The sequence below is a fragment of the Saccopteryx bilineata genome, chromosome 7, assembly GCF_036850765.1.
Source record: "Saccopteryx bilineata isolate mSacBil1 chromosome 7, mSacBil1_pri_phased_curated, whole genome shotgun sequence".
Classification (NCBI taxonomy): domain Eukaryota; kingdom Metazoa; phylum Chordata; class Mammalia; order Chiroptera; family Emballonuridae; genus Saccopteryx; species Saccopteryx bilineata.
Window position 1 is genome coordinate 100,491,597 of NC_089496.1, and position 103,501 is coordinate 100,595,097.

A 103,501-nucleotide genomic window follows, 5' to 3' on the forward strand; every position below is an offset into this window, starting at 1 on the left:
AGTATCCTGCTAAGTGAAATAAGCCAGTCTGAGAAAAACAATGACCGTATCAGCTCACTTATAAGTGGAACCTAACGAACAAAATAACCCACAGAATCAGACTCCCAGTTACAGAGAACAGACTGACAGCTGTCAGAGGGGAGAGGGGCTGGGAGCTGGGTGAAAGGGTTACACAAAGGAGAAAAACTAGACACAGACAACAGTCTGGTTGTTACAAGAGAGAAAGGAAGGTGGGGGAGGTTGAAGAGGGTAGAGGGGGGATAGAGGGTGAGAAAACAAGACTTGATTTGGGGTGGTGAACCCACAATGCAGTATACAGAGGACGCACTGCAGAATGGTACACCTGAAACCTATATCATTTTATTAAACAACGTCACCCCAAAACATCCAATTCAAAAACGAAAAAGGTGCTGGGTTTCAAACTGCAGCCCTGGCTGGTTGGCTCAGTGGTAGAGCGTCGGCCTGGCGTGCAGGAGTCCCGGGTTCGATTCCCGGCCAAGGCACACAGGAGAAGCACCCATCTGCTTCTCCACCCCTCCCCCTCTCCTTCCTCTCTGTCTCTCTCTTCCCCTCCCGCAGCCAAGGCTCCATTGGAGCAAAGTTGGTCCGAGTGCTGAGGATGGCTCTATGGCCTCTGCCTCAGGCACTAGAATGGCTCTGGTTGCAACAGAGCAACGCCCCAGATGGGCGGAGCGTCGCCCCCTGGTGGGCATGCCAGGTGGATCCGGGTCGGGCGTATGCGGGAGTCTGTCTGACTGCCTCCCTGTTTCCAACTTCAGAAAAATACAAAAAACAAACAAAAAAAACCAAACAAACTGCAGTGTATATGGGACAACCCTGCTGGTGCCGCGGAAGCAACAGGATTGTTTCCCAAATATTTCTAAGAAATGAGTTTAATAACTAGAAATTCCACATTGATTGCTGGAATTATGTACCCAAGTAACATAAATTAAGTGAGAATGAAGGTAGTATATACTGTATGAAAATGTACAGCATTCTTCTTTAAAAATGGGTATTTCACTAAAATTGTTAAATCACAAAGACATATTCTTGGCTCTGGGTTCGGTTGTCAATGTGTAAATTACCTGATTTACTTATCACTTACTGTATTCTGTCCCAAATGAGGTCCCCCCCCCCCTTCCTAACTCAGAGCTCTCTAGCCTTTTTTTTTCTGAACTCCACAAGGGAGAAAGCTTCTTCCCCCGCCCGAAGCGTTCTCCCTGGACTCCAACAGTTAACATAGCAAAGAGAATTGATTCCATTTTATTAGCATATGGATTTCAGTTTTAAATTTTCTTTGTCTATTTCTAAACTATAAGAAATGACATTGTCTTCATACAAAATCTTTTTAGAGCAAGCAGACATCACAGCTCTTCCAAAGTCTGTACTTCTCACTCAGGCCTTCTCCGCTTGAAACGGGCTCATAGTCACCCGCCTCCCACCGTCGGGTAAGGGAGAGCTCAGAGTGGCTCCTCAGCTGTTTCAAGGGAGGTGGTGTGGCTTCTCACCTTCTGACAAGGCACTGGGACTTAAGCTGGTATTCTTTACATATATAACTGCTCAAAAAAATTAGGGGACATTTTATCACTTCATATTTATTTTGAAATATCCCCTAATTCTGCTCACAAAAATTAGGGGACAGTTTTTTTTTTAGAGAGAGGAGAGGGAGAGACAGAGAGAGAGAGAGATGAGAGACAGAGAGAGAGACGGGGGAGGAGCTGGAAGCATCAACTCCCATATGTGCCTTGACCAGGCAAGCCCAGGGTTTCGAACCGGCGAACTCAGCATTTCCAGGTCGACGTTTTATCCACTGCGCCACCACAGGTCAGGTGGGGACATTTTATTGTTTCATATTCATTTTGAAATATCCCCTAATTCTGCTCACAAAAATTAGGGGACATTTTATTGTTTCAAATTCATTTTGAAATATCCCCTAGTTTTTGTGAGCAGTATATATACTTAATATTGCACAATTCATTTTTAATAACATATTTTATTTACCTTATCAGAATTACCATTTGCAACAAACTCAGTGTTGAGGGAAGGTGAGAACAGTGCAGAGGCTGACGTGAGGAGATCCCCGTGGGAGGCACAACAGGTCTTCTGCCTGAAACACTCAGAAACCTATTTCATAAGAATGCATTTCCCTGGGTCAGCTCCTGAGACTGATCTATAACATCAGCAAGCCAATTTAATAATTCACAACGTAGCTGTCACAAGGCCTATTCCACTTCCTTGAGCAAGAGCAGATATTCTCTTTCTATACCTAGGGAAGAGAACTATAATCAAAAGGCTACTTAGTGAGCAGGGGGTCAGGACAAGGGAAACTGGATGCAGAATTTAACATTAAGGGCATCAGGCTAAGATTTACCAATGCATCCGTTTCTACCGTGGGCCGGAATACTGGAAGTCTGCTGGCTTGAAGATCTACTCTCTTTTCTTCCCTAGATAGGGCTTGCATGGGCACTACCAACATGTGTCTTCCTGTCTCTCCTTTTGTTTTGTTTTTTTTAATCACTGATAGCCACTGCCCCCCCACCCGCAACAGCTAGAATCTTTATAAAAGTCAAGACACCTCAGCAGGTCAAGTCCTGCCAATCTGGCTATCTCTGGAGGAGGACAGCATACCTCTGTTCTCATTCATTATTTCTCAGTTAATGGAGAGTGGGTGTGGGGAGGAAATTTTGATGCCTTCCAACAACACTGAAATTAAAGCCTATTCCCCATGGAAAATCTCCTGGTTCGGTTTCTACATTATGGGAACCCAAGTATTTGATATTGTTAATTTTGCTAACAGAAATTTCTATTTCACTACTAAATAATATGGTCCTTTTCCTTAAATACATTAAATAGATGTCTAGCTAGCCATTCAAACGTTCTTTTTCTACTTTGTATATCAGATGAACTTGAATTCTAAGTGCACGTTCCTCATCCATACCGTAGACATGTTCTGAGTCAAGTATGCCTCTAAAAATGCCACTTTCATAGGTCATCTGATGGATGTCTAAGTGTCGAATCATATTTCTCTAGGGGAGAAGGACAATGATTTTGTGATGGCATGAAGGGATTAGATTCACAACACATTTTAGATTAAAATTGTAGAGCAAAATTTGAAATTCATGGCAAAAAAAAAAAGATTAGCCTCTTAGACCTTTTGTTTTCAATCAATGTAACAATATATTGTCATTTTACTATACAGTAAAGCAATTTATGACTTAATTTATTTATTTTACATACAGTGCACTAGGCCCCAGAGAGGACAGAACAGGACTGACTCAGTCTTCAGAACCAGGCAGCAACTCGTGGTCACATGTCCTCCACCTGCACTTTCAAAGTGTTAATAGAGACAGAGTGAACAGCGCTTTTTAAAGTACATTTATCAGAGCTCAGAAATAACTTACTATACCTCAGTCTAGTTTGGAAAGATGAGAAAAGTATTTTAAGAGCGACCATATAGACACAAACATACAAACCCACATATTGAAAATAGCAGAGTAAATATTATATAATATATATGCAAAATATATGGTGTAAGTCCACAGCCTCTTATCTGAGGCCCCGTGGGGCCACGTGTATTTGGGAATTCAGAATTTGGGGGGGGGTGTTAAGAAGGCAATATGGTGCATATACTCTGTATTACCTAACACTCTAAGTGGGGTTCAGGTCAGCATTCCATAATCAAACTTTCATGCCTCTGTAGTAAAATATATGATTATTCATACTAAGTGGATAAAAAAGTGACTATAAATAGCCTCACACCAGTTCAGGTCAGGTTTTGCTGCCAAATGAGTTCATGTCAGGTCACGTTTACTTTCAAACGAGTTATGGAAAAACTATCTTCAGAGCTTTCTGGATTTGGGCAGTGAGAAGGAGGAACAGTGGACCTGTGTGATAGAATGTTCCTTTGTAGAATGGCATCTACCATTTAAGGAAGGCGATGGAACATATTTAAACCTACCAAATATGTTAACTCAGTTAATTTACAAGTAATATCACTCAATAAATGCTCTTTAAAATGGAGGATGAGCACTGTTTAAAGCTGTGGCAATCTCAGGGAGCTTTTGAAATAAGCAAGCTGCATGCTGTTAGCTGACATTAAGAATGGGCCAAAGGCATGAGAGTAATTAGAGGGCAATTTTTGGAAACAATCAACAAAAGCCATTATCTTAGCTAATCTTCGGCCTTTCAGAGGCAATATATCAGCTAAGAAAATACCCTTGATTAATACAATAGCTGATTTCAGCAAGTCTCAGGATTGGAAGAGACCTTTAACATCACTACTGTCCACCCACCTCTGAGGGCAAAGAATCTTCTTCTCCTTGGGTCACCGGACCCCTGGAGATAACAAAAGAATACAGAGAAAAAAATAGAAATATTATGGTCTTCACTCCAGAAAGAGGCACTGAAAAGTGTCACAATTGTTTTCAAGGGGTATATTGTCCCAGGCTGGCGCGGCATTCCTGCTTTGGATGCCTGCCATATTTGAAAAATAAAGAAAAAGCAAAAGCTAATGTTTTATCATTTCACAGCAGTCTTAGTACCCTAGAGAGTTTCTGTATTTTAAGAGGCCTCATAATTGACTGTGGTCATATATTTCAGTGGCTTCTGCGACATTTATCTCCACCAACGATTTTCTATGCAATATTTATACGATAAACATTTTCGAACTCCTTGTGACCCTCTGTCTTTATCTGAAAGGTTGAGAAGAGGGAACCTAATGACATTGGCTGGCTCTCCTTGTCTTTTTACATCCCATATCATACATAATGCAGAGAAGGGGTAAAAAAAAAAAAAAAAAAAAAAAAAAAAAAAAGGAAAAGGAGTCCCCCAAGGAAAAGACGTCAACTTTCCTACTAGTAAATGAATCACGCGTCAGTTTTCAATTTGACATAAACTGGGAAAGGAAACGAAGAAGTAAATTTTGCAAGTGTTGCGCTGTCAGTGGAGAAAGGAGTGATTTTAGTCTCAAGCATCAACGGTGATTTACATGTGTCCGTATTCGGCACACCTGTTGTTTTCTTTGACACTGTCCGGAGTCTCACAGGAGAGGGGTGGGTGTGTCGCTCTTTCTGCTTACTTATCCGTCCTTTCGGATCAAAGTGCCTCCAAGAGACTCACCCACCGACATGCCCGTGGAAGGAGTGTGTGAGCTCCTTGACCACATTGAAAAGACTGAGTTCTGTTTGCGGAAGAAATTAAGAGAGCAGAGGTTCCCGGCAGGCAGCCTCTCTGCAAGGCATCTGGTGAGATTGAACGTAAATGGTCACAGGGCAAGCCGGATCCCAGCAATGATGTCTCAGCCAGTTACTAGGCTTTGTCGGACAGCCCCCACACTGTCTTCCCATACATAGGGGTGTGTGTGTGCCATTGTGTCTGTGCACGAAAAGACCAGGTAAGCCAACAAAGGCACCACGAAGTCAGATGACTGGCTCCCCGCCCTTCCTGCACATGCTCGTTATCAGCCCCAGCCCTGGGCCCAGGGAAAGTGATGGAGAGCTCTCCTTAGGTCAAATGGCCAAGGGATGTGGACGGTTTCCCTTCACATTGTTACCCTTGAGGACCACTTCTCTCTCCTGGTCCGAGAAAAACTCTCAATCATAATAAGTCATGTGTTTGGCTTGTTCATTGTCAAAGATATACCGTGAACATTACACAACACAAAATCTGAAGAGAACTTGAAAACATTAAACTACGGGGGAAATCAAGATATAAAAGTCACATGTTACATAATTTTACTTATATGGAATAGCTATAACAGGTGAATCTATAGAGACAGAATGTAGACTACTGGGTGCCAGCTAAGAGGAGGGGGAATGGAGAATGCCTAATGGATCTGGGGTTTCCGTTGGGGGCGATAACATTGTTCTGGAACTGGAGACTGGTGATGATGATTGCACAACTTTTTTTTTTTTTTTTTTTTTTTTTGGTATTTTTCTGAAGCTGGAAACGGGGAGGCAGTCAGACAGACTCCCGCATGTGCCCAACTGGGACCCACCTGGCACGCCCACCAGGGGGTGATGCTATGCCCATCTGGGGCGTTGCTCTGTTGCAACCAGAGCCACTCTAGCACCTGAGGCAGAGGCCAAGGAGCCATCCCCAGCGCCCGGGCCAACTTTGCTCCAATGGAGCCTTGGCTGCGGGAGGGGAAGAGAGAGACAGAGAGGAAGGAGAGGGGGAGGGGTGGAGAAGCAGATGGGTGCTTCTCCTGTGTGCCCTGGCCGGGAATCGAACCCGGGACTCCTGCACGCTAGGCCGACACTCTACCACTGAGCCACCGGCCAGGGCCGATTGCACAACTTTTTTGAATATACTAAATGCCAGTGAATTGTGTACTTTACAATGGTTAAAATGGTTAAGTTTATGTCTTTTACCACAATAAAAATAAATGTGATGGGGATTATTTTTTCTACTAGGCTTGCAATTTTTTAGAGACAGAAACATATAAAAAAAAATATTGGGGAAGTATTGCAGCCAAAGAGGAAGAGAAAGGGAGAAAAGTTATTCTGGCTTCAAAAATAGTTAAATTTATTTTTATCAAAATTATAAGCAAGCAAGGAAGAATCTTAGTCTTCATGAGCCAATGTGATCCCCTCGTTTTATAGCTGAGGAAGCCGAGGCTTCCATGGTAACCTGTTCTTGGAGAGCAGACAGCTAGATTTGAATGCAGCTCTGCCAGGTGTATTATCTCTGTTACTTAAGGGTGGTTGCTTGGTCTCTCCACCTCGGTTTCCTCATCAGTGAAATGGGACTGAAGGTACCTAGTAATGTATTTCCCAAATACCATATCACTAGACCGCTTGATAGAGAAAAGCCCAATTTATTAGTAGTACTTATTTAGCAGTGTCTCTGAAGAGGAGGTCAATATGGAGATTTATAGGGTTTTGAGATCTGGTCCCAAGCGATCTGTGGCAGCTCTGTCCAGGAGGAGCTGACTGAGATGGAGCAGAGTGAGAGGCATAAATAACAGTGGAGTGCGGCGGGCACAGCAGGGAGAGGGTCTCGAAGCAAGTCTTGACAGTAAACTGTTGTTTGGCTAGCCAGCTGTTTGCCGGCCGCCTGGGGCACATTGATCTGCAGGGGTTTTCTGAAGCAAACTGTGCTATTGCTTGTTGGTTTGCAGTTTTGTCGCTCCTGAGGGAAGGGCTCCTGGAACAAACAAGTAAGTCATGATGACACGGGTTGCCTTGGTTCCAGGTTGGAAGAGTTCTGTCACGGGTGATGTTGGGGGTCGCAGTTCTCAGAGGTGCCGAGGCTGCGTGACAAGCGCACAGACCAGTGCCTGCTCCCAGTACAATGCGCCTTGTCTTTCCTCCCACGGTCTCACCACTGCACCCCCTAAAACCTTGCTCCCAGATCTCGGCTGGAGCCGGAACCAACTCTTCTGCCTCACATTCCAGAAAACCCTTTCCACCGCCTACGATTAGATTGGGTTACCCGTCTTCTGGCATGGGCAGATTAATTCAGCCACCACAAAAAGCCCCAAGTCTTCCCACCGCCGCGAATGCAGCAGCAGCACAGAGTGGTTACGCTGCCCTCAGACACGGTTCCAGGTTTCCTGTCACTTGATCTGTGACCGTGGGCCGGTTATTTACCTCTTCAAGCCCCACTTCCTCATTCGTAAAGTGCGAATGACAGGGCTGAGCCCTCAATTCCTATTCAGCTAATTTTTTAAAGGAATAAATTCGTGCTCTCAAATTCTAATTCCATTTCTTTTCCAAGGTTAGGCAAAGATGAAATTGTCTTGTTTTGTCTCCACGCGCCCCCCATCTTCTGGGAGGACCTGGGTGTGGCTCTCAGGAAGCGGTGGGATCCGGAGCCTGACCTGCCCAGAGGAAGAACGTGGAATCTCAAGAGACAGACTGGTCACGAGACAGACTCACAGACAGATTTTTAATCCAAGAAGTTTCACACGGTTTAAAAAGGTTTAGAAAGGCAGCCCCAAAATTTAGTTTGATGATCTGAACCTGCTCCAGCCTAAAATCCCTGTTTTACTACCTGCTGCTTCTCCTTTGTCTCTGACTTCCAACACCCCTCATGGGCAGAGCTCTTGACATTTTTAGCTATTTCCTCTCAGCCTGATTTACTGCCTAGGGGTCAAGTACAACAGTTTTTGTTTCAGTATTTATTTATATAAACTAGCAGTCTGACCTGTAGGGTCACCCACATCCATATGGCAGGTTAAATCCATGACATGAGAGTATTATAAATAATTCCTATTCTGGATGCTTCCAATAGAGGTATCAGGGAAAAACGGCCCCTGAACTAGGGATTGGGACCGGTGTGGGGTCTAAGCCCATCTGCCCCAAGTAAGTTTGGGGAAGTTATTTTAAATCTCTTTCAACCACAAAAGTTAAGTTTACAAAGGCAGCTGAGCTGAACGGGGTAGACTGGCTAAGATTTTATTCTAGCTGTGATTAACTGCCACCACGCTGATTTTCACCATGGACATGTTTCTAAAAGCTTAGGCACTCCTTAAAGGCAAACTTTGTGACTTTCTAAAAGTTTTAAAAGAGATCAAAGTTAATTAGTTTGTATTTTTCTATCAAGAAAACATTTTAGTCCAATGTTGGGTAATGGAAACACACAGTTGCGAGTCCAGGGGCCCCCAGGGAGCTCACAGGCTGCTGGTTGAAGCAGCCAATGTAAGTTTCTAATTGAATTATGTGGGATTTACTACCATCAGATCCCCAAAGAGGGAACAGATTCTGAAACCGGCTGGGGCAGTCAGGGAATGCATTAACCGCAAGGTATCAAGTGAGCTGGAACTTGGTTGATGAGCAGTAGCTTTTGCCAGGATGAATAGGGCATTCCTAGCAGAAGGGGAGAACTTTCCAAAGGCACAAAGGCAGGAGAAAATAGGCTGCATTTGAAAGACAGCATGGGAGTTTGCACGGCTGCAGCCCAAGGCCACCAAGGCACCAAGGCTAGCCCAGTGGGACATGATTCCTGATAGACAGAAAACTAGATCGGGAAGGAATTTGTACATCTTACTGAGAATTCTGGAGTGCATTCTAAAGGGCAGAGAGAGTCATTGGATGTTCTGCATAAAATAGCAACCGAGTCAGACTTGAGTTCTATCACATGCACTCTCCAAGAACAAGGAGGATGAACTCATAGAAGAATTGAAGAAGAGGTGGAGAAGGGGAGACTAGCTGAGTGAGTCAAGATGATGAGAGAAACCTACAAATTGCAGAAACCAAGACAGACTAGTAGCAGATGCTGTTGGGGGGAAGTTTAAGTGCACAGGGTCAGATGTATGGTTTGAGGTTCTCGAGTTTGATGTGGACACCCAGGGACAGATGTTCGTTTCACCAAGCAGCTAAGAATAGATTTATGGCTCAGGGTAAGGCTAGACACAGACATGTGGGAATTGTTGGCTCACCTCTAAGGAGAAGTTAAAAGCAAGAACTTTAACACCACTAACAAAAATACAACAAAACAAGTAAGAAAATAATAGTAGGGAGGGGACAAAAATTTCTATGGTTTTCCTTAGACGTTTTTGGGGGGAGGGGGTGAGTGGAGGGAGATGTGCCCCAATCAGGATCCACCTGGCAACCCCATCTGGGGCTGATGCTCAAATCAATTGAGTTATTTTTAGCACTTAAGGCTAATGTGCTCCACTGGAGCCATCCTCAGTGCCCAGGACCACGCTCGAACCAATTGAGTGGCTGGCTGCGGGAGGGGAAGATGAAGAGAAGGAGAGGGAGGGGGTGGGGAGAAGCAGATGGTTGCTTCTCCTGTGTGCCCTGACAGGTAACTGAACCCGGGATGTCCATATACCAGGCCAATGCTCTATCCATTGAGCCACCAGCCAGGGCCTAGACTTTTTTTCAAATGACCATATTCCTTATATCTTCAGGGACAAACATTTCTTCTTTATAACCAATTCCTACATTATATCATAACAGGTAAGAAGAGTATAGGTTCCAGTATTATTAAATACATCTGCAAATGCATGCATGTGTGTGTATTTATAATGCTCCTTGTGTGTGAATGTGTGTGTCCTTCCTCATTCTAGGAAAAGATGGTACAGTACATCAGATTCACACCAGGCAAGGTGCCCAAGAATAGCCAAGCAAATGTTAAGTCCTCTTCTTCTAGTTTTAGTTTGTTGTCCATTTTATGCTGGCCTTTCCCCGACATCATTGGAAGAATGTGTTTGGGGCAGAGGACTTGCTATCAGGCAGACAGTGTATTTTTTACTTCAGAAGTGCCACTGGTAGAAGAAAGAGCCTGAGAACCGGAACTGCAGCCAGAAATAGCAGGGTAAATTCCCCCACTCCCGAGAAGGTCGCTCGGTTTCGGAACAGGGTACAGGCAGATTGGAGCGGATTCTTGGCACTGCCACCGTTCTGTCTGTCTGTGGCACAACTTACGGCTCTTAGTTCCCTTGATTGAGAGACAGCGCTGGTCTTGACCGGGCATTCTCTGCTCCTCTTCATTAGACCATTTTTCGACAATGTCACTATTATCAGATGACCTTCCCCAATAAGTCAGCCTCCCTTCTGTTTTTAACAGCTACCTGTTGAGAATCCGATGTCTAATGAACCCCAGAGCTGTCATCTGTCAGGTTTTAAACGTTTATTAAAAATAGGAGTCCCAGACCTGTAGTCATTAGGCGAGAGAAAACCCTAAACAATAGGAAAAGCAAGCAGCAGCTTCCTCGGCTGAGGAAGACAGGGTCGTAGTCGGGGTGCCAGTCAAAAGGTAATGGAGGGTGATGTCCTTACCTTATCAGAAGTGGTTCTGACCCACAGGAAACAACAGCCTGTTCATGTTAATAAGCTAGAGCCATGCTCTGTTGTTTTGGACCTGTCACAGAGTAGGAATTGGAAAAATGGGACTGATGCATAACACAGGAGAATGCTCTGAAAAGAGCAAGTTTTTCTTTTTGTTTTTTATTTTCCTTAACACTGCACTAAATGCTGTCACAGATTATGTCACTTGATCTGAGAGAACACCAAGAGTCCAATAGTGCTTTTGCACGTTTTACTGATGAGAAAACTGAGGCTTAGCAAGGTCAAATCCCTTGCCACTAAGCACAGAGCTGGGAAATGGCTTTAGGAACCCTTGCCCTCACCCACGGAGCCCACCTCTTATCCACTCACGTGTCATGGTTCAGACTGTCCCTGACCTAGGACACAAGTGCCCTTTCATGGACACCAAAGTGGAAGCACCCCCTTCCACGCCCCTCCCCTGCTAGTCTCTCTGATTCTCACCATGCCTTGTCAAGTGGATGGCAGCAGCTTGGGTTTTGTCAGGGGAGGGAGTCACTTTCCGAATCACCCTAGAGTTGGAGAGTGACATTTGCTGTTTACTCAATGGCCCTGTTCTCTCTGGTCAACACTGTGCCATGACGTCCTGGGTGGCTGTAGATCAGGGGTCTCAAACTCAACTCAGCATGTGGGCTGCAGAGCAAGATCACAGCCGTTCGGCGGGCCGCACTAGGTATACAAAAGGCAACTGTTACGCAACACTTTTCTCACTGCAGTTGAAAACAAAAAAAAATCAGTACAACAAGCACAATTGTACATGCAGTTTACTCAGTATCACAAAACGACCAGAAACTGTAGTTCGCATCACAACTGCTGTTAACTAAGCTCATATCTAGCTAGGATGCTAGAGAAATAAAAAATACAAGTAGGCCCCTAGGCTTACTTAATTTTATCCAAAATATTTTGAACTTCGTGGATTAGTCTGCGGGCCACACAAAATTGTTCGGTAGGCCGCATGTGGCCCGCAGGCTGCGAGTTTGAGACCCCTGCTGTAGATACTCAAGATGCCCCGATGTGCAAGATCCAAAGGTCCATCTGCACAGGTCCACTGAAGATCACAGTTTTAACCTTAGTAGTTGCTTCTGTTTTCACCCATTTTCTTTTCAGGCCATGACTTTATTTTTCCTCACACGTGATGGAATGTGCGCTTTTCTTTCTGAGCCGTATCCTACATAACTCATCTCCACGGTCATAACCCCCATAATACCTTTCCATGATTTCCCCTGACTTCAGGAAATTCAAACTCCCACATCCACAGAACCCCGGGACATAGTGGGCTATTGAATTAAATTGAGCCGAAGACCTTTAACAACTGTATCTGGTCCACTGGGCTCCACGTCATTAACAGTCACCTACTCCTGGAGGGAGGGGAGAAGAGAAGGGAGGAGAATCCTAGTTAGCCACCTGGCAATGACTATAAAGCATTTATGAAAAGCTAATCTATTGTATATGTCCATGCTGAATACTGATGTACAAAAACATTTCCAAAAACATTGCAGTCTGATTAAACTCAAAAGAATAATTTTTAAAAATACGTGTAATCAAGTGTTAAAATGAGCAGAATGTGATTCATTTGCTCAAAGCCTGTTTTATAATCGTGTTTCAGATACACATCTACAGGATGTGAGGGCAATCTGGCTGCGATATTTGTCACCCCGTTGATCTCCAGGTTTGAATCGGCTGCTCTGGCTGGCTAGGCGGGTGTCCCCTTCCTCCCTCACTGCTCCATGTGCATCCCTTCTGAAGCTGCGCGCTCGGTTGAAGAGGACAACCTTCCCCGATAGAGGAGAGGACCGTTCTTCAGTCAAGGGTGTACGAGTAGCTGCGCTCCCTGCTAGAACCTCCAAACAAGTCTCAAATACACATCTACAATATAAAGTGAGCCAGTATATTCCTGGTTAAAAAATCAATTAAAATGGCCCTGACCTGATGGTTCAGTGAAAAGAGCATCCTCTGGTGTGCTGAGATCACAGGTTCTATACCCGGTCAGGGCACATATGAGAAGCAACAAATGGGTGCACAACTAAGTGGAACCATGTATTGATACTTCTCTTTCTCTCAAATCAATGGAAACATTAATATATATATTCAATTAAAAGTCCATGATTGTTTATGAGAAGCCATGATATCAGTCTGAAGACATCAGTCAGGATTTTCTTTCTGGAATTTAGCTGGCCTTCTTTTAACCTCACCTGACCATCTTTGGCCTGCCTAACAAGAAACGCAATCATCATGGCCACAAAGCATTTTTGTTGTTGTTGTTGCAAATAAGAATTGCTTTTCCCATTACCTACTTGCTCCTTAGATGTTATTTCTAAAGTTCAGGATTGTGCTTTAGGAATCCAAATAATGATAACCTTCCTTTCCCTGAAATGTTTCTGCAGGGAGCCCCGATGCCACGAAAAGGATCCCCGAGATTTTCCAAGAGATCATGCGTCACAAACATCACAGCTGACATCAGACTCTGAAGGGAAGACCAGTGCCGCCGGCACAGGACCGCGCACAGAGGCCTGAAATTCCTTTTTCACTGTCGTGCTGCAGATAAGTTTTTCCATGAAGCCGTCCAACCCCTGTTGCTGCAAGACCTGTTTTGTTTTTTTTTTTTAAACAAGTCAGTAAACTAACTGGAATTTCTGTCAAGTCTGATGACTCTGTATAAATGGGTGCAAATTTAACTTGACATGTTAATTTCTTTCTAGAAAACAATTTATATTCATAGAACCATGGCATCTCAGCGTTGAAAGGACCTTAACAGTCATCCAGTCCAAACACTAATCCTGTGCTTGAAATGTTCATTTCGAAAGAAGTTTCCCAGTGCAGCTGAGCTGAGGTCTCCGAGTCAGATACTTTGCATGTCCCTGTCCCAACAGAGGAACATCATCTGATTGGAGATTATTCTTGCTATGTGGGTGGATAGATTCTGGGTGCTTGGCTTGGTAGTATGTGAGGAGTAGAGACTTTTTAAAAAACAAATATTATATTTAGGCCCTGGCTGGTTGGCTCTGTGGTAGAGCATTGGCTTGGCATGTGAATGTCCCAGGTTCGATTCCTGGTCAGGGCACACAGGAGAAGTGACCAACTGCTTCTCCACCCTTCCCCCTCCCTTTCTCTCTCTCTATCTCTTTCTTTCTTTCCTACAGCAGTGATAGCTCAATTGGTTTGAGCAAGTTGGCCCTGGGTGCTGAGGGCCTCGCCTCAGGCTCTAAAACAGCTTGGTTGCTGAGCAATGGAGCAACAGCCCAGATGGGTGGAGCATTGCCCCATAGGGGGCTTGCCAGGTGGGTCCTAGTCGGACACGTTCGGGAGTCTGTCTCTCTGCCTCCCTGCCTCTCACTTAATATAAATAAGTAAGTAAGTAACTAAATAAATAAATAAATTTAAAACTAAAAACAAGGTTATATTTTTTAAAAATGTCATTATTATTATTATTTTCATCTTCTCTGTGGAGAGAGAGGCTCAGTGAGGAAGGTTTGAATTCAGGACAGTTGGGCTCCAACGCCAACACGCCTTCTACCCTCTTGTGACCATTCCACACTTCAAGAGTATTTGGACAAACCCAAGAAAAAGTAGGGGAGAAAATAACTGTTTTGAAAAGAGATTAAAACTGATTTTGTTTTTTTTTGGGGGGGCCACCCAATACTCTGTTATCCATTCTCCTATATTTCTATTTTTCTTTTTCTCTCTAGAAAAGTCTATGCTTTTGAGAACTTCAGCCTGTTAACCATTTTATTATAAAATCTCCCCTGAAATAGAGGAGGATTTGAAAAATCCCTCTGCCAGCCACCCATGAAATAGGATGAGGAGTTTCAAATCACAGGGCTGGAAAACCAACCAGAACAGAACGAATAACGAAATAGCTGAAGCACAACAGGACGAAAGGTTCAAAAAGAAGGAGCAGGAACTGGGAGTTTGCCGTAGCAAACACGTGCTCAGAACACGGGGAAGCTACCCACGTAGATTGCTATGAGTAGGAGACCAGCGTGTGTGACAATAGCTTGAGCTAAGATCTCACCGGAAGGAAGCTCTCACCTGCGCCGTGACCAAGAGGGCTGAGAGTGTCCTGGCTTAGACGGCAGACAGGAGCCAGGGAGACAGATCTGATGTCAGAATGAAGACCTGATTTGCAAGTTCAACCGAATCAAGGTGGAATGACCAAATAGAGTAGAACCATGCTTGTATAATAGCTCCCTGTTTTTAGTCTGCATTCCCCAATCTTAGGTAGTAGTGCGGTAAAATATTTTTGACTATGATTATGCAAAAAACATGGCGAGGAGGAATTCCAGAGAGGAGAGTATACAACAGCAAAAGAAAGGAAAACCTGGTCCATGGGGCGGCCCCTGGGAAGTACCAAGAACAACACCAGAAGGTTTCTGTTTGGGGGAGTTTGACACATTCTCATCCAGAGAGATATGGATACAACAGAAAGACCTTATGCAAAGGGTCAGATTTGATTTTCTCTCGTTTGAGTTTATATTTGTTTCTCTCCAATAATAACAGCTCCTTTGTTCATGGTTGGCACATCCACTATGCTCAATAGGGTTTTACTTTTTCTTGACATTTTACATTTTATTAAACAGAAATTTAAAAAATAGAAAGTAAAAATAATTTGAAATAGACATCTATAAACCACCACCTACTAGAATTAGTTAATGTTAACATTGGCCTTTCAAGATCTTTTAAAAATAAAGTTGAAACTCCTTGGTTTCCTGGCCAGGGCCATTGAAGCAACCTCAATCATGAGTTTAACAAGCATTCTTCCCTAGGTTTTATACCTGTACCATATATAAGCACAAAGATACATCTTAGAACAGTGTCTGTTACTTCTTTTCTAAATTGATTTTTAGAGAGAAAGAAAGGGGGATGGAGAAAGAGAAGGGGAGAGAGATAGAGACATTAATTTGTTGTCCCACTTATTTATGCAATCATTGGTTGATTCTTGTATGTGTCCTGACGAGGGATCGAACCTGTAACCTTGGCGTATGAGGATGATGCTCTAACCAGCTGAGCTACCCATCCAGGGTCATGTCTGTTACTTCTAAAATGTTACAGGCATCATATAGTAGGTATTAATCTACATTTTGCTATTTCCATCCAATATGTGTTGAGATCTGGCATTCTACATCTTATAGAGTCTCTGTGACTCCCATTGGAAAATGTTCCTATTGGATAATGAAAGATTAAAGTGATGATTATTATGGACAAAGTAAAGGCATTAAAAGCACTCAGCTGCACCCCCAGGGGTATCATAAATATCTGTCACCTATCAAATTAAAAAGCACATCATTTTGTTAAAAAAAATTGCAATGAGTCCTAATCAGCATGGATAGTTTTGTTTTTACTTCACGGAGCTATTTTGTTCCAATGAAAGTGCATTTAAGGTGAAAGTACATTTTCTCCCCAAGAATTAAATTATTTCATCCTTCATCCCACAAAGTTCACTGAAGTAGAAAAAAGTAAATACTTATGTTCTTCCCTTTTTATAGAATTTCAGCTTACTTATGTTAGGGCTTGTTTCAATTTTTATACTTATTTCTTCATAGTTTGTAATTTCCCTACACTGAGAAATAAACTTTTTTTCATCTCTTCAATTATGCAGAATAGCAGTCTGGAGGTAGGGCTCGATAAGCTTATTAGTGTGTAATGGTTTTCTCTCATTGTTTCTTTACAAGGCAATATATTTTTTAAAGTCCTCATGCTGGTGAATGGAAGTTGACATAATAAAGCATAACATTTTTGGAGTCTGAAGGTCTGTGATATAAACACCCAAGTTTGTTTTTAAAAGGTTTTCACAGTCCATTGTATAAATATACTTATTTGCATAATTTCCAAAACATGGACTCTAAAGCCACAATCCTTCCAGCATTATCTGTTAGTAACAAGTAAATGTGGGATCTGTGAGCTTGAATCCCAACACTTTGTCATTTTCAAATTTTGTGAGAGCTGGAACTCTCACAAGACTTACCCCATCTTGCTTCAAGAAAACATCTTCAGCCCGTCATTCACTTTGGAGGAAAGAAAGCTCTCGTGTTTTGATACACGTGACCACTGTGGAATTATACAAGAGGAAACAGAAATAAAATGTTTATAGGCGTTGGACTTTAAATTGGTCTTCTAGTGACATTCTGCAATTCCTGCTATAATCCTCTTTTTGTTGAGCCCCCCTAACTCCTGACCAAGGCCATGGGGTTTCGTCAGAAAAGACAACACATGCTGGCAGTTGGAAACATGGCGATTTTTCCTGGGGTTGAGTGGTTTCACTTGGACTTGACCTACCCGGGCTTGGAGCAGAGGAGCGTGGGAAGGGAGGGAGAGAGCTGATAATAGTTTCAGCTGAGCTTTGCTTGTCTTTGGCTTGCAGAAACTCGCGGCCCACGGGCCACATGCAGCCCGCCGAACAATTTTGTACTGATTTTTTTTGTTTTCAACTGCAGTGAGAAAAGTGTTGCATAACAGTTGCCTTTTGTAGACCTAGTGCGGCCCGCCAAACGGCTGTGATCTTGCTCTGCGGCCCACATGCTGAGTTGAGTTTGAGACCCCTGGAGAGGGGACACACCTAGTACAACCTCTGTGGGTATTTGCAGCCTCAGATGCACACCTGAGGCTGAAACCAAAAGGCCAGGGGAGCCAGAGACCTTTCAGACCAAGCCCTCTGCTTGGTCTTGATTGGACCTTTCTGTGGCCCTCTATAAGATTTTTCAAAAAAGGAATCCTTCATTTTTTTTTTTGCTTTAACACCCTAGGCCCCTTGTTAGTGTCTTCTAGGCTTTTTAATTAGACAGAGGTCTTCTCTTGACCTTTGGAGGACTTCCATGTCTTACTATATTGAAAATAGTTTTGTAAATTATCTTTTATTATAACATCTCATTGAAGTTTGTTTTACTAATGTTTTCTCTGCATTTGACCTTTGAAAAATAAAATAGAGGACAGTAAGGATAGAGGGAAGAGATCTACCCAAGAGGACCAGAAGCCATCAGTCTCCGGTGAGCCACGCCTCACTCAGCCCTTCCTGCCTGCCAGTGGTTTTCTTATTTCAGTCCCAGATAGTCCCCTTTACCTTGAAGACAGACTTCTGGGAGATGTTCTAGTGTCACACCTAAAATCATTAATCTAGGCAACTCAGTAGGGGATACAGACTGAACTATTTCCTCTAGGGAGCTATAATCCCAGCCCTAAAGGTGACTTCATGGGGTCTGAAACACACTCTCTTATCTTAAGATGAGTAAATTTACCAATTAATATATATTATATATATATATATATATATATATATATATATATATATATATATATATTCTGTGAGAGAGGAAGGGAGAAAGAGAGAGAGACTGGAACATAGAGTTGCTCCTGTATGTGCCCTGACCAGGGATAGAACTGGCAACCTTTGTACTTCAGGATGATACTCTAACCCAGGGGTCGGGAATCGTTTTGGCTGAGAGAGCCATGAACGCCACATATTTTAAAATGTAATTCCGTGAGAGCCATACAACAACCGTGTATGTTAAGCATCCGTGTATGTTTATCCAATAAAAATTTGGTGTTGTCCCAGAGGACAGCTGTGATTGGCTCCAGCCACCCGCAACCATGAACATAAGCTGTAGGAAATGAATGGATTGTAATACATGAGAATATTTTATATTTTTAATGTTTTTTTTTAATTAAACAGTTGTCTGCGAGCCAGATGCAGCCATCAAAAGAGCCACATCTGGCTCACGAGCCATAGGTTCCTGACCCCTGCTCTACCGACTGAGCTCTCCGGCCAGGGCCAATCAAAATTCTTGATTTCTCATCTGCATAACTTTCTCACATGAAGAATATTGATAAGAACAATGGATATTTTCCTCCTGTCCCCACAGGTCTACTTCCCACTCTTCTTCCACCCACGTCTGGCCTTTTTAAACACTTAGTGTAGGCAACAGTATAACCTTGCACCATAAAAGGACCAGACCGTCCAGTGCCTTGATACCATCATCATCATCATCATCAAACACTTATTCAACACCTGCTCTTTGCAGGACTCCTACAATACAAAGAAATGTAAGATGCAGTTTCAGCCCCAAGGGTCCCGAATAGAGTGTGACTATAGGACATGCATATATTAGTGTAAAATTAAAAAGTGAATAGGCTTAAGGAGAATGATATGAAAAATGTCTGCTCAACGATGCAGGCAATAAATTCTGCAGCAGTTCGGGAAAGGGAGGGAGAAAGCAGCCTTGGATATTTTAAAAAGAACCTTAGTAAAGAGGTGGGAAATGGCAGGATTGAGATAAAGAGGGAGAAGCTATTCTATCTTTCAAGGAGAAGTGTGTGAATAAAAGCTGTAACAGAAAGATTACCAACCTGACCTGTCTCAGGCTAGTTAATGGGCAGAGGGTGATGCTGAAGGTTTGTTTTACCTGCAGGGCAAAGACTGCCTCCTTTTTATATGTATATAAAGTCCTGGCCATTTGGTGTATAGGGGAATACAGTATTAAATCACAACGTGGGCCTTTGCTATGGAAACAATTTAATGTTTGTCTTCTAGCTGGTTTACTAAGAACAGTGTGAGGTTTATAGCTTGGAAAAGATTGAGAACTGTGGGGTTTTTTACCTTTGTTGTTTGTTTTATTTTGTTTTGTTTTTAGCTTACTTAATACATACTGACAAGACTGGCTCATTTTTTTCACATCTAAAAATTAATACACAAAGTAATATGTATGTACGACACCCAGCAAAATGCACCCCTTTTAGCAGAGACTATGGTGAGTTTTGACAAACACGTACAGCTGTGTAACCACAACCACAAGCAAGAGATCAAAGAGCTTCATGACCCAAAAATTCCCCTGCTCCCTGCGTAGGCAACCTTCTCCCTCACCTCCAGGGCCACCTACCATGACCCTGGTAACCATGAGTCTATTGTCTGTCCCTACAATTTTACCTTTCCCAGGATGTCATGTGAATGATACCACACATCCTACAGCTCTCGAGCCTGTCTTCTTTCACTCCGCGTAAAAGGAGTCTATTAATTATAGATGTACCAGAAAAAGTGTTTATCCAGACAAAAGTTGAAGGACATTTGGGTTTCTGGGGTTTTTTTTCTTTTTTTCTTTTTTAGTGTGTGAGAGAGACAGGGACAGACCGGAACAGACAGACAGGAAGGGAGAGAGATGAGAAGCATCAACTCATAGTTGTGGCACCTTCGTTGTTCATTGATTGCTTTCTCATATGTGCCTTGACAGGGGAGGAGGGGGTGGCTCCAGCCAAACCAGTGACCCCTTGCTCCAGCCAGCAACCTTGGGCTTAAGCCAGCGACCTTTGATCTTCAGTCCAGTGACCTTGGTTTTCAAGTCAGTGACCTTTGGGCTCAAGCTAGCGACCATGGGGTCATGTCTATGATCCCACGCTCAAACCAGATGAGCCTGCGACCTACGGGTTTTGAACGTGAGACCTCAGCATCCCAGGTCAATGCTCTATCCACTGTGCCACCACCTAGCCAGGCCTTTCTGCTTTTTTTGACAATTACAAATAAAGCTGCTATAAACATTCATGACCAAGTTTTTGTGTGAACACACGTTTTAATTTCACAAGTTGCATAAATACTTGTGAGTGGTACTGCTGGGTCATATAATTAGTGTATGTTTAATTTTAGAAGAAACTGCCAGTGTTTTCCAAAGTAGCTGTACTATTTTGCATTTCCACCAGCCACGTATGAGACTTCTAATATCTCCACACCTTTCTCAACACTTGGTATTGTCACCTTTTTTTAACACAACCATTCGTTAGGTGTGAGGCCATGCCTCATTGCAGCTTCAGTTTGCATTTCCTTAATGACAAATGGTGTGGAGCATCTTTTGATCCCACTAGTGAGTTTTTAATTCTACCACAACTCTAAGTAACCATTCCACAAGAGCAGTGGTTTTACACCAGGGGAAAATTTTCTCCCCACCCTGGGGACATTTGACAATGTCTGGAGATACTTTCAGTTGTCATAATTATAGGCAAGGGGCTGCTACTAGCATCTAGTGGGTAGAGGCCAGAGATCTGCCAAACATCCCACAATGCACAGGATGGGTCCCACAACAAAGAGTCATCCATCCCAAGACAGTGAAAAAGGGGAAGGGACTGAGAAGTACAGATCAGTAGTTAGAAAATAGCCATGGGGATGTAAAATACAGCATAGAGAACATAGTTAATGACATTGTGATAACTGTGTACGGTGCCCGTGGGTACTGGAAATATCAGAGGGAACACTGTGAAGTAGATGACTGTCTAACCGCTGTGCTATACCTGAACATAATACAAAATAATATTGAATGTAAACTGTAATTGAAAAAAAACTTTTTAATATATGTATTTTTTTAATTTAAAAAAAAAAGAATTATCTATCCCAATTACGTCAATAGTGCCATGGCTGAGAAACTCTGCATTGGTGGGTTGTCAGAAAGATTCAAACATGGCCACCCTGAGAATAAAGGAAGCTCTTTATGGTATATTACACTTACACTAAATACAAATGGACTAAGCAAATAATTTCCAATTGACCTTGAACCTTTTAACTGCCAGTGTTCCCTACAGGTCGTCGATTCCTGGCCCTTAGCTGGTTCCTTCCCATGATAAGCCCTCCCTCAGGTTTAGACGTACACCCTTACTAACTTATGTGTTTGGCCTTCCTCTGACCTGAATAAATGTCAAATCTTTGAGGTTTTCCTTTGCAACTAAGTTTAGTGGTGAGAGTTTGTATTATCAAACCTTGGCCCAAAGCAAGTTATGTTTGTGTTGTAAATCCTTGAAAATGATTACAACTTATGACCAAAAAGGCAAGTCACTATGCAGCAGCACAGAGAAATTGGTCATGTACCATTTGTTGGCTCTACCGGTATACATTTATTTGAAAACACTTGCCTCCAATCACCCAAGCAGAAAATTTCAAAGATAATTAACAGATAAGCAAGAACACATGATTTGCTTAGCAAGAGTTTGGCTTCCATTGAATTATGCTTATAGATTCCAGTTGTTTTGAGATTGGGGTTTTTTTCTTTAAGTTCAGAATTAAAAACATTTCTGGTCCATGCTTGTAACCCCAGAAGTTTCTCTTCAGATGGGTCTAGAAAGAGCAGAGACACAGAAAGGCAAGAATCCAATGACATGCTATAGCCAAGCACTGCAATAAAAGTTTTATCTCCTTTTTCTTTTTTTTTTTTTTTGTTTTTTTTTTTGTTTTTTTTTTTGTTTTTTTTTTGCATTTTTCTGAAGCTGGAAACAGGGAGAGACAGTCAGACAGACTCCCGTATGCGCCCGACCGGGATCCACCCGGCACGCCCACTAGGGGCGACGCTCTGCCCACCAGGGGGCGATGCTCTGCCCATCCTGGGCGTCGCCATGTTGTGACCCTCCTGGGCGTCGCCATGTTGCGACCAGAGCCACTCTAGCGCCTGGGGCAGAGGCCACAGAGCCATCCCCAGCGCCCGGGCCATCTTTGCTCCAATGGAGCCTTGGCTGCGGGAGGGGGAGAGAGAGACAGAGAGGAAGGCGCGGCGGAGGGGTGGAGAAGCAAATGGGCGCTTCTCCTATGTGCCCTGGCCGGGAATCGAACCCGGGTCCTCCGCACGCTAGGCCGACGCTCTACCGCTGAGCCAACCGGCCAGGGCCTTATCTCCTTTTTCTTACCACTAATGCAACCAGAACTTACTGTGTGTCTTTCTGTTCTCAGCACCACCAGAAACTTAGGTAGACACCAAAGAAGGATGAGATATGGCAGCTTTCCTTCTGGAAACTTCCTTGCCACAGGAAGACCAGAACATCACCCTCAACGCTATAACTGGCCATATAAAGCCAGCTATCCTAACTGTCAGCTGCTGGAGGTGGGTTTCCCTGGAGTGGAGCTGACATTGGCATGTATTGGGCCCCGAGGGAATGTCCCATTGATCAAGTGATGGGAACACAAGCAGTGTTTCTCCAACTATCTGTGGAAAGGACCATTTTTCAGTTTCCAATCCAGTGGGGACCAATGCATCGGTGAAACAATAAAAATGTGCTTGGCGCCATAATAATACCAAATTATATAAGTTGCTATTTGTTTATTTTTACTAATTGATTTTAGAAAGAGAGAGGAAGGGAGAGAAACATCGATTTGTTGTTCCAGTTATTTATGCATTTATTGGTTGATTTTTGTATGTGCCCTGACCAGGAATCAAACCAGCAACTCTAGCATTGAGATGATGCTTGAACCAAGTGAACAACCTGGCCAGGGCCTTGCTGTATAAGTTTTTAAAGGCTTTATCCTAATCTTTGAGGTTATCTTGTTGATAGTATTAAAATAGCAAACACAAACAAAACAAAAACACCCCACAAACCAGCACTGGTTCACACAGACCACACTTTGGCAATAAGAAGAAAAGGAAAAAGGGGGTACACTGTGCCTGAAGGGATCAACGGTGTATGAACCCACGATTCACACTGGTGTCACCCACTCAGTCTTGGCTTAATGCAAGTAAGACATTGAAACAATCGGAATGGCTCTTCATCCTCAAACGCCACTTCTTTCTTCTCCTCCATATTTCCCTTCTCCCAAATCTGCCTTCTGTTCAAGCAATGGGTGAGGGGAACAAGAAACAGCAGCAAAGAAAGAAAGGCAGAGGTGGGACTTCGAGATGGCTGATACCCATTCAGAACGAATTGGCAAAGAGGTGTGTTCCCAGCGGGTCCATTCAGGCCGCCTTTCATTCACTCAGTTAGTGGCCTCAGACTGAATCCACCGCTGGGAGCTGGGATTTGTAGACCGTAGCTTCTCATGCCCCCCCCCATTAGTCACTGGGCAGGACCCGTCCCACAACATCACTACCCCCGCCACTCTCTGAAGACATTCCAGCCACTGACCTGAAACCTAATGGTTCTCTAATTAGTGTTTCTAGCGCATTCTAGAAGCATCCAGTTACAGTGATCAAAGAGTCCTCTGCTCCCCGTCCACCCCACCCATGGTCCCTGCCACCCGCAGTCACCATAAGGTGGCCATGACTTTCCTTCCTTCTCAGTCCCGCCAGCTGCAAACCAGAAACCTAGGGAGGAGTCACCACCTCCCACTCGCAGCTGCAGGCACCCAGCTCTCTGTGGGAAGCGTTTTTATTAAGCCCCAAAAGCAAACTGTCATCGTAAGACGTCTTCTAGAACTCAGGATGAAACTTTGACACAAAACAGGGTGCCTGCTGAAAAAAGACAGGGATGAAAAAGGCTAATATCCTTAACTTCTTCATGGCTGGTCAAGGTTTGCATGAAGCCATCTCCTCCCAACAGCTGAGGGGGAAATGACGTGCGAGAATTCCTCCGTCTCAGACCTTTTGTGGCTGGTGCTGAATATTAGTAACAGAGGAACACTGTGAAGTGAGCCATCATTCTAACTGCTCTCGTGAAGGTTTGCGATAAATACTCGTCAGACGTGGGTCATGGGAGGCAGCGCTGACAGTGATTGTATCAGCATTGCATTTTTTTTTTCATTACTCTAGAAATTAACTAGACCCAGAAACAAAGTTGTCCTGCGGGGGAGGGGGGGGGCAAACTTCGTGCATCCTGACACTTTGGCATAAAACTCCAAAGAGTTTTATGAGAAACAATATTAAAGTTGAATGACAATATTTTGAGAAACAGCCACTGGAGTTGCCTCTCAGCTGTTCTTCCCACCTTCACTCCCTTCCGACTTCCATCCGCCCTGCATATGAAATTAATCTCCCTAAAATACTTCCCTCGTAGTCTTTGTTTGCGCATGAGTCGACCAGGGCAGCCAGGAGTTTATCTCCAAGAGTCAGTGCCTTGTAGAGGAAAGGAATCTCAACCATTTCATCCAGTCTCCTTATTTGCAAAGCGGTGAAGGAAAGGTCCAGAAACGGTGATTTACTCACGGGCTCGCAGCTAGTGATGGACAGAAGAATTAGAGCTTCAAATCCAGGGCATATTTTGTTTTTTGTTTGTTTGTTTTTGTTGTTGTTGTTGTTTTGCCTTAATTCCTCTGATAAACTTTCAAAGCACAAGCTGACCCCACATTCCTGCAGAGCGTGGTGTCTCAGCTGGAGTTCCCAGCGCTACCTCACTGCGGTGCCCACACCTTCCCCTACGCTTAGGTGGCATCTTTTGCCAAAAGGCTCCGCCCCTCCCTCCCTGGGCTGTCCAATCACATTTCGCCGTGAAACCCAGCCCAGGACGCTACTGCTCCTCTCGCTGCTCCTCTTGTACTCGCTGGCTAGACATCATGGTGTAGCATTCAACCACACACTGTTTTGTTCATTAAGTGATTTTTGGGTCTTCTTAATGAGCTTCTTACAGTCAGAGAAAATTAGAGTGGAAGGTATCTAGAAGTCATCCAGTTGAACCCCATATCCCAGCACCACATGGCCGACCAGCTCTCTCAGAATATTGCCAATTAACTTCATTCCTGTCTCTAAATCACCTCTTCCAAGTGAGACAATTCTATCTGTATAAAAGCCCTTCCTGCCTGACCAGACGGTGGCGCAGTGGATAGAGCATCAGAAGAAGACCTAGGTTCGAGACCCCGAGGTCGCCAGCTTGAGTGAGGGCTCATCTGGTTTGAGCAAAAGCTCACCAGCTTGAACCCAAGGTCGCTGGCTCGAGCAAGGGGTTACTTGGTCTGCTGAAGGCCCGCAGTCAAGGCACGTATGAGAAAATAATCAATGAACAATTAAGGTGTTGCAACATGCAATGAAAAACTAATGATTGATGCTTCTCATCTCTCCGTTCCCGTCTGTCTGTCCCTGTCTATCCCTTTCTCTGACTCTCTGTAAAAAAAAAGAAAAAGAAAAGAAAGAAAAAAGCCCTTCCTTATGCTGAGACAGAAATCTCCTACCAATCGCCATCAAGTCTGATACTATATCTGTTCTCGAGGATGACAAAATACATACAGTATCTTTTCAGATAATTAAAGACAATTTTTATGCATCCTCTTTCTCTGGGCCCCTTCTCTTCCCTAGGAGTCTCTCAATTCCAGTCCAAATGATCCCATTTATTCTATTCTGCTCACGATGCAGCTGCTCACAGTGCTCTTAAATTATGGCCAAAAATATTTGAACACAACACCAAAACAATCAAACATAAGAAAATAGTCTGCTGAAGGTCAAATAGTACGGGCCAATCACCTCCCTTGTTCTAAGTACCACACCTTTACTAATATGTAATACAACCTCATTTAGCTTTCTGAAGGCCATTTCATAATGTCAATCCACAGAGAGCTTGTTAAAATCAAGCTCTATCACCAGGGCACATCTTCTCTTTTTTCATTTAAATGCAGTTAGGGTTTTAGATTATTTTGCAGAATATTGCATTTATTCTGGTTAAAATAATCCCTTTCTTCTTTCATTGAACAAGTCACATCAATCCCTTGGTATCCTGTGAGAAACAAAGGAGAGTCACACATTGATCCTTCATCAAAAAGTACTAAAGCCTGACCAGGCGGTGGCGCAGTGGATAGAGCATTGGACTGGGATGCAGAGGACCCAGGTTCAAGACCCCAAGGTCACCAACTTGAGCACGGGCTCATCTGGTTTGAGCAAAAGCTCACCAGCTTGGACCCAAGGTCGCTGGCTCGAGCAAGGGGTTACTCGGTCTGCTATAGCCCCACGGTCAAGGGACATATGAGAAAGCAATCAATGAACAACTAAGGTGTCACAACGAAAAACTAATGATTGATGCTTCTCATCTCTCTCCGTTCCTGTCTGTCTGTCCCTATTTATCACTCTCTCTGTCTCTGTAAAAAAAAAAAAAAAAAGTACTATAGTTGTAAGGCAAGACCCCCAGAAATAACTTTATTCTAAGGAAGTTTCTCTTTCAGAGAAGGAGAAGTTGCTCCCTGCCAGGGAGGAAAAGGCTCAAAAACTCTGTGAGGAAAAAGTAGGGTTTGAACACAGTGAAGCGATGGGAAGGAAATGCTCTGTGCCTGGAAGAGGGTGGGCAAGGAAGTGAAGGCAAGTGGTCAAACAATAGAAACTTGAGTTCAAAGATTAAGATCAGAAATCATGAGTTTCACTGATATCTCTGACTCCAGACCCATCTCATCGTGTTCTTCCTGGATTTCCTCCACTCCCTATTTGCACATCCTTTCCTCCACAGTGAGGATTCAGGCTCCCAAAATATCGATACATTTACACAGTTGCTCACTTCTACAACATCCATTAACACGCCATGTCACTACACAAAACAATCTTGTTAAAAGAGTTCAAGATTTGTTGGCAGCTCTTTTTTTTTCTCTTGGCCTGAGGGTATACAACATGCTATGTTCAAAAATTACTGGAGCCCTGGCCAGGTAGCTCAGTTGGTTAGAGCATCATCTCAATACACCAAGGTTGAGGGTTTGATTTGTAGTCAGGGCAACATAAGGATCAACCAATGAATGCATAAATAAACGGAAGAACAAATCAACCTATCTTTTTCTCTGTCTCTTTCTGTCTCTCCCCCTTTCTCTCTCTCTCAAATCAATAAATATTTTAAAAATTACTGGAATTAGTACCTCTTCCTCATCTCTATTTAGCAAAGTTGTACTATTCCTTTCAATAGAAGTGGGTTAATTTGTGTCTATTTGTATTTAGTTTTTTCCCTCTTATGTTTCTCCATTTGAATTTATTTTTCTAATATGTGGATATGCAGATTGCTTATGTGCTTGACCATAGACTATGTTTCTTTGGTAGTTCACTAGATCTAGCAAACTGGATCATTCATAAAAAGCAGTTGTTTTTTGATTGACTTGTTTTTGAAAAATGCAGAAAGTTGGAAATGGTGTATAACAATCAAAGATAATTATTATTGAGGGGATATCTCAATAATGAACATTCACAGATTTGTAAGCTCAAGCCTTTGATGTTTAATTATGGCAAAGTCTGATGTGTCCAAAAGTCTTAAACTCACTGAGGACCCAGATAGCACCCTTAGGATGCCCCAAAAGAAGTATTCCTTCTGGGATGACATTCAATGATACCCCTGTGAAACTTGTTCTGGGACTTTGTTCTTGATGTAATAACAGCTGTTGAAAGATTTTTAGAAGCAGCATCTGCCTAATAAACTACCCTAGGTGACTGTTGCTTCTTCCGCTGTGGGCAAGGCTACAGGAAAGAAGAAAAGGTTAACCTTCTTTAAAGGTTAAGACACATCTGTGCATGCACTACATTTCCTGGGTGCAAATAGGACACCCATTTTTGAGAAACCTAGCAAGTAAAATGCAGCCAGGTTGAGCTCTCCATGGAGAGGAGATAAAAAAGATATGATTCATTAAATAAATCATTCTGAGAAAAAAGGATCCTGCTTACATAGAGTCCGTTTCATTATTAAATTATGTTTATCAATCATTATAAATGTAATCCTTAACAAATTATTTAAATAATTGCAGACACAGAACCCTAAGACAAACTACTTATTCGAGAGTTACCCAAGACTATACTTTGAAATTACAAAGCTCTTTTTATTCTCATGAAATTCAGTACTAGTTACATCCTGGGAGCCTGATTTTCTTCCTTTCATGTCTGTGGGAAGAGAGGAAGACACATGCAAGTTTATTGGTGGCATCTAGAATTGGCTTTTTTCAAGTGCCTCATACCAGCACTGTCTCATGGGTTCCTAAGGAAGACCCAGCCCAGTCGCCTGGGAGCTCCTGTGACATGAACCCTTCGGTAGTTTAACTGGTACCCAGACTTCTCCTAAAGTCCTCAAACCATCTCTCTGGAGAGGAAAATGCAAGGAGGAAACTAGAGAGACTTCTTTCCTTTGAATATTGAAAACACATTTCTGACCTCCTGATGCAATTAAAGGAAAAAACAGACCGTATCCATATCATCTATTTTTTACCTAAACCTGGTGATATAAGATCTCCAATCTAGAAAAACACTTTAGTCATGGATAGATCAAATGCCTGACCCTACCTATTCCATACTACTTTTCATCCTCTTATTCTTCACCTCCTTAAACAAAGGCCATTGAAGAATTTATTTATTGATCATACAGTATGTGCAGAGCAAGGTGCTAGATGAAAAGTAAGGAGATTTTTGATATGCTGCCACCTCATAAACCACCTGAAACATAGTGGCTTAAAACAGCATTTTATTTGCATAGGATTCTATGGGTCCGCAGTTTGGGCTGGGCTGAGCTAATGGTAGTGGTGGGATTCAAATAATTTAACAATCAGCTCTCTTCCCTAATGACTGTTTTAAGTATAAGAAAAATATGGCCCTGGCCGGTTGGCTCAGTGGTAGAGCGTCGGCCTGGCTTGCAGAAGTCCCGGGTTCAGTTCCCGGCCAGGGCACACAGGAGAGGCACCCATCTGCTTCTCCACTCCTCCCCCTCTCCTTCCTCTCTGTCTCTCTCTTCCCCTCCCGCAGCCGAGGCTCCATTGGAGCAAAGATGGCCCGGGCGCTGGGGATGGCTCCTCGGCCTCTGCCCCAGGCGCTAGAGTGGCTCTGGTCACAGCAGAGCTACGTCCCAGAGGGGCAGAGCATCGCCCCCTGGTGAGCAGAGCGTCGCCCCCTGGTGGGCGTGCCAGGTGGATCCCAGTCGGTGCATGCGGGAGTCTGTCTGACCGTCTCTCCCCATTTCCAGCTTCAGAGAAATAATACAAAAAAAAAAAAAAAGAAAGAAAAAAAAGAAAAATATATACTGAAAAGTAGTTTATTATTTCATGCATTTAATATTTAAATATGAACAATAAAAGAGGTACACAAAACTAGACTATAAGAGTTTTTAAATATTAATGAAAAAATATTAAATACCTGACAAAAACCAATAAAACTCTTATATAAGATATTTCTGTATTGCTTCTTTTTGTGTGTGTGTGTGTGTATTTTTCCAAAGCCAGAAACGGGGAGGCAGTCAGACAGACTCTCGCATGCGCCCAACTGGGATCCACCCCGCACGCCCACCAGGGGGCGATGCTCTGCCCATCTGGGGCGTCGCTCTGTTGCAACCAGAGCCATTCTAGCGCCTGAGGCAGAGGCCACAGAGCCATCCTCAGCGCCCGGGCCAACTTTGCTCCAATGAAGCCTTGGCTGCGGGAGAGGAAGAGAGAGACAGAGAGGAAAGAGAGGGGGAGGGGTGGAGAAGCAGATGGGTGCCTCTCCTGTGTGCCCTGGCCGGGAATCGAACCCGGGACTCCTGCACGCCAGGCCGCCATTCTACCACTGAGCCAACCAGCCAGGGCCCATATTGTTTCTTGACTGACATCCTCACTAGCAATTTTTTTCACCTATGGACGGAATGAAGATTCCTACAGGCGCTTAGAATACACTGTTGCACAGATGAACATTAAAAAAGAGTAAGGAATGTAAATTTGTGACTTCCACATTGGGCGGTTGCCCAGGCGCCCACCTTAGAGAGCCCTGATTACAAGTGTCATTTGAACAACTGGTTCACCGAACTCAACAAAAAATTAGGTATTGATTCTGCTGAACTGGTGCTAACCGGCTGAATCCCACCACTGGCTAATGGTTCAGCTGGTCTTGCCTAGAATCACTTATGCTGCTGAAGTCATCTATTTAGGTGGGTGGTCTAATATGACCTTACAAACATGTCTGGAAGATTGTGTTGGCTGCCAACTGGGTCACGTGTCTCTAACAGTCGAGCCTGGGTTTCTTCATATGGAGACAACATTCTGGGAAAGGAAACCTCAGTATACAAAGTTTTTCAAGCTTCTTATACCATGTTTGCTAATAAGCCATTGGCCAAAGCAAGTCCTATGGCCAAACACGGAGTCACTACCTTGGGAGGATACTACCAAGGGCACAGAGATGGAATTCACAGCCATCACCGTGGTAACCCCCACACGTGGTCTTATAATGAGATAGGCTAGATGAGGTAAATCAGAGCCACAGGACGAGACTTCCTTGGGCTTCTCAAGGCTCCAGGCCAGAACTCTGTCCACCCACATTCTCTCGCTCCTCACCAGTCTAGCTCCTGCTCCCTGGCTGATGGCCATTCACATCAGCATTTGGTAGTCTCAGGGATCATAAGTCATAAAGACCTAGTCTCCTAACCTCTTAGTCTCTGAGCCTCGCACTTATATTGTTCCTGGCCAGCAATGCTTCTTCATTTGGTTTATTTTTTTTAACCAGCTTAAAAATGCAGAAAAATTAAATGTGTACCTGGTTAAATATATATATTTAGAAGAATAAAAATAGTTCTTCAACTTCAAAAAAAAAAAAAAAAAGGTAGGCGTTGCATATCTACATAATCTACTTGTCTAGATTTTTTCTTCTGAAGACATTCCAGCATTATCTGAGCTCCCGAATCCTTCTCATTTCTCACTCAGAACTTCAAAGCTGTTGTCTGGGTCTGCAGACGCAGGTGGGGTGGAGTGGATTGGACTGCCCAGCCTCTGCAGACAATCACCCCCGATCAGCTAAGCCCACATTTGTTCAGTTCAGAAGGCTTGAGCAGGGGGTCATCTCCATCACCCTGGAGCTGATTCTCGGGGAACTGGAGCCAAGCCTTGGATGCTGGTGCAGACCTGAGCCATGTTTCTGTGCCCACTGAGAGGAGGCATGAGTTACACAGGGGCACCCCCTGAGCTGCAGCAGCCAGGAGGGTGTTGGAGGGTGTTCCGTGGGAAGAACCACAGTCTCTGCCTCCTGTGGGTACATCTTCATCTCAGATTCCAATTAGGCATTTATTTTCCAAATAACACAGCTCATTCTGTGTTATTTGGCAAACACAACAAGGGACGAAGCACCAAGATCCCACGCACAAGCGGGAGGGAGCAGGGCCAGGCGGACAGACGCAGCACCAGCCTGGTGAGAAAACTGCACTTACGAACTGTAAACAAGGGCGTCCATGGAAACAGACTCGCAAGGACGACCCTGGCTCTCAGACCAGCATGGCACCGACCGACGGGCGTAGTCATACCGGGACACAGGCAGAAGAACCCGGACCAAGACAAAACCAGCGCTCTTTTCTCAGCAGTGCCAAACCAAGGACCTTCACTACTCCTCCCATGCAGGAAACTAACATAATCATCATCTACATCAGAAGAGCAGGCTACCTACGCAGAGTCAATGCAATGCGTAAGCACAATGTAAATTATTCTTCCATAGGCCTGACCTGTGGCGACGCTGTGGATCAAGCCACAACCTGGAACGCTGAGGTCACTGGTTCAAAACCCCGGGCTTGCCAGGTCAAGGCACATATGGGAGTTGATGCTTCCTGCTCCTCCCCACTTCTCTCTCTCTCTATCTCCCTGTCTCTCTTCTCTATAAAATAATCAAATAAATTTTTTAAAAAATTATTTTCATTAATTGCAGTAATTCTCATCAGATCTTTTTTTTTAATTGTCTTCCTATAGCCCCCAGATTCAACAACTCTTGAAAGTAAAGAGAAACATGTGTGGTCTTTGCAGACACTCTGCAAATACTGCTGTCAGGATGCTGCTGGCCCGAGTGGGCCGGCCCAGGCAAGCCGCTCTTTGCTGAATCCCCTTTTCCTGGGCTCATTTCCGCCTGTTCTAAGGACAGGGCTGACTTCTCGTAAGGTCTGCATTGATCCTTTCTAAGAAGATCCTCACTGGCCCTCAGTTACAGTGGTTTAGTCTCTTTTGGTTCTATTTTCACCTCTTCTATCCTCAACCTCTTTTTGAAAAAATATTTATCATTATTCAATTTGCCCCATAACCAAGAGATTATTTTTCCTCTGGGTTCTGGGAGAATGGCTCAATCGTATCTTCTCCCTCCCTGATTTTCACTATTTTTCCTCTGGGTTCTGGGAGAATGGCTCAATCGTATCTTCTCCCTCCCTGATTCTCACTTTTGTGCTCCCCAGTGCCTCCACCGGGCTTTGCAGTTGGGCAATCCTGGTTTTCATCTCTGGGCTGCCTGTCCTGCTCTCACAGGCTCCCTCCTCGGAATTGTTTTCGTTGTCCTCAGTTCAGTGTCCTGCTGGGTCTTACTGAGAACACAAATCGAACTTTTTTTTTTTTTTTGCACTGAGTTTATTTTGCCGTTTATTCCACATATTGGCTGGATTCCTCCGATGGGTTCCCTCCTTTAGAAGTGGAGTCCTCCGTGTCTCTTGCATTCATTCTGTCTGAGCCCAGCCTTCCAGAGAGAGATGGCCGGGCTGTTGGGAGTTCAGGTGCGATCTGTCAAAATGATGAGGCCATCTGTCTGAATTTTTCACACAAGAAGTTCACTCTAGTTCCATTGTGCTAGGTCAGAGGTCCTGGCAGTTTCTACGGGAGCTGGGTGGGTGCTGGGGAGAAAAGAAGGGACTAAGACAGTGCCACAGGTCCTTGGCCAGCAGGCTTCACCTACTTGCTGAGACCCCTGCCCATGTTTACAGCAATGCACATGCTTTGCCTGATGCAACTGTCCTCCAAGCAAGCATCCCCAGGGTCCCTAATGCTCCCTGCACCGCTGTCCACTCCACATGCTGGCGCTGGAAATAGCAGCTCCCCAAAGAGTCTAAAGAGCTGGCAAAACCTTGGTGTTTCTCTCCTTTCCTGGCCTATCCCCAAGGCCCTGCCTATGCCTTCCTCTGCAGCCCTGACCTGCAGTTTGGTGGGCATTGGTGAGGATCTAAGCTTCTTCCATTTCCCGGAGAAGCGGTTTCTTTACATGAGTGGGCAATAGATAGATGCCAGGGAGCAGGGTGGTATTTACCAGAATTCCTCTCAGGGAGAGCTCTGAGTCTGGAAGAAATAATTTGACAAGCTTCTTGGTAAAGGGGATGCGGCTCCAAAGACTCCCTATTACTCAAGGCAATTGCTCAATTGTGAACCATGCGACAGGGATAGGAATCTGCTTTGGTCCTGAGAATTGAGTTGAGGCAAGAGGCGTGGGGCAGAGAGAAAGAGAAGAAAGGGAAGTCACCGAGATAACAGAAATCCACACACTGTACCATATTACCATGTCACCAGCCCCGTGACCTTCCCCTCTTCAGTTAATGCGTTTCTCAATGTCAACACTATTGGCATTTGGAGCCAGAATAGAGTCTTTGTCAGGACAGCTGTCCTGTGCACTGCAGCTTCCCTGGTCTTGACCCACCAGATGCCGCTGGCACCCTTCCGCCAGCTGTGACAACCAAAAATGTCTTCAGATGCTGCCAAATATCCCCTGAGAGGCAAACGTGCCCTGGTGGAGAACGGCTGAGTTAAGACAACTAAACTCACGAACTGCTGGTCTCAGTGGATGATTTGTGGAAAGCAGTGAAGGGTTTGAGATTCTGGCCGGGCTGATACGGGCCAGGCAGTGGCAGCGTGACGGACAGAGGAGCCAGCGGCAGAGGGATCATGAGAACATAAACCCCAGGAATTTGCAGATACGGTGGGACCGGCTTTGAAGTTTTACAGGCTGTGGTCTCTGGGGGCGGGGCGCTTGCCTGAGTCTGCATTACAGTCAGTCCCGGGTCAGGTCAGCCCTCCTTTCAATCTGGTCAGGTCTGAGCTGTAAACAGAGAGATGTCTCTGTGTTCCTGGCACATGGCGGGTAGTCTGCCTTAGTTTCCAGCTCTAACACAAGCTGTCCCCATTTCATTAGTGGGGACCTGGGCCAGAGCTGGACATCCTCCCACCCAGAAGCTGTCCCGTTAACCAGGTCTTCACACCAGCTTTGTGCCTCCTCCTGGGGGGGACATCAGTGGGCATTCGTGTTGACACAAATAATGTCTGAGTCAGATGGGCATCACTGACAGTCACATTGTAGGACCTGAGGACTTTTTTCAGGTTCAGGTGAAGCGATATTTTTTTTTGGTGGCTTCCTTCAAGATAAATGTGTCCTGAAAACTTGTGTGGCCAACTGCTTACCTTTTTTTCTTTTTAAATCTAGGCTTATCAATGCTTAATTTTCAGGGATACAGGGCTTCTGTCTATGTCCTACCAGCCTCTGTGACCTTCCTTCATGGGAACATTTGAACAGGTTGTTCTACATAGTGTCCACCTACTTTTGTCCAATAAGCACCAAGATCCTTAGAAGTTTCCAAAATCACTCCCTTCTCTCTTCTGCAGGATTCCTATTTTCTACCAGATTCCTAAATCATAACAGTGGTTGACTTGTTAATTCAAAGCAAACCAGCAAATACATGTTACAGGGTTGGAACAGAATGATGAGGACGTGGAAAACATGACTCTACTACTTATTAAGCAATTATGTGGGCCCTCCAATACTTCTGGGAATTAATCAAACAGCAAAATTACCTTTTAAAGATTAAAATGTCAGAGAGGTCAAATGACTTGCCTGTTGTCACAGTGTTTGTGACTGAATGATCTCACTACAGACCCTTTCTCTTAATGATATTGTAAAATGATGTAAAATAGGGGATTATATCAGTTATAATTTCATGGGTTTTGGTTATGGTTAGCATACATACATTTACGGAGAGTTTGCTTTTTCAAAATGGGGTTGTTATTGTCAAAATTCTAGCTTCAGATAGATTCCTAAGTGTGGAATTTGGGATCAAAGGTAACGAACATGTTTTCAAGGTTCATGGCACATATTGCCAAAGTCCCTTTAAAAAAAAACTTTGCCCTATAGATAGATGAAATATGCTATCTTTTCATTTAATTGTGCGTTTTTTCTTTATCTCTAAAGTTGGACATTCTTTCACATTTGTTGGGTGTCTGCATTTTTGTTCAAGTCTTTGTCTAATTTCTCAGTGTACTCTTTTCTTCATATTTTGTAAGGTTTGCTTGCAAAATGAGGCTATTAACTCTTTAGCATAGTGTGAAAATATTTTTGCCAGTTTGTCATTTGCCTTTTTATTGTTTAGTGTTTCTTTAGACATATAAGAATTTCTTTTATTTTTAAATGAGAGGAAGGGAGGCAAAAAGACAGACTCCCGCATGCGCCCCGACCTGGATCCAGCTGGCAAGCCCTGTACCAGTGTGATTATCTGCCCATCTGGGGCTGCTGCTCCATTGCTCAGCAACCAAGCTATCTTAGCGCTTGAAGCAAGGCCATAGAGCCACTTAGTGCCAAGGGTTAACTTCGCTTGAACCATTTGAGCCATGGCTTTAGAAGGGGGGAGAAAGAGAACAAGAAAGAGAGAAGAGAGAGGAGTGGAGAAACAGATGGGTGCTTCTCCTGTGTGCCCTGATTGGGAATCAAACCTGGGACTTCCACACATCAGTCAATGCTCTACTGCTGAGCAAACCAGCCAGCACAAGAATTTTTTTTATGTCATTGAAAAATATTGTTCTCTTCTCATAATTTATTCTATTGATGTGTGTAGGGACAGTGGCTGCCACCATCATGGACATGCAGGTTCTCATTAGATTTGGACAGAAGGTAAAGAAACAGTGGAGCCAAAAAATAGTGGGCCACTCCTTTATTAAAGTCTCGCACCGGCTGACGAGAAAACACACAGGGGAAGCACTTCCCTTTCATTCAGGGTTCCCAAAGCCCTGACACATTATCCGGTTCCAAAACGAGGAGAATCTTCTCTAGTTCCTTCTAGAATCAAAGGCCCCACCAGTCTCAGTGGAGCTCACAAAGCTCCTCAGCTCTGGTTCCCCATCGGTATCCTTCTTCTCTCTGCAAAAAAAGCTGGTTTCTTCTTCAGCACTCTGCATTCTCTCTGCTCTCCCTGAAAAACTGGCGGGGCCTACAGAGACCTCTCCTCCAGCAAACATTAGCAAAATAGCCCTTCCCAAGCAGGAATGCAATCACAATTTGCCCTGCCCATAGGGCAAGCACACACTGGCTTCCCAGCGCCATTTTGTAACAATAAAAGTGAGCAAACTCAAAAAAATATAAATTTTACAAATTCATTTGTCCAATAATGTGGCACTTAGAAAATGCTCGATTTTGACTTTTCCTTCTGCTTTTAGGAGGTTTTCTGTTTTACTTCTATGCTAATCCATCTGTAATATGTTTAATATATCAGGTGAGGTCGTAGTTTCAGTCTTTTACAACTGACCAATATTCCGCCACGTTTTGAATTATCCGGATCTTTCCTCACTGGTTCCTTTATGATCTATTAAGTACTTAAATGTGTTGTGGCTTCTTTTAGTTTAACTATTTGGTTCCGTCTATCCACTTCACAATTCTTATGCCCAAAGCATCATGTTTTAAACTGGTAAGAACAGATACTACACTTGATCTTAGCCAAAAGGCCAAGAAGTGACCAGAATATCATGTTTTAAAGTAGCTTTCTGATCTTTTTAAAAATATTTAAGGTTCTTTCTTCTCCTTATCACCCTTTTCCAAAACTTCCGTAGCTCTATTACATGTTTATTTTTCCAAACGAAGTTTAATCGTGATGTCATTATATCATTTTTTCTTTAAGAGAAGCAAATTGTCATCGTTATCTCCATGAAGGTAGGCTGCGTTAAGTCCCTGCAATTCTCTCAGCCTGTCCTGTTTCTGGTCCTCCTAGCTCCCTTTGTCCCCACCCCACCTCATCAGCCAGGTAACTCCGGCCACTGATTCGATTGCTCAGCTGTCTGTCCCACGTCACCCTCCCCCTGCCACCACCCCCTCGAAACTGCTCTCAGGAGCAGAAGCCAAATCTGGTTCTAATCCTCTGCTCAGCAGTCCACCTTCCAGCAAAATGTGTAGAGTAAAAGGAAAGGTCGAAATGGAGCCACTGGAGGCGGATGTGGGAGGTGAGCTTCAGCCTCGAACTAGAGGAAGCCTCGGGGCACTTACTTAGCTCTGCCTTCCTGAACTCAGAACCCACCCCCACCCAAGGACCCCTTCCTACTCGCCTCACTCTCTTCCAAAGACTTCCATCAACCCTACGCTCACCCTGACCTTCTGCAGAAGGGCTTTCACACGGCCCACGTTGAAGGGATATTCTGAGATGATTTCTGTTAACGACCCAAGTCAAAGACTTCTGGAACTAAATTTTAATTTCAATAGCACAACGTGTGAATAAACATTACCATGCTTTATTTCTCTAAATCCGTTGCTAAATTTTTTGCTTCTCTACAAGTCAAAAGCCCAATAAACAATGTCTGCAGTGTTCCAATAACTACTCCGACTGTCACTTTAGATATTCTGAATGATTCGTGGCTTTTCTGTGGAGTCCAACCACAGAAGCCCTTTCTGTCTAAAGCATTAAACCTGAAAATCCATAACTCTCAGGGTCACTGCAGCAACTGGGAAAATAAGAGAGGCTTACAAGGATACCTACCTGGAATCAAAACAGGTGGTAACAAGACTTTGGAGGCAGCATCTTTCTGGACAGTAGGTCTGACCCCTGAGCAGGGGACTCTATACTTGTTTTCATATCTATCCTCATTGCAGCTCCCAATTTCAAAGGTGTGGGGAAGTCCTGCTCTTGAGATGGAATGACTGTCTCACAGGGAACACTTTGGACTGGAAACAGAAGGAAAGCCATCTCCGTCTCTAATTATGCTCTCAACCGAAGATGTTTCATTTGTCCCGGGTAAACAATCATCACCCCGTCTAAATCTGCTCCCACACCCCAGGTTACAAAAGACGTGGTAGAATGGTCCCTTGTACAGGTGTAGGCATGGTAAGTTTTCAAACCTGTACCGAGGTTTTGTGAACAGGCTACCTACCCCAGGCTCTGGCTCTATAAATAGTCAGAGGCGCGGGGCACTGCGTGAGTGGTAGAATTGAGAACGCTGCTTACATTTATCGCCCCAGCCCGCACGCCCACACCCAACTGTCACAGAGCCTGAAATTCCTACCATTAGAGTTGCTACTTCTGAGCGAGGCAGAGGGCTTCCAGAAAACCCTGGTGCAAAATAAATAGAATTAGCAAGAAGTGCTTTATGACACTTGGTTGTAAGGAGCATCACACGTCTTTATTTTTCTCTTGCAAATAAAAGAAAGGGGTCAGATGGCTTATCGAGTGTTGACCAGGAAGATGGAAATAGTAACATACGGTGGTGAGAACTGGCAGACACCACCTTCACCAGTGAGGAGGGCTGATGTGATCGATGATGTCCTGTGGGCGTCACGGACCCTCCGATATGATGGGATGATGGATGGGATGGGGTGGGGTGAGGTACACCTTGTATACTCTTCTCCATATCCTATATCCCCAGCCTAATCATGAGAAAAAATGTCTGACACTCAGTTTGAGAGACATTGTACGGGATAACTGTCCGGTGTTCTTTCAGACTGTCAGGGTCGTGAAAAACTAGGGAAGATTAAGAAACCTCGTAGAACAGAGGATATTGGGGAGGCGTGGTGGTTAAATAAACATGGTACTCTGGATTAGAACCTGGAACAGAAGGAGGCGCTAGTGGAAAAACTGGTGGCATCCACATGAAGGTGGAGGTTTAGCTAATATAATGTGCCCATGAAGATTTCTGAGTTTTGGAAAAATGGACCATGGAAATATAACGTTTACAATAGGGTAAATTGGGTGAGGGGTAGACGTGAATTTTCTGTACCGTCTTTGCAACATTTTTGTAAATCTAAAGTTATTCCAAAATAAGGTTTTTTGAGGGTCAGGAAGAAGTCCAATGACCATTTTATTCTTTGGGGGTCCCATCGCCACCCTTGGGCTGCCAGGAACCCAGAGAATTTAGCAGTGCCCTAAACAGTTCTCTAAGTTTGAGGTCAATGCTCAGCAGGTTTGCCTTACATCACCTGCATACAATGGGTACAGTTTTCCACCATCTGTCCTGTGCTGTGGCTCCATCTGAAATAGCCTCACTTGCTCTGTGAGCCTAGGCCAGCCTGGTCCAGGCACTGGCCAGGGGTGAATGCTGGGTGTGCCACTCCTTGCCTGCCCAGCTTGGGCCCAAGGGACTTACATCGGCTGTTAGGGCCCTTTACATCAGTACCTGACCCTTCACTGGCCTCTAAGTAACCAACCCTCATCCAAAGTGTCACCTTTCATGAGATAGTGCCTGCAAGCTCTTCACCATGTCAGAATCTCACCTCCTCTCATCTGGCCAGCCGTGGGGCTGTCCCCGTCAACCTCCCCTGTCACCCATAGAGCTGTCCTCATTTCAGTGCAGGGGGCCCGTCTCTGAAAAACCTAGACCATTGAAAAGAAAGGCATCCATGCCCCCTGAGACCGAAGTCCACATCACTAGGACACAGAACCTGGCTCCTCTCTTGGCAGAAAGAAGGGGAAAATGCCTTTCATTTTTTCCTGATGAGCTCACAGCAGAGAAAAATTAGGCAGAGTTCATTCTTAAGCTGGTTATTCCATCACATGACATGTCCAGTATATGGGCTTGCGTCACTAACACGTGGAGGGGTGACACATTACGCAGTAGAAGTGGCACCAGGCTCTACACTGCCCTCCACCCCCAACAGGGGGATGAAGAAGAATGAAAAAATGGGGAGTCCTTTCCATCGATGGTCAGCCAGGGGACCTTTCTGGAAGTGTCAACAAGAACAGCTCGTAGTGAAGGAGTGAGCCCTTTACTGTTTGGGGGGCTCCAAGGTGACCACTCTGCATAAAGATAAGACTCACTGCCCTGGCCGGTTGGCTCAGCGGTAGAGCATTGGCCTGGCATGCGGGGGACCGGGGTTCGATTCCTGGCCAGGGCACATAGGAGAAGCACCCATTTGCTTCTCCACCCCCCCTCCTTCCTCTCTGTCTCTCTCTTCCCCTCCCGCAGCTGAGGCTCCATTGGAGCAAAGATGGCCCGGGTGCTGGGGATGGCTCCTTGGCCTCTGCCCCAGGCGCTAGAGTGGCTCTGGTCGCAAAAGAGCGACGCCCCAGAGGGGCAGAGCATCGGCCCCTGGTGGGCAGAGCGTCGCCCCTGGTGGGCGTGCCGGGTGGATCCCGGTCAGGCGCATGCGGGAGTCTGTCTGACTGTCTCTCCCCGTTTTCAGCTTCAGAAAAATAAATAAATAAATAAAAATAAATAAAAAAAAGATAAGACTCACTGTCCCTGAAGGAAAAGAGTTTGCTATATATGTGAAAATTTCCTTTCCTGATGTGAGTCTATACTATACTGCCCCTGGGGCTTCATACCTGTACCTCCTTTGGAGATATGCATGACCTTGCTCTAACAGGTCAAGGAGTCCAAGGGTCAGGAGTGCCAGCCATACCTGTGACAGAAGTGGGAACAAGCAGACCCAGCCTGAAGGACTCAGGCACCATGGGGTGTGGACCACTTCTATAAATATCACTAACCATTGAGCTGGAGCCCCAGAGGCCACTCCAGACAGAGTAACTCCAACCTGAGCAGAAGCAGCTGGGTGCAGTGCTGGGAACACGAGCCTCTTCCATTGCATACAGTTGGGTTTCCCAGAAGAGGTGAGGGGGGTTCACATAGAGATCTTTGGAGAAGGAAGAACCACCCGAGGACTAGAGGATTCGGGGGCATGCTGGCTAGAATGGTGGCCACTACAGCCAGCGTATAGAGGATCCAGAAGTTTGTCCAATAGGAGGTGTGGTCACAGGGCAAGCCGCTGTCTCTCTGTCCAGAGAGAAGGCCGTGGGGCATCACCCAGCACAGTTCTGGTATTGATTTCAGGGACTGTCACTGGCTGCACAGCCTCCTGGCTTGAATCTCCAGGCCTCCTGGGATTCTAGAAGTCATCTAATACACTTTATACATTCCCTTCTGCTTTCAGGGAACAGACTCATTCTCCACTGATTTGCACAGGTGAACTGCTTCTATTCTAAATGTTCCCGGATACATGTCACATGGAAATGACTCCCCGGAGCCTGGAAACAGTAAATTAAATGGATGTAATGGAATCAGGCTGCTGTTTAGTAAAAGAGACTGAAAGTGTGTGTGTTTGTTTCCTCTTTCTAGAATGCTTATTAAATAGCCCCATCTTATACGACTTCTGAGCCTCCAAGACTCAGAAACCACGAGTAAGCACGCAAGGCTTGCACGTTCAATATAAGAGCCTTTGCTAGGCTCAGCCTGTGGTTTTCCTCTCGTAATGCGATGTTGAGAATGGGGGAGGTGATGTGCCGCTGCTCATTTTTCAACCAAGGATCTAACAGAGACTGTTGAATACTTTTTGGCTTCATCCTTCCCATTTCCATTCCCAGTTTGGAAATAAAGCAAGATGGAAGGGAAGGAGTTTCTGAGCTACGAAACAGTCTTCTGGTCCAAGGTAAAAAATGAAATTCCTGAGGTTTCTCTTCTTCCCACGAGTTTGCTTTTTTTTTTTTTTTTTTTTTTTTTTTTTGCATGTAGCAAGCTGGAGCTTCCCTGAGACTCTTTTCGCCCCTTCCTGTCTCAGTACAAGTTCCAACCGTAATTAGTAACAGTGTTGGTTTGTGGCTATGGACTTCTTATTGGCATTCCTGGACATGAGTCGTCACACTCAGGACTCGGCAATAGAGAGCTAGGCAGGTGTCAGTCCTTTGCTCTTGGAGAGCCGAGGAGGGTGTATAGATCCCGCCCAGCTTGCCCACGCCCCATCATATAACATAGAACCCAAGGGAGAAGGGGTTCCCATGGCCAAGATAAGAGGTACGGGACTGTACCACTCGTTCAGCTTTGACGTTTCAATTCGAGAAAGAGAGAGATCAAAGGGACAAGATGGTATCGTTTCACCCTCTGTGAGCTCAGGGCACTCTTCAGCACAAGCCAGGAATCCCTAATTGTAAGAAACCACCAACACTACTTTCTTTATGCAAGAAAAGGTACAAACTTTTCTAGTGTGTGTGTGTGTGTGTGTGTGTGTGTGTGTTTAACTAGTCCTTCCTTTCCAGAGAATAACTATTCCTTGTTTACCTTATTCTGTCACAGCCATTTTCAACCAAGAATAACTGGTCCTTTTTTACCTTATTCTATCATAGCAATTTTCAACCAAGGTGCCGTAAACATTTTGAAAACACGCGATACCTGATCATTCAGTCAGGGGCACTGACATTTTTTCCCTTAGATTATCAAATTAAAAAAAAATAACAACAGCCAACATAACACCAGCCATCCAGTGTGAATGAATCAAAATTATACCTTTTTGTTGTTGTTGTTAGATTGGCCAAAAAGTAGGTTTTGGGTGTGCCACTGAATTTCAGTAATTAGCTGAGGTGTGCCATGAGATGAAAAGGGTTAAAAAATCGCTGCTCTATGGGATATTTGGGCTTTAAGAATGAAAGAGCCTAAATTTTTTTTTCAGCCTGAGCAGTCCTAGCTTGAAACCCGGGGTGACCTCCAAGTTCATCTGAACCTCCAGACCCAGAGCAGCCTCCGTGACTAAAGAAGGAAGAGGCAGGGGGAAGTTGTTGAAGGCCAGAAATATTTTTAGTGAAGCTCCCTGTAATCTGTGTAGGAAGATAAACTCGGAGCCTTCTCCCTTAATGAAAATCCCTATTGGAGACCTGAAGATGGCAGCAGAGTAGGCAGATGCAGACTCCCAGCTCACCCACCAAACTGGATTATAAACGAATTTATGAACAATCATCATGAAAAACCAAATCTGGACTACAAGAACAGCTTTCAAAAACCAAGGAGCAAAGAAGAAGCCACAACAAACCTGGTAGGGAGCGCCTAAACCTCCCCTGCTTACAGAAATGGGGGGGGGGGGGTGAGGCTGGGCTCTCACTCCAAGGAAAAGAGCATTAAATACTGCTCACAGCCACTTGCCTGGTGACCAGGGAATGAGGTGTGTTGAAAGGGCCCGTTTGTCTTCCAAAAAGAAAGGAGAGAGAGAGAGACGGATGGTGAGGGGGAGAGGAATATAGGTGATGACATAAAAAGCTGACTCATTCAGTGCTGGAGGTGGCCATAACTGGGGGAGGGGCTGATCCTTCCACAAAGCAAAATACAAAAGTACTTCCAGGTCACAGAGATACAGACATCTCTCCAGCTCCAATCAGCACAACAAGACACAGCTGAAAACAAGAAGTGGGGAGGAGGGGCAGTAACTCAGGTCTCCATGGAGATCTGATACACCTCCCCCTACTGAAGCTGAGAAAGCAACCCACCCCCAGAGAGATTAACTGGCAGAAGAGGACTTCAGAGCCTCAGGTCACACCCACTGCATTCCTGGATACAGTTTCAAATAAGCCCCCTGCTGAGAGCAGCAAACAAGACAATCACCTGTTAAGAAAACAAACAAATCAAGACTTCAAAGTGGCCCAAATCCTAAAATGGATTATAAATAATAGCTGATGCCAACCCAAGAAGACCTGGAAACAACACAAGTAAAAACTGGAAGCAGACAACACCAAGCTTAGACTCAACCAGCTCTACAAAGAAAACACCCAGACACCCAGACACAATGAGAAGACAAAGAAGTACAATCCAAATGAAACCACAAAAGAGACCTTCAGGAGATGAACTGAGTGATATGGAAATAATCAAACTTCCAGATGCGGAGTTTAAAATAATGATTGTAAGGATGCTTAGGGATCTTAGAACAACAATGGATGGTCATCACGGACACCTAAATAAAGAAATAGCAAGTATAAAAAAGGATATTGAAATATTAAAAAACAATCAGTCAGAGATGACAAATACAATATCAGAAATGAAGACCACAATGGAAGGAATTAAAAACAGGATGAATAGAGCTGAGGATCAAATCAACGAGTTGGAGGACAACTGGAATGAAGGCATGAAAGCAGAGAGGAAGAAAGAAAAGAGACTCAAAAAGTCTGAGGGAACTCTTAGAGAGCTCTGTGACAACATAAAGAGAAATAACATCCGCATCATAGGAAGAAGAAGAGAAAGAGAAAGAACAAGGGATAGAGGCTTTATTCAATCATATCATAGCTGAAAACTTCCCTAAATTAATGTAGGAGAAACTCTCACAAATTCAAGAAGCACAGAGAACTCCATTAAAGAGAAACCCAAAGAAACCTACACCAAGACATGTCATAATTAAAATACCAAAGCTAAGTGATAAAGAGAAAATATTAAAAGCTGTGAGAGAGAAAAAAGCTATCACCAACAAAGGAGCCCCCATGAGGATGACATCAGGCTTCTCAACAGAAACACCTGAAGCCAGAAGGGAATGGCAAGAAATATTCAAAGTAATGCAGAACAAGAACCTACAACCAAGACTACTTTATCCAGCAAGGCTATCATTTAAAATTGAAGGAGAAATAAAGTTTCCCAGACAAAAAAAAACACTCAAGGAATTCATTACAACCAAACCAATGCTGCAGGAAATATTAAGGGGCATGGTGTAAACAGATCAAAGTGGGAAAAGAATATTGCAAAAGAGGAATACAGCTTTAAAGAATAAAATGGCAATAAACAACTATATATCAATAATAACCTTAAATGTAAATGGATTAAATGATCCAATCAAAAGACATAGGATAGCTGCATGGATAAGAAAACAGGACCCATACATATGCTGTCTACAAGACACACACCTTAAAACAAAAGATGCACATAGGTTGAAGGTAAAAGGATGGAAAAAAACATTTCATGCAAATGGAAATGAAAAAAAAGCTGGGGCAGCAATACTTATATCAGACAAAATGGACTTTAAGACAAAGAATATAGTAAGATATAAAGAAGGCCACTACATAATGATAAAGGGAGCAATCCAACAGGAAGATATAACTATTATAAATATCTACACACCTAATATAGGAGCACCTAAATATATAAAACAGACTTTGATGGCTATAAAGAGCGAGCTCAACAGCAACACTATAATAATAGGGGATTTTAATACCCCACTAACATCACTAGATAGATCCTCAAGAAAGAAAATTAACAAAAAAACAGCAGACTTAAAGGATACACTAGATCAACTCGATTTAATAGATATCTACAGAACCTTTCACCCTAAAGCAGCAGAATATACATTCTTTTCAAGTGCTCATGGTACATTCTCTAGGATAGACCACATCTTAGGGCACAAAAGTGGTCTCAACAAATTTAAGAAGATTGAAATAATATCAAACACTTTCTCTGATCACAATGGCATGAAACTAGAAATCAACCACAATAGAAAAGCTCAAAAATTCTCAAACACATGGAAACTAAATAGCAGGTTGTTAAATAACGAATGAATTAAGAATGAGATCAAAGAAGAAATAAAAAAATTCCTAGAAACGAATGCTAATGAGCATACAACACTCAAAATCTATGGGACACAGCAAAAGCAGTACTGAGAGGGAAGTTCATAGCACTACAGACACACTTTAAGAAGCTAGAAAAAGCTCAAATAAACAACTTAACCCTGCATCTAAAAGAACTAGAAAAAGAACAGCAAGTAAAGCCTAAATGTAGTAGAAGGAAAGAAATAATAAAGATCAGAGCAGAAATAAATGACATAGAGGCTAAAGAAACAATACAGAGGATCAATGAAACTAGGAGCTGGTCTTTTGAAAAGGTAAACAAGATTGATGAACCTTTAACTAGACTCACCAAGAAAAAAAGAGAGAGGACTCAAATAAATAAAATTAGAAATGAGAGGGGTGAAATAACAACTGGCACAACAGAAATACAAAGGATTGTAAGAAAATACTATGAAGAACTGTATGCCAAAAAACTAGACAACCTAGATGAAATGGATAAATTCCTTGAAACATACAATCTTCCAAAAATCAATCTGGAAGAATCAGAAAACCTAAACAGACCAATTACAACAAATGAGATCAAAACAGTTATCAAAAAACTCCCAACAAAGAAAAGTCGGGGGCCTGATGGCTTCACAAGTGAATTCTACCAAATATTCAAAGAAGAACTAACTCCTATCCTTCTCAAGCTATTTTAAAAAATTCAAAAGGAAGGAAGACTTCCAAGCTCCTTTTATGAGGCGAGCATATTCTGATTCCAAAACCAGGCAAAGACAACACAAAGAAAGAAAATTATAGGCCAATATCCCTGATGAATATAGATGATAAAATCCTCAACAAAATATTAGCAAACCAGATCCAACAATATATGGAAAAAATCATACACCATGATCAAGTGAGATTTATCCTTGGGAGGCAAGGCTGGTACAATATTCGCAAATCTATCAATGTGATTCATCACATAAACGAAAGAAAGGAGAAAAACCACATGATAATTTCAGTAGATGCAGAAAAAGCATTTGATAAAATCCAGCACCCATTTATGATCAAAACTCTCAGCAAAGTGGGAATACAGGGAACATACTCAACATGATAAAAGCCATCTATGAGAAACCCACAGCCAACATCATACTCAATGGGCAAAAATTAAAAGCAATCCCCTTAAGATCAGGAACAAGGCAGGGGTGCCCCCTTTCACCACTCTTATTCAACATAGTTCTGGAAATCCTAGCCACAGCAATCAGACAAGAAGAAGAAATAAGTTGGAAAAGAAGAAGTAAAGCTATCATTATTTGCAGATGATATGATATTGTATATAGAAAATCCTAAAGTCTCAGTCAAAAAACTACTGGACCTGATAAATGAATTCAGCAAGGTGGCAGGATATAATATTAATACTCAGAAATCAGAGGCATTTTTATACACCAACAATGAACAGTCAGAAAGAGAAATTAAGGAAACAATCCCCTTCACTATTACAACCAAAAAAATAAAGTACCTAGGAGTACATTTAACCAAGGAGACTAAAGACTTGTACTCGGAAAATTATAAAACATTGATAAAAGAAATCAAGGAAGATACAAACAAGTGGAAGCATATACCGTGCTCATGGTTAGGAAGAATAAACATCATTAAAATGTCTATATTACCCAAAGTAATTTATAAATTCAATGCAATACCAATTAAAATACCAATGACATACTTCAAAGATATAGATCACATATTCCAAAAATTTATATGGGACCAAAAGAGAACACAAATAGCCTCAGCAATCTTAAAAAAGAAGAATAAAGGGGGAGGTATCACACTTCCTGATATCAAGCTATACTACAAGGCCATTGTACTCAAAACAGCCTGGTACTGGCATAAGAACAGGCACATAGATCAATGGAACAGAATGAAGAACCCAGAAATAAACCCACAGCTCTATGGACAACTGATATTTGACAAAGGAGGTAAGGAAATACAATGGAGTAAAGACAGCCTCTTCAACAAATGGTGTTGGGAAAATTGGACAGCAACTTGCAAAAAAAAATGAAACTAGACCACCAACTTACACCATTCATGAAAATAAACTCAAAATGGATAAAAGACTTAAATGTAAGGCGTGAAACCATAAACATCTTAGAAGAAAACATAGGCAGTAAGCTCTCCGACATCTCTCACAGCGATATATTTGCTGATTTATCTCCACGGGGAAGTGAAATAAAAGACAGGATAAACAAATGGGACTATATCAAACTAAAAAGCTTTTGCACAGCCAAAGACAATAAGAACAGAATAAAAAGACAAACTACACAATGGGAGAACATATTTGACAGTACGTCTGATAAGGGGTTAATAACCAAAATTTATAAAGAACTTGTAAATCTCAACACCAGGAAGACAAACAATCCAATCAAAAAATTGGCAAAGGAAATGAATAGACACTTCTCCAAAGAGGATATACAGATGGCCAATAGACATATGAAAAAATGCTCAACATCACTAATTGTTAGAGAAATGCAAATTAAAACCACAATGAGATATCACCTCACACCGGTCAGAATGGCGCTCATCAACAAAACAACACAGAATAAGTGCTGGCAAGGATGTGGAGAAAAGGGAACCCTCCTGCACTGCTGGTAGGAATGCAGACTGGTGCAGCCACTGTGGAAAACAGTATGGAGATTCCTCAAAAAATTGAAAATCGAACTGCCTTTTGACCCAGCCATCCACTTTTAGGAATATACCCCAAGGACACCATAGAATGGTTCCAGAAGGAGAAATGCGCCCCCATGTTTATAGCAGCATTGTTCACAATAGCGAAGATCTGGAAACAGCCCAAGTGTCCATCAGGGGACGAGTGGATTAAAAAGCTTTGGTACATATATACTATGGAATACTACTCAGCCATAAGAAATGATGACATCGGATCATTTACAATAACATTATACGGAGTGAAATAAGTAAATCAGAAAAAACTAAGAACTATATGAACACATGCATAGATGGGACATAAAAACGAGACTTAGAGACATGGACAAGAATGTGATGGTAACAGGGAGTGGGGTGGAGGTGTGGGGAAGGGGCAAGGAAGGAGAGGGAGGGAGTTGGGGGAGGGGAGGGGCACAAAGAAAACCAGATAGAAGGTGATGGAGGACGATTTGACTTTGAGTGAGGGGTATGCAGCACAATCAAAGGTTAAAATAATCTGGAGATGTTTTCTCAGAACATATGTACCCTGATTTATCAATGTCACTGCATTAAAATTAATAAAAATAAGATTAAAAAAAAGAAAGTCCCTATTGTACTCATTCCACCATTTTGCATCATCTGTAGATAACATTGACCCAGCCCCCAGCAGAGGTGTGAAATCAGTGGTGGCTCACAAACAAATAAACAGATGATTAGATGATTGGCAATATCCTAAGAAGGCATGGTATCCAGTAGCACCTGTGCTAATTCACCTTTTCCTGAGGAACTCGGTCTGCAAACCTTGGGTGTATACAGAGAAGGGGACTCTCTCCCGGGCCCATGAGACACATTGTTCTAAGCTGCCTACCCTCAAATTTACTTGTGGTGTCCCTCAAAATCATATGCTGAAGCCCTAGCCCCCAGGACGTCAGAATGTGACTATATTTGAAGAGAGGGTCTTCAAAGAGGTAACTATGTTAAAATGAGGTCATTAGAGTGGATCCTAATGCAAAGATTTGATGTCCTTATAAGAAGAAGATATTAGGCTAGAGAAAGAGAGGGAGAGAGAAAGAGAGAGGTCACATGCACACACAGAGAGATGACCATGTGAGGACACAGCAAGGAGACCATCTGCAAACCAAGGAGAGAGACCTCAGAAAAAAACCCAATTACCAGCACCTTGATCTTCGACTCCCAGCTGCCAGGATTGTGAAAATAAATGTGTTGTATAAGCCACCCAGTCTGTGGAATTTTATTATGGTAGCCCTAACATACAGGTTCAAAGAGGTTAACATTCAGTAAGGGGCGAAGGGAACTGTAGTCCACATGCCTCAATTTGAAACTCCTTTATCAAGTGAAACAATTTACTTAGGGGGAACAGGTCTCTGATTGACTTACCACTTCATCACTGGTTAATTGCCCGAGGGATTATACACACAGAGACATACATTATAATGTTCCTTTCATTTAGGATGACTTTTGTCTCAATTAGTATGTACAGCAAAACGTTCCTTTGATCCTAGGCAGCACTGGAAAATAATTCAGGATCCCTCGTCCCCACAGGAAAGCTAAAACATCCCTCCTTCTCCATCCTTATTTATCCAATATTCACATTTCCTATTTGAGCAACACATAGAGAATGAATGACCAAGATTGTGAAAAATATTAGACGTTTTCGGGTAGACTTGATTCCGCTTAAAACAGTCCTTTGAGAGAGCCTTGCTTCCTTTGGGGATAACTGCAGTGCGCCGACCCTGCTCCCCGACTCCACCCCCTGCCCTAGCCAGAGTGATTGCTCTCTCCGAGGGAGCCACGTTTTTACTTCCATTGTTCCTGCTTTTCCCGACTCCGGGTTACTCTGAGTGGTTGGAACTCTGGTCCTGTGCTTTGCATTCTGAAACGGAATTGAAACTTGGGCGTGAGCAGTGTTCCGCGGTAAAAGCCCGTTTCCCTTTCTCCTCCCCGCCTCGGGAGGGGATGCTCGTGGTGTCCCCACGGGGCCTGACCTCTGAGGAAAGTTCTCAAAGCACAGGGAACAAGAGTCCCTCAGTCATGAAGCCAGCTCTGGAACTGGTGGCCCAGGAGCCAAGTTCTATTCTGGGCACAACACTCCCCCTGCTGAAAGGGTTAGAAAAGCATCTGTCATTGCTGCGAAGAGAGGGGGGCGGGCGGGGGGGGGGGGGGGGGGGGGGGGAGGAGGGCTGACTTTCCCAGCAGGCAGAGATCAGACACTACCTGGCTAAAATAGTAACTGCTGAAAGTGACAAGGATGTAAGCCATGCGTGCAGCCACTGCTGGGAGGTCACACGCTGGTTCCCCGTGCTCTGGCTGAGGACGGCCCGGATGAGGAGCTGTGCACCCTGCCCAGCTCCAAGGCCAACAGCGAAGTGATCTTGAGAATTTGGGTTCCTATTCGTTAGAGGAAGTGCTGTGTATGAACTGGATTCATTAAAAACACATCGTGTCTCTTCATTATCGTCCTCCTTGTGGTTTTCAGGATGGTCATTAGATCCTTATCAAGAGGCACACAACTGGCAAGGGTTCCAATAGTGCCAGTAAGGGCCAAGCTCACACCTGGGATCGTTAGGTGGAGAAACCGGGGTCCCCCCCAGACTGGGACACGAGGGACTCGGAGGATACGTGAACGTTAGATATGCCGGGCTGACGGTAATGCACCCCTGCCCGCTTTTCTAGTGACCCTGGAAGTAAAGGCAAACAAGTCTGCTGATCCCCAGGCATTGTTAAATGGGGTGAGGGAACTCTGGGGTGCGGGGCGATTGTGCGCCTTCTAAACAGCCACCACAAAAGGAAGCATTACTGCAAAGTCCTTACAAGGAAAAACAGTATCCTTTGCTCACTGTTACAACCAAGTCTGCACATTTCTAGATGCGCCCCAGCGTGGTTCTAGACAGAAATGTCCCTCGCTGCAAAAGCAAATATTATCCCACACTAAAGGAAAACGGCTCCATCAGAAAAAATATTCCAAATATGAAACCAGAACCCATCTAGAAACAGGAGAGAGAGAAATGAATGTGGTTTTCCTTTCCAGAGAGGAAACCATTCAGAAGAGCCAAGAATCCCAGAGCAGGATGCAGTCTGGTCAACCCCTTGTGTGGGTCGCGAGGGATCCGGGGCCACAGGCTGAGACAGGGTGGGCCAGGCGCTGATGGAGGTGAAATCGGGCTCTGGAAGGAAAAAGAAGGGAGGTGGTTCGAGCCGTGGGGACTTTGTGAGTGAGGATTTGGGAAGGGAGAGGGGACCTGTAGACACAAGCAGAATGAACTCCTGGAAGCTCCCAGAAGGAGCTATTCCCAGTCACTCTTCACATCTATGGCACCTTTCAAAGTCCTGCCTAGACACTCGGACAAAGAGACTAGAAGGCTCAGAAGTGAGGGTGCGGCTCCTGCCGTGCCTTTTCGTTTCCCAAAGCCTTGGCTCTCTGCCTCCCCGCAGCCCTGGCCGTGGGCAGGCTGGCGTTCCGCTTCCTTTGATTCCGAGATGGTTGCGTTGCCAATAACACTTGATCTCAAGAAGATCTCAGCACCCAGCTCCCCACTCGCAGGGGCGGGCGTAGGGCTTCTTTAAAGAAGGGAATGATTGTATTGACTTAATTTGAAAGCCCCTGAATTCCATTTGCCCTTCATTTGAAAGCTGGGATTTTGCTCCCACTTTCTTCCCAAAGCAAAGACACAGATCCTTGGCTGGAAGGTTCCGCTCACGGAAGGAGCATATGGCCACTGTGTGAATCGCTTGCCGAGGGGCGGGATGAGTACAGAATGCTTGGCCGATATCTCAGCTAACACTCAAGGCTAGTGGCTCATCAGGAACACCACATGCCAACATCAGAGATGGGGACACTGAACAGATCGGAACACACAGAGGGCTATTAATCACAGTGGCTTAGGGTACAGGTAGGAGTAAAGGGGCCCCACACTCTCAAGTCGCCACCTATAGACCCAGCTAGCTCCCTGTCATATCAATAAGGTGTCCTTTCCAGACTCTAAGGTTTTCATTATGTCTCTTTACAGGGGTCCCTTCAGGCCACACACACTGCTGTCATCTCAGCTGGCCCTGCTCCAGCCCTCAGTCAGCCTCTGCCATGAAACAGAAGGGGAGGACTCCATTCTTAAACCCGGGACCCCAATGAACTACCTTGATTTTTCTCCAGAAACTGGAACAGTTCATTCATTGGGTGGCTATAAACGATGGAGGGATAGTTTTGTTATTGTTAGCAAATTATAGTGAGCTCCATAAAATCCCAAATCCTAAAGAACCTGCTGGATTGGTGCTTTCTGAGGGGAGTGACAGCTCTTCTTCTGGGAGGGCATTTCCTCTCTGCTCAGGGGGGCTGCTTGATCGAGCTCATCCTGAACTCCTTCCAGATAGGACACATCGGGGCCAGAGCTCAGAAATAAAAAGACCACCATGCACCTCAGACTCAGAACCTTATCTTTGAAGAAATAAAAAGACCCATTGAGTAAATCACTTGAGTTCACACTAGCCTCCCAAATTTTGGAGTGTGAGAAACTAGGTACCGGATCCAACAAGAGTGATTTCTCAGGTTAAGGGGTTAAAGATGTTGAGAGCAGTGGAGTTGTCTGCCCCTCCTGAGAGTGAGTGGGAAGGTTGGGATGTGGATCTGTCTGATGTAAGGAAGATGACATCACAGTGCGCTGGGCCCCTCTCCAACAAAGGTCCTCAAGGCACCTGCAAGAACATTGCCCTTTCTCCCATATGTCCCACTCTAGTAGACTTAAAAATACAATCTTCAAGATTGGAAAGCTTTGGATATTTTTTTTGTTGTGGGATTTGGGCAACAGTAGACCCACACTCATGATGTGCCAGCTGATGTCAGGGCCTCCCATCCAAGGCCAAGCACTCCTCTGGGGGCTGAGTGTGTGGAAGGACAAGGACCAAAGGCCAGTTACAGGAAACGGCCTCTTAGGATCCTGCCAGCAGGGCACCCGGTGATGAGAAGGAAAGGAGACGCCCCCACAGTAGTCTGTGATGAATGGCTGCTTTCCTAACATTCCTCTGCCACCTAGTGGCATTTAGAACCTAAACTTAAATCCCACAGAACGTTCTAGGAGTTCCTATGTCAGGGAGGACGAATCTGCAATACTGTCATACACAATATTTTTTAACTCAAACACATTGAGAAAAATCCCTCCTGAGGCTCATCCAAGATCAATGAGAACTGACTTCGGGTCTGGGCTGGCGTGTTGGGCGCCGACCCGAACCACTCTACCATGGATACCTTACCTGGTAACTTTTGGCAGGTGACAGCTTGTTCCTTTTTAATAATGTGACCCGTAGCACAAAAACTGTGCACACACGTGTACACACACAGATGCTTGCTGTCTTTCCCACTGGAAACAAGGAGATCCACAATAACTTCATAATGTGCCTTTACCATTGGTGCTGCTTTTGTAATTCTTTATAATGATACAGCCGATCCCTCAATTACATCCTGATTTCCGCGTGACTGCAGTCTTTTGTCTTGTGTCTCTGACTTTGCACTGTCCCCAAGCCTAGAAGAGCCATGTTCAATGTCAGTGTTCGGAACTCTACCACTGCAACAGCTAACCTGTATTCAGTGCTAGTGCTACGCGATCGTGTTCTTCATGTGCTGTGTGGTCACTATCTCATCTGAATCTCAGGACAACGCTAGGAAAGCACCCACTCTCACCATTGTTTTTGCCCATGAGGGCGCCAAGGCACGAAAAGTCCAAGCAATTTGATCAAGTGATCAAACCCAGGCGGTCCAATTCCACAATGTACCCTCGAACCCTTTCATCACAGCTCCGTTCAAGTTCGTTTTATATCCCTGCTGTTGGACTTTTTTTTTTTTTTTTTATCTGAAGTTGGAAGCAGGGAGGCAGTCAGGCAGACTCCCGCATGCGCCTGACCAGGATCCACCTAGCATGCCCACCAGGGGGCGATGCTCTGCCCATCCGGGGCGTTGCTCTGTTGCATCCAGAGCCATTCTAGTGCCTGAGGCAGAGGCAAAAGAGCCATCCCCAGTGCCCGGGGCCAACTTTGCTCCAATGGAGCCTTGGCTGTGGGAGGGGAAGAGAGAGACAGAGAAGGAGAGGGGAAAGAGTGGAGAAGCAGATGGGCGCTTCTCCTGTGTGCCCTGGCCGGGAATCAAACCCGGGACTCCTGCATGCCAGGCCGACGCTCTACCACTGAGCCAACCGGCCAGGGCCTATTGGACTTTTTGATGGTGCAAAAGTTCTCTCACCAAATTCTTCAGGTGGGGCCAATTTGCTTGGTTAATAGTCCAAGCTCATCACCACCAATGAATATAAGGTCTTTCAGCATTAAAACAAAACAAACAAAACCCAGCCTTATTCCAGGAGATGGTTGTCCTATCTGCATGGCCTATCACATATGTCAAGGGCTTCCGAGCATAAAAGCAGAGGCCTGGCAGCGAATGGCATGTGTGACACACTTGTAGCACATTCCAGACAAGGAAATCCTGGTTAAGGTTTCCCAGAACCATTCCAGAGGGAGAACGTGTCAGTGGTGTGTGATATAAAGGGACACGAGCCCCAATCCAAAACCAGACACTGAGCCCCTTGGATGCCATCAAACAATTTAGGAACCTAAGTTTCTTTACTATGGTAAGTCTTTTTTTTTTTTTTTGGTACAAAACTAAAAGAAAAGAAAAGAAATAAATACTGATTGCCTGACCAGGTGGTGGCATAGTGGATAGAGTGTCGAACTGGGATGTGGAGGAACCAGGTTCAAGACCCCGAAGTTGCCAGCTTGAGCGCGGGCTCATCTGGTTTGAGCAAAGCTCACTAGCTTGAATCCAAGGTCGCTGGCTCGAGCAAGGGGTTACTCGGTCTGCTGTAGCCCCACGGTCAAGGCACATATGAGAAAGCAATCAATGAACAACTAAGGTGTCACCACAAAAAATTGATGCTTCTCATCTCTCTCCGCTCCTGTCTGTCTGTCCCTATCTATCCCTCTCTCTGACTCTCGCTCTGTCTCTGAAATAAATAAATAAATAAATAAATAAATAAATAAATACTGAAACTTCCAGAGATTTGCAGCTCACAAGCCTTGTATTTAGAGCTCAGAATAGTTCGGCAAGGTAGGTTTTATCATCCCCATTTTACAGATAGGAAAACTGAAGCTCAGGGGTCAAGTGACACATCCAATGTTTCAGTCAGTGGTGGGGTCGCCTGGGCCTTTGAGCTAAAACACCCATCACTTTACCTGAACATGGTCCTTACCCAGCTCCATCTCCCCTAGCCCACAAAAGGGCTGGTTGTCTGCATCTCCTTTCCACAGCCTACAACACTCTACGCCACATATTTATCTGTGAACGAGCTCCAAATCCAGAGGTTAATCTATAAAAACAATTCAGTATACTGAGTAGACATTTCCTAAGATAGACAGGATTTGTTTTTCGACTTCCATAGGAGTCAACTTCAAATGACATAATATATGTTTACTCTTTTAAACATAATATATGTTTACTCTTTAAACTGAACAGCTCGGTAACCACTCCACAAAACTCCCTGCACTTCCTTCCCCATCTCCCTACAACCTGTATTCACGTAACTTCACAAGGACATCAGTGTTTTAACTCTCCAAAACCCCTCCTTAAAAAATCAAAAACAAAACAAAAAACCTTATATGCCCATGTTAAACTTGTGCATCTCTAGTCGGACTTCTAATTCCAAAAAGGCACAAAGTGTCATCAGAAATCACCATGGAACATTCTCTGTATCAGTCACGATTCACCAGCCCTACTTCCCGTGGCCGAGTCCACAGCTTAGGCAAGTCCACAGCTTAGGCAAGGGTGAGATGAAGCCCTTCCACCATCCGAATTGGAATTTGACAATAGTGACAAAGAATTTTGCTAAACATTCTCTTTCCCCATTCATCATCTCTTCCCCATCTGACTGACCTTGGTAACAAAAGCCATCTGTGTAGGATGATGAAGGTGGGAAATCCAGAGACAGCCAAACCACCTGAGGACAGTGTTCTGAGTGTTGTTTTGCGTGTATTTCTGTTGTGTGTGTTGGAGTGGGGGGTGGAGTGGCGGGCAGAGACAAAAAGACTGTTTTCTTCCCTGTACCAAAGTCGCTGCTGAAAACGGTCGGGCAGCAGCAACCTGTGCTTTACAAAGTTTGCGCTTCAACACACACATTCCTCCTAACACTGTTGTGAACGCATTCTCAAAATCATTAAAACAGCAGAAGCAGCTGGTTAAATGGAGACATCTTCCCCAAGTTGCTGGTCCTAAGAAGTGTGTACTCATTGTACATTCACTGACTGAAGCGAACTTCGTAAAAAACAAACTTGGACAGAAGCTCATCGGAATGGTCTTTGCAATCTATGACTGCAGGTCACACCGATCAGTTAGGAAGCACACCCCACTGTCCCTTGCCCAAACTCAGCCTCTTCGCATACATGTCCTTCTCTGGCAAACATACCCATAGCCTACCAAAAGCAGACTATTAAGTATGTCAGGAAAGCTTCCTCTACTCTCTGAAGTTTTACCTTTAACCCAAGGATCCCAACTTCAGGGGAATCTTTCCAAGAGTGAACTCATTAAGGTCTGTGGTATAATTCTTTTAAGTGTGCCAGAACTGTTAGAGAAAAGGAAAATGCCACGTTATGATTTGAAATCTTCATGAAATTAATGCCATTGCAGTATCTTTTTATTGAGCATATTAGGTCTTTATTATTGAACCCAGATAATTCAGGCAAGTAAGTTGCAGTTCTGTAGAAAATCTGAATATACACAATGGGGCAAAAGTAGGTTTACTGTTATTTGTATGGAAAAAATATAATAATTAATAAATAATAACACAAGAATAAATTTTGTGTGCCGTGTACTCACAACTGGAAACCTACTTTTGCACTGCTCTGTATTCCTGGATCAGCAAGTTCTATGAGAAATTATCACATAAGGCCAAATTTTGCCATCTGTAATTTAAACAAAAGTTTAAAATATATATATATAACCTAGCACTCAATTTAATCTGTTTACTATTGTTCACCAACTTCTAATAATTGATAAAATAAAGACAAACTTGGGAAGCAAAAATTTCTAGTCTGGTTTAAAAAAAGAAATGCAAGCACTTTGAATCAGCCTTGCCAAGAGTCTGGAGAATCTGTCTGTTTAGTAAGCGGTGTATGTTGTCAATAAATAATCAAAGATGACATTACAATACAACTTGGTAAACAGGCATTACCTATTTAATAAGTACAATATATACATAGAATTCTCTTGAAAAGTTTAATTTTATACAGAAACATATTTACAAAATGAACAGTGTAATCAATTAAAGATTGTCTGTACAATACACGCATATATATATCTACATATATATCTATATATATGAACTTTGGAAGATTAATAAGTTTCATCATTGTAGTCTAAATGGACAGCCATATTGCATTTTAAAAAAAGATTCCATTCCAGAATAAAAATACAACTTTAATATACAATTATATCTTTTGTTTATTTTCCTGAAAATTCTTGATGTTTGGATGCTTTTTCAATGATTCTCTCTTGTTCAACCTTGAAAACTGTTTAGGTTTCTAGTGCCAGCAGCTGGTGTTAAAAAAATCAACAATCTTAGTGTCAAAAAATAATTATTTTGTTTTAAAATACTTGAAAAAGAAGCTACTGGAGTCAACACTCATAAGGCAAACAAACCATCATGAGTAACAAACAACACGATTGATAAAAATATTTTCACCAGGGTAGCATATATAAATTTACAATATTAATGGTTTCTAATTTATTTTTCTACTGGTAAATACTGGTCTAAATTTATATGCAAAAATATTGACAAAATAATATGCTGCAAAACGAAGTTTGGAAACACACGACAGCATGATTAGATCACCTTTGTGAACATCAGGTAGGCATTGATAATTTACTAAAATGGCAAGAATCGAATGCCGTTTCATGGTCTTTGGATTTTGTCCCCCTTTTTCTTAAGGAATAATTAAACCTCAAACTGTGAAAAGGTATGTAAAGGGGTATAACAATGGAACAGCAATCTGCTCTCAGCGTACCTCACATTCCAAAGCTGCAATGCAGTGAGATTTCCGGGTCACTGTTATACCCAGAGGTATAATATAACCCTCTGCCCACAGGACTGGCTGTGAGCCGCAGAGGCTCAGGGAGCTGTCTCTACATCCTCCAGGCTGTTTTCACTAGACTATAAGCTCCAGGCAGGGAGGAACCCTCACAGTACCCGGTATGGTGCCTGGCAATTGTAGGTTTTCCATAAATGTGTTTATTCAATGAATAAATAGCACGATGGTAGCCTGATAAAATTTAATCATTTTAAAGGATGATGAAGAAAGTTAAAAAGAAGCACCAAAGTTCAAACTCATTATTCTGCTCAAACCTATTTTCAATCCTTAAAATTTAGGCTAAAAAGTTGGAAGTGGTAATGGAGAAAAAGGGAGTCACAGTAAGTTTTTCAGTTTAAAATTGAAAACTGGTGGCATGTATAAAAAATGAATACACACAAAAAATCATTTCCTGCTCAAAGAAACCAAAATACTACTAAGTAACCAAAACAGCCTTGGATGTGCACAATTCATAAGAATGTATCAAACAAATTTTCTCCCAGATCTGAGCTTTATCCAGACCATTCCTTGTCCAGACACCCCACTCTTCTCTCCATATATTCAGTACAGCAAGGGTGGAGGCCCTCTAAGTCCTCACATCAGGAGCTGTTTGTGAATGAGTGTAGAGACAGAGACCTGACATATGCACATTTCTGTACATTTTGTTCAGCCCTGATCCAAATAAGAAGGATACAGTAGAAACTACAGAACAACAGGAAAATAAAAGTATGTTCTTCAAAAGTTTTCCACAATTCCTTACGTTTGGGGGGGGGGGGGGGGTAACAATCCAAAATATGGTATATAATAGCTCTCTTCTAAAACGGTTTCAAATTAAGCTTCCCCAAATAAATGGTGGCACAAATATCAATTTTGGAATGCTCCCATTTTGTGTGTAATAAAGGTATCTAAGTATTTTTAAATAGTATAGATATAGGACACTAGATCTGACCACTATTTGGTCTCCATTAATATATTTTGTGTCTTAGAAGAAAAATATATTGTAGTTTTTATATCACATAAGAAGCTATAAAAATTTAGTGACTTTGGCTACTCTTAAGTAGTCTTTAAGAGTATCAATAGTATGTCTGGAAGCAAATGGGAAAATAATTCAGATTTGATTGCACTTACCCTGTGATTTCCTTTACTTTGATTAAGTTACTACTGGAAAATGAACAGGACACATTATGATAGGACATATTTTTTATAGCTATTTTAAAAATAGAACATATTAAAACATTTATTTCCATTTTGAAGTAAAAAGATTTTGGTTTTGGATGACAATATATAACTTAATATATAGAAAAAATAATACAATGACCCATCTAATCCTTAATTATCTTTTTCAACGATGATAAAAAAATGTTGAAACACATTTTACAAGTATTGCCACCACAAACCCAATTTTGACAGCTATACATTCTTTAAAGGCTTTTAGTCCATCACCCCAAAGCCTACTCAGGGGGAGAAAAAAAGAATACAAAAATGCAAAACAAAAATGAGGCTTGCTGCAAGACAAAAACACAATGAAATGTGAAAAACCACAAACAGAAATGAAGTGAGAAGTGAGAAAAAAATTCAATGACAGAAATACTGATACTATAATGGGCAGCATTTAAGTTGCCACATCTTAAATAAATATTGTAAAAATCCAATAGGATATATAAATTTGGCTCTAAAATTCCTTTGGTTCTGGAGATGTGATTATTCTTTGTTTTAAATAAATATACTGAAACACATCATATTTGGGGACCGTACGATCACGATAATATGTAAGTATATCAATAGTAAAGAACAGGTGCATTCTCTTGGGAGCAGGTTCTTTATATTTTAAACATTCATCTTTACATTTGATATTAGCAAAACTAAAGTATTTTAGTTTCAAAAATTTATTATTCTTCTCTCTGTTTTAATGACTAATCCACTTCACATTTTAAAATATAACTGAAGTCCACAGGATTTTTCTAAAATGATGTTATTCAAAATCATATTTTATATATGTAACTGAAGGTTTAAACAACTCAACCATTAACTCAAACAATTTGAATCTTAAGAAAATGAACCTAGCCCAGATAAGGTACATGCAATGCCTGATCATTGCTAGTTACCACAAGCTATGTTTCCTATTAGTTTCCATTCAAATGAAAAGATTTAAGGGTCACTGAAACCTTTCTCCCCAAAAGAACTAAAATGTTATATTGGAATGTCAAAACAAAAATTTTTATTTTTTAGTTTTCTTTAAGTTGGAGAAATAGCATAATACTGGAAGATTATGTAATATCTGGTCCTTTCATGCATAATTGTAAAAACCTGAAGCATTTCTGACACTGTGTTTTACAGGGAAGAAATACGGAGAATGGGTTTTCCAAAGCCTGTGCAATGCTGGGCACTTTGTATGACTATTAGCAAATTAAATTGGGTTGTTTGGTTCAATGACGGGCTGTCACCACACAAGAACAAAGTTCATCAAGTCTACCCTCTTACGGTATACACTGCAGTACATTCCTGCTGTAAAAGGATACTTTTCCATACAAATAAAACAAAACAACTTTTGTACTGGCTGATACGCGCAGCAGGGGAAAGTTTCCAACAATCCTGGGCCGAGACACCTGCTCCTTGGGTGGTTTTCGTCTCTTTACTGAGCAACAGTTTTTATGTTAGGTTTTCTTCGTCCTCTGTTCTAGCTCATGCTGGTGTTTAATAAGACGTTCTATTTCTGTTCCAAGTGTTTGCAGATTTTCCTTTAACCATTTGAAAAAAAAGCAAAGAGAGAACAGAACTGCTAAGTATAATCAGTAAAAAAGGTTCCACTTGGACTACTTTTGCCTACATTTTGAAGCTGAAAGAGCAACGATTAGTCTGAAATACTATGTGAAATAAACTAGGCATACAGCTCTTTTCAGTAAAATAGTCATATATATCTTTTTACTGAAGCTACAGCAAATTTTACTGCATAATTTATTACTAAAATTAAAAAATTATTTTTAAAATCCATTACTAATTATCAAGGCCCAGACATAGCACAAATAGAGCAGTTCGGTCAGATACGAAGCTGCAAAAAGTCAAATGAAGCTAGAAAATACATTAGAAAGTAAATGACTCAATCTTAAAAAATATCTCAGTAATCAATTTTAACCAATTATAGTGCATGTCAAAGGCCACCCACTGCACGGTAAATAACTCACATTAGTGTCTATAGCTATGCCGGCCCATCAGCAGTAGCTGAGTGGATAAAAAAGCTGTGGTATAATACAATGGGATATTACTCAGCCATAAAAAAGGATGGAATCTTACTACCTGCAACAGCATGGATGGACCTAGAGGGCACTGTGTGGAATGAAATAAGTCAGTCAGAGAAAGACACACACCATTTGCTTCTCCTTATGTAGAAACTCAAGGACAAAATAAACAGAATGGAAACAGACTCACAGACATAGAGGACAGACTGGTGGCTGCCAGAGGGGAGGGCGAGGAGGACTGGTTGAGAGAGGTGAGGGGACTGAGAAGTACAGAGTGGTGGTTACAGAGAGCCATGAGGATGTCAAGTACAGCACAGGAATAGAGTCAATGACACTGTAATAGCCTCTGTGTGGTGCCCGTGGTACTGGAAGTATCAGGGGAACACGTTTTAAAGTATATATATGACTGTCTAACCGCTGTGCTGTACACCTGACACAACAGAAAATAATATGAATGTAAACTGTAGTTGAAAACTTTTTTAAATTAGCTAAACCATTCTTTTATTATTTCTTTCATTGCTACTTTAAAAACTGCACTTTTCAGAAAGAGAAAAACACACAGACTTTATGACTATCTCACATTACAGAAATAGTCCACCTATGTGCTGGATCAAACTGTGAGAGAGGCACCGTTTGGCCATGTTTACTGATGGGTAAGTGAACGAGAACTACAAATACCTTCAAAGTAATATTTTTTAGTAATGTATCCTCCAAAACAGCCTGTAACTTTCGGTTGATCTCCAAAGAGAGTTCTAACGTTAACCCACTGTCAGCCGGATGGGACGTGTACAGGGAGGCCATGATGCCACCCCGCCTACTTAGATGGACTTTGTTGAAATCAGAGGCTTCTGAAGAAAGGGTGCCTGATTCTTCCCGTAAAATGTAACTCTGAATTATTCTGCAAAATAAAACAACACTATCAATTATGTACCAGTAGAATTAAAAATGCTGGACTTTGCTAGTCAATTAATCATAAGCATAAAGATGATTAGCATAAATACATATTAGGGTAATAACAGAACTATATTAGGAAATAAAGACATTTTCCTTATTCAGATAGTTTCCTAAAGATATGCAAACATTACTTTTCTGTATCTTTCCTCATTACTTTAATAAAAATACATAAGCAGTTTTTTGCTCCCGTTTCAGTTAATATCTTCAATTTTCCTGTTATTAAACTAAGAACTGGGCTGGCTTTAACTCAGCGGTTCCTTCGAGTCAAGTTTACTTACTAAATTAAGAACTCTATTTTCCTCTTTTTCTTTTAAAAGTCATAGGCAAGCTTTTCCCTAACATGGGTAACGGCTGCACTATAAAACCTAAGTCATTACAGGGCTGCGAGCAGAGCCGGGCCAGCATGGCCTGGGGGTCGGCGCTGGCCCGCGTCTCCACCTTGCTGTCATTACAGGACGAGCGCCGATTCTGGAGCAGTTAGTGATCTGATCTGAGCCCTGGTAACTTATCTGTCAAATCACAGAACTCATTCTCTCCCTGAGTAGACGTAAGAAACCAGTGAGATACTGTTAAGTCAACAGGAACCATGCCTTGTCCTTAGTAGGTGCCCCATACTCTACCCCACTAACGTTCTTCCCGACAGGAAAGATAATCCACAACACTGTATGTCTCTTAGAATCACAGTCATAAAAGGAAAAACCTAAGTAAGCACTGTCTTATTTTAAATCCCAAGTTATTTTAATTAATTAATGTTGATCTGCCCAAAACGAACAACAAAGTAACCCTCCAGACCAGAAAGTTTATGGCCGACAGACTCCTTCAGCTGAAACAAATGGTCACTGACATCCTTCACCCTGGGAAGGCGACAGTACCCAAGACGGAAATTCGGGGAAAACTAGCCAAAATGTACATGACGACACCAGATGTCATCCTTGCGTCTGATTCAGAACTATTCTGGCAGTGGCATTGGTGTGATTTCTGAGTCTTTGGATTACACAGAGAAATGAACCCAAACACAGCTTGCAAGACGTAGCCTGAGGAGCGGACCTGCAGGAGATAGAACGGGACTCAAGGACAGAACGAAGAAACCAGGGGCTGCAAGAGCCCACGCCGGCGCCGTGAAAAGTGAGCTGGAGACTGGACACCAGGAGTAAAGATTCTTCAGTGACTCTGTGGTGAATGGGCAGTTTTCATGAGAGGATTATTAATAAACTAAGAACTTGGAAAAAATTTAATGTTGTCCCTGGCCGGTTGGCTCAGCAGTAGAGCATCAGCCCGGCATGTGGAAGTCCCGAGTTCGATTCCTGGTCAGGTCCCACAGGAGAAGCGCCCATCTGCTTCTCCACCCTTCCTACCCCTTCCCCTACTACAGCTGTGGCTCAAATGGTTCAAGCAATTTGGCCTCAGGTTCTGAGGATGGCTCCATGGCCTCACCTCAGGTGCTGAGCAAGGGTGCAGTGGCCTCAGATGGGCAGAGCATCACCCCCTGTGGGCTTGCCGGGTGGATCCTGGTTGGGACGCATGCGGGAGTCTGTCTCTCTGCCTCCCTGCCTCCTTGCCTCTCACTTAATAAAAATTTTTAAAAAAATTTAATGTCTACTAAACTGCATTCTCTCCTTACAGAAAAGAGCTGTGTTTTCTTTCACCCCTGTCTTCCTAAACCTAGAACATAGTAAGTGATCAACAAAGACTGGGAACTAACTGAAAGACTATAATTAAGAATCATGTTTTGAGCCTGACCAGGTGGTGGCGCAGTGGATAGAGCATTGGACTGGGATGTGGAAGGACCCAGGTTCGAGACCCCGAGGTCCCCAGCTTGGGCGCAGGTTCATCTGGCCTAAGCAAAAAGCTCACCAGGCCTGACCTGTGGTGGCACAGTGGATAAAGCGTCAACCTGGAAACACTGAAGTTGCCAGTTCAAAACCCTGGGCTTGCCTGGTCAAGGCACATATGGGAGTTGAAGCTTCCTGCTCCTCTCTCTCTCTCTCTCTCTCTCTCCTCTAAAAATGAATAAATAGATAAAAATAATTTAAAAAAAAAATCATATTTTGAGCCTGACCAGGCAGTGGCACAGTGGATGCAGGGGTCCCCAAATTTTTTACACAGGGGGCCAGCTCACTGTCCTCAGGCCATTGGAGGGCCGCCACATACAGTGCTCCTCTAACTAACCACCAATGAAAGAGGTACCCCTTCTGGAAGTGTGGTGGGGGCCGGATAAATGGCCTCAGGGGGCTGCAAGCGGCCCACGCGCCATAGTTTGGGGACGCCTGGTAGAGCATCGAACTGGGATGCAGAGGACCCAGGTTCAAGACCCTGAGGTTGCCAGCTTGAGCGCGGGTTCATCTGGTTTGAGCAAAGCTCACCAGCTTGGACCCAAGGTCTCTGGTTTGAGCAAGGAGTTACTCGGTCTGCTGTAGCCCCCAAGTCAAGGCACATATGAGAAAGCAATCAATGAACAACTAAGGTGTCACAACAAAAAACTAATGATTGATGCTTCTCATCTCAATCCATTCCTGTCTGTCTGTCCCTATCTATCCCTCTCTCTCTCTGTATAAAAATAAAATAAAATAAAATAAAATAAAATAAATAAAAAGGAATCATATTTTGAGCCTGACCAGGTAGTGGTGCAGTAAATAGAGCGTTGAACTGGGACGCAGAGGACCCAGGTTTGAATCCCTAAGGTCGCCGGCTTGAGCGCAGGCTCATCTGGTTTGAGCAAGGTTCACCAGCTTGAGCCCAAGGTCGCTGGCTTGAGCAAGGGGTCACTCACTATGCTGTAGCCCCCTGGTCAAGGCACATATGAGAAAGAAATCAATGAACAACTAAAGTGCCACAACGAAGAATTGATGCTTCTCATCTCTCTCCCTTCCTGTCTGTCTGTCCCTGTCTCTGTCACAAAAAAAAAAAAAAAAATCATATTTTGAGAGATAGGAGCTTGATATGGTTAATTGAAAACAGTAACTATATCATCTAAATAATGGTATTCTGAACAGATCAGGTTACTGCAATTAAACATACTTTGTTTTCTTCCTAATTTCCTCCACCAGCTGTTTGATGTGATCCTCCATAAACTCTATCTTTTCATGTTTGCGCGCATGCGCCTTCTGCAGTCGCACTATCCTCTCAACCAGCATGGCCTTGTCTACTTCTGGGAAGCTGTCCACAGTTACCGATGACCCAGTATTTTCTGGAGATCGATCCTCTGCACTGTTTCGAGCATTAATGGACCCTAAAGATTAAAAAAAAAAAAAGTTTACTGGAAGGAGGGGGCAGGGACAGGTGTAGGAGGGTGGGGATACAAGGCGATGGACGAAGCCCTGACTCGGGTGGGGAGCACACAATGCGGTGCACAGATGGTGTGCTGTAGACTTGTGCACCTGAAACCTATATAACTTTGTTAACCAGTGTCACCGCAATAAATTCATTAAAAAGGAAAATAAAGTTTAGATATTGTACCTGGTCTAGAGTCATATTACATCTTCTAGTAGGACTGAAATACTCTAACAGAGTTGGTTGGGCACAGAACACAACGCCAGAGAAACCAGGCCTGAGCTCTTATTTTGAATATACTGGTGATATAAGTACAGAAAGACCTACTATGTTGGTCAGGGATAGGAAGAGGTAGTGTCAGCAGAGAAACAAAAAACTCAAGAAAAAGCCAGAAATAAGTCTGAAGTAAGACCAAAATTAAACCGAGAAAGGGACAGGCAGATACAGACAGCAGAATACAGACAAGTGGGTTAAGCTCAGGAGTTAGGTTCAAACCCCACTTTGTAGCTGTGAGGCTCTGGATAAGTTATTTAATTTTCTGTGCCTTGGTCACTTCATCCTAAACTGAGCATAACATTCTTTACCTCACAGGATTATTATCCTTGCTTAAATGAGTTAATACACGTGAAGTGCTTACAGGGGTCCCCAAACTTTTTACACAGGGGGCCAGTTCACTGTCCTTCAGACCGTTGGAGGGCTGCCACATACAGTGCTCCTCTCACTGACCACCAATGAAAGAGGTGCCCCTTCCGGAAGTGCGGCGGGGGCCAGATAAATGGCCTCAGGGTGGACGCATGCGGCCCACGGGCCGTAGTTTGGGGACGTCTGGAACAACGGCATATAGTGAGCTCTAAGTGAATGAGAGCTATCACTTTTATCAACATCAGCTGAAAAAAGAATTTTGACCCTTTTACCCTACAAAGATATGGCTTTTTCCTACCCCATTCTGTAGATTTAAGACAAGTAATATATCTTGTCCAATGTCAGACATTAATAAATGTCAGAGCTGGGACCTAAATACATTTGTGTAATTTCAAAGCCATGTTTCTTCTACTACAGTTTTTTCACTTTTGTTACAGGTGATGAGGATTCTCCCTTGAAGGCAACACCTGGAGCCACGCAGTCTGGTGGCACGCAAGGACTCTGGAATCTGGGGGCTCAGTCGCTACGGATTTGGAGCAAGTCATGAAAACACTCTTTAAAACTGGATTATAACACCTCATATGACTTCTGCAGGGTAAATGATACTTTTAAACATTTAGCATGGTTCTTGGCATTCCAAAATTCATAAACACCCTGATATTTTCCTAATTTCCACTTTACAATGTTGTCAATCACAGTTTTATAGACTCTATTGATTTCTGCTTTAAACCATAGGCTATTTAGCATGAGAAAAACGAATAGATTAAGAAATGGATATGTGTATATACATAAAAAAATCTGATAGAGCATGATGGCCATTTCATTAGTTCTCAGGTGTTAAACTATAAAAGTAAAATAAAGATTATACTATGGCAAATCTCTCTATATGACATATATCCAAAGCTAATATAGTACTATATGTCAATTATACTTTAACTAAAAAGAGCTTTACATTTCAGAATAAATTAAAAAACAAACAAAAAACCACATGACAAATTTGAAACCCTGGACAAAGATTAGAACTTAAACATTTAACTGGAAATATTTTTACCATATGTACAACAACCACTTTTTAAAATTCAAAAGGAAAGAAAAACATTTTAACATCTTTTAAAACAAAAAATGTTATTTCTTTTTATAATCAATCACAAAAACTAAACCATCAGTTTTTCTACCTGATGAGCTAGAACGACTTCCCATGCTGCTGACTTCTTTATCATAGCCTCCATTCTCGACCTGGTCTAACTTTCTTCGTGCTACAGAAAAAAGAAATGGATGACTTGTGACAATTATCATGACCATGTGCCGCCATTACCTATGATTTTAGTTGCTAAAATCACTTAGGCCAAAATGGCAAAAACAGCAAGAGAAATTTCTGGAATACATACTTTCAGACAGGAGGGCTATAGGTGTCATTCATATAAAATGACATTGAGAAATATACAGGTCAAACACAAAACATATAGAAATAGCATTATAGCACTGCTACTGGCTGGGACAAAAAGAAACAGCATTACAGCACTGACACTGGCTGGGACATATAGAAACAGCATTACAGCACTGACACTAGCTGGGACATATAGAAACAGCATTACAGCACTGCTACTGGCTGGGACATATAGAAACAGCATTATAGCACTGACACTGGCTGGGACATATAGAAACAGCATTACAGCACTGACACTGGCTGGGACATATAGAAACAGCATTACAGCACTGACACTGGCTGGGACATATAGAAACAGCACTACAGCACTGACACTGGCTGGGACATATAGAAACAGCACTACAGCACTGACACTGGCTGGGACCTAACTTCTGCAGTCCTGAAAGATGTAGAAGAACACCGGAATTTCCCCCAAACTTCCCTTCATTTCTATCTATAAACTCAATCTCAATTCTCATGGCAAATATCTGAATATACGTATGTTAATAAATATGAAGTCTCTTTTATTACTATATTTCATCCTATTTTGATACAAACAGAGCAGAGGGAAACAGCTGAGACTAGGAATAGAGATCAGAAGCATCAATTTTTCGTTGTGGCACCTTAGTTGTTCATTGATTGTTTTTTTATATGTACTTTGACCGGGGGGCTCCAGCTGTGTTAGTGACCCCTTGTTCAAGCCAGTGACCTTGGGCTCAAGCTAGAGACCTTGGGCTTCAAGTCAGTGACCTTTGGGCTCAAGCCAGCAACCCTGCGCTCAAGCCAGCGACCTTGGGGTTCTGAACCTGGGTCCTCTACATCCCAGGCCAATGCTCTATCCACTGCACCACTGCCTGGTCAGCCACGATCAAAAACACTTCAACAGTACCTGCCTTAAGGTGCTTTTCCAACCCTTACACTTTATAGTTCCAGAGTAAATGTCCTTTAGCACAAAAGATGCTATGGACTATAGACTATTCGTGGGACTGTGAGAAGTTTAGCAATTTGGTTTATTAATATTAATACATTGAAAAGAACATAAGGCTCTAATCAGTGTGTTAGAACCTGAAGTAAAAAATATTTTTTCTATAAATCCTAATGATTAAAAGAAACAGAAAACATTCAAGGTCTAAGTGTGGAAGAACGTCCTACCTTGCTGAAGCTGTTTGGTAAGATCCTTGACACTAGAGGCATGCTTACGTCTTTGAGTTACTAACTCATCTTTTAGTTCTTCCACCTGGGTACTCAGTACTTTAACCTCTGTTTGGTTACAAGTGAGTTCAGCTTGCAGGGTCTGGACTTCCTCTTTGTGCAGTTCTTCCTCTTTCAACAACCTACTTTCCTAAATGGTAAATTAAGTTGAAACAAAACCCACCAATTTTAATAGATGCTCTTTATGCTTCCATACTTTCAACAGTTTACATTACAAATACAAGGTCCTTAATAGCAGATTCTTCTACCACCGCTCCTAACCAGGTTTGTTTACTGAGCTCCTCAAATTTCTCATCCGGCAACGCAGGGGCATACATGAATGCGTCCGCCATTCTCCACATGCAAAACAACACGCAATGGGGTCTCTAGATTTTTGAACTAAAGTTCAAATTATTTTTATAAGTAACTTGAAGGCACTCTGATAACTTGGAAACATGAAACTACAAAAATATGATGTATTTTAAAAAATATATAGTAATTCCAATTAGGAATGACAAAAACCCTGATTTTCTTGTTTTCAAAAGCAAAATACTTCTGCGTAACCATTATACGAAAAAAATTTATCATAAATTAAGTTGAAAGAAAAAACTAACACTTCTCACAGCATTTGAAATGACAAGAAAGTCAGTGCCAGTAAAAACGAGCTTAGGGCCCTGGCCGGTTGGCTCAGTGGTAGAGCGTCGGCCTGGCGTGTAGAAGTCCTGGGTTCAATTCCCGGCCAGGGCACACAGGAGAAGCGCCCATCTGCTTCTCCACCCCTCCCCCTCTCCTTCCTCTCTGTCTCTCTCTTCCCCTCCCGCAGCCGAGGCTCCATTGGAGCAAAAGATGGCCCGGGCGCTGGAGATGGCTCCTTGGCCTCTGCCCCAGGCGCTAGAGTGGCTCTGGTCGCGACAGAGCGAGGCCCCAGATGGGCAGAGCATCGCCCCCTGGTGGGTATGCCGGGTGGATCCCGGTCGGGCGCATGCGGGAGTCTGACTGTCTCCCCGTTTCCAGCTTCAAAAAAATACAAAAAAAAAAAAAAAAAAAAAAAAAAGCAAAAAAAAAACGAGCTTAGATCAACCACCACTTGGCTTGTGCTAGTAGGAAAATCTAATTTGCACTTCTTGCTCTGTTGGCTTTAAACGTCAAACGTGTAATTCTACTTACCAAATTAATGTTTGTCTGCTTCATTTGTTCACACTGGCTTTGTAACTGAGTCTCACTACAGGAAAGTTTATCAAACTGTGACTGTAAAGAGTTGGATTCAGACTGAAGTTGCGCGTTCTTGCTAGTGAGCTTTTCTGTGAACAGCAGCAGTTCGGACTCTCTTTTCCTACTGCCTTCGATGTCTTTTTGTAGGTCATTAATCAAAGAGTTAAGACTTTCCACTTCTTCCTTCAAATTTTCAATTTCTTGTTTACCTCTAAAAAACAAAGTTTATATTTAAGAAAAAAAATTAAACCTTTAAAAGAAATTATATTAATGGTTTGGGAATTTTCATCAAGTAGACACTTTAGCCTGACTGGTGGTGGTGCAGTGGACAGAGCATTGATCTGGGATGCTGAGGTCCCAGGTTCCAAATCCCAAGGTAGCTGGCTTGAGGGTGAGGTTGCTGGCTTGAACACGGGATCATCAACCTGATCTCATGGTTGCTGACTTGAGCAAAGGGTCACTGGCTCAGCTGGAGCCACCAAGTCAAGGCACATTTGAAAAGCAATCAGTAAACAACATAGGTGCCACAACTATGAGATGATACTTCTCATCTCTCTCTCTCCTTTCCTGCCTGTCTCTCTGCCTTGTCTAGTTCTCTCTCTAAAGAAGAAAGTAATAAACAAACCAGTAAACAATCTATAAAGGTACTTTTATTCGCTCTTGTAGGTATTTGGGAATGACTAATACATGCTAGGAACTAAGAGCCAAGAATGTAAGTGAGCAAGACGGACATGGCCCCTGCCTTTGAAGTTTTTCATCAGGCGGGGAAATTATATGTGTGATAAAACATTTCTGATGATGAAAGCACCACATGGGTCACCCAACCTAGTGTAAGTGATGCCTGAACTTAAAATGGGGTTTAGCAAACTCTTCCCGTCAAAGGCCCAGACAGCAAACAGCTTAGGCTTCTGAGGCATAGGCCATGGTTGCCTCTGTCTCCTCGGCCGCGGTCGTGGGAGAGCAGCAGAGACGACACAGAAAGGAACAAGTGCGGCTGTGCCCCAGAACCATGTGATCTCCAGAGAGGCAGTGGCTGGATTTGGCTTGCAGGCCTTGGTTTGCTAATTCCTGACGAAAGGAGAAGTAGGAATGAGTGGGAGGACTAAATATGTTCCTGCAGAGGAAGCACTGTGCGCCCAAGCGGGGAGGGGAGGAGAGAGGGAATCGGTGGTCCGAACACAGATGCCCGACACAGATGAAGCCAGGACTGCACTGCATGCCCGGCGCCGAGTACAGGGCTTGGCACGGAGGAGACAGGCACCCGGCACTTGTGAACCAACTACTACTGAGCACAAGAGTGCAAAGGAAGGCACAGAGGGAGAAGCAAGGGACCGGTCACTAATGGCCTTCCAAGCCACGGTAAGTTTCTGAACTCACTAGGCAGTCCTTGAGGCAATGGGAAATCACTGCAAAGTTTTGAGAAAATTCCCTTTTTAAAACGATTATGCTAACCGCAGTGTGGGAACTGGGTTAAAAGGGAAGCACGAATAAAAACTGTAATGTGGCAGTTTTCCAGGTGCGAGCTGAAAATGGCTTGGACAATGGTAACAGCAACAGGAAAATAAAAAGTAAACAGACTTGAAAGACATTCAAGAGTCCGCATTAGTGATACTGTGTGACTGGCTAGCTGTGAGAGGGGAAAGAGAAGAGCCGAGGCGTCCCCAGGTCCCTGGGCCGGAAAACCGTGGGACGTACTCGTCACTTGTCTCAGGGACGTCAGAGACCACAGCTGCGGCAGGAACAGTGAAGCAGTGTTGGGCACATCAAAGGTTGAGGTGCAGCCCTGGCCAGTTGGCTCAGCGGTAGAGCGTCGGCCTGGCATGCGGGGGACGCGGGTTCGATTCCCGGCCAGGGCACATAGGAGAAGCGCCCATTTGCTTCCACCCCCACCCCCTCCTTCCTCTCTGTCTCTCTTCCCCTCCCGCAGCCAAGACTCCATTGAAGCAAAGATGGCCCGGGCGCTGGGGATGGCTCCTTGGCCTCTGCCCCAGGCGCTAGAGTGGCTCTGGTCGCGGCACAGTGACGCCCTGGAGGGGCAGAGCATCGCCCCCTGGTGGGCAGAGCGTCGCCCCCTGGTGGGCGTGCCGGGTGGATCCCAGTCGGGCGCATGCGGGAGTCTGTCTGTCTCTCCCCGTTTCCAGCTTCATAAAAATACAAAAAAAAAAGGTTGAGGTGCCTTTGATACTTTTGTGCTACAGCTCAGCTAAAAGGGCTGCAGCGTACTGTAAGAATAGTGCAGGTCTCCCTGGGTAACAATAAAACAGGAACAGCCCTGGCCGGTTGGCTCAGCGGTAGAGCGTCGGCCTAGCGTGCGGAGGACCCGGGTTCGATTCCCGGCCAGGGCACACAGGAGAAGTGCCCATTTGCTTCTCCATCCCTCCACCGCGCTTTCCTCTCTGTCTCTCTCTTCCCCTCCCGCAGCCAAGGCTCCATTGGAGCAAAGATGGCCCGGGCGCTGGGGATGGCTCTGTGGCCTCTGCCCCAGGCGCTAGAGTGGCTCTGGTCGCAATATGGCGACACCCAGGATGGGCAGAGCATCGCCCCCTGGTGGGCAGAGCGTCGCCCCTGGTGGGCGTGCCAGGTGGATCCCGGTCGGGCGCATGCGGAAGTCTGTCTGACTGTCTCTCCCTGTTTCCAGCTTCAGAAAAATGGAAAAGAAAAAAAAAAAAAAAACAGGAACAAAAGTTTTAGGACAGAATGAGAAGGCTGCCAAGAAGACGGAGAAACACCGAGGCCAGCAGTGGGAGGGACACCAGGAGAGCACATGACAAAATGCAGCCAGAGACAAGTCAGGAAAGATAACGGGCTCAGTGGGTGACACAGTCCTCGAGCAGGGCTCAGTCGGAGGAAGTGTCTGTCTACCAGATGTAAGACCTTAGCGGCTTTTAATGAAATGCTGGGGTAGAAGCTCAAATGAAGTGGAGAGAAGAGCAGAGAAGAAATGAAGAACAAGCAGAGACGAGGTCACTGGAGCCTGATGTTTGTAAGATATGGTAATATTTAAATGTATAAAGAAAACAAAGCCAGCAGAAAGAGAGAGGTAAGAGATAAAGGAAGAAGCAACAGAGACCTGCAGGGCAGAGAGCGTGGGGTCCACCTGGGTATAGAGAACAACTGCATTCAGAGAGGAGCAGGAGCATCTCTGCCAGAACAAAAGGAACAGGAGGAACAGGTGTAGATGCAGGCGAGGTCGCAGGACCTATAGCAACAGGCTACGAGAACTGTCAACTGACAGCTCCCACTTTTTCTGTGAAGGAAGAGGTACTGAATCACTTGCCCAAAGTACCGTATTTCCCTATGTATAAGACACTCTCATGTATAAGCACTTTAATTTGGGGGCCTGAAATTTGAAAAATATGTATTACACAAAGTTACTGAACTTAAATTTTATTCATCATAAAATTCATACAACTCCTCATCACTGTCAAAACTCCCATCCATTAGCTTGTCCTCATCTGTGTCTTCATATATTGCCTCGTCCTCAGTTCCATCTATGGCATTTGAAATGCCACAATTCTACAACCACTGTTTAAGATGCACCCAGTTCTTAGACCCCAAATTTTTCAGGGAAATATGAGTCTAACACATCGGGAAATACGGTAAATAGTGAGGTGAGAAGGAAAACGAGAACTGGGAAGAAAGCAGTAAGGTTGGAATGGACACTAAGCAGATGGGGAGAAGCTCTGAGGAAACACGCTAGGATCAGAGGTGCACTAACATTCCCGGCCGAGGCTGCCAACCATCACTTCATAGCGGCCTCACCTGCATGATGCTGAGGATTTCCTCAGCGACACTCAGCAGCCTGGGTAGCAGTAGGGGATGAAAGGATCTGGATTCAACCTGAATCTATGGTCTTCCATGTAATGTCATGAATCGAGTTTAGCTAAAGGGTTTCATAAGAAGCCAAGGAATAGTTTCAGATCCTGACCTCAAGCTACGTACATTCAAAGATACAGATACAAATGTACATGTACCTTTTGGAAGGAAGAGTTAAGTACTGTGAATAAGGGACAGAATTTTAAAGCTAAGGAATGAATAAAGAAATCAAAATCCATTCTGTCGTATTCATTGTTACTGCCCCTGTTTAGGAAATATAAACTTTGATTTTTAGAAGATAATCCAAAAGATTTCCAACAAAGACAGAAACTTAAAAATCTTTAGCCAACATAATTCTAAAATTATTCTTGTTTTCTTATTTAATGCAGTAATTGCATTTACAAATAGGAGGCAGAATTAACAGGGCTGTTGCTGAGCACAGGCCGAAGTGCTCGTTTCGTACCTTTGATGCTGCTCCTCTATCTGATCTGCAGCTTTCACTTTGTCCAGTAAGTTCTGAATTTCAGCTTTTTGACGATTAATGATTTCCTTGTATTTCGATAATTCATCTTCTGTTCTTAATCGTTCATCCTCTAGACATTTTACCTATCACAAATCATAAACAAGTTAAACTACAAACAGTATTTCCTTATTCCCTATTAATTATTTCAGGTTGAGGTTACATATTAACAATCTAAGCTGCATTCTGAAGCAGTGGGAATTAACGTGAAGAAATCAGAATGGGAAGTTACCAGTCCTGGGTTTCTGGCTCAGTTTTAGTATGTCACTTTATTTTTGCTGAATCTCCATTTCTTCACCTAAAAAGAGGATCTACCTTCCCGGTAGGGACCCTGCCTACCTAAAGAAATGGCGTGGAGAACAAATAGAAGGACACATGGAAAACACTTTGAGAATTATCAAGTTATTGCAAACTCCAGGTGGTTATTTAAAAGCCTATTTCTAACTAAATTAATGTTACCGTCATATTAAAAGGGATATTAATTTACAATAAAAGACAATAAACACTGGAAAGGATTTAATAGATTGTTAGAAACTGTATACAAGACTATTAAATATGCGCAGGAGAAATACAAAAGAAATTCTATGTATTATTTGCTCACACTCACAGTTCTAAATTAATTTGCTGATAAGACTGCCTTTGGATCAGAGGCCCAAGGATAAGTTATAAATACAGCCAATGTGTTACAAAACAGAAATGTTTGGCAAAGGTTTCAAAGGGGTTGAAGTGGAAGACATTTGCATTTCAGTGAGAGTCAATTTAATTGCTAAAGGATTAATATTCTACTCCTATGAGTTCTTTAATTTTGGAAAATTTCTAAATAAATACTCTATCCCCAACGTTTTAAAAATCAGAGGAGTCCAAATTGAAAATATCCACCCTGCCTCTGGAGTCTGCCTGCAGATTTAATCACCTTTGTTCTCAGGGTCCGCAGCTCATCCATGCCCTCCTTAAACGTCCTCTTCAGATCTTCTAGCTCCTTGATTTTGGCATGATGCATCTTTGAAAGAGTTTAAAAGAAACTACAAGTTATTATGTACTAAACCAGTACTCATTATTTCTCTCCTTCCCTTATTTATTGCACGATTTAGGGCAGGGGTCTCAAACTCGCGGCCCGTCGAACAATTTTGTGCGGCCCGCAGACTAATCCACGGGCTTACTTAATTTTATCCAAAATATTTTGAACTTCGTGGATTAGTCTGTGGGCCGCACAAAATTGTTCGGCGGGCCGCGGCAGCCCACAGGCCGCGAGTTTGAGACCCCTGATTTAGGGTATACAAAGAACAAAGCTTCTCACCTCTAGCTGGTTAGATTTTTCTTGCATTTGTTTTTCGAGCTCGCCTTTTGTGACTCTAAGCTTGGCATCAAGCTCATTCGATTTAATTTCTTCTGACTCCTAACGGAAAAGAAATGAAAAAGAATGACTTAATTTTTATAGGTTTATACTTTAAAAGAGAAGACGGCTTTGGCAATTAAGTGCACTAATTAAGAGATAGATAGCTTATGTATCTAAAAATGATGACCGCACTGAAAGAGTGTATCAATTTTGCAAGAACAAGAACAGCACACTCAAGATATGTAACATAGTATGGAGTGGTTTTATTTTTAACTTGACATTTACATACATGCACTCTTCAGTCTTTTGACATTTTCTGTGTTTTTATTTCGTTAAAAACTTCTCTAATAAGATCTTTATATAAGCTACAAGTACTTTAACATAGAAAATAACCTGTATTTTATTTAATGCTCTACCAAATACATTCCCCACTTCAAATATTACAGATATAAAAATTTAATGAAATAAGAGCACTGATATTGGCATAATTTATTACTCATCTATTTGAAAAGTGAAGCATACCTGGTATGTTTTTATCATATCTTGACAATTTTTTCGTATCTGATCTGCTTCTTCCTTTGCTTGAGTTAACTTTGTTGTTGTCTCTCTGAGTTTATCTTTGGTTTCCTGCATTGATAAAGAGACAGTGACAAACTTGGGCACAATGTGATGAATGGGAACAAGGACACGAGTGGGGAGCTGGGGGGAAATTATTTCCATAACATCACTCTTCTATTTAAATCATATTTCAGTGTTTTGGGGTTTTTTTATCCTCTTCAAATTTTTATTACCTATAATACCAGTTCAGTAGTCCTTAAAATTACAGTATCAGGTACCAGCCTTTACAATTACTTTTCACTACGTAAGTTTTTTTTTGATAAAAGGATATTCATTAAGCACAAAACCAATGGAATTATATTTCATAATAAATAGGTAACTTACTCTTTAAATATTTATATTCTATTTGTATTTAAATAAGAATGTATATTTCTTGACTATAGGCATCTTAGTACCGATGATATTTTTAAAAATTTCCAGAGAACACTTTCTATTTGGATAACCTACAGATTCTCCTCAAATTTCTGACAATGTTTAATATAAAGTATAGCATACCAAAAAATACTTAAAAAACAAAGTCAGTAAGTGATATTATTTAACATTCTATCCAATTTAATATGTAAATTATTCAAAATCTTTTCATAATCACCAAATATGCAGGCCCATACTACCCTACAGGAGTCACTCAATTAAACTTTTGTCTCACTGCCTGACCAGGCAGCAGCACAGTGGATAGAGCATCAGACTGGGACGTGGAGGACTCAGGTTCAAAACTTTGAGGTCGCCAGCTTGAGCGTGGGGTCGCTGGCTTGAGCATGGGATCATAGAAGTGACCCCATGGTCACCACTGGCTTGAGCTGAAGGTCGCTGGCTTGAGCAAGGGGTCACTTGCTCTACTGTATTCCCTCCCATCCCCCAGTCAAGGCACATATGAGAAATCAATCAATAAACAACTAGGATGCTGCAATGAAGAACTGATGCTTCTCATCTCTTTCCCTTCCTGTCTGTCCCTATCTGTCCCTCTGACTCTCAGTCTCTGTCAAAAAATTAAAAACAACAAAACTGTCTCATTAACTATATATTACTGCATTTGCTCTTAAAACTGATTGTAGCCCTGGCCGGTTGGCTCAGCGGTAGAGCGTCGGCCTAGCGTGCGGAAGACCCGGGTTCGATTCCCGGCCAGGGCACATAGGAGAAGCGCCCATTTGCTTCTCCACCCCTCCGCCGCGCTTTCCTCTCTGTCTCTCTCTTCCCCTCCCGCAGCCAAGGCTCCATTGGAGCAAAGATGGCCCGGGCGCTGGGGATGGCTCTGTGGCCTCTGCCTCAGGCGCTAGAGTGGCTCTGGTCGCAATATGGCGACGCCCAGGATGGGCAGAGCATCGCCCCCTGGGGGGCAGAGCACCGCCCCTGGTGGGCGTGCCGGGTGGATCCCGGTCGGGCGCATGCGGGAGTCTGTCTGACTGTCTCTCCCTGTTTCCAGCTTCAGAAAAATGAAAAAAAAAAAAAAAAAAAACTGATTGTAATAATTTTCCCCCTACATTACAGTACTCACCTTATGTGCATCCATTTCCACTTTTAATTTGTTTTGTGCCCATTTTACTTTAATGAGGTGAGAGTTGATGTCTTCCTTTAGTTTCTCTATTTCTCGGGTGAGTCTAGTAGCTTCACCTTCCTAAAATAATATCACTCAGTCATATTTTTCACTTAACAATCAACCAATTATTTGTATATCTTTTCTACCTCCTCAAAACAATCAATACAATAACACTATAACTCAGGAGCTGGCACATTATGGCCTATAAGCCATAAGACTGATTTCAATGGCAAATCATAAGATGTCAGTAAAAAGATGTGGCACATATACACTATGGTATACTACTCAGCCATAAGAAATGATGACATTGGATCATTTACAACAAAATGGTGGGATCTTGATAACATTATACGGAGTGAAATAAGTAAATCAGAAAAAACCAAGAACTGCATGATTCCATACATTGGTGGGACATAAAAACGAGACTAAGAGATATGGACAAGAGTGTGGTGGTTATGGGGGCGGGGAGGAGAGGGGCACAAAGAAAACTAGATAGAAGGTGACAGAGGACAATCCGATTGGGTGATGGGTATGCAACATAACTGAATGAGATGATAACCTGGACATGTTTTCTTTGAATATATGTACCCTGATTTATTGATGTCACCCTATTAAAATTAATAAAAATTTATATTAAAAAAAGTCAGTAAAATCCTAAATCCAATTAAGACATAATTAACATAAATTTTAACCAACTAGATACATTGGAAGTACAAGCATACCTTTATTCTTCTCGACTACCTGCCCTTAAGGTATAATACAAATTACATTTGTTTTGCCAGAATTCTATAAAACAATGACAACATTCCTGAACTAAAAGCTATTTAATGAAAAATAACATTTGTCACCAAGAAATGACAATCAACTGGAAAGGAGACCATGCCATGACACAGCTTCTTAACGAAAGGCTCTGGATAGCTCAGTAATTAAATCTTGGACAGCATCAAAGAACATGGTATTTGAACATGAAAAATGTAAGTTTTATTCTATGATGAATAAGTTACACTGGGATTCTGGTCAAATCATACTTATTAAACCATTCACACTTTGACACTACTATGTACATATGCTGCCAAAATAAAATCTTCCTTTGAGGCGCAAACTCATTTCTTCAACATGCAGATTTAATTAAAAAGTTTTTAGAAAGATCTATCAATAGAAAATTATGTAATAAACAACGTATGTCAATTGCTCATCCTTTTCCGGTAACATTTCCTGCAGACAGGTAACAAGATATTGGAATTACTAAAGCATTCACACTTAGAAGGTAAAATAAACAACTTTATGTTTGGTAGTGGCTTAACCACGGTAAGTTATGATTGATTAAATAAGAGAAAGCAAACAGTAAGTTTCAAACAAGGTACAACAGCACAAGTAATACCTTCGTTTCGTACAGCTGCTGCAACCGCCCTTTCTCCTGAGACAGCTGCTTAATTTTGTTAGTGTTCTTCTCAGATTCTTTATTTGCATCTCTCAGTTTTCTCTCCAGCATCTCTTTTTCCTTGCGAAGGTCTAAAGACTCTTTCTCACCTCTTACATACTTCATCACCATAGCTTCTTTTTCCTGGCGAGCCTCTTCGCATTTCTTATTGGCCTTTGAAAAAAGGTATCTAGCATAAATAAACAAATATTTCTCAAATAAAAAGACATCAAAAACTAATGTTTTTCTATATTACCACCAATGTGGTTTTATTTTTGAATAACTTTCCCAGAAACTGTGCCATGAAAATTTTAAAGAGGAAAGGAAAAAGTCAAAATTATAAACAATACCATAAACACCTTATTATCAGTCGTATTTATTTCACGCTTTCCTATTCCTTTGACTTTGGCTGATGTGGTTGCTATTTTCTGTTTATGCCTCCAGATCCACTTCCCACGCTCTCCTCTCCACCCTGTGCTCCAGAAAGACAACCATCAGACACATGTCAGCAAGTTTCCTTGCCCTCCTACTTCCAGTTGAGTTCGGCTAACAGTAGGTACGAGGAGGGTAGGCAGAGAGGGAGAGCTGGTCCCTCCAGAGTCACCATGGCCTGGTCAAAGGCCTCCACTCCTGCCAGGTGACCTCACGATACAACTACAGTCTCTGAGTTACACCTGTGCCCTCTTCTGCTCCTTTGGCCCAAACAGCATAATGGCTCCTTCCAGCAGTGCCACGATCCTTCTGTTACTCAGGTAGTCTTCCATGGCCCAGTTGCAAGGGAATAACCTCGGGTGCTAAAAGTTCACATTCCGAGGTCCCACCCCAAATAATGGCAGCACCCACCTCGCAGGATTGCTGGGAGTATTATATCAGTCCACCTATGGCACAGATAAAGGAAGAGGAACCAGGAAAAGCCTTTGGATTTGACTAGTTTAAGATGTTTGTCACTGACTTCAATGAAGATAAAGCATGAACAAGATAATCAATAGGATTCAGTAGGCAGCTGAAATTAGTCGGTATATTAAGTAGGGGGAAAAAGTTACATAAAAGATGTACAGTAAGATTACACTCAAGTAGGTAAAAAAGTATATTCCTATGTGTCACTTATACATGCATACATGATAAGTGCCATACTCAAACTATCAATTTGCTAAGGAACAAGGAACGGATAGAAAGGGTTTGGGAGCAGGAAGGGAGACGTATAGATGAAGAGGGACTTTGATTTTGTATTCTACATTTCCTTAATTTATTTCATTATTTTTGTAGGCAGCACGTTATTTATGTATTGTTTTAGCATTTTTAAAAAAGTTACTTTTTATAAAAATAAAACTACCCATTCCTAGTACACCTCTGATGTCCAAGATCATCTAATAGAATTAGTTTACTTTAATAAACAAGTGAGAATCATCAGAAAGTTAATAATGACAATGACTTGAAAAATACCTGTTCCATCCGATGGGCCATTTCTTTGTGTAATTGCTGAATTGCATTTTTAGCTGCAATGTCTTGAGCTATTAGTTTATCTTTGGAAGCTTTAACTTCTTTATCAAGTTCCTCTATTCTTGATTCTAGCTGTAAAAAAAATTACTTCCAGGTTATTTTTATAGCTGCATCAAACAGACCACTAATACCTCAAATAGACACAAACAATGTATGTAAATGAACACAAAGAATGCAATGAATATACTTCAAAAAGTAAATGTTAGCAATGTTTCTTTATCTCATTTAAATTAAGTTACTATGAAACTGAAGCAGATTCTGATAAGATGGATGGTAAACTCGATTAATTATTATGGAAATAACTCAAAAACAGTGAAAATATCATAAAAGAAATATGAATGTTACATACTCAATGCAAAAGAAAGCAATAATGGATAAACAGGGGAACAAAAAAGACAGACATAAAAATAAAAAATGGAAGCTATAATCCCAACTGTCAGTAATAACATTCAATGAAAGGGTATTAAATAATCATATCCAAGGACTTAAATAAAAAACAAGATCCTAAATATGCTGTTCATAAGAGATGCTTCAGTTTCAAAGATATAAATGGACTGAGAGCAAAAGGATGGGAAGAGATGTATCATGGAAACGGCAACCATAAGAAAGTCAGAGTGGCTACACTAACATCAGACACAATAGGCTAAAATAAAAAACTTTACTAGAGATAAAGAGAAACATTTCATAATTACAAAAGGGTCAATCCAGCAGAAAGATATAACAATTATAAATACATGCATGTGCACTTAGTTACATAGCACCAAAATACACGAAGCGAAAACTGACAGAAATGAATAAGGAAATAGACAACTCAACAGTAGCTGAAGAATTCAATACTTTACTTTCAATAACCTAGACAAAAGATTAACAAGGAAACAAAAGAATTAAACAAAACTATGAAATAACTAGATCTTATATATCTATAGGACAGCAGAATATACATCCTCATCAGGTGCACATGGAGTATTCACCAGGATAAAATACATGCTAAGACAGTAAACAAATCTCCATAAGTTTAAAAGAGTGAAATTATATAAAGTATCTTCTCCAACCATAATGGAATGAAATTAGAACTCAGTAACAGAGAAGAAATTTGAAAAATTCACAAATATGTAAAAATTAAACAACACCTAAATAATCAATGGGAGAAGTCACAAGGGAAATCAGAATAGTAGGTGAATGAGTGAAAACAAAGACACAACATACTAACACTTGTAAGATGCATCTATAGCAGTGCTCTGCCAAATTCAATCACCTTTTCTTCTCAGATTTCTATCCTATATAGTAGAATATAATCACACATCGTATGAAAATATTGATTCCCATTTCAGAAAAGAGAAGGCTTTACATACCAAGCAATCTTCTAATTTGAAATACAAAGCTTTCATTTGTACACAAAGTTTCAGAAATGTATTTATTTTATAAATTGAAATGTAGTCTTTAATGATGTCTTTTTACCTGTTTAATTGTGTTCAGATGCTGCTTCTCTGTTTCTGTTCTTTTTTTTAGTTCTTCTCTTAAATTGTCTTTTTCTGAACATATGTCTAAGATGAGCTCCTGATGTTTCTTATTTTCTTTAATTAACCTATGTATGAAAATTAAAGTCAATGCAAAATAAAAAAAAGCTTAAGCAGAAGTATCGTTTTAAGTCCCTGGAAAAGTATAAATAACACCTTAAAATTACCAGCAATAAGTTAAGATACCTAAAAAGGTTAACAACTGTTATTTTAGGATTATTAACAGCAACCACTATTACTTAAAATTTATTGTACAATTACTATTTATTAAGTTTAGCTTTAAGTGCATTATTTAATATTCAAGTCTATGAAATTAATGTCCATAAAATAATATATTTTTCACAAATTAAAAACAAAATAAAACAAAACCTGAAGCCTAGACCTTATTTCAGTTCATACAGCTAGTAAGTGGCTGAACTGAGATTTGCGCCCAGGTCTAATTCTATGGCTCAGGCCTTTTACATCTACTTTGAAGATCTCTCATTCACTCAACAAACGCTTACTGGGTATCTATGATGTACCTATATTATGCTGCATGTTAAAAATACATCAGCCAACCATGCCTGCCCACATCGAGCTTATATTCTATAGGAGAATATCAAAATAAACAACACATAGATGTGATATATAATAAATTGCCAGGTAGTGATCATGTCCTTTTAACAACTAAAAAGAGGGCAAAAGGACAGAGAGAAACTTCAGCTGTGATTTTAGATAAAGTAGTCAGGGTAGGCCTCTCTAAGAACTACATGACTTCAGTGAGGAAAGAAGTCATACAAATATTTGGGAAAGAGAGAAATAGAGCATGCAAGTTTATTCAAGCCTTTTTGTCACCGTTTAACTTAGATCATTTTTCTGACATGTACACTCAGTTTGTTGCAGAAACTGAGAACCCTGGGTATAGTTCACAAGAAAACAATTTAGGGAGAAGAGAAGAGCAGCAAGTTCTAGAATTACTGCTGTGTGACAGATGCACATCCTATACACAAACTGTTCTTAGGTAAGGATCCTGGTTGGGACCTTCGACAATATTAGAAAATAAGGAAATGGATATATAAATAAGGACATTTGGAAATAGATGCGTTCATGAAAATTTAAGCCAAAGGAACTGAAAGGCAGTTTTAGAGCTAACCCGAGTCACGAAGCATTTACTTTGGAATTTAAAATATGTGTGCAACAAATGACTAACCTAGAGTTAAAATGATAATATGACAAACAACCTCATCAGGTAAGTATCACCCCTCATACAAAAGAAAAATCTTTGACTCAGAGAGGTTGATTGGCCAACAGAGTCGGTAAGTGGCAGTGGGCAGCCTCTCAGATGAGCTCCTGAGATTAAAACTGCAGGTTCTGACCAGAACTGTGTTTCCCCCCATCCATCATCCTGCCACAGTTCAGGCAGGACAGAGGAATAAGAGGAATTAAATTTATCTAAAAATACATGGAATATAGTAGAAAGTGAATAACTTGTAACTGAGTGCATTTCAGATACCACATTAAAAATCCTCTGACACCAGACTAACGAGGCTCAGATGTTAACTTTATATTTATTAGTATGTGACCTTGAACAAATGATGAATCTCTTTGTGCTTCAGGCACCTCAGCTGTAAAATAGTAAGAGTTCATACCAAATAGGGTTGTTGTGAGGATTCTATGCATTAATATATGCAAAGTGCCAGATAATATATGTAAAATGCCACATAGTCAACAACATATGTTTGCTATTATTATTAAATATACATCATAATTTACAAGAGAGGCATGAAAGTGGTTAAAAGTCCAGAAATAAGGAAAGTGAGAAGAGATGTCAGGGATAATCTCAAAGGGAAGGTCTAAAAGAACAGGCAGAGACAGCAGGAAAATCAGGAACTTATGCTAAAAAGCAAAAATGGCAGAAACACTGACGGTTTCAGTACAAAATCATATAGTTTATTCCTAATAGCAGCATTCCAGTAGAATGAGCAGGAGCAGGAACAGCAGCCATTGGTTTTGTGGTAGTATTAAAAAGGCCTTAAAAAAGTGTCTCAGGACAGATTTGTACACTCATATTCACAGTAGCATTACTTACAGTAGCCAAAAGGAAGAAGAAACCAAAATGTCCATTAATGGCTGAATGAATAAACAAAATGTGGTATAGCCATACAATGGAATATTATTCCATCTTAAAAAGGAAGAAAATTCTGAAACATATTACAGCATGGATGAATATTAGAGACATCACTAAGGGAAATAAGCCAGTTACAAAAAAGGCAAATTACTGTATGATTCCGTTTATATGAAGCATCAATAGTAGTCAAACTCCTAGAAACAAAGTACAGTTGACCCATGAACATCATAGAGGTCAGGGTTCAGACCCCCAGGGCAGTTGAAATTCCATGTATAACTTTTGACTCCCCCCAAACAACTGCTAATAGCCTACTATCAACTAGAACACCTACTGATAACATAAACAGTCAATTAATAGATATTTTATATGGTTTATATATTATATATTGTATTCTTAAAATAAGGCCAGACAAAAAAAAATGTTTTAAAAAAAATCATTGGAAGAGAAAATATATTCACAGTACTATACATATTTATTTAAAAAACAAAATCCATGTGAACCCACATTATTTCAAGCTCATGTTGTTCAAATGTCAACTGTAGCATGGTGGTTGCTAAGGGCTGGGAGCAGGAGAAAATAAAATTGTTTATGTTTCAGCTTTGCAAGATTAAAAAGCTATAGAAATTGGTTGCATAACAATGTGAATATAAGATTGGCCATAAGTTGATAGTTGTTGAAGCTGGTGATGGAATCATGTATTATTCTCTCTACTTTTATAATATTTTTGTTATTTTCCATCTGCATGATGGATTTATGTATAAATATTTAATCTCCCCAGGATCCTGATGAAATATTATGATTTTTTTCTATGAAGTTGTATGGTGCTTTCAAGTTTCTTGCTGCACCCAGCAGCCACATAGACTTGCTTAACATTTCTTATTTTCAACAGTACTCCTTATTTTGAAGGAGACATGCTGTGGAGGCAGCTATAACAAGTTTTATTAATGACTAAATTGTATTGGTGCTTTACTAATGGAGTAAACATTACGTTGTATGCTTTGCATGAATTATCTCACTCTAATCCTTACAAAGATAATTTTACCCCTAGGGTAAGGGGTTACTAGAAATTTACCTGTATAATTTACCTGAAAAAATTACCAGTATAACTTACAAATGAGAAAATTTTCTGAGAAGCTGTTTGTGAGTTGCAATCTCTATAAACGTTAAGTGTTTGGTCTGAAACACTATATTATTTTCTCCTGCTGTAATGCTTCTCTGGAAAGTTCTTTGATGTTCTACCAAGTTTGATATCATCTTTTCAAATACTTGATTAACTGCAACAAAATACTTTATATTTCACTTTTAAAGGACAAATAATATAAATGAGTCAGTAACTATTTTCAGTGAGAAGATCCTGCTCAGAACAGTCTTAGAAAATTATAGAGTAGTTTGATTTAACATTGGTTAGAATTATAGCCAACACAAGAAGCTGTTAAATTTCAAAATAGTATAAAGAAAAACCTAAAAGAATAAGAATATATAGCCTATATAAAGATCTGTGAGTTCAAAGCAGTGAGTTAGCTACTAAGAGAAGCTGAAGAATACTATGGAAGTCCCATTAGTCATATTGCTTTCTCACAACAAAAGACCAGGAGACAATAATGTTTACTTTGATTTTGTGGGAAATTGTGTTGATTCATTATTTGTTTGCTACTGTTAAACTTAATCATCACCCTTATAGAACTTAACCCACTGTCTGTGACATCACTGTTGCTGTTAACACGACTACCTACCTGTACTAGCACAGTACAGAATCTCTAGGGTTCAAATAAACATTTTCAAGATTTTGGTTTCCTGCTTAGGCTATGGCAGACTTATTTTTTAAATAAAACATGAATTATCAAAAAAAAAATTAACCAATGTGAATATAATATATTCAACACTACCAAAGTGCACACTTAAAAATGATTAAAATGGTAGATTTTCAGTTATGTATATTTTATCACAATTTAAAATAAAAAGTTTTAAAATAGAAAAAAAAAAAGATGGGGCTCTGGATACTAAGAATTTTAAGTTCATTGGATAAAACAATGAAGGATGAGCTGGTTTGGGCAAGACTGACTCCCTGAACAAGATAATCTGAAACAGTCAAGACTGGAAGCAAGTTATCATTAAAGGCCAATTACATGTCCAGCAATGTTGCAATTATGCTCTATTTTCTTCTGTCCTCTCCTTCTGGTGTGTAAACTTCCTCCTCCCCTTTCTCTCTCTCTCTCTCTCTCTCTCTCTCTCTCTCTCTCTTCACACACACACATACACACACACACACACACACTCCCATTTCAAATTTTTTTAAAGTATCATTTTAAAAAAAAAGAATCTGTCTTTTAGTGAAGGCTAGCATATTTTATTTTCCTTTCTCAAAGGTTATAAAAGAATGCCTAAACATAATGCCTCACTTACATATATAAATCTAGAATAAAAATACAGGGTGATATAGTACTGTTAGGAATAGATAAAGTGAAATTAAACTCATTAGAATAGAAATTAACTCCAAAAATACAAGAACTCTAAAAATAACTGTGACCTTATTTACTGAATGGTAATTAACCAAGTCTTCTGTTTTCTACATTTTAATTTTTTTAAACAAATGAATTTACAAAGAGGCTTTAAGGAAAAAATTTTGAGTTTGATGACTTCTCATTTCCTTCTGAATCACTGAGTACTCTTCCTTTATTTTTTAAATTTATTTATTCATTTTAGAAAGGAGAGAGAGAGAGAGAGAGAGAGAGAGAAAGGGGGGAGGAGCAGGAAGCATCAACTCCCTTATGTGCCTTGACCAGACAAGTGCAGAGTTATGAACCTGTGACTTCAGTGTTCCAGGTCGACACTTTATCCACTGCGCCACCACAGGTCAGGCTGTGAACTCTTTCTTAGTTTTGACAATGTTACGCTCTACATCCTTTCAAAACGGAAAACTTTGAGTTTTCTTTATAGAGTTTCTAGATCTTTAATACACTTACACAATAAAATATTCCTTTAGACATGTATATTGACATGCAAAACTAACAAATTTTGAATCATATTCAAAACATTGACTTTATAAATACATTTATATGTTTATACACGCTAATGTATGACATAAGTATACAACATATACAGGGGTGGGCAAAAGGAGGGTTATACTTTTGAGTACGCAAAACAGTTTTATTCTTATGTTAACTGTAATACTTACTTGTATTACAACTGTAAACCTACTTTTGTGCACCCTGTATACAAACACTGATGTCTATCTACTATTTCTAAAATAATGAAATTAAAATGCCACATTCTAAAAAAAACAGATGCATAAATTAAGTAACTAGACAAACTTGACATCTGCTTAATTATTCAGTAAATCCATATTTGTTGATCAAAGACAATGTGTGTGGCTCTGCTATGGAATTAAAGTGGACAAGCTGCTCTCTTCCTTTAAAGAATGCCATCTTTAATCCCTGTGGGAAGAAATAACCTGAAAGAATAAGAAACTTACTTCTTTATGGTGTGCTCCTGCTGCAGATACTTATCCTGCACACACTTTTCAAACACGAATAACGCATGTTCTCCCTTATTCATTCCATTTGGTACTCGGTGTTCTGCAAAATCCGTAGATAAGAGCTCAGACTCTATTTCTTCTAACAAATCCTCTGACGCTGAAACAGTCTTAATTTTTGCAATTAGTTTCTTCGTGCAGTCTGTATCATAGGGACTTTCGGAGTAAGTCTTTCGGCTAGCTGCTTCTGCAAGTGTCGATGACTTTAATTCTGCCAATATTTGAGTTACTGTCTGTTCTGCTCTGTTTGTTTTCAAAACTTGCTTTGTAAAATGTCCACCAGGAAAATCGGCTATTTGTTCCGGATTTTCTGGGCATGTGTCTGTTTTAGTAGGAGAATCCTCACCTCCACCATCATCTGGAATAGAATTTTCCTGTGCTGTAATCTGATGATTGTGCTCGTTCAGCTGACATGCAGTTTTATCAGAGTTTAATGACAGTAGTTTGGACTCATCTTCTAAGCTGCTGCTTTCATCACCAGAAAACGAGTTGCATGAGTCTATCTTTAATTCAGATGTTTTCCCGGTGTTTTTATCAGAGAAAATGGAGGCTATGAGCTCTGTCTCTGACATGCTGTCAGGCACCAATTCACTCTGCATCTCTTCACATCTGCTCCCAATAGCTTTACATCTAAGAAAGTCAAAAAATCAAAATGTAAACAAGAAAGTTTTTTGTTGTTGTTGTTCAGACTTTTTTATTTTATTTATTTGTTTTTTGTATTTTTCTGAAATGAGAAGGGGGAAGGCAGAGAGACACATTCCCACATGTGCCCGACCAGGATCCACACCGCATGCCCACCAGGGGGCGATGCTCTGCCCATCTGGGGCCTTGCTCCGTAGCAACCGGAGCCATTGCAGTGCCTCAGGCGGAGACCATGGAGCCATCCTCAGCACCTGGGCCAACTTTGCTCCAGTGGAGCCTTGGCTGTGGGAGGGGAAGAGAGAGACAGAAAGGAAGGAGAGGGGGAAGGGTGGAGAAGCAGGTGATCATTTTTCCTGTGTGCCCTGACCGGGAATCAAACCTGGGACTTCCACACCGGCCGACATTCAACCATTGAGCCAACCAGCCAGGGCCAAGAAAGTTTTTAAAACCAAGACTTCACACATAGTTGCAAATACCCCATGATGTGGAATAACTAAAGCCACGAATTTTTACCACTAATCATTCTTTCAAAAGCCATTCCCTTCAGGGAAATAAAAGAAAAAAGAATAGGATAGCCAATCCAAGAGTGTTACAACAGGGCACTGCAGTCTCCTCCTCTGTCCTCCTTCCCTTCACTCATGACCACTTTGGGGACAGCCTGGCACTCCTCTGTCCCCCCGGGGTATGGAACAAGACTAGTAGTGACTGGAAGATTAGTGCCAAAAAAGTGTTTCAGTACTCCTTCTGCTCCACAAGAGGAAAATGGGTATCTCAGGAATCTGTAAGAAAATATTGGGGAAATAAGACAGCAATGAAAACAGAAGAGAAATTACAAACCAAGATAATAAAATAAAACACATTAATGATGACAAAAATTTACAGAGAAGGAAAACTAAACAATAACAAAACAGTCACCTACAGCCCAAACACCCAGAACTGAAGTGAAAATTATTACAGTGTAAAGTATTCCAGGCAGGAATTCATCTTATTATCTAGGACGGGATCCAGGAAGTAGCATGGTGATTTTCAAACACGGTCACTAAGAATAAACAACATCCAGAGCAACCCAAATGGAGGCCATGTGCACTGCTGACGTCACAAAAGCAACATTTACAAAACTAACTCAGTAACATTAGAATACATTTGTGTGCTATTCTTGAGGCTTACTATTCTAGCTATTTTCCCAAAATAATTCCACTTCAGAATTCTCCCGAGATGGATAAATATAAAACAGTCCAGCAATTTTTATGAAAAAAATTGTCCACTTCTTTTGTCAGATATCAACAAAGCATATACATGGTACACGAATTACTGAAGTCATATGAAGTTGGGTGAGTATGTGGGCAGATCATAGTTTTGACAGTAGGAAAGAAGTAACTCCAGATGGAAGGTGAACTTACAAAAAACAAAACAGAAAGACAAAATTTTTGAAGAACAGAAAGCTACAAGTTCATTTTTGGTTTGTGATGAAGTGGTGATAAGAGGATGAGAAGAAAGGAGAGAAGATGGTCAGGAAGAATGCTCAGAATTATATACAGAAATGAATTTTGTTAAGGACAATAAATCATGACAATTAATATACAGAGCTTTGAGCATAGGTCCTCCAATATCTGTTGAATTAAAACACAGAAGTGACATGCTAGAAACTACTGCTCACAAAAATGAGGGGATCAGGGAACATGCAGATACTCCGGTACTTTGAGCCTTTTGTACAGTGCATTTCCACCAGTGACATAAAAGTTTGTTTTGCATCTCATTTGCATAATAAACTTTCTTTGACTTGTCATTTGCTTTTCTGATGTTCTTGTTTAACAACAAGAAAATCAAAGCTGCTTTTTTTATTGCTTCATATTCATTTTGAAATATCCCCTAATTTTTGTGAGCAGTATAGTATTTGAAGAACATTATTATTCTGGGAATGCAGAAAACAGGAAGAATAATTCTCAGAAAGGAAAAGAAAACCAGTTTGTTTGTCAAATACCTTATCTTTTAGTTTAGACTGTCCTCTGGACAGTCTAATATTGACATTGGCCTTAATACTATAAATTACCCAAATGTATAACATATTTCCAAACAATCAAATAGAAATTATCATTATCTTGCTTTATATATGTTATAACTAAGACAAAAAGCCCACACCAATATGAAAGCTTGGTTTAGATCAGTGGTAGTCAACCTGGTTCCTACCGCCCACTAGTGGGTGTTCCAGCTTTCACGGTGAGTGGTAGTGGAGCAACCAAAGTATAATATATCAATAAATAAAAAGATAGATTTAACTATAGTAAGTTGTTTTAGAAAGATTTATTCTGCCAAACTTAGCAAAATCTGACATAAAGTATTTGGTCAGTTATTATTATATGCTTTAACTTGCTGTAATTCTGCTTCATAAATTTTATAAAGTAAAGTGACTTCCCTACTTTATAAATCACCATTACTGTGGAACTGGTGGGCAGTTAGAAAATTTTACTACTAACAGAGATACAAAAGTGGGTGGTAGGTATAAAAAGGTTGACTACCCCTGGTTTAGATGATACAAATAAATGTAGTAAGTTAATAAGTAAGATCTCACAAGTGTGCTATATTCCAAAATCTAGAATAAAGTAGTATCATTCTCAAGCAGGGGCATTATCCCACTTACATTACAATCTCCAAAGTAACTCACTTTAAGATAGTGGTTCTCAAGTGTGTGCCAGGGTGCACTGGTGTGCCCTAGAAGATTTCTAGGTGTGCCCTCTGGTATTCCAGAAAAATATGTGCCTGTTGGGGACCAAAAATCCAACAGGGTTTTTGGAGTTTAGATATTTGGGGGACAGAAGTGTAAAGAATTGTCTGTAAACTGATAAGTCTGCCCAACCCCCCACCTCACCTGACTGATTAGGTTGCAAAAGGCAATAGCTGTGGTGCTGGATTGTTTACACTACCTGCCATGTTCTCCGGAAAGACTGGAAGTAAGTTTCTTCTATCCTTTGTTTGGTGTAAAGTTAAGATGATATGTATGGTGGGGGTTTTCTGCACTTGGTGAAATTCTTGGGTTGCCTTGGAAACATGATCAAAGGTCTCATTGGTTTGCTAATGGCCCACTTTGCCCTATAAATAAAGCAAGATGTGGTTTTTGGGGGTGCTTTGTTCTTGCCAGCAGCAATTACAGGGCCCTCCCCACCCCGTATTTTCTTAGTTCCGTGTATTTTATTAATTCCGCTCCATTCCCACTCGGGACCTGGAATTACTAGCTGCGTTGTTTCGCAGCATGTGCCCAGATATAAAAATATAGTTACCCTATTATACCATTTCATTACGAAAATACTGCTGTTTTTGTTAATACATCATTATTATATCTATTATTAATACATCATTATATTATTTTTAGATAAATACACCCAAATAAAACTTTTAGATAAATACACCCAAATAAAATGAATAGAGTTCTCAAAAAGAAGCGTGATACTGAAGAATCCGATTCTGGAAGTCAGCAAAATTTAAGTATTTTAAAATAGGACTTCAAGGCTGACGGGCAGAATTTAATTTATAGCATTTTCCATCACTTAACACTGAACAATACGATTGGATTAGAAACCCATTCATGGAAGCTTCAAGTGATTTTTTTTTTATTCATTTTTAGAGGAGAGAGAGACGGAGAGAGAGAGACAGAGACAGAGAAAGAGAAGGGGGTAGGAGCTGGAAGCATCAAGTCCCATATGTGCCTTGACCAGGCAAGCCCAGGGTTTCGAACCGGCGACCTCAGCATTTCCAAGTCGACGCTTTATCCACTGCGCCACCACAGGTCAGGCGCTTCAAGTGATTTTGGTTTAACATTAACAGAAGAAGAAAAACTGGTAGCTGAGAGACAGAGAGGAAGGAAAGGGGGAGGGGTGGAGAAGCAGATGGGTGCTTCTCCTGTGTGCCCTGGCCAAGAATCAAACCTGGGACTCCTGCATGCCAGGCCGATGCTCTACCACTGAGCAAACCGGCCAGGGCCACAAATTATATCTTAAAACAGTGGTTCTCAAACTTTTTGAAGTTGGGACACATTTAAAATCCTACAAATAATTGGACACATTTAAAATCCACTGACCGTGGATTGATGATTAAACATAAGGAATTGTCTCTTGAAGTCTTTTGGGTTTCTATAAAAGAAGAATATGTGGCAATATCTAAAAAAGCTTTGAATATTTTACTACAATTTTCAACATCCTATTTATGTGAATTAGGATTTTCTACCCTCAACACAATTAAGAGTAAAAAGAGAGAAATTCTTCAATGTATTGACGAGGAAATGAGAGTTTGCCTTTCAGATATATGCCCAAACATTGAAGAAATCGCCAGGACGCATCAGGCTCAGGTTTCTCATAAACACAAGAATGAAAAAACTTAACACATTTGCAACAGGACCTGCCGAATTTACCAAATCTTACTAAGAATGTACCTATATATATATAAAAAGATAACTTTTTTGTCTTTTTTTATTTTTAACCACTCTTTTTTATAAATTCTAAAAAGCATAACTCAAAAAATGTAACATAAAATGTTTTTTAATGTCCGAATAAATTTTATTTTGTCGTATTTATTTCATTTAATTACCATAAAAGCATGCTTGGACTTTATATATTTTTTAATATTTGACTTAAGTATTTTAACATATTTCTCAGAAATTTGTATATAGTGCACCTACAATTATTTGTAGGATTTTAAATGTGTCCCAACTTCAAAAAGTTTGAGAACCACTGTTTTAAGATATAATTTGTGGCCCTGGCCGGTTTGCTCAGTGGTAGAGCATCGGCCTGGCATGCAGGAGTCCCAGGTTTGATTCTTGGCCAGGGCACACAGGAGAAGCACCCATCTGCTTCTCCACCCCTCCCCCTTTCCTTCCTCTCTGTCTCTCTCTTCCCCTCCCACAGCCGAGGCTCCATTGGAGCAAAGATGGCCCGGGCGCTGAGGATGGCTCTGTGGCCTCTGCCTCAGGCTCTAGATGCAACAGAGCGAAGCCCCAGAGGGGCAGAGCATCGCCCCCTGGTGGGCATGCCGGGTGGGTCCCGGTCAGGCACATGCGGGAGTCTGTCTGACTGCCTCCCCGTTTCCAGCTTCAGAAAAATGCAAAAAAAAAAAAAAAGATATAATTTGTGAATGTGTTGCTGCTGAATGTGAACTTTTAATTTAGAAACCAATCTAAAAGCTAATGAAGAAAATGGTTCTAAACATCCTAACTGGTCCATGCTGTATGAACTGAAGAACTCAGAGCTGCCCAAAATGTAATGGATAGCAGATAAAGAAGCTATTGAAAAGAGAGTAAGTCTATAAAGGCATTGTGACTCTCCAGAACAGATAGAGCAAGTGAGAAGCAAGTTTATCGAGAACTTTATAAATCTTGACTGTGTGCCATGCCTTGTCAAAGAAAAGCATGGAGTAAATATTGATTCTTACCCTCTCATCCAGCCTTCACAGTCTCCAGGGTTTCAGTTCTCAACTTTGTTTTCCCTCCCACAATTTATATACTTCAATGACTTGAACCAACAACTTATAGTTGATGCCCACATTATTTTCGGTCCTGAGTTGAGTTAACAGATAACGGAGTATCTATACTCTCACTTTCACTGGATCTCCATGTCTATTTTTAAATCTCCACCTGAATATAGGCTTTTTTTTTTTTTTGCAATATAGGCATTTTAACTGAATATTCTACCATAACCTCACACTCAAAATTGCTAAATCTAAAATCTTAAGTATAGCTCCAATAATTATTGAGTACACCCAACTAATCTTTCCTGTCAATGGTTATCATGTTTCTTAGGCATCACTCCTTCCTTTCCTTTTCCCTCTTATTCTTTTACCAGTTCCATGTCTCCTACAATTATACCCCCTTTCTACTGTCACTGAGCCAACCGGCAACCCAACCCAGGGCTGATCACTTCATTCCTGGAATATCTGAATAGTTGGTTTCTCAATCTCACTCCGTTCCTCCCTCTTGTTTTCCTCCTTGCAGCTCCAAGTGGAGCAGCAAGCGGGTTAATTAAAGGGCGAATGATCTGAGACGCCAGTAGGGCAAGTGTCACCCAATCCAGAGAAGGGGTGGAAGTTTGTAATATCAATGGCTCAGCAAAAGGGGAACCGGAGGGGCCCTATGAAGTGGGTCCTAATGGCAGAAGGGATCAGGAAATGACACTGCCCCTAAAAATAATATCTGCACACTCTACCTCCACACAGCCTACCTCCAAATGAAATTCGAGTGAGGTCAGGGCTACCTCCACCTCTTTAGAGGTTCACCGAGTGAGAACTCTGCCCCCATTCCCAGGGCTTCCCCCCCCCCCCCCCATCCGCCCCTGCAAAAGGGATAGCTAGAGAAGGGAGAGGACACGTGTTTCAGAGCCAGATTGTACCTTCTTCTTCTTCAATCCAAGCTCCTGGGAACTAAAAGCTTCAACCTTTTTTCAGGTGAGAAGAATGCTTGCTTTTTGTTGAACATTTTTGTTTCTGAAATGACTGAAACCTGTCTTGATTTCTGGAATAAGTTTTCTCTAGTAATCAAAAGTGACAGAAAAATATGACATCGACCCAAGACATTAAGGGACTGCACTTCAGAGGGAAGTGGAGAGGAGGTAGGGACCTTGGACAAAGTATGACTGGAGACCCATTAAGGAAAAAAGCAAACCATCTCATGTTCTCGTGTTTCTATCTGAGTTGTGATGCCTTTGGTAAACCAGCTGTACTACTTTTCCAATCTCATCTCTCAACACATTTCTAAGATCCTAGTGCTTCATTATCTCCTATTAGTCCCTGACCAGAGCACTCAAGATCCCACCAAACCATGTGCACACTAACAGTTCCATGGATTTGCTCCTTTCCTTTCTTCCCTCCAGAGCATAACTGTACTTAACTGATTCTAACACTTCATCTTCCTCCGTATTTCCCCTCATCGCAAATACAGAAATTCTCCCATGTAAATGAAAATGTACCGCATTTCTACTCATTAAGTAGAGTCACAGTCGTCCTTGTGACATTTCTTTTAAATGATTTTGTACTTGTAAGGAGGAACCTCACTCGGAACTGAATCAAACTTCTTAAATCTCCAACAACAGTGATCATAAATAGGTCAATAGTTGTAACAAATACATTCTCTACTACATTTATACTCATTCCTGCAAATGTGATTCAGTGGTTCTCAATGAGAGTGGGACCCACATGATTTACACAATGAGCTGGGGAGGACTGAGCAGCATTTAGTGGATGGGAACCAGGTTGCAAAAAGATTTGTAAGTGCAAGACAGCTCAGAATAACAAAAATTGGTCTCATTCTGCTGGATAGTCCTCCAGGTTAAAACAAAACAAAACCGATTTTATAATTACCGCAGCTCAGACTCTGTTTTACTATTTTCCTCCTGTAAATTACAGAATGCGTAATTTAACCTCAAAAGACAAATACTTTCTATATTGTAGCTCAGTAATATGCCCGTGACCTTTGAAAAGGTCTTCATATCACATGGCATCTGATAACCACTTTGTTTTCAAGCTTAGTTTTCTGGTGCTTAAATGAATACTTACAGGAAGCAAAAAGAAAAGGGGTAGTGTTAATGAAGACCTATGTGCATATATGCAGCAAGGTCATCACCGAAGATCAGTGTCTATACAAGAATGGGGGAGGGGGGGCACAATGAGCTTGATTATGTCCGGGATTAACCAGGGAACAAAACAGCTGAGTCCTCTTGTGGGCCTCCAACTGGCAATGCTGATGTGGGCCAGTTTGGTTGGTGTCCAAGTTTTTTTGGAGGAAGGGGGAGGGAGGGAGGGTTGCCTTCAAAGCTACTGAGGATGGAATACTTTAGAGGGAGATTAAAGCAGAGAATGTAAAACTAGACAAGACTTTTAATAAGTGCTTGTATAAATTAAATTAACACTCATCTAGATACAGTGCTACACGATTACAATATTATCTGCTTTTCTGGAGGTAAAAAAAAAAAGCAAAACCCACCAGTATTTGACTTTTAGCAACTCTAACTCAGGAGGGGAAAACATTGTACTTAAAATTTAGCAGTCAGAAAATCCTCTGAAATCAGCACACCCTGCCCCCAGTTGTTTCTGACTCAGTACTACAGGACCAATTCCCACTTCTAAACTGTTTCAGCACAGTGAGAACTGGTTTCGCTCTTACTGGAGCTCATCAGCTGTAGGCAACTGGTCAAGAAACATTTTTTATTTGCTTAAAGCCAACCATTATCCACCTTGGATTTTACTTCATAATGAAAGAACTCACATTTCTACAAAATTATGTATATACAAGAGTCATATAAATAAAAACACTGTCTTAAACTGTTTTCCCAGTAGATCAGCAGTATAAACAACAAAAAACTTAAGCTTGCCCTGGCCGGTTGGCTCAGCAGTAGAGCGTCCGCCTGGTGTGCGGGGGACCCGGGTTCGATTCCCGGCTGGGGCACATGGGAGAAGCGCCCATCTACTTCTCCACCCCCCCCCTCCTTCCTCTCTGTCTCTCTCTTCCCCTCCCGCAGCCGGGGCTCCATTGGAGCAGGGATGGCCCGGACGCTGGGGATGGCTCCTTGGCCTCTGCCCCAGGCACTAGAGTGGCTCTGTTCGCGGCAGAGCATCGCCCCCTGGTGGGCAGAGCATCGCCCCTGGTAGGCGTGCCAGGTGGATCCTGGTCCGGCGCATGCGGGAGTCTGTCTGACTGTCTCTCCCCGTTTCCAGCTTCAGAAAAATACAAAAAAAAAAAAAAACTTAAGCTCATTCAATAAATTACAAAAATAAATGAATCCAATTCACTGATTTTGGTAACAGACCTCACTCAAAAGTACCAAGTCAAAAATACATTTCCAAGCTATTCATTCACCAAATATGTATTGAGTGTGTATTATTTGCAGGCAATGCTCTATGTTATAGGATCATAGCAATAGATAAAAGTCTTCATTTATGGGGTTCACATTCTGATACAGTGGACAATATACAAAAGCTCTATGTTAAACCTTTTATTCTTTGTGTTTACAGTATTTTAACTTGAAGATCTGTCAGTGTTATCTGCATGAGTGTTTTTTAAGCCCAACAAAAAATCTGACTCAGTGCAGAATGCATATTATTTACAACAAACTACCAATTTTTAAATCACAATTTTGTGCCATTTGAGTCTCAGATAATACCAGCTGTACACTTTTCAAATAATTTCCATTAAGATAAGTAAAGCCTGTGAGAACATTCCTGTTCAATATAATAATTTACCACCCTTTGAAGGACAAGTAAATCAAAGGAGTGTTTACACAGTCCCAAATACACTTTGAAAGCAACAGAATCGAATGAATAACTTATCTTTCTGACCAGTTCTAACAAGGTTCTAATATGGCAATTAAAGTCAGAAGCAATAAATTAAATCAAAAAGCATCCATAGTCCAACATAATCCAATCACAAAACCCAGGTAAGTGGTTTTTAATAGTATTAACTTTATAATACAACACTTTCTTGGATAAAGGTGTTTAAAACAGAATGCAATGGGAAAAAAACCTGTGTAAGAAACACGAAAACCTTGTTTTACATGATGAAAATATCTGACACAGAAGTTCATAGAAGGTAAATTTATGCAAATCAAATTCTACTTTTAAAAGATCAGAAACTGAGTATGATCAAAAGGTAAAAATATTCAGTAGTCACATTCTAATTAAGCTTTTGGGTAAAATTTAACATTAATATATTGAATTTCCTTTACATGAAGAAAGATAATAACTAGATTTTAAAAACTGTCTTTAGTCCACCAGTATAAAAATGTATGTTCTATGAGGCCAAGGTCAATTATCCCTGTGGGATAATTGTTAATCTTTGCACCCAAAACTCAGGACAGGGTCAACTTTTCAGTATGTTCATTTTATCACACACACATAAAAAAAGATGTTAAAAAGACAGACTCAAGGCAATCAATGCAACAGGATTCCCCACAATATAGTACAAACTCCTGTGACAGAGTAACAGGAAAAACAGAAATTATGGTCCATTGAGATTCCAGGAAAAAGATGGTAAGTGGCTACAAAGTATATCACATTATCAAGTTATAGGCCACACCATCAGCTTGGTATCTTAGAGCCATGCAATTCTATGTAAATCTAAGAATAGATTTTACCCTGGCCGGTTGGCTCAGCGGTAGAGCGTCGGCCTGGCGTGCGGGGAACCCAGGTTCGATTCCCGGCCAGGGCACATAGGAGAAGCGCCCATTTGCTTCTCCACCACCCCCCTCCTTCCTCTCTGTCTCTCTCTTCCCCTCCCGCAGCCGAGGCTCTACTGGAGCAAAGATGGCCCGGGCGCTGGGGATGGCTCATTGGCCTCTGCCCCAAGCGCTAGAGTGGCTCTGGTCAAGGCAGAGCGACGCCCCGGAGGGGCAGAGCGTGGCCCCCTAGTGGGCAGAGCTTTGCCCCTGGTGGGCGTGCCGGGTGGATCCTGGTCGGGCGCATGCGGGAGTCTGTCTGACTGTCTCTCCCCGTTTCCAGCTTCAGAAAAATACAAAAAAAAAAAGAATAGCTTTTAAAGCACAAGGTTGTTAATATCGAAATCTTATTGTGAAGCTATTTGTATAGAGCTCACAATATTAATTTTAATTTTAATGAGTCTAAGAAAACATGAAGGATTTTCTGCTAATTTTCCACCCCAAATCTGAAAATTAAAAAGAGGAAAAAAATTTGACCTACAGTTCCCTTTTCAAAAAGAAAGGATAATTACCAAAAAACAAAACAAACAAATAAACAAAAAAACCCAGTTCTAAGTCTGCCTTCTATATGTTAAGGAGTTCTGATTAATGTTTACGTTTTGAAACCACCTTTAACCTGGCTTTGGTTAACTAGGTGTAATGTAGTTCACCAAAAAATCAAATTATTCCTTAGCAGCACTTACTACATAATCATCCCTACAGTAGAAGACTATTGGTTTGTCTTTTAATGACAGAATACACATTCATAATACAATCAATACTTCCCTTTGCTGGGTTTGATTTCCACTTTGTTTCTATTGCCCTTTCACCCCAATATTTTTCCTTTTGTTTATTTCTTAGTCCAAATAGATATTTAAAATCTCAGTAACTGAGAGATAAAGTTCAAAGGACAAATCTGAAATAATCTAAGAGTAGAGGATAATTTGTAAATTTCAATTATCTGTGCTCCCACTGTTGCCATGCAATGAATATTAAATATAACACACACAATACTGTAAGCTCAGTGTCATGTGTATGAGAAATCTGAGAATCGGTTTTAGTTATTTAAAGCTAGAGATAAGTGATAAAAGAAAAAATCTACAATGTATTCAGAGAAAAAGAAAAGAACTTAAAATTAAGGATTCTTTAACATAAAACTGTTGGATGAATTTGGAAAACTGGTGCAGATTACCAGTCCTTCTTCAAAAGCAAAGTAAAAATTTTTAATGTCTGTAACTAAAGCTGCTGTGTCCTATCGTTTCTAACAAGTAAGAATACAGTACTGCTGAACTGTTCTGCCCTCACTACACAATGTTAGCACGCAGCTGTAAAAAGATGTTTTTAAATTAAATATACTAAGCAAACATCATTAGCTACGCTTCACTGTATGACATCAGAGAGCAACTCTTGAGTTTACAGGTGGAGGGATAAAACGTCATTGAGTGGTGACTATGCTCTACCACGCTTTTTGTGTTAGCAATAATGAAGACACTGAAATACCAATGACACTCTGGAATCGTCACTATTTAATTTTCATCTTTTTTTTTTTTTTTCATTTTTCTGAAGCTGGAAACAGGGAGAGACAGTCAGACAGACTCCCGCAAGCGCCCGACCGGGATCCACCCGGCACGCCCACCAGGGGCGACGCTCTGCCCACCAGGGGGCGATGCTCTGCCCATCCTGGGCGTCGCCATGTTGCGACCAGAGCCACTCTAGCGCCTGAGGCAGAGGCCACAGAGCCATCCCTAGCGCCCGGGCCATCTTTGCTCCAATGGAGCCTTGGCTGCGGGAGGGGAAGAGAGAGACAGAGAGGAAAGCGCGGCGGAGGGGTGGAGAAGCAAATGGGCGCTTCTCCTGTGTGCCCTGGCCGGGAATCGAACCTGGGTCCTCCGCACGCTAGGCCGACGCTCTACCGCTGAGCCAACCGGCCAGGGCCATGGAATCGTCACTATTTAAAGAAACCTTCAAGTTTACATGCAGGTATTCTGAATTATACATGGGTGTTAAAAATAAAATCGACAAAAACACAATCCATACATCTCCGGAGAATAAAAGCAATGTAAACACAGCAGGGCATTTCCAGGTAGATTCTTCAGTAATAATACACGCTTGCCTATTACAATGTAAAAAGGAGTTTTAATTCTTTAAATTCTGCAAGATTTTTGAATTAGTCAATACCTTCCCTGAATTTTAAATAACTTGAAAAGACCATAAAAGAAAAGAAGAAAGAGGCCAATCATCACAGTTTCCTATTTGGGTGACAATGAATAAAGAACTGAAAAGTAGCTGCACAGAGGGAAGAGTAAACTTGATACACAAGCAGATAGTTCAGTTTCACTCTCAATGACTTTAGAACCTTTATCTTCCCCACAAGATCAACCATGCAAATACCAAGATGTAGTTAATAGTTGGGAAGGCTACGCCCACTAGCATACTTAAATACTTAATGAAAAAAAATTTTTGAATGACTACCAGCACACCTCTTAAACCACTGTTCCACTGATTTACTGCAACTTTACTTAGAAAAACTCCCAGTCTATCCTTTTGGAAGAAATAAAACACCTGGGCATCAAGGGAACATGCCAAGCACGGAGAAAATCTGTCAAAACACCTAGGACAGTATGGCATATTTTTACTATACTGTTCTACGTACTAATTCCCATTGATAAGAAGACGATCAAGTGAAAGAGGCAGTTTCTAAAACAAATGTTATGACTCCAAAGGCAGGCCTCTTTCCCTTTATAAACAAACTCAAGATGCGAATATTAGCTGTACTTATTATATATATTGTGAACAGCTCGGCAATAACCAACCACATCTGCATGGTTCCCCTGGGCTGCAACTCAGCTACGGGACCTGTAGTTGGAGCTTTACCATTTTACACGTTTGGTAGAAGACACAAATGTGAAATATCCTTCCCAGCCAAGGTTCATCGCATGTCTTTGAAAGAATGGCAACACAAAAACAAAGACCAGACCTCTCATATTCACAATCCCAAAGAATCGCTTCTTAGTTACGTAAAAATCAGTGATGGCAGTGTCTGGAAGAGGGCACAAAGTGGTCACGACAGAAAACATGAAGCGCACACTCCCCCCCAGTCAACTTGAACACACGAGAAGAAAAAAAGGCGACCCGGTCTCTGAAAGATCGCGAGCAGGTGGGGCTGAGCTGCAGTTCGCCCGGGAGACCCAGCAAGCGGCCCAAATTCCGCCGCGATCCGGGCACGGCGCAGGAGGCGCGGCCCCCACGGCCCCGTCAACCCCTCCAGCAGCGTCCTACCCCGGCGGCCCCGGACCGAGGGAGAAAAAGGGATCACGAACTCCATCCCCTAGAGCACTCTCCCCCGACCAAACGGGAGCCGCCTCGGGACGGGCAGGACCGCGCGCGGGGTGGGCAGCCCCGCCGCGCCGCCACCGCGACTCCCCGGTCCCCGCCGGGCGCCCCTCGAGCACTCACCCCACTTCTCCGAGGCTCCGGGCTGCACCGCTAGCGAGGCCGCGGGAGCTCCGACTTAGGGACCAACTTCTCCATAGCCAGGTGCAGCAGACCGGGAGACGCGGGGGACAGCGGTGGAAAACCGGACCAACGCCGCGATCTAGCCGCCGCGGCTTCCCTAAATCCCCGCGGAGCTGACACATCAACAAAGATGGCGGCGCTGCTGAAATCGGCCCGGCTACAGCTGAGGGGGCGGGGCTCCCTGGAGGAGCCAGTCAGCGTGGAGCAGCCGGTGTGACGCGACGCATCTTGGGGCCAATGTAACCTGTCTGCAGTGGGCGGGGTCGGCGGAGCGCCGCCTCCTGTCCCAGAGCGACCAGCCTGGCTCTCCCGGCACCCACGCCCGGGACGGTTCCGCTCAGCTGTGGCTAGTCTTGTCCTACCTGTTCCGCCCCTCCGGACCCAAGCGAATTACTTCTTTTTGTGGGACGCGCTCACTGGATATAATCCAACTCACCCTGTAGTCCTTCCTCCTATTAGGAGCATAAAGCAATAAAAGAATTCGAAGTTATGACTTCCCAACTCTGATGCACAAACCTTGTACCTGACATGGGCGGAGTCAGCAGGTGTTGCCTGCCCTGTGAGCAGGAGTAGCCTACGTGCCCTTCTGACAAGTCATCCTAGGCGAGACTATGGGGGTTTCCATAACACCGCGTTCCTGTCCACAGCGTGGCGCCTTCTGCCATTGTTTAATAATAAACTGTTGGTGCTTTCGTCTTTGGCACCCGACTTGAAGCTGCTTGAGCGCGGGGCGTGTTTTCTCCGGGCAGGGTATCTCAACAAGCAGCATGAGTTTTGATATGCTCTATGATTAGCAACAAAAAGAATATAGGGTGTGTGTTGGGGGGGAGGGGAGTGTATCGTATACTGTGGCCTGTTGGGCCTGAAGAAGTCAGGTGAACAGTTTCAGTCTCTGCAGACTTTGCAAACCTACTCTGTCCAGTGAAGTAATGTTACTTGGTTTAGGGCTTCT

The 103,501-nt window shown here is 42.1% G+C and overlaps 1 protein-coding gene and 1 pseudogene across 1 annotated transcript; both read right to left on the reverse strand.

The window, feature by feature from the left end:
* Nucleotides 1–36,703: 36,703 nt before the first annotated feature.
* LOC136311278 (U2 spliceosomal RNA) lies at nucleotides 36,704–36,840 on the reverse strand (annotated as a pseudogene).
* Nucleotides 36,841–58,244: 21,404 nt separating this feature from the next.
* Nucleotides 58,245–102,701, reverse strand: CCDC186 (coiled-coil domain containing 186). Its single transcript, XM_066238436.1, has 16 exons — nucleotides 102,490–102,701; nucleotides 88,166–88,855; nucleotides 82,528–82,654; nucleotides 81,013–81,141; nucleotides 79,531–79,743; nucleotides 78,108–78,227; nucleotides 76,520–76,624; nucleotides 75,959–76,057; nucleotides 75,575–75,661; nucleotides 74,605–74,747; nucleotides 70,281–70,536; nucleotides 69,075–69,264; nucleotides 67,672–67,752; nucleotides 65,603–65,813; nucleotides 62,309–62,528; nucleotides 58,245–61,132 (listed from the first exon to the last, which is right to left on the reverse strand). The coding sequence occupies exons 1-16, from the start codon at nucleotides 102,669–102,671 to the stop codon at nucleotides 61,049–61,051; spliced, it is 2,937 nt and encodes a 978-aa protein (XP_066094533.1). The 5' UTR covers nucleotides 102,672–102,701; the 3' UTR covers nucleotides 58,245–61,048.
* Nucleotides 102,702–103,501: the final 800 nt, after the last annotated feature.

What these genes read in the sequence shown, in the direction of transcription:
- CCDC186 (XM_066238436.1), bottom strand. Translation starts at nt 102,671, where the DNA reads ATGTGTCAGCTCCGCGGGGATTTAGGGAAGCCGCGGCGGCTAGATCGC. An exon ending in TGGAAATGGATGCACATAAG is followed by an intron (nt 76,625 to 78,107) that starts GTGAGTACTGTA and finishes TTATCAATGCAG; the next exon opens with GAAACCAAAGATAAACTCAG. An exon ending in TAAAAAATATTACTTTGAAG is followed by an intron (nt 61,133 to 62,308) that starts GTATTTGTAGTT and finishes AAATGGTTAAAG; the next exon opens with GAAAATCTGCAAACACTTGG.